General features: G+C 37.0%; 3 protein-coding genes across 7 annotated transcripts; 2 read left to right on the top strand and 1 right to left on the bottom strand.

Annotated features, from left to right (window-relative positions):
• Nucleotides 1-27,896: 27,896 nt before the first annotated feature.
• LOC145990703 (STAGA complex 65 subunit gamma-like) lies at nt 27,897-104,990 on the bottom strand. 2 transcript variants are annotated; one of them, XM_083126269.1, is made up of 9 exons: nt 104,886-104,990; nt 86,365-86,543; nt 84,001-84,118; nt 73,313-73,437; nt 72,767-72,876; nt 66,396-66,517; nt 65,230-65,414; nt 56,242-56,385; nt 27,897-28,348 (listed from the first exon to the last, which is right to left on the bottom strand). In XM_083126269.1, exons 2-9 carry the CDS (start codon nt 86,520-86,522, stop codon nt 28,138-28,140), a joined length of 1,173 nt encoding a protein of 390 aa, XP_082982395.1. In that variant the 5' UTR covers nt 86,523-86,543; nt 104,886-104,990; the 3' UTR covers nt 27,897-28,137. The 2 variants fall into 2 exon arrangements, with proteins under 2 accessions (XP_082982395.1, XP_082982396.1); XM_083126270.1 differs by lacking the exon at nt 56,242-56,385 and having other exon boundaries at nt 27,899-28,348.
• Nucleotides 89,532-90,080, top strand: LOC145987649 (uncharacterized). The gene has a single exon (XM_083122149.1). The coding sequence runs from the start codon at nt 89,532-89,534 to the stop codon at nt 90,078-90,080; it is 549 nt and encodes a 182-aa protein (XP_082978275.1).
• A 545-nt stretch (nt 104,991-105,535) lies between the features above and the next one.
• Clc (clathrin light chain) lies at nt 105,536-142,774 on the top strand. Of its 4 annotated transcripts, XM_083144202.1 has the most exons (9): nt 105,536-105,633; nt 114,721-114,858; nt 117,010-117,141; nt 122,336-122,380; nt 126,933-126,968; nt 127,547-127,642; nt 130,052-130,163; nt 131,739-131,750; nt 142,345-142,774. In XM_083144202.1, exons 2-9 carry the CDS (start codon nt 114,726-114,728, stop codon nt 142,523-142,525), a joined length of 747 nt encoding a protein of 248 aa, XP_083000328.1. In that variant the 5' UTR covers nt 105,536-105,633; nt 114,721-114,725; the 3' UTR covers nt 142,526-142,774. The 4 variants fall into 4 exon arrangements, with proteins under 4 accessions (XP_083000328.1, XP_083000330.1, XP_083000329.1 ...); XM_083144204.1 differs by lacking the exon at nt 126,933-126,968; XM_083144203.1 differs by lacking the exon at nt 131,739-131,750.
• Nucleotides 142,775-144,179: the final 1,405 nt, after the last annotated feature.

Below are 144,179 nucleotides of genomic sequence, written 5' to 3'. Positions count from 1 at the left end.
AATTGAATATGCTCAATTTTGATGTAACTCGTTTTTATGTGGTTCTACTGATTAACTTTTAATTGGAGTCCAAACTTGAATATCCGTAATTTTTAATCCGATAGTAGTCCGGTATAATCTACTTACAACATTTAACACAACGCAGTACAAAAGCCTAATATTTAGTTTCCTGACTGAATAGTTCCTTCTTATTCGTTCAGAACGTTGCGATCATTTCCAGGAACATTTCAAATTTTACATACCATCAGAAAGTATATACTGATATACTTAAAATCCAATCTTTACCATTCTAACTTTATTTTTGAAATTAGCAAGTGAAAGAAGCAATATACAATCTAGATAAAATTTTACTCTGCATTTGAAACTTACTCTAAATTCGAAAGAATTCCCAACCTTCTTCATATTCATTTCATTTATTTACTGTACAATATTTTACGTACTGATCAAAGTTCCACATGCAAAAATTTTTTGGAAAGCTTTATGTGGAGGAAGAATGACGAAATAGCTTGTAAGATAGTAGTTTCAGACTTTGAAAACGCAATTTCAGTTTGTAATTTGCAGATATTTTTAATTTCTCTGGTTCAAATTTGGCTGCAAATTATCGTTGTCATAGTTCTAGTTTTTCGTATTAAGAACTTTACATACACACGCGTGCAGAAGACGAGCCAAAGTGTACAAGTACTAATTTAACTAACTTAACCTACTCGAAATACTTGATGAGTACTAGGAACATCAAACTTAAATGTCTTAACCTACTAATTCAAGCCTATAGAAATAGATTTATGATCACACGGTAAATGAAACGCTTTGAGAATATCGATGAAAATATCTTAGTTTAATTAAACAATAAAGGAGAAAAGTTACATGAACTCACAATCATTGACCGTGCAACTGTACGAATCATTATTCGTTAAAGGACTTTGTCCGCAGATTTTCCATTTCCATTTCCATGTGTGTCTGAGTTGTATAACACATTTGTTATACAACACATGCGACACACATTTGTACATTAACGAAGTAACTTGCATTACACTAATCTTAGATCTTGTCTTTTTGACAGAAATGTACTATAAAGAAATAATGTAACATCCATTGGTTTATATTGAGTACAAGGGTACAAAATTATTCACAATGTATTTGTGAAATACCAAAATTGAACAAAGTTGCAAAACTTTCAATGATAGATGTAATATTCACTCATGCAATATTTACCATCGTGCATACAACGCTATGTAACTCGAATTGAAGATGTACTAAGTGAATTTCATTTCGAATAGCGTGAAAGTTAGTACGCGATCTTCGAAATGCCCATTTCCGACAACGTTTTTCACAATAATGTGAACATACAAATCACAATTAGAGGGCTGCATAGTATGCCTTTTACCTACCCACTGCCCGCTTGCCCGCGAGGACAGGTATACCTGCTCGCCTGCCCACGGCAACGAGTCGACTTGCGTCTTTACCCGCGTTCTTGTTCTTCAAGGCGCTCTGCGCTTACAAGGTAACTGGGCATTCAACAAGACCCGTGCGCCTGCAAAACCTGCTGGAAGGAAACAGCCCTCCGGCAGCGTGTCGCTCCAGGTGTTTCATCACCACGTGGACAGCTACAGCCAATGTTGCCTACTTACGTAGCTCCTAAATCCTACGAAGTCCTAGGAGGAGCTCTCTCCTCCAAGGAGAATTTATATACTTAGCAATTTCAGTTCAGCGTAAGCAGTTTTTATCTTATTGCCAGGAAATGCAAGCAGTATTACAGCTTCATTTATCTAAATGAATGATCGAGCAAACAAAAATCTCCTCACTGAAAACTAATTGTTTTTCATTGCATGGTGCCTTAACCAGGCACGCAGTGGCGCAACCAGAGGGGGCAGGGTGCATTGCTCACAACCTTGTACGGAAATTAAGTCAAGCGGAGGGGTCAGGGTGGGGGTCAAACATTAAAGTACAAGTAAAAACAGGCTAGCAGAATTTAAGAGTAGCAGGGCTAAAGGGTACTCAAGATGGAATTAATTTTCATATTTTTCTTGCATTTTCATTCCAGACGGCCAACGGCACCTGCAGGGGGGGGATGGAGGGGTAATTGCAACCCCTTGATTTCAAATTTTACGAAAGTAGAAATATGTTATAAAATATTATACAGTCTCATCAAGTTCAATGCCGTAGCAAAGGGGTAGCGGGAGTCGGCCCTGAGCGCCGAACGATCTAAGTGAGAAAAGTTTTAAAACAGAGAATGCTATGGCGGCCCGTGATATTATTTGCTATTAATGTTGGTTTGTTACGAGTTGGATGAATTGATTATGTAATACGTCGCTCCATGTGAAAAGAAAATATTGTAGATGGAAATTTTACATGCCATATGTATGTACATTCGGAATGCATTTATCATGCACTTTCTTTCTTTCAAAAACAGTTTATGTGCTTGTTTTCCATTATTAGCTAATGTGAAATTGACGTGTTGTAAAAAAAATATTTCTAATCCTCTGTTTCAACACAAATACGTGAGAACGGACTTCTACCCCCTCTTTGCGTGATTTATGAGGATAATAATGCCTTTCATGCTACTTTATTACTATTATTGTGATTGTTGTTGTTGGTACGTTTATCCAAGTACTTGAAACCCCCCTCCCCAAATGAGGGTAACGTCAATGCCCCTGGCTGGCTACGGCCCTGGTGTTCGCAGTAGAACAGTGTGTTGTTCGACTCGCGACCTCGGCGTCGAACGTGACATGTTTCAGTCCTGCCCTATATCACTATACATACGTATATTGGTTGTTTACGACATATACTTATGGATCCTGTGCCACGGAAAACCTATTTCAATGTGTGGGTGGGGGGGTAGCAACATTCGTAAATCTCATTTAATTGGTGATGTGGCTTACGAAGCTTTGAGTTCCCTTTTTTAAGTAGTGAAAATCTATTGCAGTTGGCAACACCGCAGAACGGTGTGGGCGCGGTGCAGTTTCTACTCGAAGCAACTACGTCATGCAGAGGGAGGGGTCTGCAGTTGATGGAAAGAACGAACTGAGACCTATTAGGTATCGTAAGACTGCGGGTACCCGGCGGGTCTACAATGCCTGCCAGGAACGATCTGGGCAGGTGGTCAGACAAGCTGCTCAAGCGAGGGTGTTGCGCAGGTTGCGTGGCATTTCAGGAGCGATGTCTCGCGAACGGGTCTGCTCCAGGTCTTGTGCAGGCCTCTGATCACAATCAACATCGGCCTGTGTTAAATGAAATTGTTAATAATTATAAATCCGACTTACATGAAATGTACATAACAAATCAGTTAGGCTCACTACGTACTTTGCACTAGTTGAACACATTTTCAAGATATTGATGACTTTTCTTGTGGTACTGTCGGTTAGGTTACGTTGTAGATTTTGAACTTCTTTATTCAGTTAAAGCAGGTTGATAGAGGTTGTATGCAGACGTGTGTTTCTCCTTTGTAAACGATTGAATATGTTTTCCAACAACGAAACATTGCTTGCAGTTTGTGCATATACCTTCGTCTATATATTTTTCTCTTTTCTGGCAGCATAGTCTTTAGCTTGTTTAGGGCACGTATCCTTATTGCATATCTTTCGTAGCGTACATCTCTGCAAACACGTCCTACAAGCGAATCATATTGTGAAGATAAGTGTTTAGGAGAAATACACCATTTCCTCGATTATTTGGTACTAAAGTAATTGGGTGTAATTTTAGCGATGGCACCGCAGTTGGCTTCAGCATGTTCTTTGGTGAAAAATACAGAAATTCTGCTTTTAGATCTCGCACATAGTCTTCTTCACAATAATTGGCACTGCACACTTGCATTTTTTACATTTCGTCTACAAGCATGAATCCACTGTTTACTTACGCAATTATCGACTGGAACTCTATGATATTTTATGTCAGTTCCTTTAGTTTTCTGGTTATAGTTTTCATAGCTTGCTACAGCACAATTAGACATGATTGCAGTCTACAAGTACAAAAATACAATAAAAATAAATCGAACGCTACAAAATCGACAACCTGCTTGTTCCGATTTTTGCGACGTGTTAGTAGCTAAATGTACCCCGCACAAACTTACTGCACATAACAACGAGCACCGTCAAACTCGATCCTCCCAGATGACGTAATGCATACGTACTTCACATAGCAACGAGCACCCCAATACACAGTGGCGAAGCGTGATATTTTTACGTAGTCATTGCAGATTTTCCAAACGTCAGGGTCGATCTTTCAACGGAAAGGGGGGGCGGCACAATATTTCTCTGCGATAAACGCCAAGGTCACTGCTAATTCAATGTAAAATCTCACACCACAGACATTACAACTACAAAAGACACATAATTCTATCCCATACGACGAGAATTATTAAATATGATGGAAACTGAAATGCAAACACCTCAATTGTCGCCTTTAAAGGTAAGAAGAACCTTTATGGTTCGCCGCCAATTGTTGTTTTGATAATGAAAAGAAGATTCATATCGTTCAATGTGCGCAGTGGAAATAGCAGACATTCGAGTGGTGTGCCCAGGATTTTCGAAGAGAGGGGGGGGGTTACGTATACTTTTTAGTAGTCATTCCTTAAGTCCTCATTTTGTCAACTTTTCTTTCTTCTTTTTTTTTCAAAGAATATTGAGCCTCAAGCAGAATTACCACCCCTCCTTGAGCACGCCACTGGACACTCGGAAGAATCTTGACGACTCCAGACAAACCCTGGCGTGGCTGTAAACATGGGGAAGGGGGCTGAAAAAAAGGGCCTGTTATGACCCAGACCTTCAAGAGTGGGGGAAAATACAGGTCGTTGAACCTGTCTGCCTGTTCGGAAGCGCTCGGGTGTTCTCGGCACCGGCAGAGACAAGAGAGATTCGCACCATTCTGCTATGAGCTGGGCCGATGAACACCATTGCCTTCAATAGGAAACTTGGCGGGATGGTTCGGCGCGAGGGGTAGTACTGGGGCCTCATTTCGATGCGCTAAGATTAGCGAATCTCTTGCATATTTCGTGGTGTCTCCTGCTGTCGCTTTGCTTATTTCGCACAAATATGCGAGTATTCTGACTTATTGTTTTTACTGCTTCTCTAAAATATAGAAAATGCATTATTTTTATTATTTTGCTTGGTCATTGCCGCATCTCCCGATGACCAGACGCCTCGCCTCTGCCAATACAACTCATGAAACAAATTATCTAGGGACTGTATAGACTCACTCGCTTCAAATTGGTTCTTCTCTAAAAATACGTATATCTCTCATTTCAGGATGCTGTTGTGATTTTCACCTTGGACTTGTTGGTTGTCAAAATGTTATTCATTTTTGAAAACAGTCTTTCAGTCGGCAGTGGTAAACAGAACCCAAACTCTATAGAATAGACCATCACTTGCAAGCAGAGCTGTAGCTAGAGATTACAGAGCATAGATTCTGGCATTCTTTGCACCAAATTCGGTGCCCTTGCTCTTGGATAATGTAAATGCCATTTTCCAAGCTTACATTTCTGTTTAATATTCAACACCTTCCCAACCTTGTTATGCATGCACACATTTTAGAATTAATATTAAAATATTAATACTGGAAATATTTTAGATCTCCTTCATGGTTACTTCATCAAAACGTGAAACAAATTTTAACACTTTCCAAAACAACCTCGCACATATTTTTAATTATCAGTCTGTATCTTGCATATCACATTTTAAACCAAACTGCACGCATTAAAAACTGTGTTGTGAGCTAAACTAACAGGACATTTTTAGCTATATTTCTTTGCAAACTGACAATAATACAGTGAATTCGAAAAGTAACTATATACCTGTCATGCACTAGTACAACAATACGTAACATTTAACGGAAAACTGGTCTTTCACTGTCTGTGTGTACTCACCATGCTCACGGAAGACGTATTCAACAAGAAATATTCACTGTTCTAAAATTAACACCATTCTGAATGCACACGGAAAGACATGGTATGGTCTCAATCATTCAAAGGCGACGAACACACAATGAACAACAAAGAACTACACACACACCATCTCCTCTCAAAAGCATCAGCCTGACTGGCTCGCAGAAGCAAACTGCACATAATGCTGGATTACCAACCTTTGCAGAAATCATTACTCACAGCACACGGAATACAATCCCTCAACATATAATCGTGTTTATGTAGGTGTATAGTTACTTTTTGAATGCAATGTATTTAATTTAAAAGGGTGCCACGATATTTATTATTTTTCCAATTTTTTCTCATTTTGGTATTCAGCACTTTATTTGTTTTGGTGTCTGGGAGTGACCACCCTGTGCCTCTCTTCCCTCCCATATGTACAGCTCTGCTTGCAGGGTATTTCCTATTGAGGATAATTTTAAACTGTGTAAATGAATGGGTTATATGAACAGGGTTGCCAGACCTCCCAGTACCTTACTTAAGTACCCACATCTTGCGACAATCTTTCCTAGGACATCAGTTGTCCTGTATTTCAACAATTCCATTTTTCCTGGCTGTATACATGTTTCTGAATGCCTAGATCATAATTGCTTTCATTAGTGGGGGGAATTATGAGACAGGTATTCAGGGGTTTATCCAAGATTTTTCACTTGGAGGGGGCTGTAAGTTTGGGGATGTTAAGTTATATTTTGGGTCAATTTGAAAGTGTTCGCCCAGATTCAATTTGTGCACACATGCTCCTGGAGGTTGGTAGAAACCCTACCTCTCCTCCTCTCACTTTTGTTTTGCTTCATTTTCCTTTGTTAAACAGTAACCTGCCTTGGCTCTACCTGTTACTTGTTCCATTACTGCCACAGGTGAATAGGATGCAAAAACATAATAAACTAACAATACGGTTCATTCGAAATAACACATCTTAGAATAACTGCCATACAATTTCTTGTTATTTTTCTGTACCATGGATATAAGGGAAACTGTTTCTTTTCTCATGAATGAAAGTTCGGACGTTCTGATTAAAAAAAAAGATATAAAAAGCCTATTTATTTCTTGTTTAAATATGTACAAATGAAATTACAAATGCAACAAGCCCCGCATGATCAAAATTAGTTAAATGACATATTTTTGATATATATATATATATATATATATATATATATATATATATATATATATATGTAGAATATAGATCCCTAGGCTCTAGACCATCAGTACTATCTCCATGAGAATGGTTGACTCGTGACTGCTAGCACTCTTAGACTAGCCACAGCCACTACTAAAAATGCAGTTTCTTTAATATATAAAATTAAAACTTGGGTGCAAAACGAGATTTGTACGTTGGCCTAGAACATCAGTACTATCTCCACGAGAATGGTTGACTCGTGACCGCTAGCCCTCTTAGACTAGCCACAGCCACTACCGGCAACGAGAGAACTGCCTAGGTCTCTGCTCTTGCCCAAGCAACGAAAAAATGCCAACCTGCCGCTACTCAATAGAATCCCTTATATAGGCCATTCAAAAAAAAGCCAGTAAACAACTTCTTTTTCACCCCTCCAGGTTTTGAAAGGACAAGTTTTTAAACTACCCGCTTTCTTAGCAACTGGCTTTCCCAGACACGTAGGACAGCTCTGTAGCAGGTTACATTAGAAACTGAATAACAAATATTACCTTCACCAACCCATAAAAATAATATTAATGAACATTTACCAACATTTAATAAAGAAAAGGATCATGTACTTGTTCAACCATTACACTTTGATGTCAAATGCAAGACGGAAAATTTACAGCTGTGACCTATTGCTAAGGAGGAAAAAACCTTTTCCCTTCGTAAATTCATAATGTCCTCAGCACTCTCCACTGTTGTAGTCACCCACTTAGAAATGCATGTGTTAACCTCTCCACGAAAACTTCAATGTACTTTGTTTTTGCAAAGGAATGAATTATTTGTATTGACACTAGAAGAGAGGACACTCTCTGATTTCTTGAAGTTTGTTTTAGTGCATTTAGTTATGGACGATTTGTATGTACATTTATGTTTGTGGTAACCTTAAGATTGCAGTAAAGTGAATCAAGTACCACTTTCCAAAAATGCTCGATTTAATCATTGGACAAGACACAGGAGAAAATAATCAAAAGTACACAGTTTAAACACATTATTGAGTATAATTATATTAAATTCTTAAGCTAGTTAGAAACAAATTAGGAACTTATTGTTTATTGATTTGGATTTTTTGCGTAATTTTTCTGCCACTTTTGCACACAAGAATTGGATCAATGCTCGCTTGTAGCATCCCAAATCTCCAAGTAATTTCATATGATATAAGAGCCATGTATATTAGCGATATGTCCATAGCAGCTTCCGCCCTGGATATTCAGAGGAAAACTTGTGTGGTCATTGTCTAAGTCACAGCGAGTCACGCACGCACGCACGCACGCACGCACGCACGCACGCACGCACACACAAGTTCAGGTGAAAATGCATTGTGTCACGCTGGTTGACGCCAGTTTGAATTCAGGAAGTTGCGATAGGTGGCAGTGAAGAACAAGCTTAGAGATACTCTGCTTATCATGGAATGGCATGTGAATATAAGATATTTTTCGGATGTGTAGTCGTGCGAGTGTGTTTTTGTTAATGTATGTGCGAGAGAGAGAGAGAGAGAGAGAGAGAGAGAGAGAGAGAGAGTGAGAGTGAGTGAGTGAGTGTGTGTGTGTGTGTGTGTGAGAGAGAGAGAGAGAGAGAGAGAGAGAGGAGTGCATGTTACAAATCTATGAAATCCCCTTAGCTTCACAAAAGTTTATTACTAATGCTGAGCATTTTCTCGTATACATGTGATTTCTTTATATATAACTAGCTGATTGTCCGGGTATTTATTTATCCCAATCTTCTATTAGACAGAAAAATAATCAATTGTAACTATAGTGTAAAATTAATTTGGAGTTGAATGGCATTGGGAGTGTCACTATTCATCTTAGTGACACCAAAAACTATGGATTCCACACTAATATCGGTCGTTTCAGATTATTTTTATATGTCACTCCCCTTCCCACCCCCACCCCTAGGGGTGTCTTACCCCCACAGTATTTTTTTCCAGATTGTAAGTGATGTGTGTTGAAATTGCTCGAGGATAGCAATATCCCACCTTCTGTGTAGGCAACCAACTTTGCCATGCTGTGTTGCAGGAAGCATAACTTGCAGTATATGACACGAAAATGGCATGCAACAGAATACTATTTTATGTCATCTTCCCACCCCAAGGGGTGCCGGGGGTGTCTTGTACCCCCACAGTATTTCTTTAGAGATTGCAAGTGATACGTGTACTAAGTTTGGTTGTAATCGATCCAGGCGGTCGAGAGTTATTGCTGAACAAACACACATACATACATTTATATTTATATATATATATACCGTGCGTTCATTTCGATCTTCAGCCGAGAGGTCGGGAGAAGCGTGCCGGGCGGAGCTGACGGTGATGCCGACATTTGCGGCCTGTAATGTCCGCTTATTTTTATGGACATATGCAGACATTTATATAAATATTGCAAAAAACTAGCACTAACCTGTGTTATAACACGCAAGAGTTATTCTGTAATTCATCCAAGTTCTGCCCTTATATACACAAATAAATACGCTTTAGAAACGATGTTAAGAGCCACAGATAATAAACATTTTAATCATAGTTTTGACCAGTAACGTCCTACTTAAGTTTATAATATTCTTGAAAGAGTTTTGTGTCGATGGGGATCGTTTGGAGGTTTCGAATGTGCAACACTGTATCAAGATTACGCTGCAGACGAAACCGTTAAAAGTCAATTGTTTTCGTGAGCTTCCTTGCAATCCGAAATCTTCGAGCTCGAGTTTTTTGTTCCTTTGCGACTAGATTAAGACAGAGCTGTGAATATAGTGGCGAGCAGATGTAAACCAAGAGCGTGTTAATTTCGTACTGTGCGCAAGAATGTTATTATTGATTACTTGCTGTTACTTTTTTGTGTTATTGCAGTGTGTATGTGTGTTGTGTCAGTGAGACGATTGGAATGCCAGCCGGAAGGTTCACGTTAGAACAAAGAATGTATGACACTTACGTGAAAACAGACTCGTGTCGAGACGTGTGTAGGCAATTTGTACAGAAATTCCCAGGTGTTTCACCTCCACATAGAGATACGGTTAGACATCTTGTCCTTAAATTACAAGAAACTGGATCGTCAAAGTTTAAAACGCCTAAGTAAAAACGAAGGATTCTAACAGAAGCAAAACTCGATGAAATTGGTGCAGCGTTAGAACGTTCTCCAAACAAACCTCTACGCCGTGTTTCACAGGAGATGGGCGTGTCAAAATCATCAGCACATACAGCCACTAAGCTACTAAAATTAAAACCGTACTCTTATAACACAGGTTAGTGCTCGTTTTGCAATATTTATATAAATGTCTGCATATGTCTATAAAAATAGCGGGCATTACAGGCCGCAAATGTCGGCATCTCCGTCAGCGCCGCCCGCCACGCTTCTCCCGATCTCTCGGCTGAAGATCGAAATGAACGCACGGTATATATATATATATATATATATATATATATATATATATATATATAGATTAAGTCCAGTAGATATCTATTTGATGTCTAAATGGTGCCCTAATAAAGTTATAAAATAATAATAACAAATTTTCTGGTTATATCCATATAATGTCCAAATGTAGTCTAAATAATGTACTTTTCGTATACATACAATATCCAAAGTACGTACAAAAAAATGTCTAAATCAAAGCATATAATGTTCAGAAAACGTCCCACTTGATGTCCAAAACATGTTCAAAAGTGATCTGGAAACATCCAAAACATATCCATTCCTGGATATCCCCTGGATATCACGTAAACGGACAAATGGATCTTTCGACCTGAATATCCAAGAGATATCCAATGGATGTCTTTTGGACATTTGTGTGCTGTATGGGATGGATCTTTGAAACACACTGAGAACTGACTTAGAACATACTCTTTCATGCATACATTTACATATCTTAATTGTAAAATTAAGTAAATACACCGCGGTGTCTCAGTCGGTAACGCGTCTGACTACCATACTCAAGGTCCCGGGTTTGATCCCCGGCCGGTTCATATCCGGGAACTTTTCTAACGATGGAAGCGGCCCCGGCGCCCACCCAGTGTCGAATAACATTGGGTACTTTTGGGAAACCCTGGGGGGTAAAGGCGGTCAGGGGAGTGATGCTGATCACATCACCCCCACTCACGACCGGATCAAGAAAGTGTGGGGCGTTACCCCCCACACCCCCTATACGCCTTCATGGCATGGTGCTAAGCACAGGGGAGCACTTTACCTTTTTTTTTTTTTTTTTTTTACAAATGTATATAAAGTACACTACTGACATAGTAGGTGAAGTGAATGATTTTTCTGACACCTAATGAACTTCAAACATTTATATTTTTTAAAAAAAACCCATCAAATTCATTGTTCAAAAGTTGGAACACTAGTTGAAAATTGAAACATTATACATAGTCCATTACATACTTCTATAAACATAATTTAAACTTTATTGTCATTTTAATTAATCTTCATCTCACTATATTGCTACATTGTTCAGAGGAAAATTTTATATTCTCTCTTCTACTCTAATTCTCTTATGATCACACTTATTGCACAATATGTATTATGCCATCAACCAACCCAAAGCACTAATAATATAAAGACTATGGTTGTTTTCGTCTCTATGAAAGTAATTATCTTAGTAACAAAATTCATATAAAATTTCAGGTTTTTCAGAAAAAAATGCCAATTTCCAAGGCTAAATGATGTCCATAATTTCTTCATGTTATTTTAAGAATGTGTGTTTGCATTCATACAAATAATAAATCAAATTAATGTGTATGTTAAAAGCTACAGGGTAATTGTTATAATTTGAAAACAATATATATTTTTAAAATGATTCTCTATGCTGTATTTTCTGCATTGGAAGCATTTCTAATGTCTGGATCTTTTTTCCTTCGATAGAAATTTTCATGAGCGCATTCACATGCACAGGAAGCAATCAGGATCTCTCTGAACACAGAATTATATTCATTGTGCAGACAGTCCTTTCTACACTAGCAGTTCTTACAAGAAAAAGAAGAATTCTTGTTACTGCTGCAGAAAGATCAGGGAATATACATTTCCTTTCCTCTTGACACGAAAGGTTCAGAAGATTTGCTTGGGATGCCAAGGTTTTCAGGATATCTCTGATAAATGTTGAATTCATGTCACATTGGTAGGACACAATTTAGCAATCTTCGTGAAACTGGGGTTATCTGGCTTCTCAAGAAAACGTTTATAGAAGTTTTCCATTTTTTCGATATCATTGGAAAACCGGGTTTTCATGTATTTCACAATTTTGTCTCTGTACTTCATACCTAGATTCATAATTTCTTTGCCTCTCATTTTGTCATCTTGCTTTTCTAATGATTTCATTGGACTCTGTCTTTATTTCATTCATATCAATTTGAGCAATAGATTCTTGCAGTGATCTTACTAATGACATGGCTTCTGTTATATTGTCTGTCGAAGACATAAGACTCTTGCTCAAACAAGCCAGAGGACACAAAAGAACTGACAACAGAGTTACGAAAAACACAATTGATTTTCCTGTGAAGTCAACAGGAGCACACCAGCATCAAATAAAAAATTTCCAGCTTCCATGTGTGTTCCAAAGCGACACATATAGATGTGTGATGTCGCACAGCAACTTTTACACTGCCTCCATAGGGCAACCACCTTGTTTCTCCTGGTTTAACGAGTTTGAGAGAGGTAACATCTAAAATTTTCTCAGTTTCTTGAAGAATGGACAGTCTTTTGTGGCTTCCTCTAAACATGCTGCACGATATTTTCAGAGCACCCAGAAAAATCTTTATTCCAGAGCTGTAAACAAGAGATAATGGCAAAAGATGGTTTTCTGCAGTGGACAAAGAGTAAGTTACGAGAGTATTCTCTTAATTTTTGCCTGTACACCGTTTATTTACTTGAAAAATTAGCCCCACCTTAAAAGGATACAAAAGTTATGTTTTTAGTATCCAATCCAGCTTATGCAAGTTCACCTATTAATATTTGGTATGTTCAGCTTTGGTGGATTTCAAAGACACTGCACATAAGAATGTATCTTCAACTTGGTGAAGATCATTTCTAGACAATATTGGACAAACACAAATGCTAAACATTTCAACCCCATTGACGTCTGTGCACTCATCTGCCATTATGGAATATAAGTGTTTATTACTTAAGCATTCGGAAGTTAATTGTATAACAGCTTCTCCGATTGCTTCCAGGAAGTCTGTTGTGGTTGATGACAAATGGTAGGCAGTTTGAATTTTCTTAGCAAGCTCACCACTACAGTCAAGAAACGCAACTGTAGACACCAAATGTGGCCAGTTACCTGTTGTGGAATACATACTCGTATATTACACTGCTTTCCAACTTACCACTTTTGGTTTCTTACTGTCTTTGGCTCATTCTTACTTTCGCAATCTTCTTTCTTCCTCAGCCACTTCTGCATTAAAGTTTCAGATATAGTCACTACGACAACACACACACTAAGATGCTACACTGGGAATGACCATACACGCTGACTCTTCTCTTTGTAACGACCCTGCATGGTCATCACTAGAGCCCGGAAGTTCAGGCATTTATTTTCGTTAAAATAGGCAGGCAAAAAGGCATTTATAATGTGGTAAATAGGCACTAAAAATTAAAAAAAAAAAGGCAAAATAAACCGAAAAAGGCACATTTAGAAGTTGCTTACTTTTATCTATAATTTCTGGCAACATGTTAAAATCTAAATTGGGAAGAGCATTTCAATTTTCTCCGTCTTGATTGCACATAACTACAAGGTGCTTTTTAAGTTCTCAACATTCATTGATAGTCGTCTGTCAAGAGAGAATGTTTTTCATAATAGAAAATGATCTTTCTACTTCGACAGAAGTTATTGGAGCATACATATAACAAGCTAATGTAGCTGGACTCATTTTGGTAACAGCATTTTCACCTTTTAGAACATCACAAATTGTTTTCAATTGTTTCAAGTCCTCATTTGCACTCACTACCCGTTAGCACTTTTCCGCAACAGCTCACCCCTTTTCTCCTGGCACTTCCATCATCTGCTGCATAGATTCCTCGAAGAATTTCATGGATGCTATAATTGTAATTCTCTGGCAATGCACCATAATGTGCAAAAGTAAACTTGAATAGCACAGGAGTTTTTTCACTTTACGAATTGAAGCCGCTTCATTTTCTGGAAGAGCATCGATCATCTCACTGATTTTTTCAAGGTTGTTAGCATAATATATAGCTGCTGATATCCAGGTTCCCTATCTCGTCAAGACTGGTTGCTGAGGTAAACTAAGCTCAATCGCAACTTCCTGAAATTTTCGGGTTCGAGAGGGAGATTTCAGAAATATTTTCTGTGTGTTCGAAATCAACCTGTCCACTTCAGCAGTCAATCATGCACAAGAAATGTTAACCGAAAGGCAATATCCAGCATGAAATACTTTTTTCTCACACTTTTCTCCTTCAGCAATGTTGAAACATGCGTGAGTTCAATATTACTTAAATAAGGCGAAAATTATTCATAATAAACGGAAGAAAAATAAATGCCAACAACGTTTTTGGGAGAAAAATAATTTATATACACTTTTTTTTTTAAAAAAAAATTTCAAGTTTCATTGAAAAAGGCAAAAAAAAAGACATTATAATTAAAAATAGGCAGTGGGGTCCCAAATAGGCAAAATGAAAAGGCTTCCAAAACATTCGAAACAACATAAGAAACGTATATCCCGAAAATTTTTATCAATATATGCAGTAGATAAAAAGAGGCATTTTGCCAAACTTCCGGGCTCTAGTCATCACATTTAGCGATCCTGCGTGATAGCCATATTCTTTAATATATAATTATTAATGCTTGAGAAATGCCCTGAGAGGCTTACGCTTTTGATTTATCTTTTATCTAATTTTGAGTGCATTGTTGTTAAGAATGAAACGTATATTGTTGTGGCACACAAGTTTTGGTTAAAGAAAGCATGCTAAATGCCCTGCGTGGCTTACGCATTCAGTTATCTTTTGTGCAGTAATTGTTGTTTAATATGTAACTTGCATTGTCGAATCTCTTTGTCTTGTAAATTCTTTAATGTAACGTTTTTAGTTTAACACACAAGTGTTAAGTTTATATCGCCACATGCTATTTGTTTTTACAATGCTAAACTTGATAATTTATAACGCATGAGTTGCATCTCGCGAATTTAAGGGAGTTTCCAACGCTGCAGCCGGCTTAGTTCCGATCTTCTCCACCTGTCTCAGTGCTGCCACCAAACAGTATATAAACAATGCAGTGAGGCCCGGAGCTCAGTCGACTGCCAGATGCCGACTGCGAAAGACCTGGCTCCCAGATCTAGTCTGGATGTTTCCCCTACCGGGATCCAATAGCTTCCTTGAGAAGGAAGGAGGAGAATAAGAAAAGCAGATTACCTACCTACCTGGTCTGCCCCATAAGAGCTTGGTGTGCTACCCTTGGGTCGTGGCGGCCCAAGCCCAAGTCTCCTGGGTGCTTCCAGACCTTCCCTTTGTACCTTGCCGTCTCTTGCTACTGACTCGACATACCAAGGGACCGAACCGTTCCCTTGCCGTAGCTGGATTGACTTTGTGGCGTCCTTTCATACCAACACCCTTGTGAAACTGCGGGCCCCTTGGCCCGTCCCTTGCTATTGATTGGACGCTTTCACATGTTGTCCCCAGACGGTGTGGCACGTGATGACTACCAAGGTTCCTATTGGTTACCTGCACTAGTTGGTTCCCCCTAAATTAGATAAGGATACTAATACTGCCCAGGTACCTCACTGAGATGAATTAAGAGCGTATGTGCTAAACTGGTTATTTACATGCGTGTATAAATATAAATAAATTTCTACTAGTTCACTTTTGACCTTTCCATACTAAACCCCGCAAGCCCTAAGATACTTTGAGTTCATGTCTTCGGCTGGCTACAAGCTAGCATATATGGGTACACTTTTGCATCGCTTCATGGTGTAGTGTGCAGTGCTCCGGCACGAACGTTGCAAAAGTTTTTGGCGCCCAACGTGGGGCACGATTTGCAAAAACGTGGGTCCCGATTTGCAAAAACACAGGGCTCGACTTGTAAAACGTGGGGTCAGATTGGTTACATAGTAAAGCCGTATATGGACTAGAAGTGGCTCACTGGTTGAAGTGCAAGTGTTAGTGACAGTGTTCGTCTATTGAATTCACGAAGGTAGTGAAGGTAAAGTGTTTTCGGAGAAACCATACAGAATTCATGAAGGTAAAGTGTTGTGACATATATGTGTGACAAAATGGAAAAAGAAACATCCGGAATGAGTCTACGGAACAGAGGGAGAAAAACCATGGAAGGTGAGACTGGGTTCGCATGCTGTGATGATCCTGGAGCCAAGATGGAGTACTTCCAGTGTTGCCAGTGTCTCCAAAAATTCCATTGGAGTTGTGAGGGACAAGAAGAGACCTCAGAGACTGTTACAGAGGCTAAGTGTAAAACATGTTTATCAGCACCCTTGGTAGCGTCCCTGCTTGAACCAAGTCTTCCAAGTAAGACCCAATCAGACCATTGGCTGCTGGAGTGGTTAATGAAAGATAAAGAGAAGCGTAAGAAAGATGAGGAAGAACTGAGACATAAAGAAAAGAAAGAGGAAGAAGAGTGTAGACAAGATGATGAAAAGCAAAGGAAAAGGGAAACTGCTCAATTAGAGAAAACTCGAAAGAAAGAGTTGTTAGAGCTGAGACAGGTGGTCGAATCCATGGAAGAGAGGAGACTCCTTGAGAAGGAAGAGCAGACAGACCGTATTACAGAAGAGAAAGCAGAAGAAGAAGCTAAAAGGGCAAGAGAGAAAGCAGAAGAAGAAGCTAAAAGAAAAGAAGAAGTACAAGAGTTTAGGACTCTGATAAAGTCTCTTGAAGAGAAAAGGGAGATTGAAAAGCGAGAAGCTGAAGAGAAAAGAGAAAGGGAATTAGAAGTTCTCCGGGCCCTGGTAGAAAGCCAGGAAGAAAATAGAATGAAAGAAAAAGAGGAGGAGAATGAAAAGAGGCAGCTAGAAGCCAAGAGAGGTAGAGAAGAGTTGCGAACACTCTCACCTTAAGGCTGACCAACTAGAAAGTGTTAGAGAAGAGATGGAGAAAATCCGGATCTCTTGTCAACAGGAGGTAGTAAGGGTGGTAGGAGAACAACTAGAGCCCTTAGCTGAGTGGCGTGGAGAGACAGAACGAGAGCAGGAACAGATGAAGAGAAACCTAGATACCTGCTTAGAACTGGTTCAGTCTAGGAAAGAAACTGAAAGTGAAGATCCCAAGAAGGTTAAACAGATAGAGGTCTCTATTGAAGCAATGAGTTCAGTGGTAAAAACCCTTGGTGAAAGGACCGAGCAGATGGAAAAAACTGTACGAGAGCAGGAGGCTGCTGACATATTGACGCGGAATCTCCGGGAAGAAGTTGTAACAACTGCTGGAGAAAATATGAGCTCTCTCCGTGAAGAGACCAAGAGACTGGAAGTGTCCCTTTGAAGAGAGATCTATGAACGAACTGGAATTATAATTAGAAGAGTAAGTGAGCTGCAGGATAAGTTCTAAAGACTGCAGTTGCAACCAAAGCCACTTCAGATGTACTCCCGGATTCTATTGAACGGGGTGGAAACTTAAACCCGGAAGCGGTCACTTATGAATAAAGCCCGGATTTCTATGTAATTACATATTTTTTCCTTTATATGTACAAACGTGGAATTAAAATATATTGACAAATTATGTCAGTAGAGATGTCACAGTGAAGTTTTATATTACATATTTTACTAAACGTTACATATTCCTAAGATATGAAATATTTTTTCCATAAAACAGTCCTTAAGAGGAAAATCCAATGAACTTTTGGCTTACTAGTTAAAAAAGTATCTTCTCACTTCCCCTCCCCATTTCCAGGTCTAAAAAAATATAGTAACTTAAAAGTGCGATTTGCCTTCGTTGTACGTACATAGCAGTTCGTTGATTCGCCACATCGTAACAATTACATCAAGATTCGACAGTGTTTCAGTTTCCAGTTTGTAACATGGAGCGGCAAGCAACACACAGTGAACGAAGAGAACCAACAATGGAAGGTGGCAAGTACAACGCTGAGAGGCACTTACCTTTCATCCGTACATTGTTGTGATCATTTTGATTTTTGCAGCCGGCGGCGACAAATCTTGAATGAAGTATTGATAAATCAACCGTAGAATTTCGTGTATATATTTCGTCGCCTTTTCATTTTAACCATTGGAGTTTTAAGAAGAGCTTGCCTCAGTATTTAAACAGTGTTTTAGCTGTAGAAAGCTGGAATGGCTCCGCCTACCTCCTCGTTATCTCAAAAGTTGCAATCTTGGATAGCAGTCGATGATGCATTTACTACGGATGGTAAAGTTATTTTTTGTCGAGTGTGCGATAAAAAAGTTGGGTGCACTATGAAGTCTCAATTAGATCAACATGTTCGCACTTCACTTCATGTGAAAAACAAAAAACTACGGAGTGAAAAGAAGCAAGTTTTACTAATCCAGATGCAAGACGATTCTTCATTCACTGTGTTTTACAAGGAAATGTGCGAAGCAATGATTGCAGCAAACATCCCTTGGTATAAAATTCAAGTACCGAAGTTCCGGGATTTTCTGGAAAAATATTGTGGCCGTAAACTTCCTGACGAGTCAACCCTTCGAAAGCGATATCTTCCACATTCCTACAAAGAAACTTTAGAATCAATTAGGGCAGAAGTAGGCAGTTTCTATGTGTGGATTTCCATCGACGAAGCAACTGATGCTTTGGGACGGTATGTAAGTAATTTCATTGTTGGAACGCTAATTGCTGATTCTCCATCTACACCACATCTCATTGCATGCAAAGTTCTAGAGCGTACTAATCATTCCACCATAGCACGATTTGTGAATGACAGTCTTAAATTATTGTATCCGGATGGCGTACAAGAAGAGAGAGTTCTTCTCATGTTCACAGACAGTGCGTCATACATGTTAAAAGCTGCTACGGCACTTAAGGTGTTTTATCCTAAATTGATCCACTTTACTTGCTTGGCACATGCTCTCCAACGCATTGCTGAGGAGGTGAGAGGCAATTTCCCGGAAGTCAACCAACTTATTTCTTCCACGAAAAAGGTGTTTCTGAAGGCACCACAACGTGTGCAAGTTTACAAGGAACAATTGCCAGGTGTACCACTTCCCCCGGAACCTATTCTTACTAGATGGGGCACTTGGATCCGGGCAATTAAGTTTTACAACAAACATTTTGAAGAAGTGAAATCTGTGCTTGACTCATTTTCGGCGGACTCAGCTGTATCAGTACGCACTGCTCAAAATCTCTTCAAGGACACCAAACTTGCTTGCGATATGGCATACATAAACAGCAATTTTGGTTGGATTGATACAAGCATAAAAAAACTTGAAACTGTTGGGCTTCCTCTCCTGGAAGCCATGGATATACAGAGTGTCCGAAAAGTCACGCAACCCGGTGTTTACGACCGTATAACGGAATAGCGAAACGGAATGAGAAGAAACGCTTTCTGCCAAGAGAATGCCCTGTATATTGGGAAAATTTAGAGAGACAAACATATGTAAGAACATGCATGTTTTAATAACAAATAAGCAAAGTGTTGCCAAAGGCGGAAAAAAAATATTTGCAAATCGTGTATATTGATGCACAGAACTCACTCAGGTAAATTATTGCAACATTTCACAATACCAGCGAACAATTTGGATGGCCATCTAATGAATTTGACAGAAAAAGAACTTTGACGAAGTTTCAAAAACATTGCAGAAGGGAATAAATGGGCTGTTCCAAAAATCGATGTTTTCACAATATTACGAGGGACACTGGCAACACTGTTGGTGTCACGTGTCACTAACAGACGTGTTTCACCTCAGGCTATCACACTAAGGCACTTTTAACGACAAAGGAGAAAGTTGGTTATTCTCGAACATATACAATAAATTACATACACCTTGCAACCCTGAAATGTGGTTTCAATTGGATAGGTATGTCAACAGCCAAAATTCCAGGCATTGGTCGACAGAAAACCCACATCTGTTGCATGAACTACCCTTGCACTCTCCGAAAATCGGTGTATGGTGTGAAATATCGCGACGTCTTGTGGGACCGTTATTCTTTGAGACAACAGTGGATACTGCTGTGTACGGGGATCTCATAATAATGCAATTCGTTGCTCTCCTGGAAGAAGACGAACGTGATGTTTGGCTACAAGATGGAGCAACTTGCCATACATCTAATGAATCTCTTCGTATGCTGAGAGAATTTTTTGGTGATCGTCTAATATCCAAGGATTTATGGCCCAGTCGCTCGCCCGATTTAACATCTGGAGATTTTTTTCTGTGGGGTTACTTAAAGGGGAAAGTATACCAAACGGGACCCAGAACATTGGAGGAGCTGAAACGAAACATTACACAGGAAATTAATAATATCGGTGCTGCAACCCTCAGGAAGGTATCTGAGAACATGATCAAGCGAACCAACTTATGTATCCAAGAAAATGGTGGACACTTCGAACATTTATTTGCTTTAATTTGTAGTGATACCCACATTTCAGGGTTGCAAGGTGTATGTAATTTATTGCATATGTTCGAGAATAACCAACTTTCTCCTTTGTCGTTAAAAGTGCCTTAGTGTGATAGCCTGAGGTGAAACACATCTGTTAGTGACACGTGACACCAACAATGTTGCCAGTGTCCCTCGTAATATTGTGAAAACATCGATTTTTGGAACAGCCCATTTATTCCCTTCTGCAATGTTTTTGAAACTTCGTCAAAGTTCTTTTTCTGTCAAATTCATTAGATGGCCATCCAAATTGTTCGCTGGTATTGTGAAATGTTGCAATAATTTACCTCAGTGAGTTCTGTGCATCAATATACACGATTTGCAAAAAAAATTTTTCCGCCTTTGGCAACACTTTGCTTATTTGTCATTAAAACATGCATGTTCTTACATATGTTTGTCTCTCTAAATTTTCCCAATATACAGGGCATTCTCTTGGCAGAAATCGTTTCTTCTCATTCCGTTTCGCTATTCCGTTATACGGTCGTAAACACCGGGTTGCGTGACTTTTCGGACACTCTGTATATGAGGATGGAAGAAAGAAACTGTCTGCTGTTGGAGGAGATGTGGGAGAGAAAGCTCGAAGAAAATTTGACGCAGTGACTGAAAGAAACCCAGGTTACGTCAGCTTATTTACAGTGAGCCGCATTCTCAATGGTGAAACAGTTAACCCTCCCAATGATATTTCTCCCAACCACATTCACCTCCTGAAGTACGCTCCGGTTACTTCTTGTGACGTGGAGAGAAGTTTCTCTGCGTACAAGAACATATTATCTGATCGGCGACAAACACTTACTTCTGAACATTTGGAAATGTACCTGGTAACATATTGTAAGTTAAATAATTAAATACAGTGCCTGTCCCAAGATCAAAGGTAACCTGAATTTTTGTAAGTGCTTTTTGAGTGAAAAATTTGGGCAACGAAAATTTACTACTGAACGTTTTGAATGGTACCTGGTGACATTGTATATTAAATATTGAATATATTCAAATTGTGGTTAATATTTTTGCTCTATAAGAACATAAAAAATACTTAATGCAAGCATTGTAATATTGTAACTTCAATTTTTGTAAGTCTTTTTGAAATAAACATATCCCTTTGTGAGGAAAAAATGTAACAAAAATAGGAAGTAACGTTTGGAATAAATATTTATAGTACATATTTCATTATGAATTTACATATTTTTTACATATTTCAGACATTTTTATTACATATTTTTGGGGTTGATATTACATAAAAATCCGGGTTTACTTATGAACCTCCTAGAGTAGTGCAAAGTCCCTACTGCGTCGAAAGAACAGTTCGAACAGATAGAGGCAAGCGACCTAGAGAGGGAGACAGTTCTGATGGATCTCCTCCTCGACGTAGATCCGATTTCAAGATGCCTAGGATGGCTGACATCGCCCACATACCAAAATTCAAAGGCGATATCGAGGCCCAATCGGCAGAGAAGTACCTTAGAGAGCTCAATGTCAGTTTCGAGCTTATGCAGATACCTGAGCACTATAGACTTGATTTACTTCCTAGAGTATTTGCAGGCAAGGCTGAACATTGGCTGAGGGGAAACATAGATAGTTTTGTCAACTATGCCGACTTTTGCCTAAGATTTAAGGAGGAGTTTGCCTCTGAGAAAGCCAAACAGAGACAGTTAACTGCCGTAAGAAATCGACGATATTTTCGCCCAGTCCACGAGAATATGGAGAGCTTCGCTTGGAGCATCTACGCTGCCTATCGAAACTTGAGTGACAATTTCAGCGAAAGTGAAGTGCTGAATCTAATAATAGGACAGTTGCTGTATCGTATCCGGAACCTCTGCCTTGTGCATGCTCCGAGATCAGTTGACGAATTGACCAGTTTTCTCGAGGACTTTGACATCTATGACGATCCTGATGCCTGGAGAAATAAGGAAGACCCCAAGAGTAAAGAGCCTGGAATCAATAATAAGAGCTTCAAAGTCCGCAACATCGAGACCAGAACCAGCGGTAGAGAAAGGAATGCTGCGAGGACTCCAAAGTTTTATAGAAGACAAGGCTGGAGAGGAGTGGACCGCAGCCAACAGGATGGTAAGAGGAACTTTAATCGATCTTATCCAGAAAGAGGTCGAAGCTTCCCTGATATGAGGAATTATCAGGATAGAAGTAGTCCCAGTTCTCCTAGGCGATACTCACCTCGGGATGCAGAACAGACTAGAAGGAAGTCACCAACCAGGGAAGACTTGACCTCTGAGCAGGAGGAAGCCCTAGAGACAACCTGGGACTTCCTGCATAACCAAAGGTCACAGTCTAGTCAAACAAACTAGAGCCTTGTCTAGGTGCTTCGTTCCCATTTAGGGAAGGGGCCTCGGAGGAGTGACCTCTAAGATCTATCCAGGAACTAAAAACAAATTTTCAATTGTCCGAAACAGAGGAAATAAATTTGCAAAGTCATCTGAAATCTGCACGAGCATCAAAAACAAGTTATAAATCACCAGCAGTGTCTGCAAAATTAATGAAAATACCGATAAACTGTATAATTGATACCGGAAACGAATGTCATAAGGTCTGCATTCAAAAAGTATTGAATAATTCAATTTTGGTGGCGCTCTTAACGTGGGGCCCGATTATAAAGGCTGAAACCAGCAAGCCAGTGGGGGCCTTTTAGCTACAAGGACTAGAAAGGGCTCATAAGTGTCAGTGTTAGTGTTCGTCCAAAGAATTCACGAAGGAGAAGATATAGTGTTGTGTAGTGGAAGAAACCATAGACGGTGTGCCAAAATGGAAAGGGACGCGTCAAGTATGAACTTAAGAAGCAGAGGGAGGAAAACCGTAGATGAAGAGACTGGGTTCGGATGCTGTGAGAATACTGGAGGAGAGATGGAGTATTTCCAGTGTTGACAATGTCTACAGAAGTTCCATTGGAAATGTGAGGGGCAAGAAGAGACCTCAGTCTCCACTGCAGAGTCCAGATGCAAGACTTGCTCATCAGTACCCTTGATGGCTTTTGGACAAGAACCAAGTGCTCCTAGTACGACCCCATCAGACCATTGGTTATTAGAATGGCTGATGAGAGATAAAGAGGAGAGGAAGAAAGAGAAAGCGGAAGAAGCCGAGAGGAGAACTAGAGAAAAGAAGGAGGAGGAAGAGTGTACACTTATGGAAGAGAAACAGAGAAAGAAAGATATGGCTCAATCAGAGAGAGATAGAAAGAAAGAGTTAATGGAGCTAAGACAAGTAGTGGAGTCCATGGAGGAGAGAAGGCTTCTGGAAAAACGAGAAGCAGAAGAGAAAAGAGAAATTGAAAAACGAGAAGCAGAAGAGAAAAGAGAAATTGAAAAACTAGAAGCCGAGCAAAAGAGAGAAAGGGAGTTAGAAATTCTCTGTGCGTTGGTTGAAAGTCAGGAAAAAGAGAGAATGAAAGAAAAAGAAGTGGAGAATGAGAGAAGACAGCAAGAAGCAGAAAGAAGCAGAGCAGAATTACAGACTCTTTTCTCCCAACATAAGACAGACCAGTTAGAAAGTCTTAGGGAGGAATTAGAGAAAATTAGAATCTCTTGTCAGCTGGAAGTAGTGAAAGTAGTGGAAGAACAATTAGAACCTTTAGCTGTCTGGCGTGGTGAAATGGAGCAAGAGCAGGAACAAATGAAGAAAAATTTAGATGTCTGTCTACAATTGGTAGCCTAGTCTACGACGGAAAGCGGAAGTGAAGAACCAGAGAGAGTGAAGCAGATAGAAGCATCTATAGAAACCATAAGTTCAGCAGTAAAGACTCTGAGTGAGCAGGCCGTAGAAGAGAAGGCAGCTGCAGAAACGATGGCCAAAGCAACCGGCAAAAAGGTGAACTCTCTTCGCAGAGAGACACAGAAATTGGAAGTATCTCTTCGGCAAGAAATACATGAGCAGACTGGGTCTATAGTCAGAAGAGTAGGCGAACTGCAAGATAAAATTGAACGGTTGCAAATACAACTGAGAGTCACTTCTGATGTTCTCCCAGATTCCATTGAACGGGATAGAAGTTTGAATCCTGAAGCAGCATCTTATGAACCTCCTAGAGTGGTGCAGAATCCTTTCTATCTGGAAACCATTGAATCAGATAAGCGTAAGCGGCCTAGAGAAGCCGATAGTTTCAACGGGACATCTCCTCGGCGAAGAACCGGATTTAAGATGCCTAGAATGGCTGACATCGCACACATCCCCAAGTTCAAGGGCGATATCGAAGCTCAGTCAGCTGAGAAATATCTTCGTGAGCTCAATGTAAGCTTCGAGCTCATGGAAGTACCTGACAATTACAGACTCGAATTGCTACCTAGAGTATTCACAGATAAAGCTGAACATTGGCTGGCAGGTAACATAGACAGTTTTGCTAGCTATGCTGATTTCTGGATAAAGTTTAAAGAAGAGTTTGCCTCCGAGAAGGCTAAGCAGAGACAATTAGCTGCAATAAGAAATAGAAGATATTCCTGTCCCGTACATGAAAATATGGAGAGCTTCGCTTGCAGCATTTACGCCGCCTATAGGAATCTAAGTGACAACTTCAGCGAGAGCGAGGTGCTCAATTTAATCATAGGTCAGTTACCTTATAGAACTCGAAATCTCTGCCTTGCGCACTCTCCCAGAACAGCCAACGAATTGACCAGCTTCCTAAAGGACTTTGAAATATACGATAACTCCGACTTCTGGAGAAATAAAGAGGACTTCAAAGGTAAAGAACTTCCCAATAAGAATTTCAAAGTGCGAAGCATTGAGACCAAGGGTGACACTAAACCAGAAAACTCTTGGAGGACTCGGAATTTTAATAGAGTTGGAGGTAACAGAGGACTGAACCGATGGGAACCTTATCGACCAAATCAAGGGCGTTCAAGAAGAGACTTTCCCAGGGGCAATTTCCAGAGAGACCAAGACAAAAATTGGAGATCCTCGGTCGGAAGAGAAGGAAATCCAGTCCAACATAGTTCCAGAAGGTACTTTTCTAGAAACTCAGATCGCAGTAGTGAACCCCCTGATCCTGGAGAAGTGCAGACTGTGGAGCGGCTAGATCCTCTTGGGACAGTTCGAGAGTTTACCGGTAACCAGACGTCTCAATCCTGCCAAACCAACTAGTCACCCTCACAGTGTCTCCCAAATTTTCCATAGCCAAGCAGCCATCCCAGAAGGAAGAAAGAAGTAGTAGGGGAAGAAGTGGACCAAGTGATTGAAGTCTAGAAGAGACAGAGACCCTTATCAGTTTAATCTTTAATATTTCCAGTAAAATTTTTCCAGAAATTGTAAGTTTTAAATTTCTACCAAAATTTTTACCGAGGGAGGGGCGTATGTAACGACCCTGCGTGGTCGCAATATTATAGTTTGTTAAGAAGGTATGGATGAAGAATGCATGCTAAATGTTTAAATGTGTTATCGGATCCACCTCTACGTTTATTAGTTTCGCTTATTATTATTTGACCCTGCATGGTCGCTGTATTCCGTAAATTTTAACGGGTCCACCTCTACGTTTATTAACTTCGCTCATTATTAGCACCTGCGTGGTCGTTGTATTTGGTAAATGTTATCATTTATTGTCATTTACTCTGTTCAATTCGTTGCAAAGTCCTGAGAGGCTCATTATTAATTGTATTGTCTGAATGCACACAGTTTTAGTTTATATTTGACCCGTGCATCTAGTGATTTTCCCACTAGTGTTTTCTTAATGTCACTTCTTGGATGTTTCTCAGAACGAAGGTGGCAATATGTAAAAAAATGAGTTAGCAACGTGTACTTGTACTTACTATTTTCACCACCCATGCGCCACCGCGAGTATAAAGCCAGCGCAGCGAGGCCCGGAGTTCAGTTGGCTTTCAGGTCGGCTAACGATAAGATCTCTCTTACCAACGGACCTTCAAGAAGGATCACTCCGCTCTTGTGAGAGTCCAAGCATCCTAAGGAAGGAAGGAAGGAAGTTGCACTCCGCTCTTGCGAGAGGCCAAGCACCCGAGAGAAGCTGCACTCTGCTTTCCAATGAGAGAGGTTGAACTCTGCCTTTGGCAAGAGAACCCACTCCACTTTCGAGTGAGAGATACCCCACTCTGCTTATTGGCGAGAGAGAACAACTCCACTTTAGAGTGAGAGGACCTGCTCCGCTTGCTGCGAGAGGTTTCCTTCCCCTATCAACCTGCGGCACCCCGCCAGGGTAGTGTGGCGTTGGGTTTCCAGACAACCTACTCTCTCTTTTAGGGGAACCCGTGACGACTGCAGCGACCAGGCCCTAAATAAAATTAGGTCCCCATACTCCCCATTGGCGCCTCACTGCGAGAAATGAATTGGATGTTCCCTGTTCCCCCCCATTATCTCTTCGAGTCTAAAGGTGGTACAGGTAAATGCACGTGAGTGGTAAGGGTAAAGGTAAAAACATGTGTGTAAGTGTGCTAACGGACATCCTTGTAATAGGATTATAATAAACTGTTACATCTATATATAAACCTGGTTTAGTCTTTCTTTACACCCAGCAAGCCCTGAGATATTTCTGAGTCTTTGTACTACGACTGAATCAGTTAGCACATATGGGTAAACTTTTGCCGACCACCCAACTGCAGTGTTTAGCATGTTGAACGCAGTCAGTATCAGTACTCCTGCACAGTGGTGCTGAGCTCTCCGTGGGTGGACGTTGCACAGCACTTTCCACCCTCCTTCCTTGACACTTCAGTTTTAATAGAATGAAACTTCGAAAGGTCCATTGGATTACGATCCTAGTAGAGCTACAAATGCTAGTCCATCTGTTGATATTGGAGTATTGCCATTCTAATCATGATATTGAAATTCATATTTACGCCCCTTCAGGAATGTGCCACTTGGGGGCAATTGTATAACAATTTCAAACTCCAATTTACATAATCATCTTCAAGATATCTTATCTTGCATTAATTTTCAATCTGTCAGATAAGATTGTTCTACAAAGGACACTAACAAATTAAATGAATTGAGAGAATTCTGTTTTATTTTCAGTGCAGCTTTCTTTTCTTCCTCAATAAAAATAAAAGCTAAACTGAAAAATTTGCCTCAGGCATTTTTATAAATATGTATAAATTCAGTGGGATTTGGATTAACAAAAGTTGCAATTTTTTCATTTCAACTTGTGGTTGCAATTTTGTCCTTTTTTATCTTGACAACTTGTCAATGCTGCATATGAATAAAAACAAGTGCCTACTCATTTTGGGGAGCACTAATTCCATTTCATGCAAAATTAAAAGTCTTGTACCTGAGTACAGACGAAGCACCTACTCAAACTCCAGGGCCCAGTGGGCACTGATGACCACACAACATGACAAAAAAAAAAGGGGGGGCTGGTCCTGCAAAAATCAAGATGCCCGGTCACCCTGCAATATGTCTCCAATACCAATGAATCTGTCCCATACCTACATTTTATTATGGTGGTGGAAATTTAGATTGGAAGCTTAAAATCTGGCTAAATCATTACTGAGATTGATATTCATGGACACACACAGTTATATTTAACAAATAAAAAATACACAGCCTCATAAATTGTGTCTAAACATGATTGTCTATGAGACAAAATCGTGTTACATATAATTCCCATTTCAACACTTTGTACACTTCAGGTCCATTTATCTTCAATCTGCTTTTTCATGGAATGATGCTTTCTTCCTCTTCTTTTTTCCTTTCCCAGGGGTCAAAACAGATGATGACGATGATGATGCTTGAACAGCTTCAACCACTGGGACGTTGCTATTTTCTGGGATATGAAGTGTCACCTCCTGTCCCGACTGGCTTGGTGAATCACTGACATTAATCATTTCTTCATCTCTCTCTAAATTTTGCAGCCTAAAACATTAACAACAAATATTAAATGGAATTTAAGTTACAAGTTGAAGATTTATATAGCACTGTACCTGCAGTACATACAGGCAATGGGAGCTTGTGATGAGATGGTTGGAACATATGTTGAAGATGGAGTCAGAAAAACTGAGAGAAAGCATACACTGCACAAGGAATGGGACAGAGGCCAAAGAAAAGACAAGATGTCAGTGGAAGAACAGGTAGTGGAAAATGTACAAAAGAGAGGGCAGGATTGGAACACAGTTAAAAAGAAAGGAATGGTAGATCAGATGATAATGCAGAGGCTTGATTTCTACGTCAACCCAGCCAGAGATTGGAAATATTGTTGATAAAAGTAAAATACGTATGTATTATGTTCTTTCAAAAATTATTGCATTTTGCATGCATTATTTAAATTTTACATTAATCTGTCTATCAACAGTTAGAAAGCATTGATTCAGTGGGTGTACTAAATACAAAACCATACACCTAGGGCCTAGTTTCATATCCCATAGGACAACATAGTAATAAAATAAACTATTTTAAGGGGAAGCTGAAACTCAATGTATGGAAGTAATGATGTGCACAATTGATTTTTGGTCTAATAAATCAATAAGTTTGTAACAAATGATAAGAATTAACATGCTCGCTGTTGGTGCCGTATTTATGTCATGTGGGTGTATTTTCTTCTTTGAATGCTTGCCCATCAGTGGCACTGCACAGCAGGCTTTTAAAAAGTAAAGTACAGAGTACAAACTAATCCCTTTTCTCGATATAGGTTTTCTGAGACTGCTTGCAAAGTTTTACAACTTGTGTGGTTTAAATAACAAACTGGGCTTTTAGAAAAGACTGTTGGATTTGTCATCCAAATGTTCACAACAGCAGCATCTTCAGCTGGTGTAGAGTTTTCTCATATTTTGGCATGATTCACTCAAAAATTGCTTAACCATTTGGGGACAAAAAAGGTGGCAAAATTTGTATTCACACACAAAACAATAAATAAACTTTGACTTCCTGTGAAAGGAAATGAATGAAGACAGTAATAAATACCATCCAGTGTTCATCAGATGGCCTTATTTAGATCCATCATATTGGCTGTTCAGAAGTCCATCATTGTTAGGCTGTTAGTCAACACATCAGTTAATATTTTGGAATTGAGCTCAATGTCAGAATATAATTGAAGGGTTCTGGTGTAAAACATGGTAAGTGACATTTTGGACATTTTTGAGTTACAAAGTAAAATGTGTCATTCCTCAATTTTTGAGTGAAATTGCCATGTTATACAATTTGCATTAGACTCGGTGAAGCCTTCTGAAATTGGTAAACACAACACAAACACAATTTATCTACAGTATAGCTTCTAATAACCTATTTTCTTAATGAACTCCAAAATGACCAAAATGTCACTAACCATGTTTTACACCAAAGCCTTTCAATTAGTATATTTAACCTTTTAAGGGAGTACAGGTTTAACAAGTTGTCAAATGTGTTTCATTACTTCAATAGTTTAATTAACCTAGTTAACTTAACCCTTTCAGCCCTGATTTTTTTGTTTCATAAAAAAAATCACCATAATTAAAAACTTGTTTTTTGGGGTAAGGAAACACAAAATTATGAAATTTTTGTTCAAAGTATTATATTTCATGAAATACAAGACATTCACTTTTGTGTACAACAGGTTTCAATGGTAATTCTTTGAAGTAGTATTCTGATTTGGTTTTTTTACGTATTATAAGCCATGCAATATAGTTTATATTTTTGCGAATAATCTCCATCACTATGTGGCCCATCCAGATCGACTTCATCGTAATTACCCAATTCACTGTCTTTCAATATAGCTTCAATATAGCTTCATCTTCATCAATGTCTGATAAATTGCCATTTTCCAAGCAGTTCAAGATGCATTCGATTTCCTTCTGTTTCAGAAAAGTTTTTGGTTTAACACAATTTTTCTTTTGATTGATTGATTGAGTTGGTGTTTTAAGTCCACTTTATGCACAGTAAGGCTAATCAGGACTGGACCTACAGTTTAAAGTGGGTTCCGAACCACTTTGTGCCTCCACCGGGTATCAAACCCGGGACCCCTCTAATGACGCTTCCACTTCGCCATCGGGGAGGCACGATGTTATTTGTCATGTGAAGGGCCTGAAATATAAGAAAATATATATAATTTACTTATTTTGTTCCTTACACAGTATCAGATATAAATTAGGGTTAAAGTTTACTGCAGGGTGTCCTCTTGATTCTTACATAACAAATTGGAATAAAAATACATTTACTTTGTAAGTACAATTTAACCCACATTAGTATCCAAATAATATATGTAATGTATTCTATTTATAACTTATTTTATCTCCAGTTGAAAAATATGGTGGTCTAGTCAGTAGGGTGTCTACCACATGGGAGACCCGGGTTCGATTCCTGCGGTGGTTGATCTAAGGTTGGAATTTTTCTGGCTTTGGGGTTTACCCAGTCTCAAATGAATGGGTGCCTGGGGGCAACTCTGGGGAATAAAGGCAGCCGGAGCATGGTACTGATCACATCACCTTCAAAATGGCAGAGATCGAGAATGTGTTGGGCCCTACCTCCACATCCTCTACATGTGTCTGCATGCACGGTGAACTTTACCTTTATCTTACGAGTAGAGAAATATAAAATGAATATTCTCCATGCACTTTTATCTTCTTATATTTTATCTTTCCATTTTTAGACAATATGCAGAGGAGTAATAATAGAGACTCCCACGCAGTAAGAATAGGATAATGCAATAGTAATTTTTATGTCCAACATGTGAACAATACCAATTTTCAAAATAATATCTCATAATATATCCCTTCTTGTGGGTTGATATTGTGTATATGTGGCCATATTCCTTTAAATCGAAAATGTCAAACACAAAATCCAATTAAATTAGGGTTTACTAGGTTTTACTAGCATCCAGCAATATAAGAAACAAGAGCAAATCAAGTTATTCTTTACTCTATTTACAAGCATACAGGACATCTCTAAAGACCTGATGTGCACAATTGTGTACGTCAACAAATACTGTGTGAGTACACATAACAGAAATAATGAAACCGAAAACTATGTAAAGATTCTAAACTTATGAATATTATCAAACATAGAAATTAGAATATACACACATTATATTGCATAAATAAATTATTTTCATAATAATAAATGAGGACTTACCAGGAGTAGCACCTGCCATGTCTGCAACCTCTCACAATATATATTATCTAACTTCAAAGATAAGGCGGCGGCACCTGCCAGGTTCCAAAACAAGTTCTAAACACTGCTTCAGAATTTATCAATCAACCGCCAGCATCATAGTTGTAAGAGGGCGGTAGCAAAAAAATGATTTCAATGACGTACACATATGTAACCGTTAGGGCCGAAAGAGATAAAATTGAAAGTATATTCAGTACTTTTTTTTTTAATTCCTTATTTTAAGAATAAGGGATTGTAGAACCTAAATTAAATACAGATACTTGTACTCTACTAATTATTTTGCAGTTCGGAACTTGTAAAAGAGCATTTGCTTCAAACTGTCAAATTTCTAAATATCGTCCACTGAGAATGTAAATGTTCTATGTCCAATTTTCTATTTTTTCAGAAGAGACATGATATATTCATTTAGTCTTTGTCAACATTGCACTGAAAGTTTATATCATTGCAAAGGCTTACATATTGATTGAGTCAGCGTTTTAAGTCCGCTTTATCCACAGTAAGGCTAATTGGGACTGGACCTACAGTTTAAAGTGGGATCTGAACCACTATGTGCCTCCACCGGGTATCGAACATGGAACGGGACGGCTGATATATTGAAGCCTCTCTAAAATGAAGTTGTTTCATTAGGTACTTATGTTGTAACTAAAAACTGAAATTTTTAGATAGAACAACTTCATGCAACACTTGCTTTGATTTGAGTGTGCTGGTGTTCTACTGCATTCTGGAATCAAGATGGAGATGGAAGAATTTCACTGTACATTTGTTATTTTGTAGCAAAGTAAAATAAATAATTCATATTTTGGGAAATGAATCAACTACTTTGATTTCACTATTAATCAATTTTTTTGTCTGTTAACAACAAAAGTAGGAACCGAAGACCACTTCTATTGCTAAGCAGCTCCCACAAGTGACTAGGTTAGACTGCAAGTAGTTTTAGGTTAGACTGCAAGTGGTTTATATCATACTCGGATGTTGATTTTAGTTGATTGAGGAAATTGTCGCCGGATTTCATTGGTTGTTGGAGTTCGCATTCTCGTGGCTGCTTCCAAATTGTGAACATGGGCCCAAAAAGACTATCAATATATCAACATTGGTTGTATGCAGGCATCAGACTGTAGCAGAGATGAAACTATTGCATTCTAAATGGGCCACAGCCAAAATATCTCTATTTGTTTGATGACATGTTTATGTGAAAATATGTCGATTTCGTGCAATCAAGTTTAATTTAGAACAGCAATACAGAAACATTTACCTATAACTGAACAGTTAGAATCAGATTTCATATATTAAACATTTTTTTCTGAATTTGTTACCTTGTGCTGATGTCCGTTCATTGAACTTTGTTTTAAAATATGGCAGTGTAGGACAGATTTCTCGAAAAGTGTTTGAATTTATTTAAATATCATATAAATTACATAGTACATAACAAGTTTTAAATTTTATGTAAACATATGTACTGAAAATATGATAAATATAATAAAAAAAGTAGTTTTGATAAAAAAAAAATTAATAATAAAATCAACAACCCTGATTTGGATGTAATGAGTTATTTGTAATGGAATAACAAGTAATACTTATTTTTTCAAGTAAAGGCAACTGCAATTGAATCAACTGTTACTCATTATATTTCAAATTCAAGGAAATTTTCTTCACCCAAAATTACCATATATTAAATCCAATGCTACATATGAAAGAATGGTTACACAGAATAAAGCAGATAGTTTCATGTGTTTAGACATGACAGCCAGCAATCCCAGGCAGGCTCAACTGTGGGGGAGAGGAAGGGGATAACGATCTCCATTTTGCCAGTTTGCAAGAACTCTACATGACACAGTGACTTGTATCCATTCATTAATCCTACTGCATCTTTTTTTATCAATGTATCCTGACACCTAGCTGTGCACTCCTGTAAAATTCGTAAAACCTGTTTTGATTCCAAATTTGACAAATGTGCAACCAGAGTTGCCATACATGTGCCACTGGGTTTTTATATTGAAATACATGATTTCAACTATACGTAAAATGTCTGAGATAATACTGACTTTGATTGAACTGTAATTTTTCACAAATCATAAACATATAATTTTCGTCAATAGTTTGTTGTGTTTTAAGTTCACTTTATGATCAGAAGTTAATTGGGAGTGAACTTGCGACAGCACTGTCACTACACTTTTGTATTATCTAGCCTTGCTGCCTTTGAAGAACAGCATACAGTTTATTGCTGGCAATACTGACATTTTTATGTTCGCTTTGTGAAATTGCTTTTAGTTGTTTCCTAGTAAGCAGGTGTTGAGTAAACGAAAAGTTATATCACAGGCAGTCTCCATACATACTTTCAGCTAAATACTGAGCACTGTCAGCTTAAAAATTGTCCTTATGTACCTTTGAATAGTCTTGAGATAAATATTAGCTGTGCGCTCTTGGAACAGTCATTCTTGCTAATAAAATGTATATTTTCATGCATAAAAATTAGTTGAGAGCTAAAAATGTTTTGCATGATTTTTTTTGTTTAATTATAGGTATTTAGTTGGAATTTTCTTACACATAAATATTAATATTAACTTAACATTAGTTTTTACTGTATGCTATAAATGAAGAAAAGCGAACAACCCATTTGCAGTTCAGGCGTGAAACTTGATATACCGTGTGTCCATTTCGATCTGCAGCCGAGAGATCGGGAGAAGCGTGGCGGGCGGCGCTGGCGGAGATGCCGACATTTGCGGCCTGAAATGCCCGCTTATTTTTATGGACATATGCAGACATTTATATAAATATTGCAAAACGAGCACTAACCTGTGTTATAAGAGTATGGTTTTAATTTTAGTAGCTTAGTGGCTGTATGTGCTGATGATTTTGACACTCCCATCTCCTGTGAAACACGGCGTAGAGGTTTGTTTGGATAACTTTCTAACGCTGCCCCAATTTCATCGAGTTCATCGAGGAAGCTCACGAAAACCATTGACTTTTAATGGTTTCGTCGGCAGCGTAATCTTGATACAGTGTTGCACATTCGAAACCTCCAAACGATCCCCATCGACACAAAACTCTTTCAAGGATATAAACTTAAGCAGGACGTTGCTGGTCAAAACTATGATTAAAATGTTTTATTATCTGTGACTCTTATCGTCACTTCTAAAGCGTATTTTTTTGTGTATATAATTGCAGAACTTGTATGAATTACAGATGATGAATTATAACCCAGGTTAGTGCTCGTTTTGCAATATTTATATAAATGTCTGGATATGTCCGTAAAAATAAGCGAGCATTACAGGCCGCAAATGTCGGCATCTCCGCCAGCGCCGCCCGCCACGCTTCTCCCGATCTCTCGGCTGCAGATCGAAATGGACGCACGGTACAAGTTAAATGGTCTTTAGGAAAAAGTAACTGTGACTCACAGTTACTTTTAAAGTAACCATAACTTTAAACCAGTTACTTTTCAAAATGAGTAACTGTACGTGAGTTATTTTGCAGTAAAGTAATTGTAACTGTAAATCCCGCACCATGGCTGTGCGGTCTCTGGCTATGGGATGCACGCAGGTTTGAGTCTTCTGGGAGAAAGTGTAACAACTTTTCTCCTGAGATTTCAGACTGTGTATGGAGTCATTGGCCACTCACCATCATGAGGAAATTAGGAAGCTACGAATGAGTAGTGTAACCCTGTCATGGAAACCTAAAACAATGACTGGGGGTTCGTTGTGCTGACCACACGTCACCCCGTAACTGGCAGGTAGGAGTGAGGTCAACCGTCAGTAGGTAGACCCTGGCCCTCATCAGCTGTTGTGTCATGGGTTATTATAATTGTAACTGTAACTCAGTTAATTTTAAAAAGTAGTTTCCAAACACTGCACAGTTATCCGGAATGCGAAAAAAAATGGCAAAAATCATGAGCTCGCTATTTGACTCCTAAATCAATACAAATGTGTAAGATTAGCAATTTTAAGGAATAATTCACACATTGGGTCCACAGAATTCACGTGAGATTGATTATTTTGATTTTTATACAAAAAGTATAATTTTGACATATTTCAATACACACTTGAAACCACAGTAAAACTAAACAATACACTTCGAAGACCGAAATCTATTTCCAGAAATAGATTAAATAATAACAAAAATAATGAAAAGGATTATAATGATAGTAATAAAATAATAATAACAGTAGTATAATTGGAGGTGTTCAAACCAACACTTGGTACGAGGCCTATTATTTTTATTAATTTAACCACAATGGAAAAACCTATTTTGATGATGTTTTTGTTGATTTTATACTATTGCAAATCTGTGATTTTTTACCTCACATTTGGTACGAGTGTCGAGGTCTATTGTTTTTATTAATTTAACCACAGTGGTAAACATATTTTGATGATGTTTTTGTTGATTTTATACTATTGCAACTCTGTGATTTTTTCACCTCACACTTGGTACGAGTGTTATAATTTCTTACGAGTTAAATTACGTAACATTACATAATATTGTGATGCCCCCTATATTAAGCTTCCTTTATTGTATTTTTATAAGGGTAAACTATTGCATCATGCTTATGCAACAGGTTATTACATAACATTATGCAACATTACAATGACACAGAAGGTAACTTGTTGCATCATGTTTATGCAAACAGGTTATTACGTAATATTATGATGACTTGTATCTGACGTGGTGTCTTCGGTTTTTCAACAAGGTTTTGCGCTTAGGCTACTTAAAGAGTTTTCGTATTACAGATCAGTTAGTATTGTGAGAGTGGTTGAAGAGTACGGAGCTGTTGTTACAGTGCTCCTCATTTTTTGATAAAAGCTACATACTATTTATTATTTTAAGTTTAAAAAGTGTATCAAGTGATTTTTTTTATAGTAATTTTGATCAGATTTAGTTTTGATGTGATTGGATGTTATTTGTTGTCTTCGGAAAAATTCTATATAAATAACGCAGCTAAAAATTTTATCGTAATTATTAATTTTTTTTTATACTTAGTACAAATATTTATTTTATTTTGAAGGTGATTTAAGTGGTTTTTTCACATAGATTGAATTTTGACAATTGTGCATTTTGCTTTTTTTGTATTTTCCCGAGAAAATTTATATATAAATACCTGAGCTGAAAAATTCTATTATAAATATAACTATTGTTTTTTTTTAAAGTTACATTCTATCAATTTTTGTAATTATCTCATTGAATTTTGAGTCGATTGTGTGTCTTATTGTTATTTACTTAAAGCATATTAAAAAAAAAAAATGTCATCTACCAATTTCATCAAATGTGCTATTTGTGGGAAATCAATATCCAAAACTAATATTAGCAAGCATAGGGCAAGATGTAGCGAAACAGGTTCAACAATAAATCGTTTGTTACCTACTAAGCCTTGTCCTCAATGCGAAAAAATAATTAGCATTGCACATTTAAGTAAACACCTGAAAATTTGCAAGGCATCAACCGGACATGGAACATTGAAAAGAAAAATTGATCATCCTGAAGCTGAAGCTTCTACTTCCAAACAAATTAAGATGTCTAATGACCAAAAGCCGATTAGATCTGCATTCAACAACCAACTCCTGGATTTTATTTTTACTTCGAAACCAGGCTGTGATATTTCTAGTTTCTTGAGTGAAATTAAAACATCTATCATAAATATTTTGAAAAATAAACTGGAAAACAACTCCATAAAAGTATATGTTGATCTAATCTGTAAATATGAGAAAACCAATGGTACAAGAAATATTTTTTTTCACAAAACGAAAAACCAAGTTCTTTATTTGGCAGACATTGATAATTTGAACGTTTTTTATTCTAATCTTACTAGTGAATTGATTAGGAAACATGATGAATTCGAGGCTAAGGGATCAGGTTGGTCTTTATGTAGAAGTCCTCACAGATTAATCGCTTATGTAAACAAATTTACACCTTTTTCTGCTTCAAGCTACATTCCATTTCCGGTAGAAATTCAACATAAGAGAGCCGTGCTGAATATTCATAACACTGACAATAAGTGTTTTATGTGGTGTGTTTTGGCAGCACTTCACCCGATTCATTGTTCAAATCTTCCGAAACAAGTTAGTCATTATAAAAAATATGTAGACGAGATTGAATATGCTATGTTAGGTATCCAGTATCCTGTTGCTATTTCTGATATAACAAAGTTTGAAAACAGGGTACGAAATGGAGAAGGAAAACGATTAGCTATAAATGTATATTTGTATACTTCAGTTAAGCATTTTGTGCATCCTGTTAGGATAACTAATATTGTTGATGACGAAGCCGTGGAAATCAACCTGCTTCTCATTGCTGACGATGATGTTCATCATTACACGCTAATTCGTTCACTCTCCCGCTTGGTCAGAAGCCAAACAACCAAGCTTGATGCACACATCGAAGTTTGTCCACGATGTTTAACCATATTCGACGATCGTGACCGACGTAATTACCAACATTTCCAAAATCAAGAAATTGCCAAACAAAAACTTGCTGAACATAAAGTCTACTGTGGAGTCAACAGACCGGCTCGCATGTTAATGCCCAAAGCAAATGAATTCGAAGAATTTAAAATGCACAAGGCCTTGTTGGAACATCCGACCATTATTATTGTAGACTTTGAGGCTTTTCTCAAACCATTGTCCTATTGCGATCCGGATCCCGAATTTTCTTCCACAACACCGTACCAGTTTCATGATCCAAATAGTTTTGGATATGTTGTTGTTTGGCAGGATAGGATAGATGAACCATATATATATCGCGGACCGAATGTTATTGAACTCTTTTTTAAAAAGATGGTGGAGGAGGTTGAGAAAATTGGCAGCCTCTTATGCCAATCGAAATCAATGCTTCCATTATCTAGCGATGAACTTCAATCTTACAATAACATTGAAACGTGTCCGGTGTGTGATCAACATTTCACGGATGAGAATCGGAAAGTATTTCACCATAATCATTTCACCGGAAACTACATTAGTGTAACACCTGCAACCTCAAGATCCAGAAGCCTAAATTCGTACCAATATTTTTTCATAATGGATCCAATTACGACTTCCATTTTTTAATTAGGAATCTTGGATACGATACGCAAAAAATAGATATTCTTGCTCAAAACGAAGAACGTTATATTTCTATAAGTAAGAAAGTTAAAATTCCAGGAACGAATTAAATCATAGAGATGAGGTTTCTAGATTCTTTTAGATTCCTATCGGCAAGTCTCGATGCTTTAGCAAGTAAACTTACTGACGAACAATTTAAAATTACAAAAGCTAGTTTTCCCAACATACACGTAGAACTGATTAAACATAAAGGCATTTATCCTTACGAATATGTAACCGATGAATCTAAATTTGATGATGACACTCTCCCACCTCAAAAAGAATTCTTCAGTCAACTGAAAAAAACCGGAATTACGAATGAAGAATACGAACATGCAAAATTAATATGGAAGGAACTGAGATGCAATACTCTCGGGGATTATCACGATGCATATCTCAAATTAGACATAACAATACTTGCTGATGTTTTTCAGGTATTTAGAAAAACAGCAATAAATATTTATAAATTAGATCCAGCATACTTCTACAGTCCTCCTGGTTTGGCGTGGTCTGCTATGTTGCTCCAGACCAGGATCAAGTTGGAATTGATATCGGATGTGGACATGTTACTTTTTATAGAAAGAGGGATATGTGGGGGGATGGTGCAATGCTCGCAGAGACACGCAAAGGCAAACAATATTCACATGTCTGATAATCAATACGATGCAAATTGACCATCGAATTACATATTTTACGCTGACGTAAACAATCTCTAAGGATTTGCAATGATACAAAAACTTCCATACGGAGGATTCGAGTGGATAGATCCCATTTCAATTGATATTAATCATTTCGACGATCATGAATTTGGTCTGTTCATTGAGGTAGACATTGAATTTCCAAATAATTTGCATGATATTTTTTCCGATTTACCTCCGGCTCCCGAAATTAAATGTCCACCTGATTCTAATCAAAGCAAGCTTATGTTAACTCTGGAGAGAAAAGAGAGATATGTCGTCCACTACAAGAATCTCCAGTTTTTGATTGGGAAGGGTGTTCAGGTAGTAAATGTGAGAAGAATTCTCAAGTTCAAACACTCTCCATGGTTAAAATCTTATATTGAGACCAACACGAGACACAGAACAGCTGCCATTTCAGAATTAGATAAAGATTTTTATAAACTAATGAATAATGCTGTTTATGGAAAAACGATGGAGAACGTCAGAAAGCATATAGACATAAAATTGGTTTCAGATAATAATAAATGTAGAAAATTGGTATCTAATCCTAGATTCAAATCGCGAAAAATTTACGAGAATTTAACACTTTTTAATCTAGATATAAAATTAATAAAATTCAGAAAACCTATTTACGTTGGTGCAACAGTTCTTGACTTGTCGAAACTGTACATGTTCGAATTTCATTATAATATTATGACGATAAACTGTCAATTTTGTACATGGACACCGATAGTTTTATTTATGACATACAAACACCTAACCTCTACGAAGATCTTAAACATCCTTCCATGCTTGGGTATTTCGACACTTCTTCCTACCCTCAACCTAACAGATTTGGAATTCCTTCCCACAACAAGAAGGTTCTCGGCAAATTAAAAGATGAATGTAACGGTGATATTATTGTTGAGTTTGCTGGTTTGCGTTCGAAGATGTATACATTTAGAACAGAAAGCAGCGACACGAAGAAAGCAAAAGGAACGTGCAAAGATACCGTGGAAAACAAACTAACATTCCAGGATTATATTGATTGCCTTTCTTCAGTCGAGGATACTTCGAGAGGATAATAGAATACAAAGCTCGAACCATGAGATTACAACAAATAAAATAAAAAAAGTAGCCCTGGATCCACACGACGACAAAAGGTGTATTCTCGAGTGTGGAATCCATACTTTGCCTTGGGGGCACTTTAGTTTAGAAGTTAATAATAATTGCACTCAACACATGTAAAAAAAATAAACCTAACATCAAACCAAAATTTTGAAAATAACAAAAAAATCTACACGTAGTCTAATTTTTTATATATTATTCTCTCCTATTAAAATTTTTCTATCACTCTTTCATTTTTTACATCATAAATATATGATTTCTCCACAATTAAAATTGCACTGCATATTGTATTTTCAGGTAGAGTTTCATGAAATTCACATATCAATTTAATATTAGTTCGATCATTTATAAGTACCAATTTTCTTTTTGATGCATTGATTAAAAACATTGGTCTGTGAATTATGAACTCATCTGGATTATAATACATGTCTATGTTACCTTCAGTTACTCTTTTAAATGCACTATAAGCTTCATATAATTTTAAATAATCTTGTTCTGTAATGTTTAAATTGTAATTTTCATGAGGGAACACCTCATTTCTGCCATTTTTCAGATACACATTTTTAACTTTACAATTATCAAACTGGCTGCTATCTTTCTCCTGATTGTCATCTCTCCCTGTTTGAAACAGCACAGCTACAAACTCTGGCATGTCATATTGCAAAGATTGAAACTGATTAGTAAGGTCAAATTCAAACAATTTACCCTCCACTGCCCTATGAATGCATTGGTATGTATAAAACTGTATCGGAATTTGAGGATTTTTCAAAATGTTGGCTTTGTATTTGAGAGCATAATTCGATTCATATTCAACTATAGGCATTCGCAACTCCATAGACTGGATCACACATTTCGCAGCTTCGGGTAAACTAGCCTCATTAGCTGTTCCATCTGCATTCAAAGTTTTATATCTCATGATAGCATTATGATCATTGGGTGCTCTGCGAAATATGATACTCAAACCACCTTTCCACATAATTTCTTTATAATCAGAGAAAAATCCAAATAGCAATCTCATGGGGAACAGTACTGTGTGACTTTTTGCTTGAATTTTTGTTCCAGCTTCGAATCCACCAACTTTATAATATGCACTCTCTGATTTGGACAGTTTCAATGTCCCCACTGTAGTGGATGTAATTCCAGGACAATCAATCCTGTCAATCACTGTACCATGCTTCCTGACTTCAATTTGAGAAAATAAGAATGGAACAAAATTATCTATAAGTTTTATATTAGCCCCGGGGATGGGATATTCTTCACCATTACTTTGTTTTACAATGTCAAATTTTATATACAGATCTGATCTATGTGGATGAATAAATCCGTCCCCCACCGTGAAGTCATACTGTATCTCTTTATTGGGCTGATTCAAATTTGCAAATGTCCTCCTGTTTGGAGGGAAGGACTGTAATTTATACTCTCGATATTTTCCATCTTGGTATTTATTTATATTTTTTAAATATTAATTTATATTATCGCAGTGCTATTAGCACCAGCAAAATTGATGATTTCATTTTTCTCATTCGTAATTGTTATCTCTATGTAATTAACTTTATCAATAGAAACAGGGAAATAGACTGGTGGAATTGGGGAATAGAAGATAGGTTCCATAAATTCTGAATTTGGTTTAAATGTAGCAATAATACCTGTCTCCTTGTGACTGCCAATCGAATTTTCTTCTGCTTTGATAATCATACCTTTGGCAATATTACAGTGAATATTCAATGTCTCAATAGCTAAGAATTTTGGTATAAATTTACCTATGTGCCTAACACCTGGTTCTAATTTGCTATTGTTCTCAAATCCTAAAAGTTCTCCCATGGTAGATAGGTCCACTGTTTCATTGGTAGTTACAATCTCTACTCTGTGTGTTACAGAATTTTGAGAAAGCAATACAGTGGTTGGAAGTTCAAATTGTAAAGTAGATAAGTTATACTGTCCAGGAGGAATAATTATTTTTTCATTACCTACTAATATAGTATTGTTGTAGGTAGTTACATTCGGTATCAGATACATGCTGTAGAAAGCTCTTAGAGCTATGGATTTGGGATAGATAATATCATCGTGAAGATGTAGTTTCAAAACCGAAGTCTCGCTGGAGAGATGAAAAATTCCCATATTTAATATATAATACAGCTTTTTGAAAATCTTTTAATTTGATGTTTGGTATTTTATTTAAAATTCTGAGCATCGTAATGCAAACATGGCCACATATAATTTGATCGAAATCTTGAATACGATCGTCGTTGTAATAAATTTTAACATGTTTCAAGTAACGAATTAATTCTGTAGGGGGTACCCCTCCGAAAGAATCGAAAATAAAAGCATTGTCATTTTGTTTATAATAGCATATCCAGTGAGTACCAACGTTTTTGGACTTGTCCAAATTCACCATGCCACATTCTCGAGAGTGAGGACTACCTTTAGGGAGAGAATCAGAAATGAAAACCCCCCCCTGAAGTGTTTAATTTTAAATATTTTAATTAAAGATTCAATGTCTTGGTTCGTGAGTGCTTCTTCTTTTTTTTAATTTTCTGAGTGCTCTAGATTTCACACCTTTGCCTATTTTCTTCTCCATGGCAAGATTATGACGCTTTTGCTCTTCACTAGTTCTGCCTTATTTTTTTTCGAATCAATCACAGTTTTGGTAATAGCAGCACTACCCTCAGCCAAGCTCCCAACTACCCCCAATGCAGCCAGGATAGCTGAAATGCTGAATATGAATCCTTCACTGTGTTTTTTCTTTCTTGAATTTTGCAATCGTTTTAATTGTGGCGTACTGAGTAATAATTTCATTCCGTTTCCTTTGGCTATGCATTGCCTCTTCTTTTCTTGTCGTTTTTTAGTTAAAATCGAATTAAGTTTTAAATTTTTAAGATCATGATATGCAGGGTTCCCACGCAAACTACAAATCCATTTTCCCTGAGATTTCCCTGAGTTTTCCAGAATCCTCATATTTTTTCCAGAGTATTGAATGCACATTAAATGACTACCATAATTTTACAATGGCCTCCTCCATTTCCTCTCATAGCTATACCATCCTCACCTTCCTCATTACTGTTGTTTTCTGATGCAAATAAGAAAACTAGTTCAATAATAAAATAAAATTACACTTCTTTGCATGTAATTAAGAACAAAGATGACCAGTTTTCTAGAACTTTAAACAACTCTGAAACAATTTCTAACATATCTGATATAGAACATTGAAATATTTTCACCCTTTTTCATACATGTTTATAAATGGATACAATATCAATTAATCTGTAATGCGTACAATAATAGTTAACACAAACAAATTATTGGAATTTTTAAAACATATAAAAATGAAGTGACAATTATTAGTACCGATTTAAAAAGGAATAATAAGTTACTGAGACTGAAATATAAAACAAGAAATGTACTTAATGTCTGATACAGCAAATTAAGAAACTTTACTTCTCAGAAGCTTCAAGTTTTTTTTAATTGTTCTGCAAGAGCCTTTGCTTCTTCTTGCATCTTTTCTTGTTTGGCTTGTAAAGCACTGATCTCACTTGCTTTACGTTTCATTTCTTTCCTTTTGTCTTCTTTGTGATCACATTTCTTTCTCATCTTCTGCAATGCTTCTTCGTATCTAATACGTGCACCTTTAACACTCTGGATCATATCTTTGCTTACTTCTACATTTGGCACTCCTCCTACCACTTTCACTGCATCATAAACTTGCCAAATAGCCACAACAGACTCTTCTTTCAAGTTTTCTATTAAAACCTGCTTATTTACAGAAAACCCACTTTCCACATATGCATTGCCATGTGATAGGCATGTAAAAATTCACATGTCATGTCATGACTATAACCAGGGCTCGAAAAATCCCGGTTGCCAGGTCGCCGTGGCGATTAAACTTTTCTGCCTGGCAACTGTGATCATTTGCTATTATGTACAAAATTTTGAAGATTCTTCATTCTTTATTTCTGTGGGCGAGGTTCAGCCTGAGGCTGTTGTACCACTAACCCGTGTCATGGAGTATGACCAATATTTAAGCACATGTTGTGTGTGTCTGTTGACAAAATTTCGACCTGCTGGTGTTGCCATTTACGGAGAATATGTCCCAAAAATGTTACCACTCAACCCATAAAATCGCCAGTAAAAAATCAATCAAATGCTGCACATGATCAATATTGGTCGCAAATGACAGATTGACATGGCATCAGACATCCAATTATGACCCTTTGATAATTTCTTACACATTTTTCAAAAATGCATTTCTGGAAAAATGTTAACACTGCCTTTCGCCAGTTATTTATTTATCTAATTTTCTGTGTGGCGTAAACTGATAATTTTTTAGCATTGAAAAATATCTCAAATAGATGAGGCTTTATAATGCAGGAAAACCGGTGTAAATATCTCTTACGGTTTTCAAGATATACATTTTCAAAGTTTGGGTTCCGCGACTTTTGAAACACCATAGTATGCACAATTGCAAGTAGGTTGTTTCCTGGCACCTGATATTCAGAGCTGGCACCTAGCTCTGAAGAAGATTTTTCGAGCACTGACTATAACAATAGTTGAACATGATCAAAAACTTAAAATATCTACAAGTATTTATGAACAATACTTAATTCATATATGGCACTAGTAAGTAAATATTTAAAATTATGTTCTAAATGCAGTAAATACACAATCAACAATATTGTACATAAAAGATGGCAGAAAATAAATATTTCCCTAAACAGGACACTCCATTTTTTTTTACTATTTTGTAAAAAAAGAAGAAAAAACTTAAAACTACTCCCTAATAAGGGAAATCAGATGAACACTGGTTAACTTTGGACATCAGGTTATCTTTATTATGCATTTTCCACGTCTTGAAATATATTTTACGTCATGTAAAAGATCCAAATCGGCTAATTAAATTTTAAAAAGTGCAAAATTTATGAGGGTATACACTTGGTCACCAGCCCTGGAATCACATTTAAAAACAAGAAACAGACAAACAAATAGATATGAGTTACTTGCTGAAAGAGAAATATGCTACAACAGCTTGGATTATCCACAGACAGGAGCATATTATAATCCCTTAGTTTTGCTTCTTAGGGAACCATTAATCAATTACAAGATTTTCCCTGAGATTTGTATTTTTTTCAAATTCCCTGAGATTTCCAGGTTTTCCAGGTGTGTGGGAACCCTGGATATGGTATTTGGTATACTCCTCCTTTTGGTTTCATGTTGTTGTTATTATTATTATTATTTTTCAGGGTATTTATATTACAAACCCCACCCTAATTTTTGTTTTGTATTCATAGCAATGGTTGTACCCAACGCTGTTATTTTTTCACCCAATGATGCATCTCTGCTTGTTAATCTTCCAAAAGCTGCCTCTTCCAGTTTTTGATCAGCCACATGACGATCATTCAGATCTTTGTGTGTGTTGTATGCAATATCATGTTCTTTACAAGCTGCATCCAGAGGATTAATACCCCTGTCCCCTCTTTCTATTCGTTTCTCAAGTTTTGTACCAGGACCACAATATTGGTAACCAGGTACGTGTAACTCGAACGGAAGTTTATTAATAATATCATTCACTAAACCTCGACCCTCTGATATATTCCAGAATTTAGGAGGTAAAGTATTGATAATTTTCATTAAGTATCCTATACCTTTAGGATCATTTACAATAAAATTAGCTAATTTGTCACTAATCATGTTTACAATACCCATTTTCTCATTATGGAAATTATTGTTCCCAGCATTTTCCTCCCCTGCTATAACCAGCAACCTATCTTTAAGTTTTCTCACATCGTTTACCCATACAAATTCCTTAGGTAGAGTATTGTATTGTTTTATACCACTACCGGTTTTAGTTGATTCCAGATAGGTTTAATCAGATTTTTGTATTTATCCCCGCTGCTCGATTTCACACGCTTTTGACTGGCATCGTTATTTTGCTACAAAGCATCAGAGTGTGTCAAAATTTCAGAGTAACTTTGATAATCATCTTCTGTAAAATCTTTTGGTTGTTTTTTGGTAATAAGCTCCCATAGCCCTACGGTACCAGGATATCTGGACCAGCTGTTTCTCCCACCCAAATGAATTTTTATGTTATCCCCTTCGAATGTAACTTTAGATTTGCCAATTTTCCATACTACACCTTCATTACCCTCCATAGTTGGATACAAACCAAACACCTCATCTTTTTCGAATTTTCCTGTACTCAAATAATCCCTTTCCAGGGGACCCCAACTCGATTTTCTCTGCTTATTCTATAGCTGCTTTAGCAGGTGGTTCCTTAAGTACCAGAGGAGTGTGGATACTTGAGGAAAATCTGCATAATTTTTAGAAGTAAGAGGTACCAATTCATTGATGAGGTTTTTATTTTGTTCTGTCACACCCTTAATCTCTTTACCGAGACCACCGATTGCGTCAATAATAGGTTGGTCTTGACGCTTGTGTTGTTCGTAAAAACCTCGATTATCTGATTTCCAACCTTTGAAACGTTCGGACAAGTACTCTCGTAATTTCGAATTATCTTCTATTTTATGTTTTGTCATATTTATTTTTTGATTAATGGTTATTTTATATCGTTTCAACATTTAAAAAGTCGTTGATTTTATTTCTAAACTTACCATTGTTAGGTTTCTGAGTCATGTCGATGGTGACAAATCCAAAATCGTCGCTGTTCCAACAAGATGAACAGAATTTTGAAAATTGGTTGTAATTTAAGTCTCCTCCCACATAATCATCGTATACATGTTTCAAATTAGTATGATCTTGACAAAACAAACAGATTAAGTTTGTATTATCTCGTAGTAATTGTTTGGGAATTTTGGAATAAGTATGAGCTAAATAAAAGCAATCTATTTCTTTGTGATGACCCTGTGTAAAAAAATTTCTAATTTCATTCTGATTTTCCAGAATATCATCATCGAAGACCACAACAGAATTTCTCAAACATTGGTCGAGAGGTTTTATTGTTGATGCAAATGTAGCTATGCCCAGTCCCTTGTACAGCTTCACGAGTTGTTGGTATTTCGGTTGTTCTAAACTTTTAGAAAATACATACAAGTGTCTATTTTTCCAATCTAGCCAATTGGGGGCAAGCAAGAAATTATCAACCAGCAAAGTGGTTTTTCCACTTTGCAAAGAGGCATCTTATGTTATCAGGTAACAACTCTCCATTTTTTTATTAGTTTCCACTACATCTGGTAAACGCTGTACCACATTCCATGTTGGTGTCAAAGAATCACCTGGTTTGCTTCTATCCAACTTTTGTCTGGCAGACCTAACCATTTCACATACAATTTATTATTTTCTTCAATATTTTCTCGATTAGATATGTAACTCGATATTTTGTTTTACTAAGTTCCTCTTCATAGAATCTCCCTTTCAATATTTTGTTATGATTATCTTTTATGATATATGCATTTCTATTCCCTGGTAAAACTTGAACCACTGAGAATAACTCCGTACTCCAATTTTTAGTAAAACCCTTCTCGAATAACTGTTTATATGTACTGACCCTTACCTGATCCCCTATTTTAAACTTTGACTTCTTGCTAGTGTATTTATGTTTTTGACAATAAACAGTAGAAATCAATCGTTGCTCATCAGATTTGGTTACCTCAGCAGGTTTCATGTGAATAGTACTGTGTACTGTATTGTTGTAATCATGAACTAGCTCGGGGAAAATTTGCACCCACTTATAATTGCCCTGTAGAGTGAATTGTCTCCACATGCGATATTTTAATGTTCTGTTGAATCGTTCCACTATACTAGCTTTCAGATCACTGTATGTAGAATAATGTTTAATATTATGTTGTTGCATTAACTTAGCAAATGTAGAATTGTAAAATTCTTTCCCTCTGTCTGTCTGTAAATATTTTGGAATTCTTCCCTCACTAAATATAGACTTAAAAGCCTCGGTAACACAAGTACCAGTCTTGGATTTTAAGGGAACAGCCCATGCATATTTGCTAAAAGTATCAATAACTGTAAGCATATATTTGTAACCATGATTTACCTTATCAAAATTTTTTAAAGTCCCCCTTGGGGGAGCATCTCAATCAGATCAGCCTGAAACAAATCATTTACCCCTTTTGTTACTACACTTAATCGCTTGTAATTGCGACGGGCTGGTTTGTGTACTTCATGAACTATATCTTGTCTTGACATCGAGTTCGAAGTGAGAATATTGCATAAAATAGATTGTCCTCAGGGTATAACCGCTTTATGTCAAATACTAGCTTGTCACCAATTTCAATATCAAAAACTGATAACTGTTCGTCGTCATGTACTTTATATTTATTGGTAGACTCATCCCAGTATGCAATAGGTATTTGAACTGCCTTGTGTATACCATCTTTTCGCACTATAGTAAACTGAGGAACTTCAATATGTTTTCCATGTTTTAGAAAACTAAACTTCAGAAATCGTAAACTACCATCAACAAAAAATTCATGTACCTGAGTGTATGGACATAATTTGTAAACATTGCCAGCATTGACGTACGTCCAGTGCCCTCGAGCATTTGGAACACTTTGTAACCTAACAATTTCCATAGAATAAAATTGACGAGTATCTACGTCATCTAGTCTGCTTAATACCGGTTCCAAGTGTTCGTTGATAGTATGAATCAACTCATCGTAGCTAGGTTTGATTTTTACATCAACATACAGTTGTTTATATTCCTCTTTGAGATCGTGAAGTTGAGTAGCAAAACCTGATAAAGCAGTTTCTTGACTTGCTTCAAGAGTAGTAATTTGTAACGTAATATTAGAAATAATCTCCTGTAAATTTTCTACAAGTTTCAATTTAGAACTCTGGGTAGCAAGATCGTGTACTTGACTTCTGATTTCTGTATATAATGCATGTAGTTCATTAATTATTTGATTGTTGGGGAGACTAGCAACAGTTTCTCTGATTTGCGCAATTTCTGATTGAATGTTTTTGATATCCTCAGATTTTAAAATTCGATGTACTGCTCTCCTCATAGCTCTGATTTCCTGAGAAGTAGGCAAAGCAGCTACAGTTTTCTGAAGTGTGGTAAGAGTTAATTTTATAGCATCGAGTTCTGTTGCATCAGCTGCATTTTTCAAAATTTCTTGCAGTTGCGTTATGTCATCCTGCGTAGGTGTACACTGTTGCAGTGTCTCTAATTTACTCTGAATGTCGTCAATAAGATGATGGAAATGTGATAATTCTGATTCAGTATTCAAGCTTTCAAGCTTAGTAACTTGCTGTTGAACTATAGCTAGAATATCAGTAATGCCAGGCAGTTTCGATTCCAGAGTTTCCTGTACACTTGTTAGCTCATTTCTCATAGTTGCCACAGTATCTTCTATGTGAGCTATGGTACCTTGTATCTTCCCAAAATCTTCATAAGTCTCCAACTGTAATTTGATGCCGGCAACGCTCCGAGCAATACCATTTAATTCAGAAGATGAAGGTAAATTATTGATAAAATCTTCCAATGTCTGTAGTTTCGATTGAACTTCTGTTATAGCTGTATGCAGTTCATCTGTCTGTAATTCAGATTTGATACTTTGCAATGTAGGAACTTCGAAAGATTGAAACTGTTCTTGCAATTTAGCAATACTAGCATTTACCTGCTCATATTCTTCTTGAGTTTTGATATTCTGGATGATGGTTTGCAGTTCGGTACGAATACTATTTGCCTGGTCATTTAATTGCTGTTTCAGCTGTTCGGTATTCGTTCTCTGGATTTGTCTAAATTTATCAAGTTCTTTTTTCAAGTTGGCAATATTCTCTTCTAAGTTCTGAAGATTATCTATTGAAGCTAAATTAGTATATTTCTCAAGCAAAGATTTGAGTTCTCCATCAATTTTTACTATAGGATCAATCAGTTGAGTTTGAAGATTTGTAATCTCTGCTTGAATATTTAGATTTAGCGAATTCTGTAATATGAGTAAATCTGATTTCAGTTTCTTTAGACGTACATCTAAACTAGCAATTTCGCTGGAATTATCTGGAATCTCCTGTCGCCTTCTATTACCAAATATATCCATGTTTTTTTTGTTTTTAGGTATTTTATATATTAATAAGAGGATAGATTATTCTTATTTCGATAAACAGAGGAATTAATTTATCATACTCTCCAATTATCTCAGCATACAAAAATTCACCAGCTTCCACATCATAAGACGTATCAGGAAGTAATGTACTATGTTTAATTCTATACAAATTTCGACCTATGTACAAAACTGCCGCATTGGGTGGTGAAATGTTTATTTGAATTTTCCCACTAACAGGTAACTTATATGATGATAAGTTATTATTAAATACAAATAAGTGCTTTCCAGTATCCTCGTCAACATGAGACCAAATACTGTTCAAGTGAACAAGAAGTAACCCTTTCAATTGATGATAAATTTCTCTAAATACATCCATGTTTACTGGAATTCTCTCTACAGGCTGATTATGTTGTTGCTTTTTAAACCCAAAAATATTCATGACGTTTTATTTTATATTAGCTATTTTTTTATTATATATAAAATATATATTTGTACTAAGTATAAAAAAAAATAATAAATACATATAGTAAAAAAATATCCCCCTGTGCTTAGCACATGAAAAAATGTATAGAGGAGCACTGCAACAACACGTCCGTACTCTTCAACTGATCTCGCAAAACTGACTAATCTGTCACGTCACATCTTATCATGACAGGTTAGTATTTTATTGAGTTTCAGTTTTTGTAAGACTATGCCTTAGTATGTTTGGTCTTTAGTGTTATTTTTCATGTTGGTATATATTGTAAAATGTCAAGAAAATATCAGACTCTGCAACTGTCGCAGACTATTTTGGTGTGGTATTTAGATAGGTTGCATAAATTCAAATAATGTAATACAAAAAAATCTTTTAAGTAACCTAAAAACATCTGAGACAAAAAGCTAATCAGAAGACACCACGTCAGATACAAGTCATCATAATATTACGTAATAACCTGTTTGCATATACATGATGCAACAAGTTACCTTCTGTGCCATTGTAATGTTGCGTAATGTTATGTAATAACCTGTTGCATAAGCATGATGCAATAGTTTACCCTTATAAAAATACAATAAAGGAAGCTTAATATAGGGGGCATCACAATATTATGTAATGTTACGTAATTTAACTCGTAAGAAATTATAACACTCGTACCAAGTGTGAGGTGAAAAAATCACAGAGTTGCAATAGTATAAAATCAACAAAAACATCATCAAAATACGTTTACCACTGTGGTTAAATTAATAAAAACAATAGACCTCGACACTCGTACCAAGTGTGAGGTAAAAAATCACAGATTTGCAATAGTATAAAATCGACAAAAACATCATCAAAATAGGTTTTCCATTGTGGTTAAATTAATAAAAATAATAGGACTCGTACCAAGTGTTGGTTTGAACACCTCCAATTATACTACTAATAACAATAATAATAAATGTGAGAAATATCATTAAAATGAATTTATGCACAATAAATGTTTAAAGCGAGGAAAACAGACTTCCTATCAAATCACTTTCAAGATAAATTAATGTCTTTTAAGGCATTAAATAATTTTTATTTACTAGTTCCGATATCTTTTCTTCTTCCATTAAATGTACTTTGGTGGTGAATGCAAGTTCCTGAGGCGTATTTTCGTGGCGAAGCTCTTCAGTTTATTGCCTATTATTTCTGTCACTACTTTCTTCAAACCTATTAACCTGCTTTTGAGATTGCATAGTGTGGAGAAAAAGCAACTACAAACACCACATTTTTTAAAAAGTCAACTGAAATTATTTTCACAAAAATTATCTTCTTTTCGGCAACAGATTTCATATTCTTAAAATACTTTGCTGCAGCACCGCGACACATCAACACTAAAGGTCTTAACACAATCTTAAGCGATATTTTCAAAATTTATAGAATCTAACAATGATTAATCTGATAATATCTATCTTTAACAGATTTTTTAGGAATAATGTTTCGTGGATTTCTATGACACACCATCACCATTAACCTGCAAGGACACGTGAAAGGGTAAAAATGACCCAAAAGATTTTGAAATATTTATTCCATCTTTACCAATGAGTGTGCCTGAGGCGATCCTTCTCATTGCCTTTCCAGTAAACCCTTTTGAATGTCATGACCTTGAATCACCTATGAGGCTTCATTAGTTCCCCTCACAGGGCCATAGAAACATCTCCTGTGTAAATTTCACCACACATGCGCTCCTGCATTTCAGCTTGGTATTTAAACATGATCTTTTCTCTCATTTTTATCAATTGTGAAATACAATAAAGATGTTCAAAATTAATACAACTAGTTTAACCAATCAAGGTATTGTTAATGAAATGCTTTAATGTAATTATAACTCGAATTTACGAAGTAATTTTGCTTCTGTGTAATATTTACACAGCCAAGTCTTTGGGGAAAATTTTAGGGCGAGTGTTGATGAAGATTTTGGGAGGTGTTAGGGGTTGTTGGGAATTTTTGAATAAATTTCTGTTACACTGCACTACTACCATATGTATTAAGCATCAGCTGATAGCAAAATCGGAGACTTCCCATTCCCCAGTGCATGCACACGTGACCATGTTTGATTCAAGGTTGCCAGCTGCCCTCATTAACAGCAGAGCACATGTTCACAAATAAGTTATTTCTTCAAAAGTAGCAAAACTTTTGTCCCATCCCGTTTTCACAATACTTTCAAGTACCCTTTGTTTTAGAAATCGTCACGGGAAATAGCAACGAAAGCTATGTTAACTCAAGATAACTTTTGTATTTTCAAGTGATAAATAAAAATGCTATATTTTACTTTAATTCAAATATGTGTTCTTTTCCTGTGTATTACTGAGAAGTTGTGAGTCTACCTAGCACAATGTTATTGTCCGCTGAAAAAATATTGCTACAAGGCCACGGTGGCTCAGTCGGTAACGTGTTTGACTACCATGCTAAAGGTCCCGCGTTCGATCCCTGGCCGGTTCAAATCCAGGAACTTTTCTAACAATGGAAGCGGCCCCGGCGCCCACCCTGCGTCGAATAACATGGGTACCTGGGGGAAACCCTGGGGGGTAAAGGCAGTCAGGGGCGTGATGCTGATCACATCAGCCCCACTTGCGATCGGATCAAGAAAGTGTGGGGCGTTACCCACACACCCCCTATACACCATCATGGCGTGGTGCTATGCACAGGGGAGCACTTTACTTTTACTTTTACAAGTCTTAAAAATAACTACAAAATATAGTCCGAAACTTCAATTTTCACGAACTGCCATTTTGAGGCCCGAAAACAATAACAAATAATCAATTTAGAGAAAAATTTATATGGCAGTTTGATGCCCCATTTAGTTGTTTACAGAAGTGGTAATGTTTTATCTCCTTACTGAAAAGTCTACATTTCTATTTTTGCTGACTTTTTTGGCATTCTGGATCACTGTGCACTGGTAAGAACTGAAACACATACCTTAGGGAATAATAAAGTGTTCTTAATGTATCCAAGAATACACCTGCATTCTGAATGAAAATGTTTACATCAATTTTGAAAGGAAAGTTGTATTTTAAGAAAATAAATACGTATGGTGACATGCAATCTTCCACAACAACACATTTTTTTTTTTACCTTTAGGATTCATTTCTTAAAAAAATAAGTGGTTTAATTTTGCAAATGTGCAATATTTTATGATGCAAATAACCTAATTACAATGGTAGGGGTGTACAAGATTGAAATTATTTGATAAATACAGGATTGGAAAAGGTAAATTTTAAAACTCTGAATTCAGGTTAAGAAATGCTCCATTTCCCAACAGAAACAGGAAACATTAAAAATTTCCTGTATGTGAAAATCTAGAATTTTACATACTACGTCTCATTGAAGTGATTCCTTTTGAATTTTCTGTGATGAAAATTGCTATTTCCAAGAAATTTCGGAAATTTGTAGCCCATGAAACTTCGAGAATTAAGCACTTTCCCAATCTCAGTACAAACATCCTGGGATCCTGTATACACATAGTGGGATTCAAAAATAACTCAAATACATACAAAATACGATGAAGAATGACTAAGCCTGAAATCATGGTCTCCTGCAGAACAATGTAATAGGCCACTTTCCACATTGTAAGTTTTTAGAATTTCACTGCAGGTGATCAACACAGCTCACAGGCAAAGTATCATGTAGAGCTCCAGTCAACTAGGAAGGCAGATTAGCTTCCTGCTAGTAGAAAGAGTGGACTGTCGCTTAACCAATAGTTAAAGAATTTTGTCCTCTGCTACACGCTGCTTTGCTTGCCCTTCCCCTTTCCTCCAATAACAAGAGGTGACAAATCAACTGCTTTTCACTTCTATTACAGGAACCTTTGTGCTAAACATTGTCCCTGTTGAAAGGTTTGATTGATTGATTGAATTGCTTTATTTTACTTTGATTCTTGTGCCACTTTTGGCTAATTCGCGAAGATGAGGATGAGTGATGATATGATGAAATTGATGAATGGACACTCACAAACATCCATGCCCAGGCCAGGTTTAGACTCTGGGACCCCTGGCATCGTAGTGCGATGTGCTAACCACTCTGCCACAAGGGCCGGCCCCTGTTGAAAGGAGCTCAAGTGTTGATGATAATAGCTTTGGGGGGAAAACTGTGGAAATTGTAGTCCGGTAGAATGAACAAACCAGAAATACAGCACGCAAACAAATAAAATACAGATACTGTTGCTTCTTGTCTTAAACAAGTAACACCAAGAATGCACACACTTTGACTGAGACTGATTTTTGTGCAGAGAAGGATCCAACGTTGGGAGTTTTCACATGCTGCATGATTAACACATCCTTTAGTTGCAATGCTAAGTGAACACACATATGCCTTTTGACTTACCTGGCCGTATTCATATTTCTGAAGATGGGAGATACTGCTATGCAGTATCATTTAATTTTTTCTTGGACAATTTTTGATCTTGAACACACTGATCCATGCAGGTAGAAGATCTCAATACAGTGGAACCCCGATATTACATTTTCCCGCATCATACATTCAATCTTGATTGTCCCAATGTAGCAAAATGTTATAAAATTTTCCTCAAGTTTACAAGTTACTGCATTTGAAGTTTTTTTTTCTGCTTGGTCCCCTGAAAAACATTAAATCGAGGTTCCACTGTATTATGGAAAAGCCTTCAGGGGATCCTCACTTCAATTATACACTTACAGAAAAAAAGTAATGTTATTTCATAAAACAGGCAGAAGGTCTACACTGTCATGCCACACAAATGCTGGTAGCAAGAGTTTATGTGCCACAAAGACAGAAAAAATGAAGGGGGTGGGAGAGAAGAGGGTTAGAGGAGGGGAGAGAAAGGGGGTCAGAGGAAGGCAGACGATGTATGTATACATATGAGGAGGGAGGAGAGGTGAAATGTCAACAATTTTAGAAGGAGGTTGAATAAGTTAAAATTAGAGGTGGAGATGTCATTGATGAAATCAGAGAGAAAAAGAAGAGATTGAGGAAAATTAGACAGAGAATACACCAAGGAAAATTAGAAGAAACTGAGAAAATCAGATATAAGCCACGAATAAAAATTTGAGAAGCCACTGATCAAAATCAGAGATATAAGCCACCAATGAAAATCAGAGAGAAGCCACTGATCAAAATCAGAGATATAAGCCACCAATGAAAATCAGAGAGGAGCCACTGAGAAAAGTCACAGAGACAAGCCACCACAGAGAAATGCCACTGACGAAGTATGCTATCAATGCTCATTCCGCAACACACTGCAAGCTTTCCCGGCAATGGTTAGCACCTTACAAACATAAGGGAAACTACGAAAGGCCCCCATTACAGGCTAAACATGAGAGGTATGCAGAGAGCAACTTACTGAGATTGAGTCTCTTGCTCCAAGCTCTGCAGCATCTGGAACCCTGTCTCGAGTGATGGTTGCAGTTCCTCGCCTTCACCATCACCCAGAGCCGGGAAATGAATTTCAGGAACGTCTTCATCCTCGGCCTCTTCAGTTTTCAGCCTGAAACGCCCCTGTACATTTCAGAAGCAACACTGACAAGCAGGGAAGCACTGAAGTTGAATCGTATCCAACACCAATCAACAGTTGAGGAAATAAATTATTGAAATACTTCTTTTTTTTTAGTGGAATAATTCAACATAACTGCTATATGGGGGATGAATTCTAAATATCACTTTGATGGGAAAACTCCTGATCACAAAACACAGGAAATGCATCCTTACTGGGTGACACCTTTGGAAAACCTTTTTTGCAAGAATGTGAAGAGTGTCGGATCATCCCAACACAAAAGATTTAAATCAAAATGTGAAAATTTTAGGCAAAGACTAGTCATCTTAGAGCTTATGTTGTCAAGTTGCTTCCTTCCAACAATTTCCTAAAACCACGAATATTTCCTACTTTTCGTTGGCATAACTGGACATTCCTTACCACTCTTTACACACCTTCCTTTATCAGGGTGGCTACCCAGGGGCCAAAACAAATATGGCACATAGTTCCAGGTTTTCCATGAAAAACTGCAAAAATTTCAAGGCTAAGGATTGTGTGCCATACACAAATTTGAGAAAAAATTAACAAAAACATCTGCTTTGTGGCATCCCTAACATAAAAAGATTATGATTTTTAACAAAATTTTGTGATGCTTCTTTACACATTTACTTTGGGATAGTTGAAGAGTTTGAGAATATGCCAATGATCCACTGGTGCCAATCATAACACTAGCCATATGTTTTACATCCACAATAGTGTCAACGACAGTACCAAAGCACAGAACGATAGAGTTTAAGTTTTGTTTCCAAGTAGAAACATCATTATCATAACAATAGCATTTCCACAGTGATAGAGATCCAAGTTCTGAATGTCTATATGGCTAAGAAAAAAATAATAATAAGACAAACATTAGTGTATGATGTGTTGTGATGTTATGGGATAGTTGTTAGCAACCAGTTCTAATCATGTTCATGTGAAATAAGCTACATATAATGATATAGTGTACCTGTTAAGAGATATGTATATACGAAGAAGAATGATATGAAGAATTATATTTATCAATACCTCTTAATCTGTCTTAGTTCGGCTGATTTTGATGTCTTCCAGTGCCACAAATTTTTCAAGTTTGTGGAGACTATTCAAAAATTTTGGGCAACAATAATTCCTAGTGAGTAGAGACCCTGATTATCCTGCTCTCAACCAAAACACTACACATTCTCTTCTCTCCCAGTGTTTCATTTACTTTTCAGTGCTGATAGCATTTTCCACAGCTGAAAACATAGTAAGTATGCATTTCCATCCTTACTCATACACAATGTTTTCTTTGTTATATGTGTACAAGACACTATTTACGGTATAATAATTTCGACCTTGATGAGACATTTGCTGGAAATGTATCAAACTAACACAAGACTGAATATTTACAAGAATAAACAACTATTTTGATATCATTTTTATTCAGTGGAATGAAATATTGTTAAAAATACCAGTTTAAAAAATATAAGTACAAGAATAGTGGCAAATGAATACAGCACGTTTGACAGAATAATTGCCTCTTGTGGTGTAACATCAGTATTTTATCTTATTCATTGACATATACAGCAGGTTTATTGTACAAGAGTAAGAAAACAAAGTGTTTCCACTCAACATTCATATAGATATCAAGAGCAGACTAAACTTGCAAATCTGTATATGCAAACCTGTTTTAAGCTTTTAGTACAATAGGTAACAATCTTGAACAGTTTTGATTCACTGCAAGATGTCTCCCTCTCCCCAGAATTTCTAAACCTAATGGCACTGCTTCAGGGTTCCCACGTGAACTCAAAATGTATTTTCCCTGAGATTTCCTTGAGTTTTCCAGAATCTTCCATTTTTTTCTCAGAGTACAATATTCATTGCAATAATATTTTAAATGTATTTTACAATAGACTACACCTTTCCTCGTAGCCATACAGTGGCAGTGCCAGGATTAATCATCTGGGGATGCTGAGAGGGTGCGGAATAAAATTTAGGGGGTGTGATGCTGAAAATAAAGCATGAAATACGCATGCATGTTTTAGCAGAGGAACAAACACAATTTTTTGTCGGGGGGAGGGGGGAAGGGGGCAAGTGCCAAGATAAACGTACCAGCAATAACAATAATAATGACATTATTATTAGTAGTAGTATTAGTGGTAGTAGTAGTAGCAGCAGCAGAAGCAGCAGCAAACTATTTGAAATATTTTTTCAACACATTCAATTTCACATTAGCTAATAATTGAAAACAAGCACACAAACTGTATTTTTGAAAGACAGAAAATGCATGACAAATATAATTATTTTTGTACACATGACATGTATAACTTTCATGAACATATGTTTTACACATATTCAACATGGAGCAACGTAATAAATAAGAAAATACATATACAACATTTTAACACTAAATTGTGTACGTATTCAAAGTTTCTTTAATACATATAGCTATATAGCATATTATTTAAATGCATTACATAATCAATTCATCCCCCTCATAACAAACAAACAGCAAAAATGATATAAATCTCTGAAAAGTGCAAGCTCCTTTTCATCCAAACAACTGTTCATGCTAAATGCATGTGTTGTAATGTTATGGGACCAAACTGGTTAGCAGTAACAGTCTGAAGTACATAGTTGGTCTTGTTTCTCTCTCTGGTAATTTACAATGCATTTCAGAAAAGAATGATATTGCTCGCTTCGCTTGCAAGAATTTTTAGATCCACATTATTGCAAACTTAAAACAATATTAATTTAAGAGGGCATTGCATTCTCTCTTTTATAACGTTTCAATTTAGATTGTTCGCTACCTCCTATCTACGGCTCTGAACTTTTACAAATTTACAAAAACAAATTTAGGAAAAACATTTTTATTTGCATAAAATTTGAAAACGAGGAAGACAATTGCCTCTCTCTTCCCCCTTGCAAGTGCCCTTGGCCGTCTGGAAGAAAAAACGAAATACATGAAAACTAATTCCATCTTGAGTATAATTTTGTCCTGCTACTCTTAGATTCTGCTAGCCTTGCTTTTCTTTTTACTTCAATGTTTGCCCCCTTGCCCCCCATAGAATTGATTTCCGACCAAGGTTGGGGGCACCCCCCCCCCCCCTCTGTGGTTTCTCCACTGGCTTTCTTCCCTCTGTTTCATATGCTGCGGAGTCAGGACAAAACGTGAAGTGCACGGCAACTTCATCTTTGTTAAAATCCCCTTCTGCTGCACTATCCCCATCAACAAACTGTAAAATTTATTCGCGAACTTTTGGCTCCTCGGCAAAGTCTGAAATGGTACTTTACTAAACATGTTAAGTGGAACATATATAATATAACGTACTAATACGTAAATACCCATCACAATACAATTCACGTTAAATAAATTCCCACACACAACCTGATGATATCTTGAAAGCACCTGAAATTTTTGTTCCAGTGCAACTTGGAGAAAAGAGGAACAACAAATAGGCACACAATAAAACCGTTTAACAACAATGCCAAAAAAAAAAAAAGAACTCACTGAGCTGTAGGCAAATATCGAAAAATACAAACAGGCTGCTTAAAACAAAAAAAGAAACCATTCTTAACAACAATACTGACAAAAGAAAAGACGATGGCCTCTGATCTTTATAGAAACTGCCAACAGTACAGGCAAATATATGTGGCCTCTCTTTCAATGCTTGGCTGTTGTTTATAATAACAGCAGTCTCACTACAATACCTAACATTCTGGTGCTCAGACTACAACATAAGACACTGTAAGAGTTAATGTTTTCAACACAGGTTTTGAATATGGGGTGCGGAAGAAAATTAGGGGGGTACGCACCCCTTCGTGCCCCCCTGGCTTAATTTTGAATTAAACAATTGGAACTTTTCACACTTTTGAGAAATGGAAGTTTACAAATGGACACAACAGTAATTAATCTGTAATGCAAAATAAACATATATCTAAAGGCTATATCTTCAAAGCAGCTTCTGTAAAGCAAATTACTGAAATTGTAACTATTGGTGTCTATTGTAATTGTTATTATCAACAGGCAGGAGCATATTCTACTCCTTCAGATGTACTTCATAGGGACTCACTGATCTATTAGGTGATTTTCCCTGAGATTTCCTGGAGTATTTTATATTTTAGAAATTCCCTGAGATTTTCCGAAGTATTTTATATTTTAGAAATTCCCTGAGATTTCCAGGTTCTCCAGGTTTTTCAGGTGTGTGGGAACCCTGTGCTTCTTAGTCGAGTATCTTCCCACTCGTTAAGAAATCAGAGCCACAAGTAAACTAGATTCAGCATTTCTCACGACGAATAATAACCAGCAACCTCTTAAAATATTGAAACCCATGTAAACTAAATGCAATAATAATCTATTATTAGAAATAATATTACCAATAGTTCCTTCAGCTATTGCTGGATTGTTTGCCAAATGGTAGTACATTTGTGCTGAATGGATGAAAATAGTGAAAAAAAACCTCTAGTGTTTGTATGTATTTTAGATATGTTATTTTGTCTTTCTCCTTCCCAAGGTTAATCCTGATGATGATGATGAATTTATGAAATGTAAGAGAAGAACCATGAACAGACATCAATACCTTACTTGGAATGCATACCCTGACCCTGGCTTCATAGCACATTATGCTACAATACAACACTTGAATGGCAGATTCCTTGCACATTCTGCTCCTAAGCCTAGTGTATTTAATTTTTGTTATTCTCCCTTCCTTTCATGACAGCAGGCCCGTAGCCAGAATTTTATTTCTCGGGGAACTCATCCCTTATTAGCAGCCACACTGCAGCTACATAACAATTATAAAAAGCAGCAGGTTTATAAACCAATGAAACAATTGTAGGGTTTCAGGGGGAGAGGGTGCTGTAGCCCCTCGAGCCCACCCCTTGGTCACATGCCTGCATAACAGTACTAAATATCTTACACTTGTAGGGTTAGCAGGTCAGTGCCATCAAAAATTAGGACAAACTGTCCCAAAATACAGGACATCATGATTCAAAGTAATTAATAGATATTACTAGGAAATGTTAGCAAATAATGCGAAACTGACACATTATCACTAATGAATTATTGAGTGCAAAATGTGCCGAAAATTACAATCAATGGCACTACCACATGCATTTTCCAGCACCAATTTTTCTCAGAATTTCAGTTTTGTCAAACTATAAGTTAAAGTCTCTGAAATTGTACCAAAACAATACCAAATCGTTTACAGGATCTATGAAAATCTCATTTATTTCATCAGTTCATAGTGCAGACAATGAAAGAGATCCATTCAATGCTTGCAATGTGATAAATATTTAACCTCCTACTACCAGGTGTGCCGGTTAATAATTCTTAAGTGATCGGAAAGAAAACAAGTGTATCTGGGGAGAAAGGTAACAAATGCTTTATTCAAAGTATGCACCATCGCTAGCACATTGTGCTCACCTGTCCATCAAATTGTGGATGCCCTTCCAGAAAAATCATTCACATTTTGAGGTGATCCTGTCAGCAAGCCATTGTTCAACATCTTCATAATTGTTGAAGTGTTGCTGGAAAAGTGAGTGAGACATCGATGAAAACAAGTGGTAGTCCGAAAGGGCTAAGTCTGGTGAGTATGGCAGGTGGGGCAAGAATTCCCAGCCAAGTGCAGAAATGGTGTGTCTGACGCCTTTCGCTGTGTGTGATGAGGCAATGTCGTGCTGCAAAATCACTTTTCCATATCTTGTCACCCAATCTGGGCACTTTTCGATCAATGCATGGTTCAAATTGATGAGTTGTTGACGGTAGCGAACGGCATTCACTGTTTCACCTGGTTTCAGAAGCTCATGGTACACCACACCCTTCTGATCCCACCAAATGCACAGCATTGTCTTCCTTCGATTCGGTTTTGCGGTCAATGTCGAAGGTTGTCCTGGGTCAACCCATGACTTTTTGCATTTTGGGTTCTCGAAGTAGGTGCATTTTTCGTCCCCAGTCACTATCTGATGCAAGAAACAATTTCTTTCATGCCGAGAAAGCAACACTTCACTTCGCTTTTCCATTTGTCTGTCGTTCAGATGACGTGGGACCCAATTTACTGCCTTCTGGATCTTTCCCATGGCATGAAGACAATCAGATATGGTTTGGCGACCAACATTTAACTTCTCTGCCAGTTGTTGCGTTTGCATATCATCTTCGTCCAACAGTGCTTGCAATTCGGCATCTTGGAATTTTTTCGGCTGGCCCGGGTGATCTTTGTCTTTCAAGTCGAAATCACCACTTTTGAATCGTCGAAACCAACGCACACACGCATCTTGCGTTAGGACATTGTCACCGTACGTTTCCACAAGAATACGATGGCTTTCACTCACGTTTTCCTTTTGATTGAACAAGAAAAGCAGGACGTGCCTCACATACTCCTTATTTGGTTCCCACACAAACCCAATATCACGATCACTCGCACCCAGTTGCACATCCACGGTCCTGGCAACACACTGCAGTTGAGACTGTGCACCAACCCTTGCTTCCAGCGCCAACCAGCGACAAAATTAAGAATTATTAACCGGCACACCTGGTACTCAGCGAACTATCTCGTGCGAATAGCAGCCACGCTGTACAGTAATACATTTCCTCATGAGACAATTAATTTCCATGACTTTTTGTCTTCAACTGAGAGATGTATTTTCGTAATGCAAATTAAATAATGTTCAAAATGTGGGACTTTTTGTAATATTGTCAAATCCTGGATGTTGGACACAAGACTAAAATGAAGGTCATGTCTGAAAAACAGGACATCTGGTACCCTTATGCATATATCAATGCATTTCTTACATTTCTCTATGTCAGCAACTATCACCTCTATTGCCACACATATCGAAAAAATGGACAAGTCTCAAGTGACTGGAAAATCACTTTACACTTGGTTATGGTTCTTTTCTGTTTTATTACTATTATTATTATGAATCAAAAACGTTTGCATGGGCTCCTCACTCTTCATAACATAGCCTTATGTGATTCCATGTTTGATTGTTAATTTATAGTAACATCTACTGGGTGACAGTTCAGAATGCTTCACTAACAGCCTCTTGAGTACCAGCATTTTCGTACTTCTTCTTTCACAAGACCCCATGGACATTCTCAGATGTCGAGGCCTCCTTGGAGATCAAGTCAAAGGAGTTTGAGACCATGATTGGTTTGGTTTATTTTACTTCACTTCTCTGCGAGTTTTGGCTAATTGCGAAGGATGTGTGATAATAGGATGAAATTGATAAAGGAACACTCACAAAGAACACCCATGCCCAGGTTGGGATTCAAATCCAGAACCCCTGGCATCATAGCATGCTGTGCTGACCACTCAACCATGAAGGTCAGCTAGAAGCCAGAGACTGTGTTGACCCATGTCCAATTAGGGAAATTTCTCCAGATGTGTGCTGGTGCACAATGTTGCTGAAACCAAAATGTCAGTGATTCCCCTTGCTGAGCTCAGGAAGCAACCAGTTGTGAAATAAGTGTTCTGATTGACAGGGCATTCAAAGAAATACGGACCACGTAGATATTCCGCAGTCATGCCTGCCCAAAACATGACATGAGATGGGTTATGCTCAATTTATTCCTCATAGGAATGAAGATTTCTTTAGCCCACAAAAAGATTTTGCGGTTCCAAGAGCTGCGAGATATTGCACTTTCATCAGAAAACATGACTTTCGTCTTGTCCATTTCTCTTGCAAACCATTGCAGCATTTCCAGATTTGCACCCATCAACTCATTAACTGTTATTGGACGAAAACCTTTCACTTGCAGGTCTTTCTTCATGTGGTCTTGCATTGTAAATCATGAAATACCTAACTCTGCAGCACATTTGTGTGTTGACTTCATCAACGAATGTTGGATTGACTCCTCGACAACAGCACGTGTGTTTGTATGAGTACTTGGCCTTCCACTTCAAGGTGCATGTCTCAAACTTCCCGTTACAAAAGCTTTCTTTTCCCAGCCCAATAATGTGATGGTTTACCAAAATGCACAGCAAAGACTTTCATAATGTCACTCATCATTTTGCCAGTGATGGGACATTTGTGGATCCAAATGGAAATCACCAAATGCTCACCAGTGAAATCACTTGTGCCAGTCATGTTGTCCTTTACAGCGACCCATTTGGTATTGTTGCAAGTTGTGCAGCGAATGTTATAACTAGGGGCATGCATATTTAGTTTTTGACAAAAAACAAAATGTGAAATAACACTTATATATTAAATATATATTAAATATAATAATAAATATTTGAGAAGCAAGAGTGGACCCCTTTGTACAGGAATAAAAGTAATACTCTGGTAACTACATAAATGTGCTATTAGAAGGGATGTGTTTATTATTGTTATAAGTGCAGTTTTCAAATCAAATTTTGGATTATGTTACAATTTTAAAACCAAAATGTCATTTTATAAATGGCTTTTGATCATTTTTTCAGCGCTATAACAACGAAATTTTATTTTATTTACAGCTTTTGAACCCGAAATTGACTGTTTTTTTATTTACCAAAAATATGTGCCTCTAGTTATAACATACTTTGTGAATACGTTCTAGCATATCAGGGACCAGTACATTTCACAATACATACATGGATTACATCACAAAGAGGCAAAGACGATCACTCTTTTCAATTTCATGAATAAACTTTCCTTCTTCATACAAACAGAAACTAGTACGTTTAAAGGGACAAAATTGAGTAATGCTAAATCATTTTAGAATTAGAAATGATGTATGAATCTGCCAAAGATTGGCACCACACACTCTGCATGTTTTCCACCAAAATCAGGAGTAATTTCACTTGAATACTTATTACTAAGGTATACTTGATAATGTCCATGTCCAAATATCATGAAAGTTACCTGAAACTGTCGCCTGACACTACTGGCTGATTGGTAGGTTGCTGCACCTTCTCATACTCTTCAACCAACTCTTGACATGTTTTCAACATCTTCTGGTGGTATCTGATAACCCTTGTCTGATAGTAGTTATGCAAAGAGCGGATACTTCCAATTCTCATTTCATGGAACACTTTCTCCATCACATCCTGGAAAATGTGAAAAAAATATTAATTCAACTATAATATCAGGGTTAGCAAGTAGGTGTGTGCAGATGTATACAGTGCAATTCTTAATGAAAGAACCTGAAAATTCTGCTACAGATCAGAAATTAAATATGACATTCATCCTCAAGCGTATACATCAGTTGCTTACAAATGTTTACCAAGTTGTATCATATAAATTAAAAATATTCACAGTATAACACCAGTGTCATGGTAAGAAAAGATTTGCAAAGGCAATTTTTTCCTGTGTGATTTGAAAGAATCTGGCCCAATCATCTAAATATTACAAATGAGATAAAAAAAAATACTTATGGGGTGCTATTAACATGCATTACGGAAAATATGAACCGTCGCATGCAAGCCTGAAGACTTAACAAGAAAGATAATATTTCTCTCTTTGCTAAGAGTGATTTAAAAAATTATAAAATTCTTTAACTGTAAAGATAAGGGTGAGTTATCTGTAGAATACCGGTATTGGGGGGAAAAAATACTCATAAATTTGATATACAGATAAATCGATACAGGCAATTAACATAGCATAAGGTCAAGTTACCCAGTTCCATGAAGGCACACAGAGGACACATGGTGGTAGGGCTCCACACCGTCACAATCTTTGCCATTGTGTTCTGCATGCTTTACCTTCTGGGGTTGCCCCCAGGTACCAATTTATTAGAGCCTGTGTGAACGATAGATCCAGTATGTGCAGGGAAAAATTCTCACCTTAGATCACCCAGTTCAGAAATCAAATCTACGGTCTCCCATCTGGAAGTCAGATGATCTACCAAATGGATCACTGTGGCCCAATATACGGAATTAATCATTAGAAATTTACAACAAATTAATCAACCTCCCTTCCAAATACTAATATTAGACATGAATATTTATATATGTAAGCAAATATTCCATACATGTATGCATTAAATATATAATGAAATATTGTGTATAGGTATGCATTAAATATATTACCGGAAATCCAGAGGTTCCTGTCATGGATTCTCTGTCTACAGCAATTCTGAGTAAACGAGTCATCTTCTGTATATAGTCATGTGCCACATCTGTTAGGAAACTCAATACCAACTCAGAGGAGGCTAGAAAACAAAAATACTTTATGCAAACACAAATTAAAGACTTAACATTTTTTTAAAAAAAGAAAGAAGTAGGATTATTGATTCTCTACCCACCCAAGAGGCAATTAGGTATTACAATTAAAGTTATATGTGACTTAAAGAAAATTCTTACGTAATGTACTATCCACTTTGATGTTTCTTGGAATTTTCAAGGAATGTCTTTTTTTCCCTTGTGGATTATAAACAACAGGGTTGACATACTGCTGTTATGTTGAGACTGGAAGAATGACAGCCTGTGTTGCAATAAATACAGACAGATGTAAGCTCATAAGTACGGACTTTGATTATTTACTAGGGATGTGACGAAGCTGAAAATTTACCGATGCCGATGCACTCACCGATAATTTTTGGAACCGATACCGATGCCGATATTTAACCGATTCCGATACATAAGATTATTAAACAGAAATGGGATGTTATTTTCAGCATGACAAAAATAAATTTGCTATGTACATTTCTATTGGATATCATATGTATATACATATATATTCTCAAGATATGCGAATGTACATTTGCATCTACAAAATGTTATGTGAACCTTTAAGAAGTACATGGATTCTCAAGTGATTAAACATTAGTACACAAGCAGTTCTATGAAATGTAAAATTAATTCCTGTTCTGCCAGATTCAACTTCAGAAATACGAGATTTGGAAGCACTTCAGGAAGTAACCTACTTCTTCTCTTATCGCAAATCTGTTCAGCAACACTGAACACTCAATCACTGAATACTGATGCAGCAGGTATGCTCAAGTATTTTCTCAACACTTGCTTCAGGTTTGAATACTCATTTTTGAATTTGCAATTTATAGTTAGGTTGATCCTCTGAATGAGAGTTTGCAATAATTTTATTACAAAAACTCTACAATAATGACAAATCATAACCAAATTTTCAATAAATCTTACAAAACTAGAATATAAAACTTATTAGAAGGTAAAACTCTAGTATAATCTGTACCGGTTTAAATATCAGATTTTTGTCGATTCCGATACCGATGCCGATGTGTCAATTTCGGCCGATTTTCATACATCTGTAATCGGCTTCGGCACATCCCTATTATTTACAAATGTGATAAAACGAAAAAATGTTAATTGTTGAAAGGAAGTGTTTAAACACATGCAATAGTACTTTCTTTTTGTAAAATTTTCATACATATTAAATTGTAAAATAATGTTAACACAAGGCATATTATGCAACTTTTGTAGTATTTTGCAAATTTCAACATATTTTGCAATTACAAAGTTAAAAATTTGACCCTCAAGTGTTAAGTTAATTTTTTGTTTGTATCTACGAAATTTCAGAGGACCTCAGGTCTGAAAGTTAACCTCCCTTAAATATGACACTGAAAAGAATCACTGTGTGTGGTTTACATATGTGTATGATTCTTTACACTTACTAAAAAATATTGACATGTATTGAACTTACCAACTCAATACAAGAGCAAATTAATTCCTGAAGCTTTCCTGGTGGTGAATGATAAAGAGATCATTTTGAGATATAAGCCATTTCAGTTCTAGATGTGCTTTAGAGCATTTGAGAGCTAACACCACTCTCATCTTGAGATGTGTGTAAAAACTGTTTTTGTGAATGTAGTGTGGGAGGAGTCTGGCATAGGCGGTGGGCCAATGTAGTCGTCTCTCCACTGTCAGTGCTCTTGGTTGACCAGGCCAGGTCTAGCTTGAGTCTCCATGGAAAAACAAAACCTCAACCGGGACATGAGAATCAAACTGGAACCACCTGGCTGGTGACAGTTGACCAAGAGCATTGACGAACGAGAAGCAACTCCCAATTAGTCTGCCACCTATTCTGGACTCCTACTATACCATGTACATAAAATTGGGTTTCAATATCCCTGAAGATGATTTGATTTGATTTTGTTATTTAGCATTGCATTTTCTGTCACTATTGACCAATCACAATGATGAAGATAAGTGATAATACAATGAAAGTGGTGAAGGGACACTTCCAAAGAGCATCAATGCCCAGGCTGGACTTCAAACCCGAGACCCGTTTCATCATAGCATTCTGTGGTAACCACTCTGCCATGAAGATGAGAGTGACAATAGTTCTAACTCCGAAGCCCATCTGGAATCAACCTGGCTGATAAGACTGAGAGAACCTCTTCATTCATAAAAGTGCATTAAATATTTATATTGGAGACTTTTCTTGAGAGTATAGACTATATTCAAGATTTGGAGAATAAACACAGGATTGTATTGTAGGAGAATTATGTTTTTTTGTCATTTGAGGTATACAAACTGATTAAACATCTGTAGATGTTACACAGTGTGTACAGCATGTCTGCTCATATTTTAGATTGTAATTTAGTGTTAACAGCTGTCTCTGTATAATATAGCATTTACCATCTACTGAAGTGGCTTGGATGATGTTAATGAAGTATAAGACCTGGTTTTCGATGCAGAGGCAGTGAAAAAACCGTTCTGCCTAATTGGCAGAGGGAGGAAGGGAGGTACAATTTATTTCATGAAATGAATTACCATATTTACTCATGTATAATGCACACTTTTTCCAACATTTTTGCCCCCAAAACCTTGGTGCATATTATGTATGGAATAATGAAACTGTACAGGGTCATTCCATGATTTTGTGACACTTGCATTGATATTTTATGTTTACGGAACCCATCATGTTATATATCGTTGTAAAGCTTAAATTCAGCAGTTTCTGAAATGGCAACAGAATTCCATTCAAGATGGTGACATAATGTGCAATGCACTTGAAATAAACTCATCACAAAATGAAGGAACGTTCTGATTTTTATAGTACTTCGGATGGAAGAAAAGATAAGGAAAAAGAAAAGAATAATTACTGGCCAAATAATATGACATATATGGAGTGTGTAAATTACTGAATGGAAGAAATATTGTGCTGCTAACTGCTATTTTGAGAGTCCTGAATGTGCTTCCTATAAATGTTACGTTAGTCATGGAAAAAAGTATATATATTTTGAAGTTTCTTTTACAAAAAGTAAAGAGGAAATGAGCAAAACCACGCATAAAAGTTTATAGGCCATTTCACACGATTTTTCACTTTGTAATGTAATGTTCTGTGACACCAAGAAAAGCAGCTCCATTCTGGCGGAATTCGAGCATGCGATGCGTATCAGTGGTATTTGTTGGGTGAGAAGTAATAGAAAATAACTTCCTGAGCACTTCAAATCCATAACGTAATTTCGATCTCGCTTTCTGCTATTACAGAATAAATATGGTGGTTAAAGAGTAAAAGCTTTTGGATGCTAAACACAGTGAAGGGAGAGGGGGGAAGGTGGCATGGTTTGGTGACAATGTTTACACAAGAAGATATTCTCCTCTTGGTCCACATAGCAACAGACGACTCATTGAATAGGTAGGATGTCATTCACTTTTGATCAGCATAGCAACAGCATTATGACCTACAACTAAGAAAGCGATTTCTTGAACCTGGATTATACAGCCCATTATGTATGAGATATAATTTTTTGTCACTTTTTACCATCAAAAACCAGGGTGAGCATTATACACGCACACACATTATACATGCATAAATATGGTATATTAAATTAAACTATAATTAGAAATAGTTGCATGAAAATTCCCCCTCCCCACAAGAAAGAGAACTAGGGATGAAACTCAAAGTGGTCTGTTCATACCCAAGAACTCAGAATAGAGTAGAGCCAATATCATAATTTAGTGATAAGTTGACAATACTTTATACACTTAGGAACTACATTTTTTTTTAAAAAAAAAAATAGAGGTTACGAATGGGACAGATAATTAGCACTACACCAACATGGTCTAATATAGGTATATATTAATATATTGGTAAAGCTGCAGATAAAAATTTACTGACCTGATATTTCTATGAATAGACTAATTTTGGTAAAATTCTACACTTCTAGTTAGATTTTTAATGTATATAAAGGCAAGCCTTGTTTCAATGATAACCAAAAGCTCAATATGCTGACCAAGACAGAATTTATTTTATTTTAAAACGTAAAACTAAATGTTATGTTTCAACCTTCTAGCAAGGCCTTCTTCAGACTCTGTACCAAATACATAAAAATGTATTTATGTTTTAAAATAAAATAAATTCTGCCTTGGTCAGCATATTGAGTTTATGATTCATTTATCCTGGTTTTTGTAATGTGAGTGTCTAAATAGTCAGTTTCTATTTTTTAAAGCAAAACCTATTGTAGTCATCTGGTTATACACATTAATTAAGGAGGTGAATTAAGCACTCAGAATCTTCATGTAGCAATTATCATTTTATAGTGGATTGGTGGAATACTGTATCAGTTATATTTGGAGGATTGATCAATTTTAATGGTATCAGCAACAATTTCATATTGATCCATCCCTAATAAAATTACAACCAGCTATGCAAATTATCAATTAAATTAAGTGTTTAGCACAATGTAATTAATAATATAATTTAATAAAAAATATCATTATTGAAACAGTTAAATACCATTCAAACCCATTTTTAAAGCAGCCACAAATTACTTATTTCTTTCTGTTTTAATTAGCTTACCATATAAATTAATTACAAAACTGTTCATACATTGCTTTCGAAAAGTAACTATACACATATATAAACATGATTATATGTACACGCTGCGAGTAATGTTTTCTGCAAAGGTTGGTAATCCTACGTTGTGTGCAGTTTGCTTCCGCGAGCCAGTCAGGCTGGTGCTTTGAGACGAAAAGGTGTGTCTGGTTCTTTGTTGTTCATTGTTTGTTCACCACCTATGAATGATTGTGACAGTCTCTCTCTGTGTACGCTCAGAATGCTGTTAACTTTAGAACAGCGAATATTTCTCGTTGAACATGTCTTCTGTGAGCATGGTGAGTATGCACAGCCAGTGAAACACCAGTTTTCCATTAGATTTCCAAGTACTCTGGTTCCTAATCGACATAGTGTAAGAGCACGAATCGAGAAATTTAGGGAGACGGGATCTGTAGAAGACTATGAGCTAAGTGGTAGACCATCGGTACTCGATGAAGAAGAACTGCAAGACATATCATCAGCTATGCAACGTAGTCCCAACAAGTCCATGTGAAAGTTGGCCCAACAGAAAAACTTTGGTGTTGGAACTGCACACAAGGCAGTTCGTAAGAAGCTCAGTCTCATCCAATATAAAGTGAAAGCGGTTCAAACGTTATTGGCCACAGACTGTGGAAAGCAAATTCAGTACTGTAAATGGTTTCAACAGTTTCTAATGAACAATTCTGATGATATTTTGAACTATGTTTTCTATACCGATGAGGCATCGTTCCATTTATCAGGGTACGTGCAAGCACAGAACTCACGTTTATGGTCTGCCAACAACCCACATGCCATACATAAAATTCCTCTACATGACTAGAAGATTGGGGTGTGGATTGCAATATCCAGGAGAAAAATAGTTGGCCCAATATTCTTCGCAGAAACAATAAATTCAGTTCGTTAATGTGAAATCATTCACCAGTTCATGGGAAAGCTAATTGAGGATGAAATTAATACTTGGACCACACATACAGCCAGGCAGTCCATGAAGTTACTACAAGAGGTTTTCAGAAATCAAATCATATCTAAGGGCTTGTGGCCACCTCGTTCTCTGGACTTAATCCCACCAGATTTTTACTTCTGTGGTTATGCAAAAAGTAATGCTTATCGAGGAAACCCCCACAGCTTACAGGAACTTCAAACTACTATTTGTGATTTCACCAGGAACATTCCACATGAACAACTTGTGAGAGTCTTCGAGAACAGGAAGAAATGCATGCAGATATGTCTGAATGTTCATGGGAACCATTTCCAACAACTACTGTGAGGTAAGTTAATGTTACGTATTGTTTTACTAGTGCATGACAGGTGTATAGTTACTTTTCGAACACACTGTATTATCCCTTTCCTTAATATGTTATATTCTGGTTTCACATTCCATATTTTTGGTCATTTTTAATATTGCTGTGATATTAGCATATAACATGTAAGGTAAGTCTTGACACTGCATTCTTTTTATATGCATGTAGGGTCAAAAGCTGCAATGGATTCGTTGTAACAGGTGTAATTTCAGCATAAATAATTCCATTTAAGGACAATTTTGCAATTCTACAGCCAGCCAAGTAGTATATAATAATAATATTATGTTAGCCACTGCATGATTTCTATCATGTCAAAAAATATGTCAAATATGCAATGCGTACTTAAACATAATTCATAAACTTACTATCATAACCAGCATGTGCTAGAAGAGCAGCAACTGACTTTCTTAACAGACACTTTGCTGTAGGTAAGGTTATTTCTGGTGGTGGGCACCCAATGCCCAAAGAGAATGCACTGAAATGAAAAAAAATATATAATACTCACACACTACAAAACAAGATACTAGTAACATGCATGCTGGATTAATGCTATGAGTTGCTATATCTTCATTAAAATTCTGCATGTTGCTTCAAGTTCTGTCCAGGACTGAAATAACTTATTTTAATTAACTAGTTACACAACTATTACAAAATCAATAAATACATGCATAAATTAATAAAGCTGTTGCATGCGAGTACCTAATACTTTCTTAACAAATTCGTGTAGCTAAAGACAATTTGAGAGGGACAAGTTGTTTGTCATTATTAAGATTAACTGCTATGATATGAATATTACTGGATTTTGATTTCATCTTTGTTCCTTTTCTTTCTATCAATATAACATATCCTTGCTTCTATACACATTTATATATGATATGCCCACACGAAACTTACCAATGACATCTACTCACCTGATTTCACTCTCCTTGCAAGGAGTAGGAAATGAGGCGTTGTACTTCATTTCCTTCTTTGGCAGTTCAGGCACTGGTGGTGGCAAAGGCTCGCTTTCTTCCATTTCTGCATTTTCCATGGAGCGCTGTACACAGAAAAAAGAAAAAGAAAAAAAAAGGTTACAAAATATGGCAAACACTTGAATTTCCACAATGTGAATTAACACATTGAAATTGCCCTCAACAATTCTTCTAAAACATAATAACTGGAAACGAAAATGAGGATGCATCTAAGAAAACTTTTAACTTTGGCATTGTTTTCTTAAAAAAAAATCTGAAAACTTGCTCTTGTTTTTCCATATTTCATATTTCAGTCAGTTCTTTTATAATTCATACTAATTTTAAAATACCACCAACCTTTGGTTACTGTTTGGTTGTTTCACTTAGTTACAACAAGCTTAAGTTATTTATGTTTCTGGGAATGAAAATGTTGTTGAGTTGGTGTTTTAAGTCCACTTTATGCACAGTAAGGCTAATCGGGACTGGACCTCCAGTTTAAAGTGGGATCCGAACCACTTGTGCCTCCACCGGGTATCGAACCCGGGACCTCTTGATCACAAGGCAGCGACGCTACCACTGTGCCATCGGGGAGGCCCCTGGGAATGAAAAATCTGATTTTTCACACATACGTGGGTTGGAAATTTAAGAGTGGCAACACTGTTGTATATACGACATGAAACGGAACCAGTGCTTCTCACTTATACCAAATGTCGACGTCACCTTCCAGTAAATGAACTATTCCTTCCAACACTAGGCAGATGCGCAGTGATGACAGGAATAGAGTATCGATAGAGTTGGCGGTCTAAAGTTGTGGTCAGATCCCCACTAATGTGAAAGTTCTGGTGATTCTCACCGTACCTCCAGGACAGACCGTCAATGCTTAGTATTACTGTTCATTTTTGGAACATAACCTGCGACCTGCATTGCGAAAGAAGGGGGGACACTTTCTGCTGAATTCTCCCATCATCTTGCAGGACAATGCTCGGGTGCATGTAGTGCAACCTGTGGTTGATTTGTTAGATCGATTGGGTTGGCAGATGCTCTACCAGCCCCTGCAACTTTGATTTGATCCCAAAGATGAAGCTTCCGAACTGTTCCAGAGATTCTTCAGACAATAGACCGCTCCATTCAAACCATCAACAGAACAAGCACTGCTACAGAAATACTATGACTTCCACATCGCTGGCAACAGGTTGTACAAAATGCTGGTGACTACATCAAAGGACTGTAAAAGTTTCACAGAGGTATCTCTTTCGTATCATTTGTAAATTAATAGTTGCCACTATTAAATTTCCAACCCAAATACATACTTCAAAGAGGTACTAAATTTCAACCACCTCCATCCACTTACAAACATGTACCTCTACTGCTTGGTGAACTTATACTTCATGCTGTGGGTTACTTGGGGCACTCCTATAGCCAGTATCTGCTATGCCATCTGCAACTATTGGATACTACAGCTCTTGCCATAAAAACAGTCCAGTCAAGGTCAGAGCTTCCCTTTGCCTCCTCCACAACCCTGGCCTTCCAGGGTTGACACACTTCTTCTAAGCTGCTCAGTCACACTTCGTACGTTGTACGTATGGGGTTGATTGAGTCTTCACTGGTGTATTGTGTACGGATTATTTGGTTTTGCATTAATTATGAATGACATTGAGGAACAGCGTCCTATGTGCGGTACAATATCAGGTGGAAGTGAAGTGGTGTACGTGCCTGGCGAAGGGATGTTAAAAAGCAAAGTAAGGTAATTATTGTAAACGTTTACAAGTGTTTCAGAAATCTTGCATATAACGAAGAAGCAAGGAAGATCATCAACTTCACACAAGCACAAAAACTGACAGTGAAAGCTTGTGGGATTTCTGAAAAGTCTATACAACATTATCAGCAGCACTTTAACTTCAGCAGAGGTTCAAGGTGTGAATGTTGTCTCGAGTCACCGCTATGTTTGCATACAGCATAGAATCCATGATCCTAATTTCAAAATGAAGCTGCACTTGCTTTGATGTAGTAGCGGCAGTCTCTACAAAGATCAGCAGCTGCTGTCTCTATTTCGCCAGCATTGTTGTTAAAAGTTGTTTCCCCCTTTGTTTATTCACCCGGCCCATTTTTAGTTTTCGGTTTACATTTTATAACCACTTTCTTGAAGTGTAAACATAATATAGTATGCCATTGGCCTTCCTTGAACAAGCCTTGTTCGTTTCAAATTACAAAGCATATGTTTGTTGGCTGTGGTAAAATGTTGCAAAAATGAAATGCCACCTTGGTGGCACAGTTCAATAAGTGGTCAAATTTTGCAGTCACCACTAAAGTTCACTGGTTAGAGTCCATGCCTTGTGTTCTTTGTGAGTGATCATTGATCCCCATCGTCACAATTGGTCAAAGGTGGCAAAAAATCAGAGCTAAGTAACACAAATACACAAAAATTGTTTATTGATAGTGAGTAACATGCACGTAACCAATATGCTACAAAAATTAAGCCATTGCTACAGTGGAATTCACTTTCAATGGCATATTTTTATGGAAACCTAATAAAACTTGATTGGTATTAACATATACACATGTTTGTTTCATGTTTTTTGTTTCATTATTTTCAACATCATACTTACTTAATTTCATTTCACTTTCCACCAGTACCCCTAGATGATTAATCCTGGTGCCGCCACTCTTATACTCATATAGAGATAAAGAAATTGTGATGATTCTTACTGTGGACGAAGTACAAATATGTACACTTAAGGGAATTATTTTGTTAACCAGTAAGTAAATGTAGCCGGGCACACATCACAGGCAGCGTTCAGATGAGCACACGATCAATGCACAGCAAAATTCGTTCAAATAAAACAAAATATAGCGGACACGTCACTCTAAAGATGCTCTAGGTGTTCTTAAAATTAATTTCAATGTTTTATTACAAACTTTCTCTCAAAGTTTTTACATGATGAAATAGAATGTGAGTTAGTCACATAACCCGAAAATTTTTGTGAATCTTGGAACATTTTACATCTTTACTACACATGCTTATACATTTTGTGTATAAAATATATACTGCAGGCATCTATGAACCTTAAAAATATTTCACTATTTTTTCAACCCTCTTGTGTCACTGATTCTATTATTTTTTAGTTTGGCGTAAAAAATAATAATTTCCTCGTTAATTTCATGGAAACATGTTTTTTTTTTTTTGAATGGTCAAGAAAGTATTTCAGTGTAAAAAATAACACCGTGTAATGTTCTTTATGTTAAGTACTATTTCTTAACATTTTCTTCAGAATTATTATTGAAAGTTGAAATTGTTGCTTATTGGCAATACTGTAGGTGGGTGGTGTGACCTTGACTAGACTGATTCGTGGCGAGAGCTTTAGCTGTTGCAGTAATAGGGCTTAAATATGGTGTGCCTGTCCATTGTCGACATTTAGTTTGTGTGCAAAGTAAATTATTGTTGTGCTTCTTTGTGTGAATTAGGGTGCAAGTAATGTATCTGGGATATTCTTTTCTTTATTGCCAGATGCAAGAGTCGTGGCAGTCTAGTCGGTAGGGTGTTTGACCAGGGTTGTTAAAGGTCCAGCAATTTTAAATAAATTCAATTCCGGTCCAGGACAGAAAATCAGCAAGTGTAAATGGGTTCTGGGCTGTAAATAACCTTTTTATCTGTAAATACTTCAATTTGGTCCAGGAACCTTTTTTTCAGGTTGAATTTAAATTTGGTCCAGGAACCTTTCTTCCGGCTGAATTTAAATTCAGTCCAGGTAACTTTTCAAGGCTGAATTTAAATATGGTCCAGGGACCTTTTTTCCAGATCAATTTACATGCGATCCAGGAACCTTTCTTCTGGATCAGTTTAAATAGGGTCAAAGTGCCGTATTGAAATGAAACAATATGCAACTGGGACTGAATTTAAATTGTGGGAGAAAAAAGGTTCCAGTCCTGTAACGGAACCCAATAAGGCCCATGAGAATGTATGGATTGTTGGACCTTTAACAATCCTGTGTCTGATTTCTACGTGGGAATTGGGTTTGATTTTCCAGAGTGGGTGCTCTACGGTCGGAATTTTTCCATCCTTGTCCATCCTCACCCAGCCTCAAATCAATGGGTACCTGGGGGGCAACCCTAGGAGGTAAAGGTGGCCAGAGCATTGTGCTGATTAGACCACCTCCAAAATGGCCGATATCGAGAATTTGTGGGACCCTACCCCCACACCCCCTAAATGTGCCTTCATGGCATGGTGTACGTACACGGGGACCTTTACCTTACCTTACTTGGCATGCTTGGTCAGTCTGCTGGAGGGATGGGTTTTCTTGAAGTCTGTCAGCTGTTGAATTATTCCACTACTGTCGGATTGAAAATTATAGATACTCGAGTTTGGGCTCCAATTAAAAATTAACCAGTAGACCTACATAAAAACGTGTTACATCAAAATTTACCTTATTCAATTCTGCGTTAATCTATGCTAACAATTTTGTTTTTCAAGTATTCCTTGTACTTATCATAGTGAGAACAAAAAAATTGCAGTCTTTTTTAGTTTTGCAAATGATCGTTCTCTTTTAAACACAATTCTTAATTTTCAGATTTTAAAAATTTGTCAAAAAAAACATTATCATCAATTTTGCGAAACAACTTTTCCTTAGTAATGGGTAGTCCTACAAATATGATCTTGGTCTTGTTTTAAAATCCATTATCATTGTCAATTCACATTGCAAAACTGATTTTATACAGATTTTTATTCAACGGATTAAAAATGTACATGGAACATGGTAACACCGTACACACTGACTCGCAGCGACAGCCAACAGTTTCCACGGTTCAATGGACATCGCTGTGTGTAGTGTTGCCATGCTCCATGTACATATTTAATCAGTTGAATAAAATTCTGTATAAAATCGGTTTTGCAATGTGAATTGATAATGATAATGGATTTTAAAAACAGATGCGAAAAGCTTCAAAACAAGACCAAGATCATATATGTAGGACTACCCAATACTAAGAAAAAGTTGTTTTGCAAAATTGATAAGAATGTTTTTTTGCCATATTTTAAAAATAATTTACAAAACTAAAAAAAAAATGTCACTTTTCTCTTCTCACGACGATGAAAAATACAAGGAATACTAAAAAAATGGTTAGTATAGATTAACGCAGAAATGAATAAGCTAAATTTTGATGTAACTCGTTTTTATGTAGGTTCACTGGTTAATTTTTAATTGGAGTCCAAACTCGAGTACAGTAGAGTCTTGCTTATCCGACATAAACGGGCTGGCAGAACGTCGGATAAGCGAAAATGTCGGATAATAGGGAGGTGTTAAGAAAAAGCCTATTAAATGTCAAACTAATGTTATAATTTTACGAACCTAATACAGTAATCATGTTTTACAACAATACAGAAAAAAATAACTGGAAAAATAAACTTACAGTTACAGAGTCAGTAGAGTCGGGAGAAATTAAAAATAGACTACGCTCACGCTCGCAACTTGCAGTTCTTGTTGCCGATTGATGATTTTTTTTTTTCCGGTGCTATGTCGGGATAATACGGGATATCGGATAAGCAAAGGTTGGATAAATGAGACTCTACTGTGTATATATAATATTTAATCCGACAGTCGTAATGTCTCAAATTTGCCAATGTAGGTGCCTTGCACTCAAATGCAGTACCAAGCACCTCTAGGTTATGAAAGGAGTGGGGGAAATAGCACGTGTTTACAGAGTTTATTGACTAATTTTTCTCATGGTTTCTATCATGAGTTATACTAATGTTGAAAAATTGCAGGAATTGGTTGGGTGGTATGGGAAGGCACTTCATTTCGTTTTACTACTGGTAACCAGTTTTAGCTGGCTCTGATGTTGGGTTTGCATTTCCACTTTACTCAACCATGTAGATAGTTGCTGTTAAATGTATACATTTTTAACACCTATTTTCGAGATGATGGCTACTTCTCTCCTCAAATTTGGGCTGGTGATTGACCGTACCCCTTGAAAATTCAAACCTTTTTTTTCAACCTGCGGATTTTGATATTTTAAGGTACCGGAAAGTCATCTTAACATGCAGAAACCACAAATAAGTGAGATATTTACCCTCGAAATGAGACATGTTGAATTCCTGGCAACCCACACCACTTTCACCACTTATTTCAACAAAATTTTCATCATACATGCAATAAATCATCAAAACATGTACAACGATAACACGTAATTACATTCATGGAAAGTAACCATCCTAACATAAAAGAAGATGTTAAATTAGCACTTTCACCGTTCTTTTGAAGGAATTTTCATTACCCACGAAGGGAAAGGGGAAAAAAATGTGTAAATTTAAAAAAATAAAGATTGCTATAACCACGAAACCTAATTCTTCAAAATAAATGACCTTGAAAGCATGCCATTCCAACTGAGTGGTTACGTGTGTCAAGTGACAGACGAATCACAGTGACCTAGTATAGGGTATCTTTCAGCGCTAAGGTTTCGTTCTTTCATTACAGATATACTGTAATTTTTTGTGTCTTGCACTATTTATGCTAAGAGAGCCAAACCTAACAGGCCTTACCTAACAACTACTGCAATTTTTCTGGACTTCTGCTATTTATGCTAAGAGAACCAAACCTAGCAAATGAAGGCATTCCGACTTTTCGTCAGAACGGGGCTCCCTTATCACACAACACTAAGGTAACCTTGTATTCAGACATCAGACGAGGAATATGTAAGTTGTTATTTTAGGCTAGCTAGGTTTAGCTTTAGTAGCATAAATAATAAATGTGCAATGTATATATTCTAATAGAACCAAACCTAAGAGACCTAACCTAACAACATGGACAATCCTTGTCTGATGTCTGAATGAGAGGTTGCCATAGTGTTGTGCAATGAGCAAGACCTCGTCTCTGACGTCAATCATGTTGTGCATGACGTCATAAATCATACCACATAAAATCGCTGATTACTCACTTGTAATGTAAAACAAAAACAATGAGATTCGTTCATATGAATGATAATCTTCCCAACTCACAAAAACATTTTCCAGTTTCTTACGGGGATACGGAGCATTACTCTCAGATTTTCCTCCCTGGAACAGACAGAGAACACCCTTCAATAGAATCTGAGCCATACATTTGCCATTTACATTGGATGGTTGAAGAGGGCATGAATGTATTTGTTTCCAGTGTTTGGTATTCTGTATGTGGTGGTAACAAATTTGTTGCTTCTCCTACTGACGGTGACACCCAGCAAGTTGCTGCTGCCTGATTCTTTAATTCCATGCTCAACTTGAGTATGGGTTTGAGAAATGTTGCTAAGTTTTTCACCAAAAGTCAAATTCTTCCCGTTTCATATGTAACAAACTGGTGTTAGAAGACGTAAGAGAGTACTAAAAATATTTCCGCGAAACTTACTTGTAAGTATTCTAACAGTTGGGCTGAAAAGTTCGTAGGCTGACTCATAGATGGCGTTACTAGAATTAAATCCATGTGATTTTTACTTAGTACTAACCTTCAAAAGATACGTGCATAAATTTCACAGCTGCCGGATAATTAGTTCGTGAGATATAGCATTGTGAGTGAAGCAGCTTTTGTTATTGTGAAAAAATGGATAAAAAAGAATTTCGTGTGTTAATAAAGCATTGCTTTTTGGCGAAAAAAAAATACTGTTGAAGCCAAGGGTTGGCTTGATAAACATTATTCGGACTCTGCACCAGGAAAATCAACCATTGAGAAGTGGTTTGCTAAATTTAAACGAGGCGAAATGAGCATCGAAGACGATGTACGCAGTGGACGCCCCAAAGAGGCTGTTACCGACGAAAACATCAAAAAAGTCCACAAAATAATTTTAAATGATCGTAAAGTGAAGTTGATCGAGATAGCTGAGACTTTAAAAATATCAAAGGAACGTGTTGGACATATTGTGCATGAATATTTGAACATGCGAAAGCTGTGTGCAAAATGGGTGCCGCGCATGCTCACAATCGATCAAAAGCAACAACGTTTTGATGATTCGGAGCAATGTTTAGCGATATTCAACCGTAATAAACACAAATTTTTCCGTCGATATATTACAATGGATGAAACATGGCTCCATAACTACACTCCAGAGTCCAATCGACAGTCAGCCGAGTGGACTGCACGTGATGAACCGAATCCAAAGCGTGGAAAGACGCAACAGTCGGCTGGCAAGGTTATGGCATCAGTATTCTGGGATGCGCATGGTATTATATTCATCGATTACCTCAAAAAGGGCCAGACCATCAACAGCGATTATTACATAGCGTTGTTGGAGCATTTAAAGGATGAAATCCCGAAAAAACGGCCCCATTTGAAGAAGAAAAAAGTGCTGTTTCATCAAGACAATGCACAGTGTCAAAAATCAATGAAAACGATGACAAAATTATATGAATTAGACTACGAATTGCTTCCCCATCCACCATATTCTCCAGATATGGCCCCCAGTCACTTTTTCCTGTTTGCAGACCTTAAAAGAATGCTCGCTGGAAAGAAATTTAGCACTGATGAAGAGGTAATCGCCGAAACTGAGGCCTATTTTGAGGCTAAAGAGAAATCGTACTATAAAAATGGCATCGAAAAATTGTATGACCGCTATAATCGTTGTATCGCCCTCGAAGGCAACTATATTGAATAATAAAAACGAATTTTGTCAAAAAAATATTTTTTACTATGTTAGCCTACGAACTTTTCAGCCCAACTGTTAATAATTTTGGTGGTTTCTGCCACCATCCACTTGGGTAACTTGATGCTTCACTGTTCCTGCAACAGGAACCAAAAGTCAACCCAACAGTGAAGCATCGAGTTACCCAAGTGGATGGTGGCAGAAACCACCAAAATTATTAGAATAGTTACAAGTAAGTTTCGCGGAAATCTTTTTAGTACTCACTTACATCTTCTAATTATCAACCGCATTTTTTATTCCCTGTAACACGAAAAATGGTGTTGCCTGCATATCTTATTTATCTCATGTACAGAAGCTCCAGACAAGGTTCACAGGTGTCAGTTAGGGTTGCCTGGGATGTTAATTGTCCCATTCTTAAAAACTACAATTTCCCAAGATATATGAATGTTTTGAATGCATATATTATCATGAGATAGATATCAATTCCAGTTCAGCTTTCCCATCTGCTTGTGACCCCTACCTCCTCTGCATGCACTCTTTCTACTTTCTTCCCAGAGAGCGTGGTGCATGCTGAGGGTGCTATTCGATGTTTTACGATGTGGGTGATAAACATAGTGTCTTCTGATACAAAAAAGAAAATGAAACAACTGTGTGTATTTCACAAGTTATGGTTGAGACAAAGAAGATTTTCATCTGTGGTTGGAGGAAATTGGTAATAAATTAAAGTAGGTTGAAAATACTATAATAAAGAATTTTAATTAGCACTTGGCAGTCATAGCAATGTAATGTAGCATGCTTGAAGAATGGAGCACAAGAAATAACAACATATCTACAGCATTTTTTACTAGTTTCTTATGTGTAAGAAAGAACTGGTCTGAAGATGAAAAGGTGAGCAGAAATGTTTATTATTAAGGTTACATACACTGTTTTTTGGAACTTTTGTAATTATTTTCAATGTGTGATTGTGATTTGTCCTGCATTTTCATGTCGACAACCTGACAATTCTGGCTCTGGTTTTTTTTTTTTTTTCAGGTGCATGACGATGTTGGAAATATGAGTACATAAGATGTTACGCATGATCTGGCCTTACTTTGTAGACAGACACTATCCAGCAGCTTCAAGACTTGTCACTTCCAAAGGTGAGACTATTGAAACTTAACCTAACTTCTCACTGATGTGATTGCTAGATCTATGGGAGTGGAGCTGTGCATGTCAACTATATAAATGCCAGTGGCGGCTGGTGGCTCTGAGTTAGGTGAAGGGCTAGCAGGAAAAAAAAATGGGTTAATAGAGAATATTAGATCAACAATTACATATACTTATTAGAAAATGAGGTTTCCAATATACATGTGTAACTATGGGGTAATAGAAAAAATTACTTGTAGATCAATAGTTACACACAATTATTATAAAATGAGGTTTCTAAAAAAGTATGTGCAACTATTGATCTAATTTTCTCTATTACCCCATTTTTCCTTTTTTCCTAATTCAGAGCCACCAGCTGCTGCTGACAAATACTGGTGAGTTGGTACTGTTTGATTGCACCCTGGTTAGGAGTTCTCTTGCACTGGCACTGTTTTAATGGGAAAAATTATGTATTTTCATTACATCACTTTTTCTGCCTCCTTAGGCTCACAATGATTATGATGAAATGAAACTGATGAATATAAGACTTTGAAAATAACATCCATGTCAATACAAGGACTTGGACCCGAGACCATTGTATGGTAAGATCGTAAGTCCTGCACTCAATGTACTTGGCCACTAAGGTGGCTATGATAAAAATGATGCCACAAAATTTGCTACTTTTCTCATAAAGGAAAATTATGTTTCTTTGTAATTTCACAGAACAAATATTCCTTCATTCCAACCACATCCGCAGCATCACTAGTGGAACTAAACACACTTCTGCAGTAACAATTTTTAAAAAATATATAAAAAATTATGAATTCTTGAAATTCCCATGCTGAAAAAGCAAAATATTTAAGAATTCCACACACACACACAAAAAAAAATAATAGATATTGTACACCAATAACAAAAGTACTTACATTTGAATCTGTTTGCCGCTTTGCAATATTTAACAAGCTCTGAACTTTCTTTGCATGTTGAATTAGTAATATGGTATGGACAACAGTACTATCCATTTGGGTGTGTTCTGGAGTAAGACTAAAAAATGAAAACTCAATTTCAAAATTGAGACATACAGACATGAAAATGATAATTGGCCATACATAAAATAATGATCATTAAGTTTAAAACTAGGGCTGAGCCGATAACAATACCCTGACCAATTCCAACCAATACTGATACTTGTATAATTCCAGTTGAAAATAACAAAGGCTAGTCACTGAGTCATAACAACTCATCACATCACATTGTATTAATGACATTAAATAACTCCCAAATTATTCTCATGCAGCATTTTCACACTTTAAGCCTTTATAAAGTGTTGCAGTTACACCTAAAATTCGGTGTATTATTATAAGTGCCCCTGCTTCAATTTCATGTGAACAACATTCTTGTCATTTGGGTTAACCTGGAGAGGAAGGAAAATGATGTTATAATATGTACAAATACAGATATTTAATAATGCTCATTTGGCTGGCTCTGTTTATGCCCTGCTATACATTATTCTCTATCATTTGCAACAAAAACAAGTCGCTGCAGTGTTGGTATCTGCCAGCAGTCACACCAAAGACTTACACAGAAGGGTAGAAAGCCACAACCCTCCCTCCCCCACAGTTACATTTATCCCTTTCCAAAGAAATCTGAAATTGCACCACCATGATAATAATGCTGGTTTTGAAAACGTCCACTTTCTTACGCCACACGTTTGCGAGCAACAACTGGCAATGAATGGTTTCCTTTATTTCCACTTAGTGTTGACCATCAGGTAGTTACATGGCTTCAATGCCACATTTGTCACTTAAGTGCTGCCTTTGATCTTGTCATCTGCTTCCCAGGAGGATACAGCATTTCTCGGAAATCTACATGGAACTTCCTGTGTTGGACCCCCAAGCCACAAGAAAGGGTGAGCATAAAGAACAAACATTCCGATCTTCAAAAACTGAAAAGTTAAAATTGGCACCCTGTATTTCCAATTACTTTAAACCCTCCCCTTTAACTACAGTAGACTCGCGATTATCCAAGCTAATTGGGACCGAGATTGCCTCGGATATGGAAAAACTCGGATAAAACAGAGATAATGTGCTAATAGATTGTAAATGACGAAACAACACTTAAAACTGTATAGTAATTATTTATTACTAGTACAACATAAATGAGAAGATTACTTTTTCCGCTTAGAATAGGACTACACAGACTTATACACCACCGTAACAATCAGATACACTGACAATGTAATAAACACGTGCAGCGCGGACGGTCACTTGACTCCATAAACAAACAGGGGGGGGGGGGGGTGCATTATGAAGCACGATGTTTTCCAACCACTCCCTCGGTTAACCCGAAGCCTCGGTTAATCGCGAGTCTACTGTACATTCAATGTAGCACATATAACCAGCATATTCATTTTCAAGTTTCTTTCTTTCCTCTGTGGGTAATTCTTTATTATTATTATTATTATTATTTAAGCTAAGCAGTTAGGGCTTAATATATACCTAGAACATTCAAGGCTTTTCATACCATTGTCAACTTCTCTGTTTTGAACCTTTGCTGTCTATATACTAGTACTATATGTGCAGGTAGAGAAAATTTTAACAATACTTCTCATTATGATGATCACACTACTTATTCACAAAACGTAAACTTTAAAATTTATGGTTCTCTTACAAGTTGTCAGCATTTCCACTTTTGAGGCTCAAATTGCATTCACAAACAAGTGATAGCCATGCACAAGCATGCAAAGAAAAGTTGTACCACAGCAGTGACATTATTCTTATACATATATCAAAGTTCACAATGCACAAAAATCTGTAAATACTTTGAAGCAAAAGTGCACAGGGTAATGATGCCTGGTAATTATTTTTGATACACTCCTGTTCACATAGAGTGGCACATTTTATAAAGTTGGATAGTTGGAAGTATGTGTCACAAACAGGAGTGTACAAATTTCTGTGCATTTTGTTACACACTTTTTTGTTTCTTGCACATGAACATTCTATTTTAAAATATAAAACACTAGTTGAGATTTGTGTGTAGGTCTAATCCCGCTAAACTAAGAATATTTTTTTTTAGTGTTCCATGTAGATTAGCAGGCACAGATTGGGAATTAGGAAGATTACAACATGGTAGAATGCAAAGTAAAGTTGCATACCCTGGGTCTGGTTGCACCACTAAGTATAGTTGAGGCATAAGCAATAAAATTCCTTAGTCAAATCAATGGTCTACATCAACTATGTATAAAATTAAGCTACTTTACAAAAATACAACAAAGAAAAATACAAACGTACACTCCAATAGACTTTGCTACCATACCACATGGAGGGTATAGTTTAAGAGACTCTGTCATTAGCTGCTCGGGTATGTAGAAATCATCTACTCCATGAGATGAGGCATCCTGACTTTTTGCTGGTATGGGAATCTCTCCCCAATGCTTCACGGAGTTCATAATGACTTTGCACACAAAAAGCTGGGAAAAAATGGAAATTTTAAGTCAGTTGAACATGCTTGTGGATTTCTTAGTAGCTAACTTAATTGGTAGTATGCAATTGTTCTACTTATCTGCTAATGATAACTAGCATAGTAATGCCTGCCAAATGTTTTTAACGAATTGACCAGAATGTACGATATGAAGTTTAAGTATCATTGGGTACTTTTACTTTGGACTACATAAACTAATAGTAAAAATAGAGGGGTTTGGTATTTAACTGTCACATGTAAATTTAATTGATATTTCTCCATGTGTATAAACACTAGAGTTTTAAGTTCTATTCTAAAGTTGAAGTGGAGAAACATGTATTTCCAGAGATAGGCAGGGACTAGTAATGGAAGAGCTCCCCTAGGTGAGATATTTTCAGATGGGCTGTATCAGGCAAGTAGGGTGGATGGAGAAACACTTGGACTTTTTCCTCCAACACATAGTTGCCCATTCTTGCTGCTGCATCGTCATAATGCAACAGAAGGTGTCCTGAATTTAACTTCAGGCACCTTGATTTCTAGAAGCAAAAGATTGTTGCACACATACTATTCAGCACCATTGTGCATTTTGTGTCAACACAGTCATGGCCGGGAGATGGCCTGCCTCTGTGAATTAAAATCAGGTCTCCTCAAGACCACCTAGAGGATTTCTTCTTAGGAGTGGGTGGGACAGAGTAAGACTTCATATCTTTTCCTTCAGTCATAGGGAAATGACTTGAAAGTACTTTGGCATTGTTGAAAAGTTCAGACTTGAGTCCACTGTTTAAATAGAAACTAGATTTACCTTGTTTCCTTTCGATAAACATCTATAACTTTGTTGAGGAAGAGTTCCTGACTTTTTGCTGTCCCCTACATGATATTAATGTCTGATGAAAACATTCTCTCCTTATTTTGTTGGACATGGCAGTTAATTGCTGTAACTTACAGCCTGCTGATCACATAAAACAATGTAATTTGTAAGAAATTGCTATAATTTCACCATTCAAATTGCATGAACTTTCTTCCATAGTTGGATGATGCTGTGTGGCTTTTACGCACACAGCTACAAAAAGGGAAATATTTATGTAAAAGTGTATTTCAGTGTACATGCTCTGCCTAAGTTGCTTTTTGCTCGGTAGTCCAGGAAGCCAACGGTTGGGTTTTCTCAATGGCTTCCCCATTTTGAAAGGTAACAATAGGACCTTGCCTCGGTGGTTGGGGGGGGGGGGTCATTTTTCGGAGGTATAAATACCGGTTCTGACTTGTTACGTTCTCTCATATCTCAGAATCCCAGGCTCGCAGAGACTTCGATACAAGGCCCGATGGAGTGAGGCCATTTTTATGGATGTATAGAAATACACACAGAGTGAGTGCCGTAGTGTAGGGACCTCTGCGTGATAAACTGCGAGGGCAGGTTATTGCTATGGTAAATAGTGCGCTCGTAGCTCTTAATAAGTTGTACAGCACTCAATACGAGGACAGCGTAGGGACCTCTGCGTGATAAATTGTGGGTGTGGGTTAGCATTATGGTAAATAGTGCACTCGTAGAGTAAAGTCTTGATTAGTGCAATTCTCTGTGTTATGGGGCAAAAGGCAACCGGGAGCTGTTGATAATGGATTTGTTATGAAACGATGTATATACGGCGAAGGGTAGAAGTGTAAATAAATGTTGTAAATAAACAGACAAATACATGAGACGTAGTTTCTTTACAGCAATGATAAGAGTGATGTTGAAAGGTACCGAGGAGGGGTAGACTCTACATGCTCAGGCCTCCATTAGGCTAGCCTGGCATAGGGCCAGTAACCCACCCAGAGTGAAACAACAAATATTCAGAGAAATCAAAGGAAAGAATATGGACGGATTCATTGGAGGCAACAAGGCAAGGATAGGACAACGACATTTGGAATATGGAATATTACTTCCGTAACAGGTGAAGAAACTGAAATAGTTGGAGTAGTACTTCTTCAACAGGTTAAAAAACTTAAATAGTTGGAGAAATGGGGAAATATAAAATTAAGATACTAGGAGTTAGTGAAACTAAGAAAAAAGGAAATTTAGAGAAAATCCTGGATAAGAATTACGCACTTTTCTACTTGGGAATAAGTAAGAAAAACAGGGCTAAGGAAGGAGTAGGAATTATTTTAGAAGCAAACTACAGAGCAAAAGTGATAGACTGGGAACCAGTGCGTTTAAATTTAGATCTAGAAGAAAAAGTAGCACTTATACAATTATAACACCATTAAGCCTTGTTTCCATGATATGAAACACTCAATATGCTGACCAAGGCAGAAATTTATTTTATTATAAAACAAACTAAACGTAACGTTCCAAACTTCTAGCAAAGTCTTCTTCAGACTCTGCACCAAGTACAAATGTCATGTACTTGGTGCAGAGTCTGAAGAAGACTTTGCTAGAAGGTTGGAACGTTACGTTTAGTTTATGTTTTATAATAAAATAAATTACTGCCTTGGTCAGCATATTGAGTGTTACACTTATACAAGATGCAGAAGAATTTGAAAAAGACCAGTTTTACACAAATCTCCAAGAGAAAGTGGATAAAGCCAGAGATATTACAAGGCATATTGTGATAATGGGAGATTGGAATGGTAGGATAGGGAATGAAGAAGAAAGAGGACATGGGAGTATGGGAAGACATGGAGCTGAAAGAACAGTAAATACAAATGGAGAGCTAATGACAAACTTTTGTATAGATAACAACTTGCTCATAGTTAACACATTTTTCCCTCACAAGCAGATTCATTCATATGTACAAAAAAGAAATAGTGCCAAGCAAGCAGTAAAACAAGCAAAGTTGGAAGCGTGGAAAGATTTTGGAAGAGAAACTGAAGAGAACTATCAAAGAAATGTTAAACAATTCTGGCAGTCAAAAACCTTAAAGGGAAATATGGAAAGAGAAAAAGGAATATAAAAGATAGAGAAGGGAACATCAAAACAGAAAAAGAGGAAGTACTAAAAGTATGGAGTGAATATTATGGAGAAATGTTCAAACAGAATCAAGAAACGGAAGAGAGAGGTAATGCTGAAGAGAGAGTACAGGGTGAGCACCAAGATAGAAATGGAATCGAATTGTTTGAAGTAGAGTTGGCAATAGAAAAGATAAAACTTGGAAAATCAGCAGGTGCAGATGAAATATCACCAGAGCTTATCAAATATGGAGGAAAGGAGGTTATACGGTGGATGTGGAGAATATGTAAAGAAGCATGGGAGAACAACAACGTACCAACAGACTGGGAGAAAAATATAATAATACCAATTTACAAGAAGGGTAGTACAATCAGGTGTGAGAATTACAGAGCCATATGCCTGTCCTCAGTAGCTACGAAGATCTACACAAGAATTCTGGGAATGAAATTACGAAACGAAGTGGAAAACAGACTAGAAGAAGAGCAAGCTGCATTTAGAAAGAATCGCCAGACACAGGATCATATATTTACACTGCGGCAAGTCATTGAGAAGGCATTAAATAAGGAAAGAGAAACCTGTGTGGCCTTCCTGGATCTGAGAGCAGCTTTTGATATGGTACCATGAAAACAACTATGGGATGCACTGGTGAAAATTGGAACGTCTCCTGCACTGGTACAGAGAATACAAAGTATATACAAGAGAGTGAAAGGAACAGTCAGATTAGCAGGGAAATGCTCAGATGAATTTAAGATAGAAATAGGAGTAAAACAGGGAGACAGCCTGAGCCCTCTTCTGTTTATTATCCTAATGAACCAGATTATCAAACAATGTAAACCAAGAACTGGGAGATACAAAGTAGGAAACCGAAAGATGAGACCAGTACAAGTACAATCACTTGTATATGCTGACGACATTGCCCTGGTGGCTAGGAATAGAGAGGAGTTACAGAAGGCGGTAATTGAATGGGCAAGTACAATAGAAGACAAAGGAATGAGCATGAACATAGATAAGAGTAAAGTGATGGTGGTGACAGAAGAAAGAGAAACTGCACCCCTAAATATACAGTGGAAAGAGAAGCAGCTGGAACAAGTAAACAGATACACATACCTAGGAACAATCATAACGTCAGATGGAAGAATGGATGAAGAAGTGAATAATAGGGTACAAAAGGCAAACCAATTGTACTATAAACTCAACAACACTTTAATTGGTAAAAAGGAAATAAGTGAACAAACGAATCTATGATGATTTACAAGACAATCTACATTCCCACATTGCTGTATGGAACAGAGAACTTAACATTACTACTAAAACAGAATAGCAGATTTCAAGCACCAGAGATGAGATACCTACGAAAAGTAGTAGGAAAGACTAGAAGAGATAGGATTAGAAATACCACCATTAGAGACCAGTTACAGGAAAAACCACTATTGGAAACAATAGAGAGAAAGACACTGCAATGGTTTGGACACGTTACAAGAATGGAGGAGGACAGCAAGCCTAGACAGGTGCTGGAGGCCAGACCAGAAGGCAAGAGGGGAAAAGGACGACCAAGAGTTCAATGGGAAGAGTATATGGAAAGATAGGAAAGAAGAAAGGGAAAACAATGCCGGAAGCCCGAAAACTAGCCTTGGACCGAAAAGTGTACAGGAAGTGGATGATGGAACCCGACGCTTAATGGCAGAAGGGGAATGAGAAGAAGAATAATCTTATTCGACAGTAAAAATAAATGCCAGTGGCAACCAAGAAGCTATTAAATGGGGTCGCATACATGTGGGATAGAAAATGCCATTTTCAACGGCTCGTAGGATTGAATTTTTTGGCCTTGACGTTCTCTGCACACTGTGAAAGTTGTCTGGTGTACGGTCACACCACTTTGTATTTATGTTCTAGACAATTACAAGAAGAAAAGAAGAAAAGTTGTAGTAAAACAAATTTCAATTAACAGAATTTCGTAAATAGTAATAATAATAATGTAAATAATTTCTTGAGTGTTTTGGACAAATAACAATATATGTTAAAAGTACTTCAGGCGATTTTTTGCCTCAAAAATGTAGCAACGATTCTGCTGTGAAATGGATTTTCCTATTTACATAATATTAATTAACCCTAAGCCATTCAGTGGCAGAATGGACATCAGTTGCAGAAAACCCCTGATGTTGGAGAAAGAAAACAACATTTTTTATCCTTCTGCTCAGTGGTGGTGAAAAGGGATCACAGACCTTACAGTGTGGGTGGAGAACTAAATGCCCCTTATATGGTTTGTTCTGTATTGCAGTTCTTTCTTCTATAATGTAAAGAGTATAGAAAATTCCTCTCTATTCTAATTATGTGAAACATTAGTGACACTGTAATAAAATAAACCATTCAACAATCAAAGGGGTTCCTATTTGTCAAGTGTCAAACAACTGTTTTTGACTCATAAAAAGTTAAGACAACTATAATAATGTACACAGTATTCTACAGAAAGTCCTACATAACCAGTACAATGTCTGTAGTGGCGCAACAGTCTTTCTTCCCTTATAGCAAGTAGTGTCCAAGCCAAGACGAAAAAGTCGGGACATAGATGAAAAGGAATGGACTGTCTGGACTAAATTGAAATGTCTGATAGCCTTGCAGCAATGGTTATAGAACTAAAATAGCCCAATATTGCAGACTGCAAACTTCTAGAGCCTGCCTCTATCCAGAAACAACCTATTCATTTGCACAAGGACAAAATCGAAATTCATGTAAAATTTGAAAAACCGACGATTCTTCATGGCTCAAGGGGGGAGGGGCATGGCCCCCTGCCCCCCCCCCCCCTTGGGTATGGGCCTGTGTAGTGATAATGGGGGGTACAAATAATGTTGCTTGCAACCAAGATACCGATGTTGTGAAAACACTGAAAAGTAAGGTGCATGAACTGAGGAACCAAAATGCTATAATTGTGACCATTCCCAATAGATATGATCTCATGGAAGACTCCTGTGTGAATAAGGCTGTAACAGAGACTAACCGTAGAATTCATAACTTGTGCACACGCTACAGAAATGTCAAAGTATTAGATGTAAGTAACTTGACAAGAGAATTCCACACGAGACATGGATTGGACCTAAATCAGTTAGGTAAAGAGGTATTAGCAGAACATATTTGTAAAATGGTAAAAATGGACAGGGCTGATAACTTAAAAAAACAGAGCAAAATAGCTCTAACTTGGCATGACCAAACGGAACAGGGAAACTAGATGGCGAACCCGAATCCAATATAAGAGATTATTTAATAACATGGAATTGGGTAACTTTTGAAAATTCAGATGCAAGAGATACTGACTATACAGAGTTTTTACAGATTTTTCACATACAAAAGCAATCCATTCATAATAAGCTTGGCAAATTATTTTTTTTTCTTAATTCTAATCCATTTCATGTACGACCACTGGTTAGAAACGGAAGAAGCTAGACTATACATTCCTGGTGAATATGACCTGCTTAACACTTATTGCAGAACAAAGATTGGGCATGGTGGGGTAGCAATATTTGTTAGACAAAATTCAAATAATAACTATGTTGTGTTGGATCTTGAAAAATTCTGTATAGAACAAATATTTGAGGTAGCAGGAGTGATAATCAACACTATTAAGTGTATAGTTTTATCGATATATTGTACCCCAGATTCTGTTATTTCTGTATTTATCGAACAAATGGAAAATGTTATAATACATCTCAGTAGGCATAAAAATCTGAACATTATAATTATGGGGGATATAAACATAGATATTAGGGATCAGACTAAGAGTGTACATCAACTTTGTGATACACTCAGATGCTATAATCTGTATTGCATCAATGATAAACCTACAAGAGGGCAATCCTGTCTAGATAATATAATTACAGATAAACATAAAGAAAACTTAAAATATGAGGTAATTGAAATTTGTCAGACCATTGTGGTCTGAGGTTGAATGTACCATTTAATACAAAACTAATGGGCACCAAAAAAGAATAAAAATTGATTGTTAGGCCCTAACTCTATCTCCCTATTAAAATCCTGTTTAAGTGAGATTAACTGGGAAAATTTATTGATAAATTGTGATATAGTTGAGAATGTCTGGGAAACGTTTATATCTATACTAGCTAACTGACATATTTAACAACACGTGTCCAAGAATAACAAAAAACGGACATACTTAACAACACATGTAAAAGAATAAAAAAAATGTAAGGGATAAACAACCTAAAAATAAAGAAAAAAGACTAAGCTGGTTTACCTCTCATCTGGAGTCACTCATAAACGTAGTCATGTTCTGATAGGATAGAAGTAAAGAAGGGAATTCTACAGATAAGGATTCATACAAGAGAATATGGGCAATGTACAAAAAAAAAAAAAGAAATAAAACTGGCTAAAATAAATGCAAATAACAACTATATAAACAACTCTGGAAATAAATGTAAAGTCCCATGGAATATTATCAAGTCAGAACTTGGCAGGGAATCACGTAAGACAACAATACCCATAACAGCACAACAACTTAACAAATATTTTATAAACAGTGTGAAAAATATTAAGGAAAATCAGCCCACACAGGGTAAAATTAACACAGATTATGTGCAACCTGTCACACACAAAAATTTGCTAGTTCGTAAGTCCCCTAGTTTTAATTGGACTGAGGTCAGTCCCAACACAGTACTAAGGATAGCAGCAAAATTAAATAATTCACGTAGTGAGGTTCATTATGGATTTTCTAATTACGTACTAAAAATATTGGTAAATATGTGATATCGCCCAAATGGATTTCTTCAAATTTACAGGAGAAACTACTTACTGAAATTAGTTTCTGTAGCATTGTCGAAGTTCTTCGAGGTATTATCTTTCACGAAAACTGAAAACTTCAGCATAGAATGCTGCAGAACAAGAAATCACTTTTTATGTAATGAACTTGCATTTTCTGTAAAGCGACAACATTATGGCATTGTTTCCATTATGTACCTTGATTTGATTTGATTTGATTTAGTTTATTTTGCTTCGCGTTTTGTGCCTCTTGGCTAATTTGCGAAGATGGGGATGAGTGATGAAATGATGAAATTGATGAATGGACATTCACAAACAACCAAGCCCGACCGGGATTCGAACCCGGGACCCTTGGCATCGCAGCGCGATGTGCTAACCACTCGGCCACAGGGTCGGGCCCCATTATGTACCTGCAGATGGTGCGAGCGTTGAAAGTCACGCGGTCTCGCCAGTGTTTCCAAATGTGGCTTTTCTTTACGAGATTTTTTTTTAACTATGCTTACCTAACTTAACCCAAACTAACTTAACCTTGCTGGAAATGGTCCGTGGGGCTATCGTGAATGGTTTTTGGGGCTATCGTGAAATGTTTTTGGGGCTATCCGTCAATGGTTCATGGGGCTATCATGAATGGTTTTTGGGGCAATCGTGAATGGTTTGTTGGAGCTTTCCGTCAATGGTTCGTTAAGTAGGTTGAAACACTGCATACCCACTCCAAATTGACAAAACACAAGCATAACGTGAGATGATCCAAGACGAGTGCATGCCATATTGTGTGTTACCCAAGCGGAACAAGGAAGACAAATAATGACTCGTAATATGAAAAGTTGACACTATTTTATGGAAAAAGGCATAACTTCACCTTAAAGAATCTTCCACAATGCAGAATAGTAAGTATCAATGCTAAAATTAACAAAATAAACGAGTAAGAGGTGTTCGGGCGATATCGCATAATTACCAAAATATTATTAATTAAATCTTATTACCACTGACATACCTTATTAATTTTATGACAACAGAGGGTACCTATCGAAATAATCTAAAAATTTCAGTTACAATACCATTATATAAAAGTGGTGAATTAACATCTCCAAATAATTATCAACCTATATTACTAGTAACTATATTTTCAAAGATAACAGAGAATTGCATACAAGAGCAATTACGTAACTACCTTGAAGGTAATAAGCTAATATCTGACAGTCAGTTTGGCTTCAGGCCAGGTCAATCAACAATAAAGGCAATTGAAAGTCTGGTCAATGAAATAATAACTAGCTTTGAAGCTCATGAAATAACATGTGCTACACTGAATGACTTGAGTACAGCATTTGACACAGTATCCAATGAAATACTGATAACCAAACTAGAGTACTATGGTATTAAGGGTGTTGAATTGGCTCTTATCAAATCATTTCTCACAAATAGACATCAACTGGTAAAGGTCGAGGAGCAACAATCTGACTTGCTTAAAGTTATATGTGGTGCTCCCCAGGGATCAGTTTTGGGACCTTTACTGTTTCTTATGGTACCAGTTTCATACATGGGACACACATTAAAATCAGATATTTTGTGTTTTGCATGGTTCGTACTTACCAATTCTGTATTGCGGAACATAGTTCAAGGTGCCATTATTCTTTTTACATGAAATCAAACACAATTTTTCACAGAGAGTAATTTTTTTATTCCTATTTTCGCTTCCGTAACACACAATATGGCAGCCACAACTTAACTACTGTTGTGGGTATACAGTGTTTCCAAACTTCTTCACCGAAAAATACTTACTATCGTGTTTGTCACATGTGCAAATTGTACATTATGCACGGGTAGCTGATGGATAGCCCTACGAACCATTTCCGATAAGGTTAGGCAAGCATAGTTAAAAAAAGGGGGGTTGGAAACACTGACAGGGGGTTACGTCATCAAACATACGCAGCATCCGTTTCACGTAGGGGAAGCAAATGAAAGCAATCGCAATTGTGTGTCGGTGAGATATTTCCCTTGAAAAATACATTCCACGATGAAAGATAATACCTCAACGAACGTTGGAAACCTTGGAGAAACTCTTTTCACTAAGTAGTTTCTATTTTAAAAATGATGAAATGTGCCTCCGATATACGAAACTGTTACTGTTTCTTATATATATGAATGACCTCCCCAGCTGCTTGCCATGTAAAACCATCCTCTAAGCAGACCATACATTACTGCTGGAGATCTCAATATACTACACAATAAAAATAATGAAATTAAAAGGATATCTACTCAATGGTTATATGAAAATGAACTCGTACTTAATAGTAATATAACTCAAACCATATATTTTTTCTTGAATAAAATAGGTGAAAATATAAATAAAAACCAATCTGTCAAGTTGCTAGGTATCATCTTGATCCCAAACCTACATGAAATGTTCACACCAAACAACTACAGTGCGTCCATTTCGATCTTCAGCCGAGAGATCGGGAGAAGCGTGGCGGGCGGCACTGGCGGAGATGGCGACATATGCAGCCTGTAATGCCCGCTTATGTTTATGGACATATGCAGACAATGATATAAATATTGCAAAATGAGCACTAACCTGTGTTATAATTTATCATCTGTAATTCATCCAAGTTCTGCCCTTATATACACAAAAAAATACGCTTTAGAAACGATGTTAAGAGCCACAGATAATAAAACATTTTAATCATAGTTTTGACCAGTAACGTCCTGCTTAAGTTCATATCCTTAAAAGAGTTTTGTGCCGATGGGGATCCTTTGGAGGTTTCGAATGTGCAACACTGTATCAAGATTACGCTGAAGACGAAACCGTTAAAAGTCAATGGTGTTCGTGAGCTTCCTTGCAATCCGAAATCTCCGAGCTCGAGTTTTTTGTTCCTTCGCGACAGAGCTGTGAATATAGTGGCGAGCAAATGTAAACCAAGAGCGTGTTAATTTTGTACTGTGCGCAAGAGTGTTATTATTGGTTACTTGCCGTTACTTGTTTGTGTGTGTATGTGTGTTGTGTCAGTGAGAGGATTGGAATGCCAGCTGCAAGGTTCACGTTACGAGGGGGGCTGATAAGTTCTCGGCCCGACCCAGAACGACTTTAGCTACAGGCACGAAAGTTTCAGGCTATTCAACGTATTCTCCCCGAAAGTCTACACACTTGGCACTTGGTGGATATCAGTTTGAACAACTCTTATAACACAGGTTAGTGCTCGTCTTGCAATATTTATATAAATGTCTGCATATGTCCATAAAAATAAGCGGACATTACAGGCCGCAAATGTCGGCATCACCGTCAGAGCCGCCCGCCACGCTTCTCCCGATCTCTCGGCTGAAGATCGAAATGGACGCACGGTATATAGTAAGTTATGTTGTGTAATATTCCTACTCCGTAAACTGAAATTGTCTAAGCGAGAGACAGATTATTGATACATACTATGCTTTCTTTCATTCCCATATACAGTATGGTCAACTCAGTGGGGAACTCAGCTGGAGCTTCCATGGTATTAAGAAGGCAATAAGGTGTATCAAAAGTCTAACAAACATGACATTGTGTAAATCTATTTTCAAGGAACTTAAGATCATGACAGTTCCCTCATTATATATTTATTCTATACTATCATTCATAAGAGAAAACATCTCTCTGTTTACAGAATGTAACACAGTACATAATTATAATACTAGAAGAAGACATGATCTTGACTGTGAATTTCTTAGACCAGTGGTTCTTCAACATTCCTAGACCGCAGACCCCCTTCAGAGATCACTCGCGCTCGCGGATGCCCAAGCACCGTAAATTTGTATAATTTTCATTCTCTCATAATTCATTCTTAGCATTAAATAGTAAATGCTCTTGTCTTAGTATTTTTCCGAACGTTTGTGGAACACTGGGAGGGTTTCGTGGACCCCTGAGAGGGTCCCACGAACCCCCAGGGCTCCGTGGACCACAGTAGAAGAACCGCTGTCTTAGACTATGCAAATCCCAAAACAGCTATAGATATACTGGTATGAAATTGTACAAAAAACTACCTCAGGAGATAAGATCACTGACTAAATACTTTTAGTAAATGCATACAGAAATGGCTAATCAATAATTGTATTTATAGTATAGAAGAATTTGAAGAGACAATTTGTAATGTAAGTTAACTCACTGTACAATTTATATTATTAAGCTATGATGTAAATTTATTTTGTACTAACAATGTATCCTGTACTATATTATATTTGTATGACACTGTCTATTGCAACTTGAGGTTGCTTAATGACAATAAAACATTCTATTCTATATCTCTATCCTTATACCATCTTTTTTACCTATTCATGTAATAATAATACGAGGCGCATGTAAAAAAAAAAGGGCCGATATTTTTTTAAAAAAGAAGAAAATGATAGGAGAAGAAATTTATTGTGATTGATAAACAAGTACACACCTTGGCTATTTTCCGACGTAATCACCATTAACCTCCAGACATTTCTGATAGCGTGGCACAAGATTCCGTATACCCTTTGCGGAAAAATCTGCCGCCAGTCCAGAACTGATGTCTTGAGCACGTCACTGTCGTTGAAACGCTTCGATGCAAGCCACTTTTTCAGGTGAAGAGAAGGAAAGAAATCGCTGGGGGCAAGGTCGGGGCTGTAAGAGGGATGATTTAATAGTTCCCATCGAAATCTTTGAATTGTCTCAACAGTACGAGCAGGTGTGTATGGGCGGGCGTTGTCATGGATAGGAAAAATTCCAGAGCGTAGCATTCTTCTCCGCTGATTTTGGATGGCATGATGCATATTATTCAGTGTATCGCAATACACCTCTGCTGTAATTGTTCGTCCTGGTTCCAAGAATTCCACAAAAATCACCCCCTTTTGGTCCCAAAACATGGTTGCCATGATTTTGTGAACTGATGGTGTTTGTTTAAATTTCTTTACTTTAGGAGAACCAGAGTGCCGCCATTGCATTGACTGCTGCTTCGACTCCCCAGTGGCATATGATATCCACATTTCATCCCCTGTCACTATGTGCAAAAAGAGGTCATCCCCATCCTCTCCCCAGTGGGCCAAAAAATCACGTGCAGCTCTCCTTCTTTGCTCTTTGTGAGCATCTGTCAGCATTTTTGGTAACACAGTTTGAGATACCCCAGGTTGTCAGTCACTATTCGATGCACTGTTTTCGCAGACACTTCTGGAAACTCTTTGGCAAGTTCAGATATTGTGAACCGGCAACTGGAACGCACTTTCTCGTTAACGCGTTCCACAAGATCGTCCGTCTGAACACTAGGCCTTCCGCTACGCTCATAGTCATGGACATTTGAACGCCCTTCCCGAAACTCTCTGCACCATTGCCTGACCTTCCCTTCACTCATCACTCTCAGTTCATAAATGGCACACAATTCCCGATGGATATCAACTGCATTCTGTCCTTTGGCCTTCAGAAATCGTATGACAGATTTCACTTCACATTTGGCGGGATTTTGTATTACGGCATCCATTTCACCTTACTGCTACTCGCATGGTCGCAACACCACTCTGTCGATTCTATCTCTGTTGCAAGCACAGAATACTAGGGCATGCTCCTGCGCATGCTCAACTTCTTCAGTGTTGCCAACCCCCCTTAAAAAAATTATCGGCCCTTTTTTTGACATTTTTACAACATTAAATAACATTAATTTAATTCATTTTTACATAATAATGATATAATTATTTTAATTTAAACACATCATTATTATTATTCCCGAGTCACATGCTTCAGACTTCTCCAACACTATATTTCTAGATACAAGCCTGATGGTGAGATGGTGAAAGCTTTTCGGGAAATTATTGTAATACTCAAAGTCCAAAACCTGGCTTATCTATCCTAACTGCAAAGCATTTAGAGACGTTATTTGAAAACTAAGAGCCCTAAAACTGGTTCCCCTAATCTAACTAGAAAATCCCTTCGCACCACACACATGTAATCTAGAGGTCAGCGGCATTCTGTAACAAAGATAACAGTAAACAAATGGCTGGTTGCAAGAGAAGAATCATATAGCAGTATACAAAATTTAAAAGCCATTCTCCGGCAAACACTGTGTAAGTAATCGCTAAGACTCCAAAGCATGTGTTAACAAATATACAAATCAAACCATGAAAAGAACTGCCTGTGTACCGTGATGAAATCCGAATTAACGACTTGGAGCTTGGGCCCTGCATGGTATTCCAGGCAAAGCATGTGGCAACATGGCATTTTCGGCTACCATTGAGTCTCGTACCAGTGTACAAGGGCTGCTGGAAAAGTTTCTGCAAAATACCACCAACAGTGGTGCTAGTGTTCCCCTACTATAATAATCGGAAGAATAGACCTTTTTTTATGTTTAAATTATCTTTGATTGTTTGTTTAAGCCTATTTGTTTATTTCTCACAGCAGTTTGAAGTAGTAGTTTCGTGTGAGAAATGGAAATTTCTCGTGAACACTTTTGGATAATGATTTTTTATGATTTCAAATTTAGTTTCACACCGAAACAATGCATCGAGCAACTTCATTTGGCTTTTGGGGATAAGCACCATCCAATAGGACTGTGTACAATTGGTTTTCCGAATTCCAGCGTGGTCGCGCATTTCTCAGTGATGAATTTCATGAAGGTCATCTGTTGTTGCCAGTAATGTTGATCTGTGTGTGAAATTAATGAGAGAGATCGGCATGTGACATACCATGAGATTCAGGCATCCTTGAACATTGACATGAAAGCAATACATACGATTTTGCATGGTCATCTGAACGTACGGAAACTTTCAAGCCGCTGGATCCCACACAACTTGACCGAAGCTCAAAATCATGCTCGTGTAAATTGGTGTAAAGAAATGCTCAAAAAATTCAACCGAGGCAAGTCAAATTTGGTGTACTACATCGTTTAGGGGACAAAACTTGGATCTATTCATACAAACACATTTCAAAGTGAGCCGAAACCAACAAAAGTTGTTCGTTTGAGGAGTGCTGCCAAGCAAATGATTGCTTGTTTCTTCGGTTATACCGGACATGTGGCAACAATAGCTTTAGAAGATCAAAGGACTGTAAATCCTGAGTGGTATCCAACAATTTGTGTGCCAGAGGTCATCAATGAATTACGTAAAACAAACCCAAATTGTCGCATTATTCTTCACCACGACAACGCCAGTTCCCACTCAGCACATCAAACTGTTGATTTTTTGTCCAGTTAAAATGTTGAATTAATGACTTATTGTCCGTACTCGCCTGATTTATCACCTAATGACTTCTTTTTGTTCCCACACATGAAAAAAAAGATGCATGGTGAGCGTTTTGTGTCACCTGAAACAGCTGTTAATGCATTCCGAACAGGGGTTTCTGAGGTATCTGAATACTTTGAAAAACAATAAAGCCATTCCCAGAATTTCACTCCTTTTTTCATATTGATTGCAGAAACTTTTCCAGCAGCCCTTTACAGTGTGAATGATGCATGCTTCCCTGAAAATCCAAGCACTTTAGTTTAGATTGAAACTCATGTATTACCAACAACTTTCCCCCTCTATCCATTTTTTGCCATGTGCACTAATAATGGAATTGCGTGGGATCAGACTTTTTGGATCATTCTGTTCATTAATATGCAACAATATTCTGTTTACAGAATTTTCATTTTTGTTAAATTTTTACATTTGAATTGCAGGACTTTACCTATCAAAATATGTATGTTATCGTGCATAACCTAACGTAACTCCAGATCCCAATGTCACTGGTATCACATTGTCAAATTTTTGAAAGTATGTATATATTGTATATAATTAAAAAAAAAAAAAAACTGGTGACAGTTCTGAATGTATAATGATTTATTGAAAGTTTTATGTGAGCATTAGAAGCACTTTAGAACACTGGAAATGATTGTGGGAGTAAGTCCGAAGCTTGGAGAAACTAATTAACACAGTTAATAGCTTCGCTACACATTCTTTACCAGAGAAATTATGATTTGAAATGCTGCTTACACAAGCACAAGCAGCTATTCTGGGTTTCCTGTCAACCAGGCATGGAGTTTTTATGGATTTTTGTGCAAGATCGATGGGAGTTTCGTGTTCAACACCAGATATTATGCCATCAGGTGTTAGAAACAATTGAATGCTAAGAGCCCTAAATTTGACTCAAGGAACCTAACAATGAAAGGATTTAAGGATATTTTATTAATGCTAAGAGCCCTAAACCTGACCAGCTTAACCTAACAACATAAGCATTTAGTGATGAAACACCTCTTCGAGCCCATACACGTGAAGTAGGTGGGAGCAGCAGTCTGTATCCAAGATAACAGGAATTGAATGAATGCATGCAAACAAAGAATCATATAGTAGTATATGGAAGGGAAAATCGTTCTACATAAACATGCAGTAAATAATCACAAAAACTCTGAAGTATGTGCATAGGCGTAGCTAGAACTTTATATTTGGGTGTGCACAAAGAAAAAAAATGAGGTCTTGTACCTTTTTAATAGCATATTTTGCAACACAATCATTCGACTCTTTAACTGCACTGATGTTTGTAAAGGAATATAAATTCGCTAAATGACAGTGTTCAAAATTTCTGAATATATGTAGTAGAAAAAAATCAAATTGCATAGAAATTACACACACACAAAATGTTCATAAATGTTACAAACAAATACATCAAAATACACGTCATCTATAACAAGAGACGTCTGTCAAAAGGTACAATGTTATTAAACAAATCAATAACTTCATTTACATGAAGTAGGGCTTCCAATCTATCCTGCTTCTGAGTTGCTCTTAATTTAGTTTTAACTTGGGAAACCTTGGAGAAAGCTGTCTTTCACACGTGCAGCTTGTGACAGGCATAGAAGAAAGGCGCTGCAGTACAGAGTAGAATGCAGTAAATATCTTCTTTCTCCAATGACATAAAAAAATCGAAAATCTATAGACACCCATTTCATCAGCGATAATCCACACGTTTGTACCAAGTAGTGACATTTTCAACTTCTTACAAACTGCCGCTCTTTTTGAAATATCTGTATTTAATTCTCTTTGATAAAGCAGCCCATTAGGGTGTGCCTAGGCACACCCGGCACACCCCGTAGCTACGCCTATGAGTATGTGTTAAAAGATATGAATAGCAATTGAACCATATAAAAATGCCTCTGTGGTGCGATTAATTCGGAATTAAACAATCGGAACTTGGACAAAAAAATTAAAGACACGTTTTTGAGAAAATGGCTATCCAAATTTTGATTACACCACCATCAACCTCACCCCTCCTTAATGTGGTCATGTAATATCCCGTGTAAAACAACTCTTCAAGAACTTTCCAATGGCATCTGAAATACTTCTACAGGTGGTCTGATTGCCAAAATATTGCAATTTAAAATTAACAAGGTGAAGAAAATTGGTTGATAGCGCACATCTTGCAGGTCGGTGATTTCGGAAATAGAAAAGATTAAAATGTCAGCAACCGCCAAACGTCTGAAATTCCTTTATTTTCTTCTTTTTCACATTGGTGCTTACGTATTCTGCATTCCTAAGGATTCTTGAAGGTGGCATATTGTTTTTGTCACGTAAATAATCTCAATTTTCGACATATCAAGTAATTCTTGTTTATTCGTTTTCGCTTGCGTTACACGCAATATGGCGGAGAAATCTTGACTAGCGATGTCCATGATCAGTGGTTATGCAGTGTTGAAACCTTCTTCATCGAAAAATACCTACTTTCGTGTTACTGATTTTGTATTTTTTCCAGGTTCGAACCATGCATGTAGCCCCACAAACCATTCATAAATAGCCCCATTAACCATGCACGAATAGCCCCACGAATCATTCACGGATAGCCCCACGAACCATGCATAGCAAGGTTAGGTTAGGTTCAGTTAGGTTAATCAAACATAGTTAACATTGTCATGTTCTTAGAAATCAACGGTGGTGTTGGAAACACTGACCGGGGGTTACATCATCGAACGCACGCAACATTTGATTCACGTAGGGGAAGGTCATAGAGGCAACAGCTTTCATGCATCGGAGAGACATTAATGTTGAAAAATACATGATTTACCGGCAAAATAAATTAAGCAAGGGGAAATAACACTTCCGAGACCTTCATAAAGTATACAGAAACTCGCTTCGGTAAGTACTTTCTCCTGTAAAATTGAAGAAATACGTTTGACGGGTACGAAAATTTTACCTAGAAAAGATATAGATCTGCAACTTTACATTGGAACTACCTCAGATGGCCCTTTCAGTACGCCAAATTTCAAATGAATCAAAAACCTAAGGTTTAGGAATTCGTTGATTAACGTTATGTAAAAAGTTGCGGATCTCTAGCAATATCCGGCCATTGGGTTTAAGTTTTTAAGTGCACTTTATGCACATATTGGCTAATCGAGAGTGGACCTAGAGTTTAATGTGCGATCTGAAGCACTGTCCCTCGACCGGGTATCGAACAGGTATTGATTACAAGGCGACGTACGTTATATTTAGACATTGGAATCCACTGTCAAGAAAGTTATTCCATTTTGATGGTTTGCCATTCATTTCACCTGTCTATATTTAATGTAACAATATAAATGAACAAATAACAGGTTTATTTCCAGCTTGAAGCTATTTTTGACATTAAATTAAATTAACAATTTCAGTTCATGCAATTATAACAGATTCACTAGATTTGCCCTCTTTGTTGAATGAAAAGTTTTCTCTCGAGTTTGTTACCTGAATTCTAAAATGAAATTGCTCAAAACAATTCCAGAAATATTGCTTTCATATCTCTTCGATTTCATCCACAGAAATCCGAACAATCACGTTGTATACCCATAATCTTTGATCCGTTAGAGAATTGTTCCTTTATACAACGTTTTTGAAATGACAAACTCATTTCTAGATTGTAGTATCTGCTGCCATGTTCTTTTTCTGCTGGAACCTCAAAAAAGATGCGCATGGCAGCAGACTCGGTCTTTGTTTTATCGTGATTTTATCATGCTATATATGCAATTACGTCTGTAACACATACTGTGAAGTTGTAGCGATTACTTCCACAAACTGTTTTAGGATTAGGTCCCTCAGCATTCTTCTAATAATAAACCTAAATGCTCTCGTAGCACTCGTAGTTAGGTTAAGTTCTGTTAGCATTAAAATAATATCGCTAATGCTCTCTAAAGAAACAGGTTCTAAATTTCCTGTACATTCATTCCCACTAATCATAAACTTGCATTTCTCTCGTCTTAATCTGTTCTTAAAATTTGTGTTCAATCGAATGAAGTGTGTTCCAAGTTGGTGTTCATAGAAAGACCACTTGAGAAGACCTAGGTATAGTCCTCTGGAAAGAGAAAACGAAAGTTTTATTATTATCGCTGTCATTGGTGGCAGACAACTTCCTCCTCCCACCGTTTACTCCCAGTTGACGTTGCTCAAAGTTTGCATTTTGCCTTTTTACTTTATTATCTGGAAAAAATATAATTGGGTAAGGTCTTTTCATTCATAACATTGAAGTTAAAAACTTTACATGGCATTTTTAAGGAAATACTATGTAGTATATCAGGAAATAACGCCGGTTTTAAGAAGTGGATGTCATCTGTATGAGGTCACTGTTATTAGTAAAATGTGCAGCTTATTGCAGAAAAATTGGTGCTCTTATATGAGCTATAAAATGTTTTTTGGGGCTATACGTGAATGGTCTTTGGGGTATCAGTTCGTTATATCGGAGACACTTTAAAATCTGATATTTTGTGTTTCGTACTTCCCAATTGTGTATTGCGGAACATATTTGACGATGCCATTAAGGTTTTCACACGATTAGAAACATTTTTTACACTAAAATAAGCCATTTCCCGAAGTGTTACGAAATGCACGTCATTGTGCGAGTCCCACAAACCATTCACGCATAGCCCCAAAAACCATTTGGGATCGTATAAACATTCCCGGATAGTCCCACGGACCATTCACAGAAGGTTAGGTTAGGTTCAGTTAGGTTAGGCAAACATAGTTAGGAACGAGTTTACAATACCGGACCACTCTCCCATTTCTATGAAATGTCGCCTACTCACTAATTGTGAACTCCTAAACACGAATCTGCATGTAATAATTGGCGGTCAAGTATGGAAATCGAGAAAAAAACGAAATAAACTAGGTTTTCTTAACGTAACGTAACCCTACCATAAGAACAATAGCTCCACGGAAGACGCCATTTTCCCAACATGAAGAAATCAACAGGCAAGACAAGGTATAGTTCTCGTAGCTAAAATATTAAATTTTCTTTGTATTTATGCTAATGGAACCTAACCTAACAGGCCTAACCTAACCTCGTAGGCATTCCTCGTCTTACGTCAGCAAGATTGTTGTGCATAAAGGAAGACCATTAACGAATTGCGAAAGAAAGGTGGTTCCGAATTGCTGTGTAGGGACAATCAGCGTGGTAAATTGCAAGGTTATTTTACAATTTCTAGACGTAAATGTACAATTTTAACAAGCGACCGCCAAATATGAACTACAGTTACGTCATCAGGACACCGAAATTAGTAAGTAGGCGAAATTTTATAGAAATTGGAGAGTGGTCCGGTATTGTAAACTCATGCCCATAGTTAAAAAAACTGCGTGGTTACGTTTTCGGGTAAATTTCTCGTATCGGACAAACAGATTTCTTCAAATTTACAGGAGAAATTACTTACCGAATGCAGTTTCTTTAGACTTGTGGAAGTTCGGGGAAGTGTTTTCTCGCATCGTTCATTGAATTTTGCCGGTAAATCATCTATTTTTTTATATAAATGTGTGACCGATGCACGAAAGCTCTTGCATCCATTTACTTCCAGGTGGATGTAGCCTGTGTGTGATGACGTAATCCCGGTCAGTGTTTCCAAACACGTGTTTTTGTAACTGAAGAAGGTACGTTTCCGCAAATGGTTCGTGGGGCTATGTTCCAATGGTTCGTGGGGCTATGTGTCAATGGTTCGTGGGGCTATGTGTCAATGGTTCGTGGGGCTATGCGAGAATGGTGTGTGGGGCTACGCAATTTTTTCGAAACCAATTTTTAACTATTGTAACCTATAGTGACCCTACCTAACCTAACCTTACCGGAAATGGTTCGTGGGGCTATGTATGAATGGTTCATGGGGCTATGCGTCAATAGTTTGTGGGGCTACGTAGGTATTTTTGGGTGCAGTGGGGTGGAAACACTGCATGCCGAGTACGGCAGTGAAACTGTGACCGCCATTTTGCGTTTTACCGAAGGCAAAAAGAAACTAAGAAAACTTACTCGATATGTCGCAAATAGAGCTTATTTCCGTGAAATAAGTGAAATGCCACCTTCAGCAATGTTTCTCAATGCAGAATACGTAGGTACGAATATTCAAATTAAATGAACTAGCAAATTTCAGCCTTTGTCCGATACGAGAAATTTACCCGTTTTCGCTTAAATTGAAGCTACGGGAATTGATTTCCGTCTGAATTGGATTGAAAGATGAAAGAAAATACCGTGAAGAACTTCGACAATGCTACAGAAACTGATTTCCGTAAGTAGTTTCTCCTGTAAGTTTGAAGAAAAGTGTCTCCGATATGACGAACTGTTACCGTTTTTGGGGCTATGCGGGAATTTTTCTGTTAAGAAAGTTGAAACACTGCTTTGCCGTTTGAAACACAACGCTAGTCAAGATTTGCCTGCAATTTTGCGTGTTCAGGAAGCGAGAAAAGAACGAACAATAATTACTTGATATGTCGACAGTAGATACTAATTTAGTTAAAAAAAGCGAAATCCCTTGTTAAACAATCTTTCGCAATGCAGAATAGGTAAGTACGAATGTCAACAATTGAAGGGGTCCGCCGTATAACATTGTAAGTGACAAAAACTTCATTTTTCAGAAATGAGCAAAAACATTTGTAGAATACATGGGCGTTTGTTTCCAACTTTCTTCAGCTAGAATGTATAGTTCGTATTGAAATAAACATAAAACCAAAAGAACCATTCATTGCAATAAGCCATTAATGTGTTAGAGAGCTTTTTACACCATGTAATGAGGTAACAACGTTGTAAGCGACTGGCAGTTACAACGTTATACCCCGAACTAGCTGGTGTCGCTCAACTAGGGACTGGACAGGAATGAAAAACGTACCACAGTATTCCTGTCAATACCTTATTTTATGATACAAGTAAAGCAATAGTAGATAAAAGTACAAAAATGGTATTATAAAAGTATAACATAATGTTTAATGAGGATAATACATTTTCTTGTGGGTTAACATTTTCATTATTCAACTTCAAGTTCTTGGTAAAAGGAAACACATTCTCGTGGAAGATACTGACACATATCATCCAAATCTTTCTTTTTGGCAGCCTTTATAGGGAGACGACCTTCCTACAGGTTGGGAAAAGCAGCCACTTTCACTGGGGGAAGATTTCTCTTGGCTGGCCCTTTGGATTGTTTGGTCATACAGTGCATTTGCCATGGTTGTAGAACGTTGTGGGATGTTATTCCACATAATGTTGTCCGGTTATCATTGACGATTTGGTACCATACATGGTCTGTAATATTATATGATTTGGTGACCAGTGAATGCAAAACTATGTCCAATTTTTTCAAATCATCTGTACACATGGCACATACGTTGAACTGGTCGGAACTCCTAGCATTAGCAGTAACTTCTACCCATTGAAATGGGACATACACTTTTTTCCCCTTTTTTGCTCGTTCAATAACGGCAAAATCTCTATCACAGGGGAGAAAACTGTGGCCAGTAGTCATAAACTTTTGCTCAACAGTCGAAAAGTACTCATTTACTACCACGTGTTGCATTAAAGCTATCATGTGCCAGTTGTTGTTTTGCCCAACACATTTGTCAGACCACAACGTCAATTTGCACGTTTCACCTTCTCTCAGTATGGAAAAATGTAGTTGTATATACTTCAGGATACATGATGATATCTCTGCTGACCCTCGCTTGGCTATGGTCTCGTCCCAAAAAAACATCATAGCTTTATTGTTACCCTGATTGTGGACAGCAAGATGGAAACAGGACAACTGCCTTTGATAAAATATGTTATTATGGGTCAGATTTGGACAAAATAAAACCTGCTGCAGGTCAACACATAAAACAATGTTTTCTGCGTGTTCCTTGGCATTTTTCGTGAGTCTTCTGACAGTGACTTATAAGCAAGATCTGCCCTCATGTGATGAAGGTTACTTTCATTTGCAATTTGTCTCATTTCTGCTTCATTGTTGGTTGAAATCATATGAATGTGCCAGTGGTCACAATATACACAAGTATCGGACCGGGGCAGACCAAATCTTAGTTTAAAATCAGAATTGAAAATGTCACTGTACAGATGAAGTTTTACTTTAACTTCAGGATGTTTAATGTAAAAAAAGTTCCCACATTTTCCTTACATTTAGCCCTGCATCCAAACATTGTATTTTACTCTCATGCCTTGAATAATGATTTTCCTGCTGTGGGAATGAGGAAATATGTTATTTAATAAGCTCCCTAGTCTCATCCAATGTCTTTCCTTGTGTCCCATGTAACGCTCTGTTGTCAAAGATTTATCAAACTTTATTTTGTCAAGACGTATCTGTACACGGTGAGGTGTGATCTTTAAAATGTTGCATAACATTTTTTGGCATATACGTACATTACTTTCCTTCCTTGGAAGGTAATACTCTACTGTGCAATGTCTTCTAGAAATAGCTTCACTTACCCGTCTGCGAGTAATATCGACTACCTTGATGCATGATTGAGCCAAAAATGTTGTTTGCTTGTTGTAGTCCAGTTTATAGAAGTCCTGAAAGTACTGCAACATTTCCGCATGATCGACGTCTTCACATTCGAAGTGACAGAGCAAACTCTCCCCTGAAAAACAAATAAAATAATATAATATTAGAGTTAGCAGTGATGGTAGTATTTAAATAGACACAAAGGCGGATTTACATTATTTTGCCTGATAATGATTCTAAATCAACATACTGCTATTTATATTACAATATAACTACTAATCTTCACTAAAATGGAACGTTGAAATTTGAACCAAAATATAATACATATTCGTAATAAAGAGCGTTATCCCTTTCACTTGGACACCCAAAGCCATAATACAAAATTGGTGCAAAAATATTTTGCCCAAACAAGTTTTCCCTGGGTGTAAGCAGGTACAAAGAAGAATCGTGGCAATTTTAGGTTTGCTCGGATGTATGGTTCCGGAATCAAAAATGGGATGCCGACAGACAGGCATACATACAATTTTGTCTACGGACTCTACATTATTCAAGGGTAACACTGACAAATACGATCAGAACCCGCAATACGTAAACGTATTGCAACAAGTGGTGGTTACAACGTTATTCTACTCACATCTTCTGTTGCAGTTTTTCGGGCACGTTTTTTTTCTTCTTTGTTACATATGGCATGCCAGCATCTCTCAAAGCTTTCCTCTTATCCTTTTTTACCATTATTTATGCATTTTTGATTACCCCTGGTAACAGAGTAACGCCTGACACAGTGTCCATTGTTTGGCTCGGTTTGGCGCATACAACATTCTTCCAGCGACAAGAGCTGAATTCCCGCGCTTCTCACTTAGATTTGCAGTGCTACCAACCTATAGATCAACCACAAGGAAAAAAACCTTGGGACGAAAAGTCCCCCCCGCAGCTTTCCCTTTTTCCCTCCACCTCGAGCCATATGGAAGCATGGTCCACTCTCCCCCTCCCCTACTCGTGGGAGTACGGTGCACAGGAGTCGCGGGTCTGCGCAGGTTGTTTTGCTTGTGGTTACACTATAATATATCATCAATCTAAATTTACCACATGGTGGGGAATGTCGCATACTCAGTTTTTGCCACAAAATCTCCACATTGGAAAAGTTGGCCCTTACAGCGTTATACGGCGGACTCCTTCAATTACAGAATAAACTAGTTACAGACATTTCCCGGCTTCGATAGTTTTATCATTATTTCATATAATTCGGCTTTCAGCAAACCTTCTGCATGCGGAATGTTGTGAGATGACAGCCACAACTTCATTTCATCCTTCCTGCTGTTTGATGTTGGGATTTTTTCCACTAACTTGTTGTGGTACGGAGCATTGTCACACACAATAACAGAGTTTGGACAGATTGGGAAAAAACTGTTCTTCGAACCACAACAAAAAATTGTTAGTGTTCCATCTCCCCATGATGGTCCCCAGAAGTTGTTTTTGAAAGGAACACTAACTTCGCCCCCTTCACAAATCCACTTTCACCACCGGCATGCACAATAATAAACCTGGGACCCTTTCCTGTTGGCACTTTTAACTCGCTAACATAGAAACAAAATAGCCTGCAATCCCTCGCTCGTAGCTGCGGTTTGTTAGACTAATGTAGCAGTGTGGGAGTTTGCATGCCTGCATCACCCCTCTCTGAATGATTTTGATTGGTTTGCACGTCCGCTCTAGCGAATGAACCTTCGCTTCTGGAAGGAGAGGTGAAGGTGGGAGATGACGTCACTGCCAAGTTATTCCTTCTGCGCTGTAATTGAGACCTCCTAATCCCGAATCTGCATCTAATAATTGGCAGTCAAGCATGGAAATTGTAAAATAACGTGAGGAAGTTGTAGAATAACCTTGTTAAATACCACGATGATTCTCCATACAAAGCAATTGACAACCATGTTTCTTTCGCATTGTCGCACAACAGTTTTCCTACCTTGTGTTCTGACGTCAGATGTGGAATGCCTACGAGGTTAGGTTAGGCCTGTTATGTTAGGTTCCATTAGCATAAATACAAGGAAAAATTATTATTTACGCTAAAAGAACTAAACACACTAAAATTGAAAACTTTCTGGCTTGATGTCAGAACACAAGGTTGGTCAAGTGTTGTGCGATAAGTGAGACCCAATTCGGTACGCTGTATCCAGCATTGCCACACTGCTGCATTCTCAGTTACATTGTGTTCAGCATGGAAGAATGGCAGGAGCCAGGCACAACAGTTTTGCTACCTTGTGTTCGAGGAATGCCTACAAGGTTAGGTTAGGTTCCATTAGCATAAATACAATGAAAAATTATTATTTAGGAATGTGGACTCATTTGATTAGGTACGTTTGGCAACGGTGTATTGCATGCTGATTTTTTCATGTTGGGAAAATGGCATCTTCCGTGGACCTGCTGTTCTTATGGTAGGGTTACGTTACCCCTCCCCGATTTTTGTAATATTTCGCATACTCACTAATTGAGGCCTCCTAATCACGAATTCGAAATTAAAATTTGGCGGTCACGTGTAGAAATTGCAAAATAAGCTAAATTGAGTGGTCTGCAATCGGCACAATTGCTCATTATGATAGTTTTTCAGGTACATTTTGATTAAACATATCTGAAATCTGACATGTAATATCGTCTTGGTTCTATTTCCGGTGTTTGCTCAGTTCAGTGGCTTGGATTCCACTTCAAACTGTAGGTCCAGTCCCGACTAGTTTTATATTCACACAAAGTTGTCATGAACTTGATCAAACTCCTTTTCAACTTTGTGTGCCTAAGTGCCAAAATCTGTCGTTTAAAAACGTGCCATTAGAAAAAGTGGTTAATTTCTATGAGATATTTTTGTGGTGCTGAATAGAATGAAATATTTGAAACAAAAGTTGACAAAATTTAAAATAAGCTGAGCATAGAACACTGCATGATGGTTAAAATTTTGTTGCCACACTTTACCTTCACTAGTATGGCATTACCCGTGCTGTTTCACATCTAGAATGTACTGGTAGTTTAATAATTGATTTTAAGTTAACATTCACCAAAACTTGAAAAGGTTTCAGTTTTTGGTAATGATTCAGTATTGTCACACAATAGAACGATGATTTTACATTCATTTAGAAGGGTTACGTAAGTTCTTTAAACAGATCACTGAAAAGTATGAAAATGGAAGTTCATCTGTTTTTTTTTGTTTTTTTGGCATTTTTTTCGCCCCTGTGGTTCTGCAACTATACATTTTCAGATGCATAAGGACTTGCATAATGATATAGGGTTTGTTTTATTGTCTGAGGATACTTCAACAGCCAGGCTAAATTTTGCATTTTCTTGTGGGAGGTCAGATGTATTTTGGTGGTGTGTAATTATTATGCACATGTCCTGTATGATAAACTTTTTACTTGATTTGAAAAATTGACTCCCATGCCATCTGTGAGAAAACTTAGAAACCAATACTGCACGGTCTACGAGGGGCTAGGAACAGCCTTGGTAGATGCTAACAGCACCAAACCTGACCTGCCTACCTATCCATGTATGCATATAATAGCAGAAATAACCATGTAAATAGGCGAGGCAGTTTAAATTTTGTTTTGTTCCAAGTTGATAAGGCTGTCTTCAGCCGCTTGTGCCAGTGAACTTTACATGCTTCTTGCAACTTGTGTATTAATTTGATACACGTGGCCTTCGACAGGAGACACCCTGTGTATCAATTTGATACACATGACAGCGTTGTCCTGATGTATTGCAATTGAATTTTTACAAAAATCTATATACACTTTTCTCCAAGATACAGAGCGAATTTACAATACCGGACCCCTCCCCGATTTTTGTAATATTTCGCATACTCACTAATTGAGGCCTCCTAATCATGAATTTGAAGTTAAAATTTGGGGGTCACACGTAGAAATTGCAAAATAAGGTGTTCCGTGATCGCAACCGACAATGCACAATTGCTCATTATTTATCGCAAGATTTTGCATTTCGAATACTTAAGGAACGAAATATATATTCCTGACATTACTACGACCCCACATTTTAACTATGCTTGCCTAACCTAACCTTATCGTGAATGGTTCGTGGGCCTGCCCGTCAATGGTTTGTGGGGCTACCCGTGCATAGTTTCAAAGACCCCAAATTTTAACTGTTTGCTTAACCTTACCGAGAATGGTCAGTGGGGCTATCCGTGAATGATTTTGTGCTAAATGTGATAACGAACAAAAAAAACACCTTATTTTCGTAACAATTTTATGATCGATGCATTGTTGCCAAACTTACCTGTAATCAAATCAATCCACATTCCACATGCTCTTCTACATCGTGATTGTCACTGATGTCTTCGCCATCCTCGACGCATTTCTTTGGGCAAAATACCGAAATCCATAAGTTTGTTGATTAGCCCACGACCATCCTCCTGCACACTCCACCTAACAATCTGTACAACATTAACAACTTTTTTTTACTGTTCTCTTCCACCATTCTTACACTATCCATGCTCTCCCAAGTATGAAATGAATAGTGTGGCAACGCTGTAGACAGTGTAACTAATTGTGAACGTCAATTGTTCATATCAACAAATATGGTTCCCATACTTGTATACGGAGAATCATTGCGAGAATAGAAAAGCTTATTTTACAGCTTCTACACGTTAATGAACAATTTCTACACCTCACCCCAACATGTTAACCTCAGATAAATCCTCGCAACTAATTATTTTGTGAGTATAAGCTGTAGCATAGAAATTACAGAAGGGTCCGGTATTGTAAATTCTTGCCCAAGATACTTTTTAAAGATATAAACCCATTGTTTCCTTCTACTTTGTAACATATTTTATATTACCATATGTATTATTTGTTTAGGAAATATGGATGGATTTGGAGATAATTTTGATCAAGCAGAGGTTGACCCTGCAGCAGAATTTCTTGCACGAGAGCAGGACCAGCTTGCTGGGCTTGAAGACGACTTGAACACAATTGGAACAGCTCCAGCTTCTGGAGGTATTTATTAGTTTCTTATACTAAGGAATCTACTCCAAACAATTTACTTTAGATTGTAATGTTAAATTATTTTACAGTTTTTTAGTTAATCATCTTAATTCATGATTGCTAATGTAATGTTCATATGGATTGCAAAGCTGTGTCTAGATAATGAATGATACATTTTCATGACATTAATGTTCAGGGTAGTAAAAACCAAGTAGTAAAATTTGTTTAAGAAAAAAAAGTTAATCTTTCTCGTAGTACATTGCTAATATGGTATTTTGCAAGCTTCAGATCATGGATACCCTTTTGTTAAAACTTGCTCAACGTACACATTGCTCTGATATAAATGTGCCAAATTGAGCAGTACACAGTTTTTTGCCCAAGTTCCTTTTGTTTTATTGCGATTTCACCATGCTGCGAATGCAATTTTTGCATGGTTCAATTTTGATTTACGTCTGTTAACACATACTGCGGAGTTTTAGTGATTATTTAAGATTTTGTTCAATATATGCTTTCGTGATTAGGTTAGACAGGTCAGATTTGGTTCTCTTAGCATTAAAATAAAGTCCCTAAATGCATTTTACTAAGGTTACTTCTACATTCATTCCCACTAGTCTACGACACTTACTGTCGCTTGTCAGCCGAAAATACCTTGTTCATGGAAGCGGCATGCTTGCGTAAGGTAATATTTAATTCATAATTGGGAAAAGAGAGACACGCGGTAGTATAAATATGGAGAAACTAGTACTCACTTTATCCGCAAAACTGTTTTATCTTTGTTGACTCCCTGTCAGCATTTCCTACCATGCCGTTGTTTTCGTTCTTTTGGAACAAGATTTTTAACTATGTTCACCTTAACTATGCTTGCCTAACCTAACTCAACCTAACCTAACCTAGGTTAGGTTGGGTTAGGTTAGGCAAGCATAGTTAAAATTTTTAAAAAAAATGTCCGTGCATAGTGTACAATTTGCGCACGTGACGAACACGAAAGTAGGTATTTTTCGGTGAAGGTTGGAAACACTTAACCCTATACCCACTGATGATGCACAACGTGACTCAAGTGGAGCCTGCCATATTGTGTGTTACCCAAGCGAAAAAAGGAAGAACAATAATTACTGTTAATGTGAAAAATTGAAATTCTTTTCATGAAAAAAGCAACATGCAACCTTGAAGAATCTTTCGCAATGCAGAATACGTAAGTACGAATGTTAAAAATGCCGTAATAACTGAGTCAGAGATGTTGTGCCCATACGGAACTGTTACCAAATCATCAAACAATCTGAACTGTTACCCAGTTTTTTATCAGACCTGCTATTTCTATCAAAGCTATTTCTTTTGTGATTAAGGGATCTCAAGGTTCAGTTTGTATTGGAGGCACATTTAAGTGGTTCATTGAGCTCGCATCTACATATTTACTGAATGTGACATTTTGATGCATACTCTTATTCAGTCATAATTTTTAATGTAAGTTATTAGCCGTCTGCTAAAGCTCAGAAAGTCAAATAATTATTGAACTCGAGAATAATGTACATTTTCCCCCTTACCTGTTTTGAAATGATAGCCAAATGATAGCCACAATGAAGGAAATAAGAACACTTAATGCAGTGTTGTCAATAATAATATACTTAGAAGCTATAATTAATTAATATTAAGCATTATAAAATTCTTACAGTCTAGTGATTTATATTTCAATCAGTAAATTGAAGGTAAGTTGTATAATTTCTTTGAAAAAAAGCACTGATGTACAGCTTTCCTTCTATGTTTACTTTGCAATTTTTAAACAGGTAAAGTTTGCAATCAACCACACAAGATGTGCCACTTGCATGATGTATAAATCAAATTTTGCAATGTTTTAAAATATCTTGTGAAGTATTCTTTGTAATTTGCTGTTGTGAAAACAAAGTGTGTTGTATCAATGTCTCATTAGTAATTGTGTATTTTTTCCTTCAGTAGAACTCTTGTACATTTCTAGCTTTAACATAATTTCCAGTAAACTCATCTCTTTCACTGTCCTAATTGTCTATGCATGAGACACTTGTTTTGCCAATTAGCTTTCTTTGTGTACAAAAGAGAAGAAAACTTATTGCTGGAAAAAAAATGTGTGGGTAAAAAAAAGTCTGTACAGTTTTTTTTTTGCCTAGCATGTGATATCTGTTTTGCCTGTAGATGCATTCTCTCTGCAAGGATCGCAAAATGCGAATGCCTCCCCTCAAGATGCGCCTGCACAGTTAAATCACACTGGAAGCTTTGAGATGATAGATAACTTTGGGCAGCAGGATGGATTTGATACTGGCTCAGGTGAGCATGAATTTTAATGGATGACACTTAACCCTATCCCCATCCTTGTTGACCTGTATTTTTTTTCTCTGTGATCTCTTTACGTTTGTTCTGAGTGTTACCATTAACATTATGATACTATGCTGTGACTGTCTTTCAGGCTACTGCATGTCAGATTTGAAGAGAATTGCAGTTGAAAACAGCAATGTGTTTGACATTGAACTTAAAGTCCATAATGAGAAGCTCATATTTTGTGTTTCATTATTATTTTAAATCTTCTGCATGAATCTGTATTTAAGTTTGTAGTTTATGGCATTGGAAGCTTTGGTTGGTAAGCACCCAGGTGCTAATTAATTATTGGTGTAGTTGTTTCCCCAATTTATCCTTAGCTAGTGTGTGTAATGAAGTGTTGTGGAATCTAAAACTGTACACCATACATTGTAAGTGTTAGGTACATAATATTATTCTTTTTCTGTTAGAAAAAGTTGTTTCCAAATGTGGAGAGAGGAGAATTTCTCCAGTAAAAGTTATCCTCCTCCACATGTTTATAATTTTTATCCAGTAGCTTTTCTAATTCCTTTGAGATGGTGAGAAATGTGGTAGCAAGTTAGTAAGGCTGAGTGAAAACCTTACTTATGTGCAAAACTGATTTTGTGAAGCTTTTCTAAGAAAAATGAATCATTATGTATTTGATTTTTTAAGTATGCCACACAGTTTTCATTTGCCCTTGCTGTAAGAATGAGTTCATATGTACTGAAGTAAAAGGGTGTCCCATAAGTAATGTTGGATTTTAGTAGAAACATTTATAATGTCTGTATAAGTATTAGAAGAAATTATCTTCAGAATACAACCCATTGTTTTCTGTGAACTTATATCAGCTTTCTGCTAAACTGTTGATATGAGGTAACAGGGTTCCTGCTGACCAAGATGGCTACAAAGGTTAGGGAATTCCTCCCCAAAATATTTTTAAAAATCCTGGAAGCAGCAGGGAATATTAAGTATGATCGTTGATTTTGTTAAGGTATGGATATTTCACATACAGTGGTGAACTTTACTTTTTTCAGGGGACCAAAATGAAAAAACTTAAAATGTGGGAAAATGTAAAATCAAGAAAAATCTTAGAGGATTTTGCGATGTAGGGACCATCAACATTGAATGTATAATGGGGGGTTATGTAAGATCTGGGAACGTCAAATCGGGGTTCTGCTGTATTTGTAAACCCTGATTTGATACAACAGCTCTTCTTAAGTGAAGAAGAAATTATACTTGAAAGAATGCATTTTTTTAATGAGTTGTTGTGTTTGAAAAATATCATTACAGGTTTGTGCTTTATTTGTGCTCACTATTGTCTGCTGACATTTACTTTGACTTTTAGTACATAGAAGTGCCATTGCATGGTGTTATTTCTACGAGAAGTCAGTGTGAAATTATCGCTTCTTTAGCTTTATTCCTGGAGGTATGACTGTATTCAGGCTTTGAAAAGTCACAAAGTTATTATTTTTATAGTGCATCTCAATCAGATTTAACTGAAACAAATACTGAACACAAAAGCATTTCATTGCTCAAAACAATATGTTTCATTAATTAAACTCTGCTACTAGATCATGCCATTGATAAAATATGTGCTTGGAATTTGTGTAATGTTAGTCATACCTAGCACACTTGTCTTGTGTGATTTTATACATTTTTACAAGATGTGCTGCTCACTCACACAAACGCCTACCTGAAAATGAGGATGATATATGATTAAGAGGGTAACAGAAATAACCATCCATGTCCAAACCATCAGCGTGTTATATTTTAAAGACCCACGTGTAGTTATATATTTATTTTTGTGTCACTGTCCCTTTTTATTGAGAATGAGAGAGCACTCTAAACGTTTGCCTTCTTTTTTGTTTACTTCAGAGAACTTTTGACGCTTCACGTGTCAGTAATTTCACAGTATAAAAGTGGATTGCTTCAATATTGGTGATATATTCATATCTTCTACTGGGCAAATGTTTTTTTTTTATGAGAAGAAAAAAACAGGATTTGGAAAGTCAGTGTGAAAAATCCAAAAACTTAAAACTATAAGCTGTTATTTATACATGCCCTGCCTAATGCCACAATGCTCATCTTTACTTTCTTTGATATGTAGTAAATAGTAATTTAGGGAGTAATTTTGGCCATCAAAGAACTGTCACAAATTGATGGCAGTATTTATTTCTAAGAATGTTCCATCTACAGGAGGGATGTGAAAGTTGTAGGTTTAAGTGTTCTGATCAAGGATTTGTACATGACAATCGTGTCTTGTTTACACAATCTTTCGGTCTCGACAGCCAGTTAACAGCAGCAATGGGACTTGATGCACTGACCACGCATCACACAATGGAATAGCTAATGGACAGGCCCTGGCCCTCAGAGTGTAGTAGAGTTTAGTTTACACAGTCTTATCTTCAAGAAGATAATATAATGTTGCAATTACAAACAAATCATTCAGAGGATTGAAACTATTTTTTAACCCTTTGTAATAAATTTTCTAGGAAGCAGTAATTCTTGCGAGTGTATTGCCAGCCATTTTCTTGCAGCATATATACTTACTGGTGTAAATTTGGTATTTTACATATAGTGCATGTTGCTTAGTTGTAATATATTTTTTAATTGTGCCAGGAGGAACATTCATATGTCTTTGATTCCGTGCTAGCAGTTTTCTCTTTTTTTTGTATGTTTGTATTGTGTTATTTAGGTTCATTTTGCAATTTTCAGTGCATGTTGTAGTTAGCAGTGGAAGTTTATAAATCCAATTTCTAAAGTGAAAAATTGTGTATACATTTATTCTTGGACCATTTAACAATATGTATACAATGGGTCCAGCTTAAAAGTATAATAAAAGAAAAATTGAGAACTTGTAAGTTTATTAAGATATTTATGTACAGTTTTCTTCTACCTGTAGAGTAACTCAAAAAGTTTTTTTACATACGTAATTTACCTCTATATGTACACTATTAGTAGCATGACAGATGTCCAACCTATATTCAAGTTCCACGCATGTGTTGTACAGCATTACCGGCATCTCGTTCCGAATGTGATGTCGCAGATCAGGAAGATTACAAACTCGTATTTGGTACACTGAAGACTACTACAGATATTACTCCGCTTGATTTTTGTGTTATGTTTTGTAAAGTCTCAAGTGTACCAAACACGAGATCGTGACCTTCCTGATATACGACGTCGCGTTTGTGCTTCAGTCCGGAATACAGCGCCAGTAATGCTGTACAACACATGCGCGGAGCTTGAATATAGGCTGAACAGCTGTCGTGCTACTAATAGTGTACATATTGAGGTAAATTAGGTGTGTGAAAAAACTTTTGAGTTACTCTATAGGTAGAAGAAAACTGTATGGAAATACCTTAATAAACTTACAAGTTATTAATTTTTCTTTTATTATACTTTTAAGCCGGAAACACTGTATATTACATGAAAAAGAGGTCTTCCCAATGGCATAGTGGTAATGCCATTGCCCTGTAAAGGGGTCCGGGATTCGGTACCTAGTGGAGGCACGTAGGTCTTCGGATCCCACTTTAAACTGTGGCCCAGTCCTGATTAGCCTATCTGTGCAAAAAGTTGAATAAAATAATCTCTTATATGTTGAAAGGCTAAAAGGAAGGAAGAACAATGATTCATGCTGTGGTGCCATTAGCTTAATGATGTTTAAATCATGGGAACGCTTGAATGTTCTGTGTGTACATTTCATCTGTTTCAAACAAAAACTTATTCATCATCTTCACAAGTAACCTAGAAAGGTAGAAAATCAAAGTAACCAAAAGTACTTTGGAGCGCAAGGATGAATACTGAAAACCTTTAGCGGATGGCATGTTTCCAATGAAAGCAGCCAAGTTATACACTTTGAGACAGCTGGTTTCAAATTAAAAAATTAAACCACCACCATGTGGAGTTAACTCATTATTTCTTGAAAACTGCAGATGATAATTCACTTCTGTCTTTTTTGTTGATTTATATACACATGAATGTATGACATACTGGCATACTGGATTGACAAAACCATATATTTATTGTTACTATTTTTAACATTCATTTTGAAAAGGGTATATTTTTCTCTCAACATTGTGTAATGTAACATACGAATGTGATATTAGTTTTCAACCACCATTTTTAGGCACTTTTATTTTCCATGTAATAATGAAAACAAGAAAACTTGTTCCCAACATGGGACAATTAGGGGTCCAGTTGAAAATGTTCAATATTTGAAAATTACCCGAAAATTCCAGTTCTAAAATTAGTTGCATATTTTCCATTTTTTTTTTCAAAATTGGGAACATTTTTTCTCATACTTCCCTTCATATTTGGTCCTTACAGTATCCATAAGTCCAACACTAGAAGTGATTTTATGAATTTTTTCCTATAAGTTGGCAACACTGCTCTTATACGTACAGTGGTATTATTTTTTTCCTCCAAGAAGTATGTCTGTTTTCAATGCAACTTTGCATGACTAGGAATATACCACTGCTACAATCTACATTTTTTGTTCACTTTTCTCTGTGGTGTACACAGGAGTGTTCCAAATACAATTTTTTGTGTAAAATTTTGATTCTTTTAATTTTCATTTTGGGAAGCAAAATGTAGAAATTGACCTCCGCTAACAGGCCTGTCATTTCAGAAAAGAAAGATCATTGCTACAACAACAATTAGTTCTCCTGCATTGTGTCAAGTTTTAAATGCACACACATATGAAAAGTTCCCATCAACAGAGGACTAACACTCGGGAGAAGCTTCCATCCGCGAAAGGTTAATTCTGAATATGCTTGTTACGCATTCTGAAGAACTGAATATTATAGTCTGAAAGAAAATATTAACTTCACAGTATATTTTTTGATGCATTGTTTAGTAGTTAGTTGATATTCCTGTGTGTGTGATTTCAATGTTGGAGAAAGAGTTAATCCTTTCTTCCAGTCTCATTCAACTTTGTTGAGAATGTGGTAGTTATTCATGAATTATTCATTATTCCATATGTGAAACTTTCTTTTCTCTCCCCTCTCCCTCATTTGTTTTCGCTGTGGTACTCATATCCCAGTGTGTGATGCAACCACAACCCCCACAAAAAAATGGTGTAGCTGAGTGAAGAGTCTGTAGGGAGTCAGTTTGTTCCTCCTGGTACTGATTTGTGACTTTATGCTTTTGTGTTTGTGTGCTTAATGTGACTGGCGTTGTTCTTCAGAAGCTGCTGTACCATCAGAACAGGCTGCTGATTCAAACGACAATGGTGAGTTGAGTTTACTGTAGAGTGCTTGCTTGCATGTTGTTGCTGTACAAAAGTAACAAAGTATATTTATTGATTTTGTCATCTGGTGTGTGCAGAATTCACTATAACTCTCTCCTCTTTGTGTCTGTGGGTGCCAAACCGTTTTTTTCCATTGTCAGCTTCTGTGCATAATATACCTTGGAAAACATATTTTGCACATACGGCTGGCACTGATAAGTTGGTGTTTGCAAACATGCCTCCATAATTATATCTTCAGTTATGGCACAAAAAGGAATGGGTTAACTTGCATGACCTATATTAAATGGTGTAGGAATTGTTCTAATAGTTGGTTAGAGCATGAGTAGCTTAAATCTAATATTATATATACTATTTGGCCATAATTCAGTCTTCTTAGTACTTGGTGGAGGCACATAGTGGTTCAAATCCCACTTTAAACTGTAGGTCTAGTCCATGAATTACCATGTTAGGAATGATGTACATGAATTTCATGTTATATATTTTTTTTGAGACATTAATTTCTGTTCAGAGTACATATTTTTACATATAATCGGTATTAGTGCCATTAGCATGAACTAAAACAAGAAAATTCACATTTTGATTTCTCTTTAAAAATTGATAATTTTTATCTGATTGTGGTGGACCCATCCGATAACTGTCACTGAATCTGTTTTTAAGCCATGGAAATCACAATGTAACCATCAAGGCTCTGGCTGTTCGTTGTTCATCACTACTTCATATTTTGCAAATAATTCGTATTGATACTGGAAATAGTGTCTACAGGCCTGTGACATGCCACGTAAAAATTGATATCAAAGTGAGGATTTTTATGTACTTATTGTGAGAATGCCTTTTATGTTTCGTAACCAAGGCATTCTATTTTTTCACTATTACAATTGCATGGGGAAAAATGCTAATAATGTATGAGGGCTAGTCTGAAAAAAGTTTCCCTAATCTGCTGTCTGCAGAGAGTTTCTGGAGAAAGAACATGATATGAGCAGAAGGAAGCATCATTACACTATTTTTCCACATAGTCCCTTGAGACTTTCAGGCACTTGTCATACCGCTTCACAAGGTACAAGAAACCATGTTCTTAAAACTGTGTGTCCTGTTAGCAGGTGAAGTTGTATACAGCAGCTTCCACTTCTGCTGTTGTGACGAAATGCTTCCATCCCAGTGCCTTCTTCAGATGATGTTATCTAATGGTTGTGAATGGCTGCCTGTGTCTCGCATCATCCATCACACTTTCCTGGCCATCTTGAAATTGCTGACACCATCGCTTCACCATTTGCTTTGACATTACGTGAGTCCCATACACTTCCACAGCCAGTTATGGGATTCCGTACAGGAAGGCCCACTTGCCCACTCGTAGCGAACAACTGCTCGCACTTCATCCTTTGACCACAATTGCAACACACCTCTGTTCTCTGCTGGCCAGGCAGGCACACACTTCTCAACTCTTTCTGCCTTCAACACAGCAGTACGCTGGCACCCTCTGCAGAGAAAAGGTCAAGCGTTAGAATATAAAAGAAGGATGATGCCCGTATAACCACAACATATTACCAACCCAAAATCTCCAAGCTTTCAGGAAGTAACACATATGGAAAACTTTTTTTCTGACAATTTGTAAAAGCAGCAAGACTGTACATACAGTATAATTTCTTGATTAGTGTTGACTAAGACCATATACAATTGTGGAAGTTCCTTGAATATAAGATTTAGCAGATTCCTGTTCCTAGATAACCAGATTACAGCAACAATTCAAAGTTTCTGATCATGATTCACTTGATGAAATTTTACATCCAGCCAACCTTAGCAATCTAAAGTTACAGGATCAGCTACTACCAGCATATATGTTACAGTCGTCTCTCAAGATAATTGTAGCAATAAGGATGGATAGCTAGGTATGGCAAAATAGTGAAAATGTTCTGTCTAGGTGGATGTGTAATAGTTAGGGGGTGGATTTTTGCATATTTGCATTGGTCAAAATTCATATTCTTTCAGTAGGTTCATTCATTTCACTTGATTGGGAATACTCAGGCAAAGTTTTATAGTGCATATAAATGAGACTGAGTGATTTGATTGTTACTTATTTGAGACATGACTCTTTATGGTCTTTGCCTCAGAAAACTTAATAATTATGTTACAAGGCACGTGATTTAAACTTTTATGTTCATAAAATAAATAAGGAAATGACTGTGATAAACTATAAAATCAGATGTTAATTTGTAGTTTTAGCAATTAATTTATCCTATCACTGATATGCATAATAATATATCCCTAAATTCTTGTAGCCATATATAAGATAATAGTTGTATGTGAAAATGGTAAGAAAGTAATTTATATTGACGGAACAAAATAAAAAATTATACAATTCAATTCTTGTATAAAATAATAATAATCTATCAAAACCTATTTGTTTTTTGCAAGTAACACTACAATTATTTAAAATTAAATTTCCCTGTATTCTACGAGGGGCGTATCATAAAGAATTACACTTTATTGTATTCGATACATACAGACATAGATACATTTAATCGGCTATATGCACTTTCTCAACATAGTCCCCCTGGAGCTGTAGACACTTACGCCAGCGGTGTGGAAGTCGTTCGAGACCATTTTGAAACCAGTTCTTTGGAGTTGTGTGCACCCATCGCTGGACAGCCTCATGGAGTTCCTCACAATTGTTGAAATGGTGACCACGCAGGGGCTTCTTCATGGCGCCAAACAAGTGAAAATCTGATGGTGCCAAATCGGGAGAGTATGCTGGATGTGGTAACACCTTGAAACCCAGTCGGTCAATAGCAGCTGTTGTTTCACGACTGGTGTGCGGCCGGGCATTGTCATGTTGGAGAAGCACACCTTTGCCCCATTTGCCTTGCCTCTTCTTTTGAATTGCACGACACAACTGCGTCAGTGTTGCCACGTAGACTGCACTGTTAACGGTGGTTCCCCTCGGTAGCCAATTAATAAGGATGATGCCATCACTATCCCAAAACACAGTGGCCATTTGTTTCCCAGCCGTGGGCGCTGTTTTGAATTTCTGGGGGGGGGGGCTACCCTTATGTTTCCACTGCATAGATTGGGATTTGGTTTCCGGTTCGTGGTAATGCAGCCACACTTCATCACCTGTCACAAGCTTCCCCATGAAATCAGCTGGATTCTGGTCGTAAAGTTCCAAAAGCTCCCTGGAAATGTCTACGCGTTGTTGTTTGTGGCATGCATTAAGACATTTCGGTACCCACCGAGCTAACACTTTACCCATTATCAAGTCACTGTGCACAATGCGTTGCAGGGTTCGTCTACTTAATCCCGTAATCCTCTCCAGTTCCGTAAACGTCACATGCCTGTTGTCCAGTATGACATTTTCCACACGCGCGATGTTTGCGTCTGTTTTCACACTCACATGTCGCCCTGGACTCTTTCCCTTCTCCGTCGACGTTTGACCATTTTTCCAGCCAGTTACCCAATTATACACAGTTTTCCGTGACACTGCATACTCGCCACACACAGCCACTAACCTATGGATACGTGCCGTTGTTTCCCCTTCCTTCCACAAAAACCAACTCGTCCATCGTTGACCACATTCATCTTGTTCCATGTTGTCCGCAACAGCACTCGTGACGTTGTGCTTCGACGGCTGCACAGGCCACGACTACGCACTGTCACACGGTGCTGCCACCTGGCTGTAGACAAGGTACCTATGCGCCCATCCTGCGCAGTGCGTGGAATTACGCCATTTCATTTTGCATTAAAACAATAAAGTGTAATTCTTTATGATACGCCCCTCGTAGTTGCATCCAAGACACCATGAGCATGCCAATTATAGTTAGCTTTCATTTTCTACATACTGAGAACCTAATCTATGTATTATAACAGTGTAGGTTCAGCTTGTAAGTAGTGATGTGTATTTGCCCAGTGTCTTTAGAATTGTTTAAGATATATATTTAGTTTTCTAAAAGGTGTTATTTAGTTTTCTAAAATGTGTGTGTGTGTGTGCATTTGTGCAATTGTAGGGAAGGAGGAGAACTTAGACTAATAAATACATATATGCCTATAGTGTTAATTATCAGTTCCATTTTATTCATTAAGAATTTTAACTCATGTTCAGGAAAATAAAAAGCTAGTGGCAAATTATGCTGAAATGAAGTACTTACTTATCCATGAAACTGGTCTTTGAGAAGTTCTATTCGAAATAACAAATTAATAGAACATCTTAAAATGCCAGTTTCATGGATAGATGATTACTTCAATTCAGTATGATAAAGAATTTAAAAATTTGTAAACTAGAGTGTAAAAGCATGTGCTGTTAAGTAATAACTAACATAGTGTTAATAAATAGTTTTTTAGAATATTTCCTGGTTCTTTGTGTTTCAATTAGTTTTAAGAAAGTAAGACGTGGCTTCAGATTTGCTTACAAATTATCATGCTTTAGGTGCACATGTAATTTAAAACACTAGCACTCAAATCATAAAAACTGGTTATTTTTTGTTATGCAACTCATTACCTATTGCCAATTTAAATTATTGATGTGATGCTATTTTATATACGTAAGCTGTCGAGCAGGAATCAAAACCTGTGGAGGCTCCAAGTAAGTAAATATTTTTCTTATGAGCTTTATAGAAATAATTCTGAATCGTGTTTTCATTACTGCTTATTAATATAGAAATATCTAAGGAAACACCACTTGACAAAATATTTCATAGCCTGGCTGCAGAATAGGCTCAAATTTATGAATGTCAAATAACAGATGGAAATGGTGGGGAAGACTGTAAGGCCTGTGTAAAGGACAACACTGATCAGTAATAACCAGCCACCTTGATTGTGTAGTTTGATATAATAGGTTCTTTCTTCAAATCTCCATCAGGTCTGATGATACAAAGTATATGAAACAGTGCCATCTGTAGTAAGATAATTAGCTGTTTATGTGGGTATGCTTTAATAAGAAATTAAATATATTTTGCACATCTACCTTTGGGTTCAAGGTGCAAAATAGAAATGCATTTCTCACTAAATTATTTACATCAACATAAAACTAGATGAAGCCATTTTTGTTGTACATTATGATTGCGTTTGTAATTTTCCTTCCGAGTTCACCTGTAACATTTTGTTTCTACAGATATCTTTGATTCAGTGCAAAATAAAATATTGTTTTTCATAATATTTTAGAACCTTTCTCGAGCCCTGCTCAGAAGCCAATGAGAGAGGAGCCAGAGAAAATTCGCAAGTGGCGGGAGGAACAGAAAGCATGCTTAGAGGAGAAAGGTAAGCAGTCAAAAGTGTTGAATTGTGTACTATTAATTGAATGACTCTGGTATAAAACTGGCCTCCCCGTTGGCGCAGTGGTAGCCTTGTAATCAAGGAGTCCCAGGTTCGATTCCCGGTGGAGGCACATAGTGGTTCGGATCCCACTTTAAATTGTAGGCCTTACTGTGCATAAAGTGGACTTAAAACACCAAATCAATCAATCAATTGGGTGGAAAACATGGTAAGTGACATTTTAGTCATTTCTGAGTGTATTAAGAAAAAAGGCTATACTGTAGATAAATTGTTTTTGTGTTGTGTTGCGTTTACCAATACAAATTGTATGCCATGGCAATTTCACTTGAAAATTGAAGGATGGCACATTTTACTTTGTAACTCAAAAATAACCAAAATGTCACTTACCATGTTTTACATCCGAGCCCTTCAATTGTGTTCATGTGATTTGTTATTCAAGTACAATTAATGATCTATTCATTTTGAAGTAATACCATGGCAGATATTTTTATTGGCCATGATGCCTGCACTATTGTATTCTTATACTTTTGTAAATATACACTTTTCTTTCAGCTTCTTTTTCCTGTCACCAGTGTCTCTGCTATAATTATTTCCATAAATTGTTTCCACTATATGAAAAAGACTACAGATACTAAAATTAGCTTTAAAATTTAACAAACCCTGCATTGATTAAACTTCCCTACATAACTTTTAAATTTCACTATCTCTGAAATAAAGATTTCCAGTCCAAGTTCAAGCCTGGCAATGAGTGTTCCTTTGCTAGTCTCTCTTCCATTATAATTATCCAAACATGGAAGTAATGCAGTGAAACACAAAAAAATAATAATAATAATCATAGATGGGGTTCACAAATCCGAGATAAAAATTGTAGGATAAAACAAGTTTGGAACTTTTCTTCCTAGCTGGAATATCATTAAACCTGTAATGTTAAGTTGCACTTAATGTATGCGACACATGTTTTTCACACGCTCTGTAATCCCTCAGCATGACTTTGGTGGGCTGGAAAGAGCTCTTCTTGCTGCCTTTTCCCATTGCATGACCTGTTGGGCAGGCAAACCATGTTGTTTTTACTTCCCACTATCTCGTCTTCAGTCTGTTGGACCTCTGCAATGGTTTCAGGTAGTCCATTTTTTTTTACCTTCTTACTCTTTCATTTTGTCAAGAGGAAATAGAAGAGATTTTCAGTCATTGTAGTATTTATACTACAATTTTTATATATTACATGTATGCATAACAGCAGGATACGATTATATGGTTTGAAGTTTTATTTTTTATGAAATGGTGAAGTATTGTGCGTTGGAACAGAAAATACGTGGAAATGTTCAATTTTTTAATTCTCTTCTAGTGCAGGAGGTATAATAAGTAAATAACAAACAAGAATATATATTTTTGTTTTAGTAGTATTTTTTTCTTTAAATGTGTTAGTTTATGGCCTGTTTGTGCGAGACTAAATCAACACAGTTGAAGGAGCACACAGTCAGAAACGAGCACATGTGCATTGTAATAATTTGGTACTCAAAAGAAAAGCAAAATGAATGTTGTAGAAATTAAACAAACCTCTTATCAGTTTTCTGGGATTCCAGGTTTGAATCCCAGCCTGGGAATGGGTGTTCTCTGTAAGTGTCCCTTCATCAATTTCATCGTATCATCACTTATCCTCATCTTTGCGATTAGCCAAAAGTTACAGAAATGTGAAGTAAAATAAACCAAATCAATCAGTCATAGCAGTTTTCTGCACTTTACTGAACTGCATTTTTGTCACTGCACAACTTTTTTAAACTTTTTAAAATTTACTGGTGAAGACAATCGTAAACATAATCATTACTTATTGGAAGGATATGATGATTAATTCTGCAATGGCATATCCTTACATATACATGAGGATAAACTAAATTCAAGTTCCAAATTATCACTTTCCATGGAATCGATAAAATATTTTTCTGCAAGTAAACAATATTATATTTATATATATATATATTTATTTATTTATTTTGTGTGGAGGGAAAAGTGTTGACAATGGTTTGAAGCACAAATTTCAAGGGTGATAAATCAATGATTCTATTTGTGCATAGATTCATACCTAGACATTTCAAATAATGCTTGCATTTCCTAATGGGCAATGTTTTCATCTATGTGACAGTACTGTGGCCGCACAGGTGTATTTAGTTGACCTCATATCATGAGTACATTCAGACCCTTATTTACTTTAAAATGAACCCCAGCGTTTCAGCTTAATATTGGAAGCCAATAGAATGACCATGCAATGCATGCAATAGAATGACTAAAGGCAAAAGTCAGTCATATAGTCATAATTGGCAGAAAAGCAAAGTGAAATAAATCAAACCAATCAGTATAGAAGTTATGTAGACGTTCATAAAGATTATTGATTTTTAGATGCTGCTGAGGAGAAAAAGAAGGAAGAGTGGATGGAAATTGCTAAGAAGGAATTAGAAGAATGGTACAAGCACCATGAGGATCAGATTGCTAAAACAAAAGCTGCAAATAGGTAAGGCTTTCTCATAATTACAGTGTGCCATGGTTTTAATATTGCTAGCCTGTCGTACTGCATATGCTTTACCACAATTTAACTCTATACCATTCATTAGGGGGGTGTAAGGGGTGCTCCTTCCACATAGTGCACCCAATAGTCAACCTCACTTTCACTTAGTACACCCTGGACTGCAGACTAACGAGGCTCTGGCGACTGGTCCCATGGCCAGTATAATTTTGTTTGTGTTGTCCTGTGTTTTGTCCTTATTTGTGCTGAGTGCTCATTTACAGCCTCAGCTTTTAACGAAAGTCAGAAGATTTTACTATTTTATGATTTTAGTTCTGCAACGTTAGAGTTGTTATGTGTAACGATAAAGGGCTGGAACCCATATAATGTGACGGGTGCAAATTAGCCTTAGTGCTGACGCACCCAAAATTTTAAATTCACATTCACCATTCATTAGGAATGAAGATGTAATTTTGCTATGGATGGACCAATATGAAGTTTACTGTTACACTACCAATATAAAATTTACTGACAATTCCTCGTGCGAGAACCAGATGGGCATTAACTCCAATTTATCAACTTTACAGGAGGAAGAAAATATTGTATTCTTAGGATTATGTCTAAGAAAATCAATAAATTGGAGATATGCGACTACTGCTAAGGATTAGACTCCAAATAGAGCCCTTCGGAGGCTCGTTTTTGGTGTTATGTTCCTCAGGTTCTCATACGTTGAATTAATAGTGTATTGTTTCAATATAAAAAGAGCAAACGTCTCGGCAGGGAATGAATGTGATAGATGATGAGGTTTTGTCGTTGGAGAAAGAGAACTCTGTCCTAACCTTAATAATAATTCAGTGGACAATCTTCATGGTCTCAAGAAGGCAACCTGAGCTATAAAATTTCTATGGATGTTATATTTTCTCACTTTCCAATGTTTTCACTTTCATCCCAAGAAAAACTTAAAATTGGGGTTCTATTTTATAGATAACATTTGGTCTTACATTCATAAAAACAAGCAGGATTGCAGAATTGAGTCACACTATTCGTAGAAATTCCAGATCTTTAAAATTACTATAAAAGGGGTCCATAAATGGATGTACTGGTAACACAATAATTAGTGGGAGGGGGTTAAATGTCATCAAAGCACTCAAATTGCATTCCACTTTAAAATTGCCAGAATAAAATTTCAAAATTATGTGTGCAAATTTGTATGATATCTATGCAGGCATTTGGGGCAAATAATATTTTTGGTGCTTTTATAAAAATACATCATCATTACTGGTAGTCATATAGCATTAATGATTCATTGTTTCCATTAGGCAGTGGGTTTACAATTTTTCCCTCCTCCCCAGCATTGCAACAGTCCGTTTCTAGCACCTCAGTTATCAAATATGTATTTTGCAAGTATAATTGTTTTAAGGTGTTGCATTTTGATCCTTCCTACATCTGAAATTTTGAGTATCCAAAATAGATTCAGTGTTAATACATTTTAAAATACCAAGTGCATTTTTTTTAAAAAAAATGTGTGTGATGAATTTTTGAAGCATTATTAATTTGTTTTGAATTCTTCCCCCTTTGCATCAGAGAGGCAGCCAAGTAAGTTTTTCTGTGTGCATTTCAGTAGATCGTAGTACTTGTTTCTCTAAAGTATTGTTGCCTTTTCATGCTGCTTTTAGTGTCTGTATATCTGCTGGGAAAGAATCACTGTATACATAAAACATTGTTTTGTGCATTACATTGCTTTTTGAACATTTTTCACACAAGAAACTGTCGTGAGCCTTGCACTGAAAAATACATTTTTAATGTCAATAAGGAAAGGTGAAGTATCAAGTATATAAACCCAATAGCTCAAATCCCTATTGAATTTACATCCATCTTTAAAATGCGTATTCTTCATTTGAAAAAATCCCAAATGCAGGTTGAATTCATGTTATGTTAGGTTATAACTGTTAATTACCAGTAATGACAAATACATAACCAGGATCACATATTCATGATGAATAAAAAATATCAAGATTTCAGTACAAAAACAAGACACATTTCAGGATCAAAAGTGGTATATAAAATGGCATTTCAGTTTTAAAATGGTGAAAAAAAAACCTAAATATGATTTAAAAACTACACTTATTATACAAAATAAACAATTTCATATTTATGTAGTTATCGTACCATTACGTTTTATTCATGTATAAAGGGATACATTTTTGCTTCTCAAATATTTACAGGAGAATTAATCATTTTTTTTTCGATAATTTAGACTTCAGAAAGTGTCGCGTCTGTAAATGAACTCTAAATTTTGCGTTCGAGTTCATTTCACATCATTTCATGACAAAACATGGTAGGAAAATGCACCTCACATCTTTCAAATACACGAAAAATGAACATTGCAGTGTGTTGTTTCATGTTTCTGTCAAAACCAAATCCCTCTACAAAGAACATAAGATGCACATGTCAAATTATAACTACAAGATAACCATCATTATGAAGTCTTCAACTTTTGATATTGAAACTTGCAAAGTAAGACCTAGGAACTTGTTTTAGCCATCAATAGAAACAGTTTTTGTCTTTCGTGTTTCAGTTTTGTTAATTATTTCAACATTTTTGGTATTGGATATCCCAGGATCATCATTGTGGAAACAGGAAGCATAAAGAAAATATTCCTGACTTTCAAATGAACCAGCCAACAATAAAAGAAGGGGGGAGGTGATAAGCATTTTATTTGTGCAATTTCAACTAACACATGTGCAGATAGAAGGGAGACCGAAAATAATTTTAGTCATATTTGTTTTTATTTTCATGGGAACACTTAGTTCAGTGCCAAGCTCGCAATCATTCGAATATGTTTAGAGCTGTCTTTTCAACTTCCTGTTAATTCACTTCATAGTCCAGCACATACTATATTTAATGTGTCAACTTGTTGGTTAAAATGCAAGTATATTGTACATACACTTGGAATTTTAAAATTGTAATTCTTGAAAAAGTTTCATTAGCAGTAGATTTGGATTCAGCTGCTTCTAGATTATCATACTAACAAAGGGTTGGGTTTCTTTCTCTCTTTTCTCTCTCTCTCTCCCTTCCTCCCTCGAGACTTCATAACAGCAATTTATGTGCATTTTTTTAAATTTTGGTGTAATGAATTTTCAAAATCTCAAAACAGTTTAGAAGAAATGAGACTAGAATATAAGGTACCCAATAAAGTTCTGTCAGATTTTGATCCCTGGAAAGAGAAAGGTGAGAACATGAAATAAGACATACGTGGAAAATTAGAACTAGTCCCCATCAGCAGGAATAACCTGTCTTCACAAGGTATGGATCTCACGTTGATAGAATTCAGCGAAAAGTGAGCCAAGGAAGTAATCCAGTGCATGGTTCACCTCGTCAAGGATTCCGAACAGTCATCCTAACAAATGGAACAAATGGCAATCCAACGGTGCAATGTGCAGGTAATAATGGCAGCTGCATTAGTGTTTTCCAACGAAGTAAGATAAAGGTGTCACGGGTGACCTTAGCAACATGAGGCCTTTTCATTTATTTGAAGCACAAGGACCCTCCTGTGATTCACAAGCCTTTGCTCAACATTTTTCAGTTTTTCATGCATGCGTTCCAATTGCTGTGAGTACACAGTTGCATTCATCATCTGGCCAGGTTGCAGCAGTTTGCAATCATGATACCCCAAGCAGTTCACCAAACACAGAGCATAATCTACTATTGATACAGTGCTGGTGTTGGTTGTTTGGGAAGGGGTTCATGTGATGCCAACCAATCATTATGGTGCTGTGGAGTTTCATAAAGAGCCCACTTCTCAACGCATATCAGCACTCTGCCCAGAAACAGATCCTTCTCCTGATGGGTCAGCAAAGAAACTCAGACATTGGCTTGTGTGGCTTTCTGAGCCGTCAACTCATGTGGGACCCATCATCCCTGAGCCTCCATCAACTCATGTGGGATCCATCATCCCACTTTATACTGGTTTCCAACCTGATGGAGATGTTGGCGAATGGTTTCTGCACTGCAATTGACTGCTTCTCCCAATGCCTCATATGTTTTGCCATTATCAGGCTCAATAGCGACCTTGAGTGTCTCATTGTCTACAGCCTGTGGACGTCCTATACATGGTGCATCCTGGAGGGAGTCATTGCCATTTTTAAATTTGTTAAACCAGTCAGTGTTGTAGAGTGCCACACACGGTAAATTTGCCGTTGCGTAGAAACGAATTTTCGTTTCGTCTCCCTCTCTCTTAGCATCATGTGTTCTACCCTGCTCGAAAACCTTCGCTATTGTTGCCATATTGTCATTCCATTCCTGGACACACTCGCGCAAACATCATTGAAAAAAATTGAATAGCGCTTCAGCTCGCGGTTCCCGCCGTTCGGCAGGGACGGTAATGTGGCAATATAGCACGGCGTAGTGCTTGCTTCTTTTATGCAGTGCATGTTCATTGGCTAGCTAGTAACTAGTGTTGCCAACTGTAATAATGAAGCACTATTTCTGTCACGGAAGGGGAAAACCAGGTAAAGTGGCGGTGAGTTTTGTTGGATTGGAAGCACCATATTTTTATTTTATACTAAGTATTTGACCGGTTTGACGTTGTGTGCGTGTATTGCGTGTGTGTATGTAAAAGTGTGTGTGTTTGCTAATGAACGTTAAATTCCATAATGCCTCCAGTTCTGTCGAAGTTGAAATCAAAAACCTTGCATAGCCAAGCTCGGGAAATTCTAAGCAACGTGCACGCGTTCATGAAGGCCGCGCAGCTTATCGTCTAGTGGCAGTATATGTACTTGTTATTGTTGTGAAGCCGGCATGCTTTGTAAATGTACAACAAAGGCAACCGACTGTCGCCGATCTCAGAGAGGAAATAATAATACTGCTTCAGGAGGAGTGTTATGGTGCAATTGTAGCGGTTTAACATGTTGGCATGTTATTATCTGCCGTTGCAGTTCCATACCAGTGTATACGGGTTTTGGGAGTGAAAAGTTAGAACGCCACCAGTGCATTAATGCAATGAAAAATAATATATATATTTTTTTATTTTGTTTGAAATCACTCAAATAAAGAATCGTATGAAGAAGTCTTCTTTGCAGCATTTTTGGTAATTTTACTTATGTGTTAGTTCATATTTTGCGAATTTTTAGTCCATATGTATGTAGCTACATACAAAGCCACTTGTTAGTACATATTAATCCTAGTCCTGGTATAATGCATGACGTTTAAAACTCAACGTTAGATAGACCTGAATTCTCTAATTTTATTGTTGTACGTAACAGCTGTGCATCGGCGCACTGCAGCGATTTTTCTATCTGCTCCATTAGCAACACTGCTTCTTTAGTTGTTTCGCGCATCGCACGGCAGAAATATCTGCGCTGGACTCTACTGTCTGCTCATTTACCACATCCCTACCCAATCCTTGGCATATTTTTCTTCCCGTTTCACTAGTGTTTGTTCCTTGTTTAACCCTTAGTACGCCGCGCGGTGTGACGAAAGTAAGCCCAGTGTCGCCGAGGCTTTGAGCGGGAAATTTGAATTTGTATACATAATGGAGAAAAATCGTAATAACTCTGGCACTATGTACTTCGGATAACTTTTGTTTTGCAGGCAATACATCGGTGCATGCAACCATGTAAAATTTGGATACCCCAACCATGGGGGGGTTACGGGCGGGGGCTGCATCCCCCGAATTTCAATGAAAAAAACATAAAAATGTGGAGTTTGCCCCCTCTTCTCCAGCTATTTTGGGGAGAAAACCGGAACTTTTTTTTTTTTTAAAGAATGGACCTTCCACAACAGAATGAAACTTGATTCATGTTCGTGGGTGCAATACAATTTGAATAATAAGGCAAAATGTAAAACTCTAGCGAATTTTAGCCAATTTGCATATTATTCATAAAATTGTTATAACTGACACTATGGGACCAATCTACTTCGGATAACTTTTGTTTTGCAGGCAGAACATCAGTGCATGCAACCATGTAAAATTTGGATGCCCCAAACATGGGGCGGGGGGTTACGGGCAGGGGCTGCATCCCCCGAATTTCAATGAAAAAATCATAAAAATGTAGAGTTTGCCCCCCTCTTCTCCAGCTACTTTGGGGAGAAAACCCGAACTTTTGCTTTTTTCGTTCGCACTTGCATCTTGTGTAGCTACTGTGAATCTATTTCTCCCTTTTGACTCGGCTCTTTGTGGAAATATGTCCGGAAGGAAACGATTGTGCGTTACGGAAATCGATGAGCTGTTATATGATACGAAGTGTTTATGGTGAGGCCTTTGTTAGTCCTAACAGAGGAGGGAAGGGAGCCTTTGCAGTCGTTTGTTTTGTCTATACTTCTGGATAGACGCACGCTTTAGACCCATGCTTCTGGCTATTGTCAAGCTTCATTGCATTTCTAACATTGAGGCGACAGAAAGCTGACACCGCCAAACCTCATCCAATCCCCTCTCTCCTCCCCCCCCCCTGCCACTACTTCAGCTGGATCACCAGGTCTAAACACAAAGAAGAATGTGTGCCTTATCAGTACTAAATCACAGCGTTGGAAGCTTGGAGGAAAACAGCATTGTAAATACCAAGCATTTATTGTGTCAACTGAAGAGCGAACACGTGTTTGGGTGAGCCCAAACACCTGACATATTCCGAGAAAGGAGGGGGGGGGGGGGGATTTGGAATTTTCGAAACACGATTGCAAAACATGTTCCCGAACGAACTGTCAGTGTTTCAACCTCAATATACAAATATAAGTGTGGCAAACCCTCGATAATTGTATCTAAAGCTGTTTGTAACATATGTGTTACAGCAGCTACAAGGGACATACTTTTTTTGTAACATATGTGTTACGGCGGCGAACTAAGGGTTAAACTTGTACAGCATACAATCCCATGTAACACTCTTTGAGGTTCACATGTTTTACCAGCTATTACTGACATCTCTGTTGAGCTGTGGGGACCACAACTAGCAGGTACAAGAGGAAAAACACTTACATTACCTTCCTCTTATCTGTCTCACCTCAGAATGAAAGGTGTAGAGAGCACATGCAGTGCCACCCCATGGAAATTCGACAGAACTTGATTGGGTACTTCATGTTTGGGGAATAAAAGCAAATAACCTTTAAAAGTAAGTCTCGCAGATAGAGTTAGTAATTTGTTTATGTGTATTTATTTATTCTCTACCTTATATTTTGTACAGTTTATTCTTTTTATTATTTTTTGTCTGTACATTATTTACATATTAAGCACAATATTGTGATATTCTTGGAACTAATATTTTTTATGTGTATTTTTTATTTTGCATTGCTTTTTGCCACTTTTAGCTAATCGTGAGCATGAGTGACGGTTGGATGAAATTGATGATGCCCTGTCTGGGATTTTAATTCAGGAACTTCTGTGGCAAGATCGAAAGTTGAACCCATAATGTACTCGATCCCCAGGCAGATAATTTTTTGTGCAAATACATATTACTTGCATTATATAATTTCTTCCAATTCAAGTAATGATTGTAACAACCACTTGAAAATTTTATTTTACATGAATAACTTCTGTTTATGAAAGTACACTAAAATGAAAATGTGATGTAGAAACAACTACAACTGTATTGTATGAAAGTGCAGTGAGAGCTGGTGGTCTGCCTCTATGGATGTGCACTTCAGTCTCACATCCAGAATAAGTGTTATATCACCCTTCTCATTTTTGCATACATAATATTGCTAAATGTATTGACAACCCAAGTTTTGGTCACCTTTCACTGAAAATGAGGCTATGACAGTTATATTTCATGATTTTTTTAACACTGAATTTTTACAAATTTCAAATATTGCTGAAATTTTCCAATCAATCATGAGAAGAGCGATGTTATTGTGCAATATGTAATTCAGCATTCGATAACCTGACAAAATCACTCAAAACATAGAAATATCGATCAATACTATTTTCGATTTGCAAAATATTTCATAAAAACTTCCTCCACCCACTCTGCTGATATTAATGAACAAGGAGAATAACAACATTGGCGTACACCAAAGAAGCCAATCCAACTACCACATGGAGGAAATCAGTTGTAATCTATCTAGCTGCTGTTATTTCTAATGACAGACTGATGAAACCAAGCAAATCAAGAGAATAATAATCTTAAAGAAAATTACAGTAATCACTCAGTCCACACTGCCCTGCTTCGTACTTCAGAATTTTTCCTTCCCTTCCGCCGTATCCATATATAACTGCAGTTGCTACAGGCTTTGTAGCTAACTTCCCTCCAACAATTCATCAACGTTAAATATTAAGTCTCTGCTTTTGCTATGTACAGTTTCCTTATTCACCATGAAATCAAACACTTTGCACTGAAACAGGAACGACCTTTTGACAGCGCTAAACAATTTTGCAACCCAGTAACAGGCACACAATGCAAAACAGCTGACTGATTGATGTACGATCCCTCAGCATGTGTTGATAATTCGGCTACTTTGTCACAGGGACCGTTTATTTTGGACAAGATGCACAAAGCAAAGGCAATACCAGACACATTTAAAACACCAATTTCGCTTTCAGTCGCCCTCCTCCCCTTCCCTTCTTGCCCCTGCCATGCTCAGAACAGGATGAGAGGGTCAATATACAATCGAAATTTTGCTTTTCTAAAAATAAAAATAAAATCAATTTGCAATGATCTATGGGTTCCCTCAAGTCTGTCACACGGTCTCGAATGGAATGGGTTTGCAACACTACATTTCCTAACATACCAACTGCTGCGTTCATAGGTTTATTTATGATACAAAACTGCTGCAACACTCGCATAGTGTGAGTGTGCCTCGGTCTATGGGGGTTGATATCACTGATTGCACGGTTCTCCACCACTTCTCTTGGTGAAACGGCATTGGAACACTTGATGTTTCGAAGGAGATAGAGGATAGAGTTCAGTGAATAAGTATAATAATGTTTTGCATTACAGATTTATTTGGGTGTGCACGTACGAATAGGCATAAGCTGCTACTGTAAAAGCATATATGGAAATCAAACAACAATGAAATGACATTCACTCTATTTATTTTATTTTATTGTAGGTTGTATGTCTTATATATTGTTGCAAGTTTAACAAAACATACAACAATTACTTTCACTTATTATACATCTTTATCTGCTTGCCATTCCCAAACTATATAAAATAGACCTAGACATTTGTGGGAAAATGTGTAAATTGGCACAATCTTCCAGATTTTAATTGGATTTTACCTGATATTAACAATAGAAGTTTTAGCCTATTATTTAATAATAAACTTGATGCAAGCCAATTATGTCCTACTATATGACGTCACAGTGATAAAAAGGGTTAATAGCTCACAGTAATTCCACACTTGTTATTAAAGTAAATCATTTAATATTCCACATTCTTTAGCTGGATTCCATTGATTAGTGGTTATTTGAAGTTGTAACTAAAGTTCAAAACTGTTGCATGTTATTTTCATATATAGATTTTTGATTCCTTGCAGTTACTGCCATGATTTATAGCATGTACTAAATTGAAAAACTTAGAATTTCATTAGTACAGGCATGTCCAACTTTTATCAAGTAGTGATCTACTTTTTATTGTCACAACAGGCAGTGAGCTACTGTTAATCGTTAAGCACCATAGAGAAAATATACAAATAACACAATAAATAATACAATAAAAGTAATATGTGTTGAAATGAAATGTAAAGTCTGCTAGAAATGCCAGATCAAATAACCACTCATCATTTTCTAATTCTGGTTTCTCGTCTTCCCTCTCCTTCAAAAAAGACTTAATTTCACTCAACAAACTACGAAATCTTTGCAAAAATTTGTACATACTCAGGCACATGACATCAATGTGAAAAATTTAAGTAAATCCCTTTCAAAGATATCTTTCCTAACAGTTCTTCTTTAACTTTAAAATCTACCAAAACCAGCCTAATAAAAGCTAGTAACAGAGCTGTCTCTCTGATGTCCGTAGATTTGTCCAATTGGAGTGAGAAAGCAACACAATTAGAAAGATCTTTCAACAATTGTTGAGTTATGTTTTGACTCATTTTCTTGATTCGCCGCACAACAGTGTTTCTTGATAACTGAACATTTTTGACAGCAGCTGAGATCTCTGTCTGTTTCTTATTTCCCTCAAAAAGATTATCGGCTATTTCCAGAAAACACTCTTTTACGAATTCCCCTTTGGTAAACTATCTGCAATTTTTAACTATCAGGTGACTAACTTTGAAGGAACACAGGGTAGCTGTCATAGATTGTGAGGTTGGTTTCATCATAAATTGTTGTTGAGCAACTAAATTTGATTTAAGTTCTTTCAGTTTAGCTTTACGAATGTCAGTTTTGGGCAGAAAATATGCACTCTAAACCTGCGAGCACAGCAAGGCGACTGGCAGTCAGCACGAATCTTCGCCTGCACGGCTGAGTCATACCTGCTGGCACCGATAAGGGAACAAAAGATGATGGGGTTCAAAACTGCGCCATTTAAAAAAAAATGGAAAGAATAGCAGTGATAAATATTCAGAATCTGAAATTTGCATTAAAAATGGATCAATCCATTATACATTATAGAAGTTGAATTCAAATAACGTATATTCTTATAATTACAATAGATAACTGCGATCGACCAAAAAACATCCCCCGGTCAATCGTGATCGACGCGTTGGACATGCTTGGATTAGTATATACACCCGTATTTGCAATTGTATTTAGTCTGTGGCATGCATATAAGTAGCTATTTTCTAGATATTTGAAAGGATAAGAAGAACCAGTTCCAGGTGGATATACAAATACCATTTGTGCCTGTACTAAATATTATGTAGGTAAAATGTAAGAAAACATTGATAAAATTTAAAAAAAAAAAAAACTATTTTGAATAGAAAGAAGGTATTTTACAAGTAATGACCATAATGTATCTTAAATGAATGTGGCATTTTTTATTATTTTTTAAAAGAAGTGTTAATGATAATTGTCATGAGTTATAGCATGAATAAAATATTCTGCATGTTAGACTTTTATTTTTGGTCAATATCTTACGAATGAGATAGACTAGACACAAGTCAGGAAAAGTTTGTCTTTTCATTGCTGATCATCATAATCTCGTGTAAGTATAGATGAACTGATACCGATAACACAGTGATTTATCCACACACTCCAGCACCTCCCTACTGGCCTCCGTGGCAGAATGCTTAGCACATCATGCTATGATGCATTGGTCCAGGGTTCGAATCCCAGCCTGGGCATGGATGTTTGTGAGTGTCCATTCATCAGTTGAATCATATCATCACTCATCCCCATCTTCGCAAATTAGCTAAAAGTGACACAAAAAGCAAGTAAAATAAAGCAAATCAGTCATTCAATCCAGTACCTCCCTAATACCAATTAATGCTCATTTTTGCTCTAAATTTATCCTTGAATCCCCAATACAGACTTACACTCCAGTATATCATAATTGGGAAGCAGTTTGAACTTAATAATTGCTTTTTGTAGTTTGGTTGGTAAATAGTTATTAAATTGTACTATAATGTATTTTTTATGCAGTAATTTATGATATTTTTATAAAAATTATTAGTTGTTAATCATTAGTAAATACATGGCAAGTATCACATAAGAACTCACCCCTGATATTTGCTTCCCTCCTCAGTCAATTACTGTTGTTTCCCTTTTACATGTGAAGTAAATATGCCAGTACTTGGTTAGTGGGATTCTAAGCATGCATTTAACTGAAATATAATGACCTTCTCCAGACATGTACACTAATTGTCCAAGTGATTTTGTCTGGAAAATTTTGGAAAAGTCAGGGAATTTTGTTTTCATGAAATGAGACACCCTGAATAACCAATACTAACCAATACTTTTCTGTAGTCCTGATATACTTGAGATTTTATAAATTGCCTAATTTTCATTATGTTTACAACATTGTGAAGAGAAATAGATTTTGTGACTTAATGGTTATCTCATGTGGAATTATGAATAGTTTATAGCCAGACTGGTAAATGGATATGGTATAGTTGCAATGGAAAACTTGTACATTAAAATTAATAAATATTGTGAACTACTTTGGAATGTTACAATTTTCAAGTATTGGCATTGGTATCAGTTATAATATCAGCATTGGTATTAGTTCCAAGTAGTATCAGCTCAACGGTACACTAGGCTGTAATTGTGTAAATTATTCCAAGTGTGATCATCATATTAACATTAATTACATTATTGCAGGAGTGCAGAGAAGCTGTTTGTAGCAGAATGCGATGAGATTGAGCCAGGGACAGAATGGGAACGCATTGCTAAGTTGTGCGACTTCAATCCAAAATCTTCCAAAGCTAGTAAAGATGTTTCAAGGATGCGGTCCATAATTCTGCAGTTAAAACAGAGTCCACCCAACTTGAAGAAGGTGTAATTATTGTAATCATATAATCACATGTGTATGTATATTTCTTCTAGATGGTATTTCTTGTGTGGAACTGATGTTTCTATTTATATGCCTGTAACTGTATGCAAATTATGCCTAACTTACATTCCAGTGTAACAATAATTGGCATATTAGATATTTTGTTAAATTTCCTACATATCTTGTTCAAGCTGTAAGTTGAAAGTTATGTAGATTGTTGCTGATCATATGAAAATAAATATATATTGAAATCAATAATGAAGTTTTCAGTAATACTCCTAATCACGTTGAAAGTCAAATTTTACCAAATAAGAAACTTTGAATGCAGAAATTTATTTTTTAGAATTAAAAGAAAACTAATAAATACAGGAGTACCATTACAAAATGCACATTTATATTTAAACACATAAGGAAAAGGAAGAAAGGACGCAAATGATGTCATAGCATTAATAGCCAAGAAACTAAAGTGTAAATCACCAACCCTGAGACCTTCTGTAAACAAACCGTCTCACCGATTCGATGTCGCACAGACCTTCCCGCACGCATAGAACTCGCCATGTTGAAAGTGGCACTACTTCCTTGCTGTTCACATCATTATTTTTAGAAAATAACCAATGTTATAAAATATCATTATGTACACAAATCTCTAAGCTCGTTGAAAGTTACAATGCATATTCCTACAAAATGTTCACACTTATCTTGCCTTGCCATGTCACCAAGTTATTTTACGAAGTGCACTATATTTGGCGGAACAAAAATCGTTATTATACTCTGGTGCAACCTATCTTGACAGTGACGTAGTAACAGCATTGCAAACTTCCATCGTTGATACTTTCACTGTCTGCACTAAGAAAAAAGACAAACAAGGGAAATAATTTCAATAGTTTGAAATGCAAGGGAAGGAAGTCCAACATGTCGCAATGCGAGGTTTCTTTTAGAATGAAATCATGTAAAATAAAGAGCAATTAAAACGAGCACGATGTATAAATACAAGAAAATGAACGGAATCGGATAATGAATATGAGATGGCAACGCGCCTTTGTACGGAAAGTTCGCGAGGCTTGAGCACAAAAATATAGTTCCTTAATGAAAACCCGTTACAGCGTATACAGAGCATATAAATGTGTTAAAAATATTAGATACTTAAAAACTTGTTGAAATGTAGAGTATTCGGCTCGATTATTTTGTTACAAGTCAAAGTTAAAATTATATATACTGCTCAGCAAAGAAGGGAAAAAAACTGAAAATATGCGAACTAAAATCCACCCCCAATTGTTTGTCGCGGTGAACGGCAGCAGACGAGAATATGGGGGAAATTCTTTTTTCCTCTGCTCTCAAATGGCACGCTGTTGCCACGATGCCTCACAGCTGTTCTCATGACAGATGAAATTCTGGCGGACCTGCCGCAAAACGCGACGTTCAGGGTGGCGCGGTCAGTGGTTGAAGAAGAATGGATAGAGTTCGTGACGATTCCCGATTTAAATAATTAATTACAATAAAATCTATTGTCATGGTTGAGATTCTTACTATGCGATAGTAAATACTACCATCTAAGAAACAGATTTTATCTTCAATTTAATTATTAATTATAATTATATCCTTAGAGACAGAGGCGGCGATTGGGGGTACGAGGCCAGAGGCGCTAACTTGTTTCGCTTTTACT

The sequence above is a fragment of the Lepisma saccharinum genome, chromosome 1 (assembly GCF_977018435.1).
Source record: "Lepisma saccharinum chromosome 1, izLepSacc3.1, whole genome shotgun sequence".
Lineage (NCBI taxonomy): Eukaryota > Metazoa > Arthropoda > Insecta > Zygentoma > Lepismatidae > Lepisma > Lepisma saccharinum.
Note: the sequence above shows the minus strand (reverse complement) of the source record. Positions and strands in the feature narration are given on the sequence as shown.

What these genes read in the sequence shown, in the direction of transcription:
- Clc (XM_083144202.1), top strand. Translation starts at nt 114,726, where the DNA reads ATGGATGGATTTGGAGATAATTTTGATCAAGCAGAGGTTGACCCTGCA. An exon ending in TGGATTTGATACTGGCTCAG is followed by an intron (nt 117,142 to 122,335) that starts GTGAGCATGAAT and finishes GTTGTTCTTCAG; the next exon opens with AAGCTGCTGTACCATCAGAA. An exon ending in AAAACCTGTGGAGGCTCCAA is followed by an intron (nt 126,969 to 127,546) that starts GTAAGTAAATAT and finishes ATAATATTTTAG; the next exon opens with AACCTTTCTCGAGCCCTGCT.
- LOC145987649 (XM_083122149.1), top strand. Translation starts at nt 89,532, where the DNA reads ATGTTCAAACAGAATCAAGAAACGGAAGAGAGAGGTAATGCTGAAGAG.
- LOC145990703 (XM_083126269.1), bottom strand. Translation starts at nt 86,522, where the DNA reads ATGAACTCCGTGAAGCATTGGGGAGAGATTCCCATACCAGCAAAAAGT. An exon ending in CAGGAACCTCTGGATTTCCG is followed by an intron (nt 65,415 to 66,395) that starts GTAATATATTTA and finishes CACATTTTCCAG; the next exon opens with GATGTGATGGAGAAAGTGTT. An exon ending in GTGTCAGGCGACAGTTTCAG is followed by an intron (nt 56,386 to 65,229) that starts GTAACTTTCATG and finishes GGGGCGTTTCAG; the next exon opens with GCTGAAAACTGAAGAGGCCG.